A 141302-nucleotide genomic window follows, 5' to 3' on the forward strand; every position below is an offset into this window, starting at 1 on the left:
GACAAGATGGCTGCCTAGTTGCTCCGCTGTCCTAGAGGAGACGGAAGCAGCCGCCTCTCTAGTCAACTTTCGACTCGGATCTCGAAGACCGATACGTTCCTTCCGGGTTGGGGTAAGGTTCCGAGTTGCGACTGCGCAGCCGGGGCAAACAAGGCTTACGTACTAACGTAGAGTCGTGCTGGCGGAGAGGAAGTGGCGTTACACTTCTCGCGAGAGTTCAGCGTCGCTAGGAGGCTCGGCGGGCAGGAGGGGCGGAGCCAGGTCCGGCGGGGCGGGGCTGAGAGAGGAGGGCGGTGCTGGGGGCTGTGACGCCGGACTCGCGAAGGTTCCAGAGGCGCCGCGTGCGGTAGGCGGTCCGCGGTGTGGTGCAGGGTCAGTCAGGGTCGTCGCAGGGCTGCGGGCGCTGCGAGTCGCGTGGGTGCGGCGTTTCCTGTTCTTTCCCCCGCGGGGCTGCAGCTCGTGCCTTGCCTACCCAGCCCGACCATGGCTTCAGCTGTGGAGGAGGTAAGGGTCCCGCCTCATCTTCCTCAGTCGCCCGGTCGCGGTCGCTGGCCCCCCACCACCCTGTTTCCCGTGCTGACTGCCCTGCGGCCGCCCCCCCTGGCAGCTTCCTGCGCCGTCGGGTCCCCGCGCTTCCCCGGCCTCATCCCTGCAGCGGCCCCTGGTGCCGAGCTGCCCCTGCGGGAAAGTTGCCGATGGCCGGGCCGGCTCTCTCCCCGCGCGCGGTGCGGGTGAGCGGGGTGTGTCGGGCTCCTCGGCCTCAGGTAGTGCGGGTGGTGGAACGAGCGGCTGGTCACCTTCATGTTTGCCCCGGGCCCTTTCGGCGCCCGCTATTGTAGCCCGGGGACGTGACGCTTCCTTAAATGAGGGCCGGTCGCGAACACCGAGTGTCCCTCCTGCGTGGAAGGCGGTGGGCAGGTGAGAAGTCTTCGGTCCCAGCCCTCGAATTCTCGGTCCTGTTTTCTCCGCACGCGCGAGTAGCCCCGTTTTGGCGGCACGGTTGTGCTTCTCTTGAGCCGTAGCAGTTAGTGCTCCTGTCAGGGGGCTATGGAGACCAAGGAATAGTTCTGTTTAAACGGTGCTGGGCGGCTAGCCATCTGCTGTTTGGGAAGGTAGTTGTCACCACTAGCGGGGACTAGACCTGTTCTCTCCTCCGTTCTCTAAACTCTGCACCGAAGCGGCCTCTTTTGGAGACTTAGTTTGGCAATTGCCAACTGGGACCGATAATATTTGGGTTGCTCTTTTCCTGGTCTAATTAGAATGTCAGTAGCACAGTGAAGTGTTGGGTGTCTAGATTTGTTTCCTGGAAATCTTTTCCTCAATAGGAACAGGTCTGGGGAATCTCAGATTTGACTTTTTTTCTTTATTTAAACCAAAGTCTCATTCTGGTTTAAGTAAAGAAAAAGTTTTAAGTATTATTCTGGATAATTTGCCACAAATTTACGTTATGGGTGAAAGATAGGCCTTGGGGTACTGTGTGCCCTGAGGAAATAATCTCTGAAGTGACTTCACCGTCATAACATAAGGATAGCTCAGTATTCATCCTCTTCGAAGTAAGGGACTTGCTTTTTGTTTGTTTGTTTGTTTGTTTGGGGAGGGGGGAGAAAAAGGGGAGAGACAGGGAGAGAGGAAGGGAGAGAGGGAGAGAAATAGCAATTTGTTGTTCCACTGACTTATGCATTCATTGGTTGATACCTGTATGTGCCCTGACCTGGGATCTAAATGGAAACCTTGGCTATCAGGATGATGCTCTAACCAACTGAGCTGCCTGGCCAGGGCTCTTAAAAAAAAATAATAATAAATAAATTATTGATTGATTTTTAGGGAGGGAGAGAGAAACATCAATTTGTTGTTCCACTTATTTATGCATTCATTGGTTGATTCTTGTGTGTGCCCTGACCCCGGATGGAACTTGAAACCTTGGCACATCTGCCTGATGCTCTAACCAACTGAGCTACCCTGCCAGGACCAAGGGGCTTTCTCAGTTGAGGTACTTAAACACTCAGGAATGTTTGGGGGAGGATGTTTTGTCCCAGATAAAATGCACTGTTTTTAACCAATTTAAAGCATACAAATCAGTTCATTTTAGTATATTCACAGTGTTGTGAAACCATCACTGCCAATTCCAGAACATTTTCATCACACCCCAAAAGAAACCTAGTAGGGGTCCATTAAAAAGTCACTCCCATTCTTCCTCCGCCAGCAACCACCAATCCAGTTCTGTCTTTATGGATTTGCCTGTTCTGGGCATTGCATATAAATAGGAGCTTACAGTATGTGGCCTTTTGCCTTTTGGTTCCTTTTCACTTAGCATAGTGTTTGCAAGTTCATCCATGATGGAGCTTGTATTCCTTTTTATGACTCAATAATAGTCTATTATATGGATACACCACATTTTGTTTATCAGTTAATCAATTGATGGACATCTGAATTATTCCTACTTTTTGATTGTTAGGAACAACGCTGCTATGAATACGTGTGAACTACTTTTTATGCGGACATAGGTTTTCAGTTTTCTTAAGTGTATACCTAAGAATGGAATTGCAGCATCATATGGTAACTACCGGTAACTCTGAGAAATTGCCAAACTCCTTCCCAAAGTGGCTGTACCATTTTACATTCCCACAAGCAATGTCTGAAGATTCCCTTGTTATTTCCTGAGTCGTTTTTGTTGTTGACATTAGCCATCTTGGTGGGTATGAAGTGGTATTTCATTGTGGTTCTGATGTGCATTTCCTTAATGACTAATGAATGAAGCTGAGCATCTTCTCATGTGCTTAGTGGTTATGCCATTTGTATACTTTTTGAGAAATGTCTTTTCATTCCTTTCCCCATTTGGAGGCACTTTGATTTTAATGCCTTATAGTGTAGAATTTGGAACTAGATTAGAAGGTAAATTTGAATGTGTTTATGGGTGGGTATAAAAGGGATATGTGATTTTTGCATAAGAAAAGCAAGTGAATGCCAAGGTAAATTAGATGAGAAGCTGCTCCATCTAAGGCACCTTAAAGTATGTGTGCAGGAAAGGCTTTTACTGGTTTCAGGACTGCAGGGAACAGAACAATTGAGGAATACCATAAAGGCCTGCTTGAAGTTGTTTCAGACTTACAGTGGATATACCTCATGTTTGTAGTTTGTAGCACTTGAGAGCCAAAACTGGCTATAAAGGGCCTGGGAATCCGTTAATTCTCAGAGTTCTTTTCAGGGTCTGCTCAAAAAAGGATTCCTATTCTAATCAAGAAGTAAAACCCCATGTTTGATACCTTTTTTAAACTAAATTCTTACTCTAGGGACATAAACTAATTTTTATTTCAACATTTTTATCATATTGGTATTAGAATCATATGAAAAATTTAAGCCATTATAATAAAAAAAAAAGATTGGTTTGCTTTGAACTAAAACATCTTGGTGTTATGCTCCCAAGATGAGCTTGCAATTTTTTTGTCTTAGTAATATGAATTTTGGGGTCGTGAGCATGGACAGGAGACGGCACAGTTGGACTTTTTATACCATTATCAGTTATAGATGGTGAAGCAAGGGCATCTGAGTTAAATGAGATAATAAAAGAGTTGGATAAAAGAAAGCATTCATTTTTCTGTCACTGCATTTTTATAAGACTTGAGAAACATTAGGACTCCTAAACTCTACTTCAGATATTATACTGAGTTATTTAAAGATGTTTATATTGAGCTTTTTATATGTTTTCAGGATATAATGTAAGTATCCTCTTATCAAATTGCTAGTATCAGCCAGAATGTAAAATTATTTTAAGAAAAACAAATTCCTTATTTGTAATGTGTCAGAGGATAACTGGGAAAATATTTTTTAAGCCCATTAATTTTCTAACAGTTTCTTAACTCTCAAACTTAAAAAACTCTTGGCTCTACCTCTAGAAAGTAGACTTCAGTAGGCGAGGTACTGGCATGAGGAAAGAACAGCAGGTGGCTTTTATAATGATCAGGAGTATGTTGGGTTGTTTGCTCAGGCTTTTTCTCTCTATTGTGCAGCCAAGTCCCAGACTTTCAATCATAAGTATAAGCCTGGAGCTTCAGAACAAGACTTTTTCTTAAAAGCAGAGATACATTTTCTTTATCTTTTGTCTTAAAAATTCAAACTTTTTAATGTGTACTATTTAGGTATTTGGTGAAGGAATATCAGTGAAGAACAATCCCTGACAGAGTTAGATGACCTCAGTGAAGTTACTGGAGCATTTCACCACTCATCATGTATTCCCTCATCCTTTTACTTTAATATTTTTAAAATTCCAAATTTTTAAATTCCTGATGACTAGAACTGCATGTTATAAGGGAATCTATGAACTCCTTTTCTTAAAAAAAAAAAAAAAAAGATTTCTTCATCTCAATTTAAATCACAGAAGGATCTTGTAAATATAATGTTCTACAACAGCCCTAGCCTATTTGGTCAGGGAATGGAGCATAGGCCTGCGGACTGAAGGGTCCTGGTTCGGTTCCGGTCAAGGGCACATGCCTGGGTTGTGGGCTCGATCTCCAGTGGGGGGTGTGCAGGAGGCAGCCGATTAATGAATCTTTCTCATCATTGATGTTTCTGTCTCTCTCTTCCTCTCTGAAATCAATAAAAATATATTTTAAGAAAATGTTCAACAAAGGCAGATAACAGTCTACCACACTGGAAAATTTAGGCTTGATTACCTATTGTTATTACAAGATTGTTAAGTTTCCATTTTTTATTTAAAATAGGCTGGAGGAAAGAATTCAAGTTACTACCCAACCTGAGAAAATTTAAATGAACCTCCTTAATTCTTAGTTCTTATTTCAGTAAACTGAAATGACCAATAGGCCATAATAGCAAGCTTTTATCTTATCATAGCTAACTTATCTTTTACTTTAACACAGCTACAGAAAGATCTTGAAGAGGTGAAGGTGCTGCTAGAAAAGGCCACTAGGAAGAGAGTACGTGATGCTCTTATAGCTGAAAAATCCAAGATTGAGACCGAAGTCAAGAACAAGACGCAGCAGAAGTCACCAAGGAAAGCAGAACTTCTTGACAATGAAAAACCAGCTGCAGTGGTTGCTCCCATTACAACGGGATATACAGTGAAAATCAGCAATTATGGTATGACGCGCTCCCCTACATCCAGCTCTTTTTGCCTGTGAGCAACTGATCCTCAGTAGTGACCAACTAACATAACAAACTTAATTTTAAAAATAGTTTTGAGTGTTTGTTTTGGTGGTTTGAATACATCACTTATTTAATAAGATGCTTTTTAAGAGATGAAAAAGGATAGGATAAGGATACATTCTAGAAGCTATTACCAGAGCAAGCTGATTGAGTACAATGATGAATAGCAACAAGAAAGAACCTACTCGGTATATATGGAACAAAGCTTTTTATTTTGATTTTCATCCTGTTTTGCATTTCATTTTGACAACCACCAATATTAATTGAGGAAAGAAATCTAGTTAAATTTAAGAAACATTTTTGAGCACCTGTGTGCCACTGTTGTGCTTGGACTTGTGGACATGTTATTGGTGGGAGCACTCCTTGTCCCTACTGGTTGTTGGTGGGAGTAGGCTTGCGATGTCCTGAGAAAAAGAATTTTCTGATACTTGCACTGGAGGGTAAAGGACTGTAGAAAGCTTTATTTCTGTGGAATTATATACCCCTGAGTTTCCAGGTCCCATTTCTCTTTGTCCTGCCATAGCAGTGTAGCTGTGGCTTCAGCAGAGCTTGGATCAAAGCTGTTGCCTAGAGTTTTCGTTTCATGTTGGAGCAGTGTCCAGTCCAGCATTGAGCTAGGTTGGCTTGTGTTTCCAGTTGCAGTCCATCAATCTATTGTGTGTGGGGTCTGCAGGGCCATGTGGCTGTGGAGGGAACATGGGCGAATGCAAGAGAGCCCAATGAGCCAAGAGCACCAAGAGAGCAAGCTCCTTTGTTTGGGGGGCAAGCTCCTTTGGGGGATTATGTATTCCCAAATTTTCATGAGCTTGCATAGGCCCTGCCCCCTTTAGCCAATCCATGGTTCCCCAGGTTAGATCAGTAGGCAGGTACCTTCCCAAATTCACCCCCAACTTTTCTGTACCTCTTCCCTTTGTTAGACCCCTTTCTCCAGTGTTTTGCAGGGATTGGGCCAGTAGTTCGCTGGGGAATGTGAAAGTGCAGCTTCCTGGTGAAGGCCACCATGCTAATAATGTGTGGCCTTCACTTTATTCCTTTCTTATCTATACTAATAAAAGGGCAATATGCTAACTAGACCGGGAGACCTTCTGGACGTCCTTCCGGACAAAGCCATGGTGGCAGGGCTGAGGCCGAGGCAGTTAGAGGCAATCAGGCCAGGAGGGGAGGGCAGTTGTGGGTGATCAGGCCAGTGGGGGGGGGGGTGGGGACAGTTGGGGGTGATCAGGCCAGCATGGGGGGCAGTTGGGGGTGAGCAGGCCAGCAGGGGGAACAGTTGAGGGTGAGCAGGCTGGCAGTGGGGGGCAGTTGGGGCAATCAGGCCAGCAGGGGAGGGGGGCAGTTGGGGGCGATCAGGCCAGCAAGGGGGAGGCAGTTGGGGGCAAGCAGGCCGGCAGGCAGAGTGGTTAGGGACAATCAGGCAGGCAGGCAGGTGAGTGATTAGGAGCCAGTAGTCCCAGATTGCGAGAGGGATGTCCGAGTGCCGGTTTAGGCCCGATGTGGGATCGGGCCTAAACCGGCAGTCAGACATCCCCCAAGGGGTCCCAGATTGGAGAGGGTGCAGGCCGGGCTACTAGTTATTAATAACTAGCTAATTACAGTGGTATCAGACGGATAACAATGACAAAGACCCAGACCCTGCTTATGGTGCTTGGGACATAGATAAAACGAATACCACAAAAATCTAACAATACCATTTGTCCTCATTAGATCGTAACTTTTTTTGTTTTGTAAGCAGTACAACTTAAATCTGATTGATGAATTATTATGAAGGCAGGGACAGCCTTATGTTTCTTTTTGCTCATAAGATAAGCACATAGTAAGTACTTAATAAATTTATAAATTATGGGAATGCAGCTAATGAAATGATTCTACTTGTAGAAGAGACATTTGAGTTTGAAGGGTGCATTCAGCAAGTGTGAAAAAAAGAAAGGGAATTTCATGAACAAATGACATGGATAGAAACATTAAAGGCATCAGATCATGTATTTTTTTAAAGATATATTTTTTTATTGATTTCGGAGAGGAAGGGGGTGGGGAGATAGAAATATCGATGAGAGAATCATTGCTCAGGTTCCTTCTGCATGCCCCACACTGGCATGTGCCCTGACCAAGAATCAAACCATGACTTCCTGGTTCATAGGCCGACAACCACTGAACCACATTGGCCGGGCTCAAACCATGTATTTTGAGTATTGTCGTAGTGAAAAGCAATGTGTGTCGTGCTTAAGAGATGTACTATAGGAGTTATGCTATGTATTTAGTTGATTGATACAGGAAAATGGTCTGAAGGTGGTAGGGTTATGGCACATTAAGGAAGAACCTACATTTGTGTTTAGGGAGAAACTTAATGTGAAGGATGGATTAAATGAATGATAAGAGAAGTTCTATATATATCTATAATGATATGTGAAGTTCTATAGGACTCTGTAGGACTTTTTAAAAAATTGACACTATATTTCATTCTATAGGACAAACTGAGGAAGTGTGAGGGATATATATATTATATATTATATACAATAAACATACTTAATAGGCTTTTATGTGATGTTTGTATATTTTTTGTGTTGACAAATCATCTAGATTATAATGCCAGTAGTTTGATAGTGTATACTGAAATGGCATGCAGTAAATGTTAGGTTAGTCAAATTAGCAGATTTGGGTGAATCAGACTCTACTTTGTCAGAGAAGGGAATTGAGGAAGCTATGATTGGTTGTATTTGTTGAACTGCTTAGATAAGTAGAAATGATTATGGAATTAATACTGATGTTTAGTAATCCAGCTTAGTGGAGAATACTAATATTTAGGGATAGGACAAAATTATTTCCATAAATAGGGGAAATGAACTACTATTAAATAATATACTTAAGTCCCTAGCCGGTTTGGCTCAGTGGATAGAGCTGTCCGCCTTCGGACTGAAAGGTCCCAGGTTCAATTCTGGTCAAGGGCATGTACCTTGGTTGCAAGCTCCTCCCTAGCCTGGCCCTGGTCAGGGCTCGTGCAAGAGGCAGCCAATCGATGTGTTTCTCTCACATCAATATTTCTTTCTGTATTTCCCTCTCTCTTCCACTCTCTAAAAATCAATGGAAAAGTATCCTCTGGTGAGGATACTTTATTTTGAGGAATAGAAAGAACATGGGCTTTGTGTTCAGTAAACATGGATTTGAATCCAAGTTCTACCACTGGCTAAATGCCTAATTTTGGGTAGATTACTTAACTTCTTTGAAGCTCTTCTCCATCTAGAAAAATATTTATATTTCAATTTTTTCATGTTTCTATTACTAGATTTCCATTTTACTTCATTTTATTATAAGCCATATGCACTTACTGTTTTAAAGATAGTGTCAGACTTCACTCATGTCTTTTTTTGTTATTTTTGTTACTAGGATGGGATCAGTCAGATAAGTTTGTGAAAATCTATATTACCTTAACTGGAGTCCAGCAAGTCCCCATGGAGAATGTGCAGGTGCACTTCACAGAGAGGTGAGTTCCCATTATGGGGAAGACAGTGAGCTGTAAGTCAGCGATTACTTAGTTATGGCCTCTTTTTTTTTTCTTTTTCTTTTACAGTATCTAAAATTCTGCTTAAATTTAGAATTAATTGTCCTACACACCTGTTTGAAGGGGTGAATCTTCTCTGGGATGGCCAGATGCTCAACTGTGGCTTATTTCCACAGGAACTAGACAGCACCTTTCATAGAACCAGAAAGATAATGTGTTTGTTATTATGTTGTAGGTCATTTGATCTTTTGGTAAAGAATCTAAATGGGAAGAATTACTCCATGATTGTGAACAATCTTTTGAAACCCATCTCTGTGGAAGGTAGTTCAAAAAAAGTAAGTCTGCTTTTTTTGTCATATTGTGAAATCTCATTAAATTGTACCTGGCCAATTTAGAATTGAGATGAAGTAGAATTAATTAATCCTGTATAACAGAAGTCAGCAAACTACAGCATGTTGCTTATTTTGTAAGTACAGTTTTGTTTGAACGCAGCCACACTTGTTTGTGTATTGTATGTGTGACTGCTTTTATGCTATGACGGCAGAATTAAGTAGCTACAGCAGATCATGTGGCCCACAAAGCCTAAAACATTTACTCTCTGGCCCTTTACAGAAAAAGTTTGCCAAGCCCTGCTCCAGGAAAAAAAAAAAAAAGATTGTTATAGGAATGTTGCATTAAATTCTGGAGAGGACTGCTTTTAAAATGGTTAACAGTGGGACTTGAATTTTAATGCCAGTCTTGCCACTTATTGGTTGTGACCTTTTGTGGCAGGTCATTTAATAACTTCTTGTCTCAGTTTCCGCAATTGTACTATAGAATAATTTATCTCACAAAGCTGAAATTATATATGAAATGAAATATACATAAAGTGTTTAAATTAATAGTAGCTATTATTAGAAGCTTTATGGGTTTTGATACAAAAAAGGACTTAAATACTTAGCCTAGTTGGAGTTAGAAGCTATAAAAATAAACTGTCTTGTCTAGCCAGTCTTACTCAGTGGTTGAGCGTCAACATATGTACCAGGAGATCACGGTTCGATTCCTGGTCAGGGCACATGCCGTGGTTGTGGGCTTGATCCCCAATGTGGTGCGTGCAGGAGGCAGTTGATCAATGATTCCTTTCTTATCATTGATGTTTCCATCTCTCTCTCCCTCTCCCTCTCAACTAAATATGTATTTTAAAAAATAAACTATCTTTTCAAAATCTGTTATTCACTAATTCAGATAATCCCTCCTTTCTACCTGATTTAAATAAATGAGGTTTAATGCATCTGGTATATAGATGTGTCATTCTGCCATCTATACATAGAATTATGTAGCAGCTTAAAGGTAATACTGGAATATAATTTATTGATTAGCTTGTGTCTCACTGCTCACTTTTCATCAGCTAATTCCGTAGTTGAAGGATACTCAAAGGACTCCTGTCCCAGGAGTTACATGGATCATTGTTGAAAGAGTTGTATACTCTAACTCGTCCTGTTTTCTTATTACCTTCCAGACTCAGTGATACTGCCTTATATGATTGGATTTTCTGCCTGTCTCTGACCCCTCTTACTATGTTACTCCACGCTTCACCAAAATCCAGCCACTCCTTTTTTCTTTTTATTTAAACACACCAAAATCATCCCATCTTGGAGCCCTTATCCTTGCTGTGCCAATTGCCTCGAAGACTCTTTCTCCTGGATCTTGGAGAGCGCTTCCTGATGAAGGTTCTTCCCCAGCTCCCATTAACACCCTCTTTGTCTTGAGAGCACTTAGTATTCGACAGTACTCTAATTTTCCCTGTTGTGGTCTTTCTCTTCCATGATTGTTCAGACTCTGACCTCTATTCATAAAGGTATTACTAGTTCCTAAAACAGGTCCTACACATTAAAGTAATGATTAGTGAATAAATAATTGTCTTCTAAACATTCATGCGTATCTCCGTGTATTCTAGGTCAAGACAGATACAGTTATAATCTTATGTAGAAAGAAAGCGGAAAACACACGGTGGGACTACCTGACTCAGGTTGAAAAAGAGTGCAAAGAGAAAGAGTGAGTTCATTTTCATTTTCTTAAGAATTTTAATGTATTCTTTGCTGGGATTATAGATTTTTAATAGTTTGCCTTTATAGATAATAGAGTTGTATAGTCTGTGATTTGACCACTTACTTCTCAGTGTCCACTAACTAACCCAATTATCTTAACATATGCTCCAACTATCAGAACCTACTGGAAGTGTCCAGCATGTTGCATTTGGTTGGCTCTTTTGTGCTGGTTCTTAACCCCGGACCAATAGTGCTTCTCTAGATATGGTGCCCATTCCCAGAGATTTCATTTTAGTAGTTCCAGAGAGACCCAGACAGCCTGTGGTTTTTGAGTTCCATAGAAGTTTCTGGTAATGTAGTTATGGAGTTTTATTGTCACTGATGTAGGGTGGAAAAGATAGAATATTTTTATCCCACTTTAATGCTATTCTAAAAAATATTTATTCAAGGACACTTCCATTTTAGGTCACACATTCCTCTGTATTGGTAATGTACTACATGGAGTCAGTTAGCTTTCTACCTTTGTCTCACTCTGATAGTCAGCATGCATTTGGTATGTGGTTGACTAGAGTTGGGCACACTCTATGGAACTGATTTTTAAATCTAGAGTGAATTACCTGAGTACAGAACCCTGTCTTACTGTTTATCTCCAGTGTCCAGTATATAACCTGGCACTTAATAAATGCGGTGAGTAAAGAATTAAATATGAAGTTAATTGGCCTAGGTTGAACATTGATTGCACGAAGGGTATTGCCTACATTAAGAACTGTTGTTTTTACTGCCAGGCACAGGCCCATACCCATATATCTCAGGCTTAAGAGGAGGGCTTTTCTAATTAAAAAATATGAAATTCAGTGTCTGTACATGTGTAATGTATGTTTGTGTTTTTCTCTCGAAATATTTTTTCAAATAATATGAGGAAACATGCTTTAAAAAAAAATTAAGACAGTTCAGAAAAGTAAATGCTTATTTACGTACTTCTTCTGCTAAAAATTAACTAAAATCCCACTGTCCCAAGAAAACCCCTAGCCATTTTGATGACCCCTCTTTGCTACAACCAGAAACATAATGTATGGGTGTATATTGTTTTAATTAAGATGAATTTGTTATATGCTGTATTAATTGTGAATATCTTTAGATACTCAATATCTTCCCCTTACCTCCACTCCTCCACTTGCTATAAATGTTAACCTGATTTGTATCTTCCCATACTTAGTAATCAATCATGCATATAAAATTTGTCAGTAAATGGGATCATTTGTGTATACACACACATAATTTTTAGATGTATATATAGATATTTCTTAATTATTACGTTTTCTTTTTAACAGAAAGCCCTCCTATGACACTGAAACAGATCCTAGTGAGGGACTGATGAATGTTCTAAAGAAAATTTATGAAGATGGAGATGATGATATGAAGCGAACCATTAATAAAGCCTGGGTACAATCAAGAGAGAAGCAAGCCAAAGGAGAGACAGAATTTTGAGACTTTAAAGTTCTTTCTGGAATTGTGATGTGGAAAGTGATGTTTCCAATAAGGACATGTTGGTGAGCTGCAGATAAATTTAACAGATAATTTTACAGAGCCTTCTTCTAAGTAAAGGCAATGAATTCTCCTACTGGAGGGTTTATTTAAATAAAATATGCTTATTAAACAGTTCCTCTAAAGATGGTTTCCTTAGTAAACTGGTCATTTTAATATTTGCATTTTAATATTTGCAAGTCTTGCCTAATGAAAATGCCATATTGTGTGTATTTTTGTTCAGCTAAGAGGTAGGGAAAAAAATGTTACTGCTTGTTAAGTTCTTGACATCAGTTCTCACCAATGTAAGAATACGTAAATAAAACTTGAATTTTTTCAGAAAATGCAAATTCGTATCCATGCTTCAAGGTTGCTATAGGGACATTTCTTTCTTTTCTGTTAGCAGCTTAATACATATACCATGCATTACAATGTCCTAATGATCCAATCACAAATGTTCTTCTCTAGGTTTAGATACAGTTTATGAATAAATTGAAACTAAATCTGATTTTGACAAGAATAGATAAATATCTTTGTATAGTACCAATTAGTAAGTTTTGCCACTGATCAGATAGCTTACAAAAAACAATAACCATAAGCTAAAAACAGATGTAAAAATCCATCTCTTCTATTTTCAGTGAAGTTAGGTTTTTTTATTCAGTGGAATATCTTTAATATCTGTTTTTCCAGGAAAAGTTGGGCTTTGGGGGAGAAATTGTTTATTTTAGAGGGAATTGCTGCTCCTAAAAACAAGAGGAAGAGCAAAAAACCTATGATCTCCATAACTATGTTATATTGGAGGTATTTTCCAATGCAACTGAGGTATAAGAGAAAACTAACACATAGAGGAGAAATCCAAGAGGAGATTAGCCAAGACTACTATAATGAGAAAATTTGGTACCAGTGGTAGAATAAAGTTTGTTAGGTAGCATTTAAAATTAATAAACAACCTATATATAGGCTAGTTACTACTACTTAACATATTAGTAAAACTATAATTAAAGCTGTGATGTTGACACATGAATAAACAGACCAATGGAACAGAATAGAAAAAGACCCAAGGCAGAAGTTGTATTGAGCTTCACTTTATTGCGCTTCACAGGTGTTGCATTATTTACAAATTGAAGGCAAGACCCTCCACCAGCAAAAAGATTACAACTCGCTTTATTGCGATACTCAATTTATTTCAGTGGTCTGGAACTGCACCTGCAATATCTCCAAGGTATGCCTCTAGTAGCATTTCAACAAGGGGCAGAGATGGGCTTTTATTGAGATAACCAAAAATAACGATATGTATACATTACAAACAGATGAAAGTAATATATATGTGAAGCCATGTGAGCACTAGAGGACGTGGATAGAACTCCATTATTACCCAAGAGTGAGGGAAACCTACACTATGTGACTTAAAATTTAGAAGTAATAAGGCTAAATATTGGTTAATTTTAACTACATAATAAATGTTTACATAGCCAAAAAAAATCCCACAATAAAAAATACATGATGTGTCAAGAAGATTCCAAAATTAAGAAATTGTTCACAAAAAAAGAAATGTAAGTGAACTTTAACATAAAAAGATGCCCACCTTGTTCAGAAGAGAAATTTAAAAATAATTTTTTACCTTTTATTGGGAAAACCCAAAGTTGAGCATACTGATTGTTGAGGGTATGGGGAAATTCATATATGGGAATGGAATCAAAACGATGAGAAGGTTAAAACATGTAGAAGGACAGTGCATTTATCACCTGGCTCAGAATTCTAGGCTCTTTCCCCAAGGCAACTGGCCAGAATTTGGAATGATAGGTGCAAAAGATTGGAAACACCCATATGTCAACTAATAGATGTCTAGCTGAATAAACAATGGTACATTCACACGGGGAGTACTTAGAGTCACAAAAAGAAATGATTATTTCTGTACACTGGTGTATTGAATAATTACCAGCATACAGTAAATGGAAAGGCAAAGTGCAGAATGCCGTTTGTGGTGTACTAGTACTTACCTGCCTTAGTTTTCAAATGGGTGGAAATGTGAATGCACACACATACATGTATTTGCTTGTATTTCAAAAAGAAACTGGAAGAGTAAGCCCAAAGTAATAAAAACAGTAAGCAATGAGAAAGGAGAGACAAGATGGAAGCAGTATTTCTGTGACTGTACCATTTTCTTTAGTTTTGGCTTTAGAACCATCAAAAATTGAATTTAAAAGCTACATAAAAAATAACCCTAAAATTTAGGGAAAAACACCTAATGCATGTCAAGTTATAAATGCATGTTACTTTCAAATGACTTTAGAACATGGTATTTTGACTGTCCATCACTAGTGAGATAGTGAAACTAGACTGATACCATGAGGAGCTAAGATTTTTATTAAGTATTAAATCAATAAAAACCATTTTTATCTTGAAAAATCCATTTCTTTGCAAGTCCCACCAAAAGAGCCTAAAAGCTTACAGCAATGACAATTCAGAATTCAGTGGTAATGAGCAGCACCCCAAGTACTCAGATGTGGTCTCTACACACCAATTCCTACTAACAGGACCCAGGACACAAAAAAACTGTGCCTGGCTGGTGTTGCTCAGTGATTGAGCTTCAACCCATGAACCAAGAGGTCATGGTTTGATTCCCGGTCAGGGCATATGCCTGTGTTGTGGGTTCGATCCCCAGTGTGGGGCGTGCTGGAGGCAGCCAATCAATGATTCTCCCATATCATTGATGTTTCTATCTCCCCTTCTACCTTCCTCTCTCTGAGATTAATAACATTTTTTTTAAATGTCTGAGGCAGGAAATATAAAGGTAAGCCTGGGTTATCTTATGCTAGAAAGTGAGGGAAGATCATCTATCCTGTATCAAGTCAACAGGATAAAGGACCCAATCGGAGTATAAGGTGCCGTGGAAGGATTAATTTGAGTCTCAAAATAATGTCAGGAGTGGATTGAAACAAAATCTATAAGTTTGGGATAGTGAAAGATTATTTGTTACCTTTGGAAGTTGCTAGAGCATCAATTCATTTGCTCTGAAAATTGATAGAAAATCATGCATTTATCTGGTCTTTAGTGTAAGAAAAGTATTTTAGAATAATAAACTGTTGATAAGGGAAAGTTCCTACAGACAAATTGCAGCTAATGCAGAAAAAAGGATGGCATTTAAAATATCACCATTGCCATCCTTAATGAAGGACACATGAAGAAGCAAACAGCCCAATGTTAGACACTCTACAGTACAAATAACCTGGCTCCTCCAACAAATGAAAGATGGAGAAAAAGGAGACAAAGCAACCAAATGTGGATTGCACTTGGATCCTGAGCCAAACAAAAAAAGTCGGGGCATGTCTTACCAGTAAATGCCAGAGATCAGCAAATGTGATGTTCTAGTTAGAATTCGATTAACACTAGTTTCTAGTTGGGATTTGCTAGAGTATTCCAGTTTGTAAACTGTAAGATATATGAATCCAAGGTATACTGATAATTCCCTCTCATAACTCCATCTCCACCAAGTTCCTGACTCTGCTATCCACCTGCACAGTAGACTTCTTCAGGATGATACAGGCCTCTCAAACAGTGCATGGCTGAAACCTGGACTTAGAGATCTTGTTTCCCCTAAACCCATTCTTTCCCCCCAGATCTTCTATCTGGGAGTTGCCTTCTACCATCTATCTAGTCACCCTTACCAGGAACCCAGAGAGCCCTTTTACTTCTTAATTATAAGCAGTCTCTTAAGTCTTACCCAATTTTCTTTCCTAAATAATACTTAGATCTGTCCTATCATCTCCTTTGTTAATATCACTACTTCAGTTCAGGCACTTGTCTACCTGAACAATTAAGACATTGTCCTGACCCGTTATCTTGTATGGAGCCTTTTCCTCTCATGGCTATCTCTACCACACAGCAGTAGAGCAAGCTGATGGTGTCATTCCTTTGCTTAAAACTCGAATAACTGGTATTTAAATTCAGTCTTAACTCTTTGCCATGTATGACATTTTCCGTGGTATGGCCCTTGTTTTGCACTACATGTTTGATACACTGAAATGACTAGTTTCACTGTTTGATGTCTTTCTGCCTTTGCTTCCACTGTTCTTTCTGCAAAGAATCGCATCCCTGGCCTCCTGATGTAAGTGCAGGTGTCGGCTCCAGGAATATTGTCCCGACATTAAGTCGGTGCTGCCGTACTGCTCTGCACGTTGTAATCACTGGGCTGATCACACTGTTACTGCTACTTCTACTCATTTTTGCTACAGGTGAAATAAACATGAATAGAGAGACTATATACTTTCAACAAAACTTTTCCTCTTTGCATAGATTTTCAGGGGCTTTGTTCTAAGGGCCCTTGAATATGGAACAAGAAAACACTTAGTGCTTCTGCTGTTCATTCAGCTATCATACAAAAATTGAGCATTAGCTAGTCCAGACATCAGCTCTACTTTCCCACATACTGTTTTTCTAACAATGAACTAACAGAACAGTGAATTGTGCAGTTTAGGGAAGCCAGATCAGTATTACAGATCGCCTGCCATAGGTGAGCTAACTCCATGTCAATGATTTGGATGAACTAGAAGATAAATCCTGCTTTCTGAGATAATGCCCTTAAATACAATAACCCTTTTTTTGTTGTTGCTAGAAGATTAAATTTGAAGGAAAAGGCAAGCATACAGAGCATATTTTCACAGAAAATACTTTTATTACTCTGTATCATCTTGGGAACACTTATGTTTCATTTAGTCCAACAGGAAAGATAATTCACTGACAGAATGAAACATCTAGGTTTCTTCATTGAAAATTTAAAAGTAATTTAAATAGACATTAGGTAGACTAGACTCCTATACTGGACGCCTGTTAAAACTAGGTTTTTGTCTGTTAGAAGAGTGTTGTCTTGTCAGAACTGGTTCCCTGCAAGCTCAGTAGGTTCTGGAGCTAAGGCAGTTTACCACATTGCTCGCTGGACCCCAGACATCTGCCCATGGTCAGCTAAGTGACGGAAGACGATCCGACTAAGCCTCCAACGCCGCTTCACACCACGTGGACGGGACGTCATAACACACCGATTTCTGATTCTAACAGGACAGCTATCCCGGGGAAGGGCAGCAATTTCTTCATCAGCCACTTCCTAAGGGAAGTCACAATATTGTTACACAGACATGTGGAAGTCAATGCTTAGAGGAAGAAAACAATAGGCTAGATTCACTCATGTGGCCAGAGTTTGGCCAAAGAACCCTGAACATAGTAGGGAGCCTTAACCTCAAAGTAGAAACAGACCAGAAAAATCACCAGCTCGTAGTTGCTCTGATCTTTAGTGTTTGGTCTCCATTTCATTATTTCTGCTTTTATCGTTGTTATTTTCTTTCTTCTGCTAATTTTGGGCTTAATTTGCTCTTCTTTTTCTAGTTCCTTGGGGTATAAAGTTAGGTTATTTCCCGATTTTTGAGTCATGAAAGTATGAAACTTCTGGACTAAAGTTGAAACAGGAACAAATGTGGTTGAGATGAGGCTGGAGAGGGAGTAAGGGTAGGATCCCCCAGAGCCTTGACATCTGTAATAAAGATTCTGACTGATCGAAAAGCAAATGTGAGTGATCAGATGAGATTTACATATTTAAAAGATCATTTGCAAGGCAAGAGAGTGAGTCTGGTTAGGGCAAAAGTGGTTGAGTAGAAAACAGAGATTACTACAGTAGCAAGTATGACTGAACCTGTGCTAGACTGTGGTGGAAGCAAAATAATTATTCCAATGTATTAAAAGAACATAAATGAGAAAATGCACATGAAAGCCACTAAATTAAATTATTAAGCATTAATAGTTCCTGATCTCCAAAAGCATATACATATGTTGCTAGAATTATATAAAACAACACAATTAGGTCAATAAATGACAGACAGTAAGTGCTGTAGGAAGAACTGGAGAAGAGAGAAATGACCAGATTGGAAGAATGAAGTTTCACAGGGCAGAAATTGAAGAACAGCTGCAAATTATTTATTTACGTATGTACATAATATGTACACACACACACACACACACACACACACACGCTCCCCTACCTCTCCTTGTTCCCAAACACATTTAAGGCAGTTTACAATGAGGAAATTGGGCAAAGGGAAAATGAGACAAAGCTATGTGCTCTGAAAGCCTGTAATTTGGTTAGAACTGGGACGTAAATACTGACTTGGAAGCTACTAGGCACAGGGCCACGATCAGGTCTCATAATTCAGAGAATCTCGGCACAACTATTATTGCTGCTTATACCAGACACATTTCTCCAGGGAGTCTTCATTAATAATGCCCTCCACAACATCCTGAGCTGAGAGGGCCACTTCTTGTTACTCCCTAAATATAGGCAAGTACCTAAATGCCATTACAGTAAAAGCCGTAATGAGTGGACCTGCACACTCAGTTTTCTGTTCATCTGGCTTAATCGAGACAAGATTTAAAAGAATCCGTAGTAATTAATGGCCTATATATTCTGCCAAACTTCTACAAATGTATTTTATTTTTACTCTGAGCTTTTGATAAGTTGAGTGACCTTGCGTTTGAGTTATACCCCCGGATGCTACTCTTGAATGCAGGTATTCTATCTGTCACCAGGTAGGTGCAGGACCTTCTGCTTCAGGATGCCAAACAGGGTTGTCATCCTCTTATTCAAGTTAAGGAGTCTGATAAGAAAGTAAACCTAAGTGGAAGGCCACCTTGGCACACAGAGGTGGGTAAAGGAATTCAGACAGGTAGGCTAGGCATGGCCCTGGGTGAAGAACACAGCCCCATGCATCAGCAAAGCTCAGGACACTGGAATGAGGCGGGGCAGGGGATGGGGAGTCCCGAGATCAAATAACTGCCCAATTTCTGGTGTGGTTAGCATGCCCTAGTACTTTCTAAGCATCACCTAATGAAATGGTTAAAGGCTTGGAATGAATAATTCTCTTTAATCTGAAACTCACCAAAATCAGTTTCGAGGTTATTCATTTGTATTGACTGAGAACATTTGATCATATTCTCCAGAAATTATTTTGACAGTGAGTCACAACAAACAGTATCAAAAGTGGTCTGATTTGAGTTAATGATCTTGGGTGGTCAGGGACTCATCTTAATTAGCTAACCTGAAGGTATTTTGGCAAAATGGTATTCTTCCTAATCGAATTAATCCGTAGCCTCTCATCTGCATATTCATAGGCCATTTTCCTTCTCTTCACATCACGCAACATTCTCCAGTCTACGTAGTAGCCTCGAACTTGGCCTGAAGCTGATGAAGGAACCATCTAAAAAAGATAAAGAATAAGTGAGGGATAGTCAGACCCAGGCTCTGCCATGTCCCCATCCTGCAGTCCTTTTAGTCACTACTTATGATCAACTATTTTTAGTAATTTTAAATAGACTTCTTAATTCAGAATAAATACCTTTTATGGATGTACATTAAACCAAAATGGTGGCAATTAATACAATGCCAAAATTGTGTTTTGGAAGGTCAAACATTTTCCCCTTAAATTCTTTACAATCAACTTTCTCTCTACCATTTCCTAACAGGTTTCTACAGGGTGTCACAAAAAACACACTTTAACAGCTCAATTTTGATTGAAATGTATTTTAATAAACACTGCCTTTGTAATTATTCAAAGTGTGTATATATTTTTTTGGGACACCCTCTATTTTTTTAAAAAACTTTCATTCTTTTTTTTTTGAAACTTTCATTCTTTATATAACTTTTTTCTGATTACAAAAGTAATATACTTTTAAAATGATACACTTTAAAAATGTATTGGTCTATACTATTTCTTCTGTGAATGTTTTATGTTCTTTGCCCATATTTCTATTATATTGTTCTTTCTTATTTTATACCAGTGCTTTATATATTAAGATGGCCTTCTTTCTGTTTTGTACACATCCTACCCTGCCCCTCTGTCTCTTCACCTCCTAAAATTCCTCTTCATCTCCTAAAACTCTTCCACTGGGTCCTCTTCCACTTACAGCCATCAAAATCTAACTCTTCAGTTTCTTCTCTTAACAACCCCTTCAGATTTTTGCTCTAGCTGAAGCTTGACTCCTTCTGATAGCTTCCCCTGTAGCTCTTTTTCCCCCCACGACTGGGGGAGAAAAATTAACTTAATCTTTTAAAAAGTCTTTTAATGTGCTACTAGAAAATTTTAAATTATGTATGTGGTTGGCATTGTATTTCTATTAAGCAAAGATACTAAGGATGAACTGTCCATGTTCCTAAGACCAATGGTACCTCATCATCTCTTGCCTACATAAGGGTACATACAGCTCCAGCAATTTCCCCCTCTCCATCTTTTTTCCCTCACTCTACAGGATTTCTTCCTTTACCACAAAAATACTTTTACTTCTGTCATGTTAAAAACACTCACACACAAAACACCCACTCTTAACTCATCACTCTAGCTCCTGACCCATTTTTCTGCCCCACTTTGCAGTAAAACGTCTTCAGAGACTTGTCTCTCCTTTGTGTCCGCTGTCTTCCCCATTCTCTCTTGAAGGCTTTCACCCCAACAACCTCCACCATGCTAACCCCGGTAGCCAGTTCTCAGCCCTTCTTCGTTATTTTAAATGTATTTTTGATTTCAGAAAGGAAGGGAGAGAGAGAAACATTAATGATGAGAAAGAATCATTGACCCTGCACACACCACACTGGGGACCAAACACGCAACCCGGGCGTGTGCCGTGACCCGCCCTGACCGGGAATTGAATCGTGACCTCCGGGTTCATAGGTCGACGCTCAGCCACTGAGCGACGCCGGCCGGATCTCAGCCCTTCGTTTAATTGGCCTGTCAGCTTTGAGCAGAGTTGACTACTCCCGGCTCCTTGAAATTGTCACCTCCCGCTTCCAGGTCACCCACTCCCGGCTCTCCTCCTCCCTCGCTGAGCTCCTTTCAAGTCTCTTTGCTCGGCTCTCATCTCTTAACCACGGGGTCCCTGGGGCCTCACCCCTCGGACCCCTGCTCTGGTCCACCTGCACTCACTTATAAATCAAGACAACGGCAGCTTTAATGCTAGTCGGTTTCCCGGTGACGGATACCGAATTTACATCGGCAGCTCGGGCCTCCTCTGAATCAAGCCGGAGGAGGGGAACCCCTGGGACGGGTCCGCGCCGAGCTCTACAGGTGGCAGAATAGTGGGGTGCCCGCGGCTTTGGGGGTTCCGGAGGAAGGGGGAAGGGTGGGGATTAGGACCCGGGCCTAACCTGCCGGACGGTCCGCAGCAGTGAGCCCAGCATGGAGGTCGCCATGTTGTTCGCTGCAAAGTCAAACCACTGCAACTTTATTGACACCCGCAGGGTGGGGCCTGGGCCGTAGGGGGCGTGGCCTGGGTCGCAGTGGGTGTGGCGTGGCGGCGGGCGGGTCTGCGCCCTCTGGGATGGAGGGGTTAGTTACTGAATGTGCGTTCCCGTGGTAATGAACGGTACTTGGGCAAATTGCAAACCCGAGAACGCAGCTTTGATATCGATTGGGCAGTCTGATGCTCCCTTTCCTCCTGCTTTACCTATTCTCTTAAGCTGCCTTCGTTCCTACCCAAGTCCTTTCCTTCAGTCCCTGCCCCCCACCTACCATTCATTATCACCAAAGTCTCTTCCCATAAGTCCTCCGTCTCACCTGCTCCTGCTCTTATATCCTCCATTCAGTTTAGGGGCCTACTCGCCAGAAACCTACAATTGTCAACTCCTCTGTCATCCCTCCTGTAGATGTAGTAAATCTCTTTCCATTATAATGGGGATAATGATCATGTTGATGATAGCGATGATATAGTTCCCATTTATGTCTATATATATACACACACACATACATATTCTGTATTGGAAGGGGAACTTTGCCATTTAAAAACTGCTGATTTCAGTCTGTAGTACAGGGAACTTTCTGGTCATCCCATTCATTTTTAAGTGTACAATTCAGTGGCATTAAGTACATTCACATGGTTGTGCAATCATAACCACCATCTATCTCCCCAACTTTTTATATTGCAAAGCTATGTACCCATTAAACAGTATCTTCCCATTCCCCTGCACTACTAACCTCGGGCTACCACCATTCTGCTTTCTGTCTCTATGAATTGGACTCCTCTATGTAGCTTAAAGAAGTGGAATCATACACTTGTCCTTTGGTAACTGGCTTCTTTCACTTAACATGTCTTTGAGATTCATTCATGTTATAGCATGTGTTAATACTTCACTCTTTCTTATGATTGAATAATAAATACTCCATTGTATGGATATACCACATTTTGTTTATCCATTCATCTGTAGATGGACACTTGCTTTGCTTCTTCCTTTTGGCTATTGTGAATAATGCTACTATGAACATGTGCACAATATCTTAAACAGTATTATTATCTTATTAAACTGTTTTTCATTGTAAGAGAAGAGGTTAAAACAATCTAATGGCTGGTAAGATAGGAAGCTCAGAGATAGTGAGATAAGACATAAGACTCTGGGGTCTCTTTTCTTTATAATCCTCACCAGAGGACATGGAGAGGGAAAGGGAGAGGGAGAGGGAGAGGGAGTGGGAGAGGGGGGAGAGAGAGAGAGAGAGAGAGAGAGAGAGAGAGAGAGAGAGAGAGAAGGAAGAAGAAGAAGAGGAGGAGGAGGAGGAGGAGGGGGAGGAGGGGGAGGGGAGGGAGGGAGGGGAGGGGGGGACAATCAACTGAGCCACTCTGGCCAGGCTCCAGGGTCTTCTTTAATTAATTGTGTTGGTTTTGTAAAACAGCCTAAGATTTTTTTCCCCCAATGCACCTTCCTCCATTAATGTGTGGGAAGTTGGGCAAGGCCAAAGGAAGGCTCATTTTATCTTGAGTTCTCCCAAGGAGTCTATAAGTCTCCCTGGCTATTTGACAGAATGTGGGTAATGAATGTGGGTAAGGCTGTTGGGCTTACTGTCCTGGAATTCTACGATCAGGAGAACCACCATCATTCATTCATTTATTCAATCAACAAATTCATTTTAAATGCCTATTATATACCACTGTGTGTGAAGTGGGGTGACAGAAAAAAATTCCTGCCCTTCTGATGCTTATATTCAATGGGAGTCAATTTGAGATTATAGGCTTAGATATGGGTAGAGATATCCACCACTGCCAGTTATAGTGCCTTTGCTGTTTCCATATTGTCTTTCCTTTGGAGGCTTAAAAGTTAGTTTTGGGGTGAACAGAGTAAAATTTATGAGTTAAATGTTTTGAGATTTGATTGTGAGGGATTGTTCCTAGTCACCATGTTGATTCTAGGCCTAATACGATGATAAAAACAATCGTATAGATTGTGAAAGTGAGATTAGACTTGCCAAGTTCACAGAGTTAGGCCTAGGCCACAGTCCACACTGTTAATCCCTACTCCACACTGTCCTCTGGAGAAATGGCACCTCAGGGACACAGGCCCAACTGTCATGGAATCCTTCCTTATAAAATGTATCGGTTAGTGTATAGATTGTGTGCCAATTCAATCACTACCCCAATGAAATTTTTCTTAACAAAATAATTTTGAAATATATATATATATATATATATATATATATATATATATATATATATATATGGCATGGGAGGGAGGTAGAAAGTTATGAGATTTTTTAAAAAGAAAAATAACTTAATAGTTTTGCCCTGCCAGATATTAAAAAGCCATATGTTATAAAGCATGACCGCACTACTTTGGTACTGGTTCCAAAATCCACAGACAGGTAAATTAACTAGAATAGATAGGCCAGAAAAAACCTTTGGTCATATATTAAAGGAAGCATAAAAATAATTCAACAAGTGGTACTGGAACAAGAATTTAAAGATTTTGGGGGAAAATGTTTCAATTATATTTTTATCTCTTACCATTTATCAAAATATACTAGTATTTTAGATAGATAAAAGAGTTACATGCTAACAAAACCTTACAAAGAGGAAAATGTAGATGAATATGTTTTTAAACTTCAGAGTCACACAGTAAAATACTTACTAAGCCTGTCCTTAGAGTCCCTGTCCTGCCAGGCTGACTCAGGACCTGACTTCCCTCCTGGCTAGGCCCCTCCTTCCCAACACAGCTGTCCCGGAGGGGCCTTCAGGGCCAGGCCCCCACATAGCGAGAGCTAGAGAAATAACAAAAGAAACAGACTTGATGGGCTCTCAGTGGTCTGTGTGTGGGTCAGCTATGAGAGGAACTACAAACAAGAGGAAGGTGAGTGTGAAGGGTGAGGGTGAAGGGGAAGAACGTGTTGGTAGAAAGGCACAGATATACACACATCTCACACCCACAACTCTGAAATGGTGTGTATGGATAGTCTGTCTTCATGGAACACCACCAGCTGAATAGAAACATTCTTGATGTATTGGCCATGGAGTGTGGGTGGTCTTTGCACCTACTTCTGTTAGCAGCCCGGGTGCCCCTGCCTGGGCGTCTCCTCTGGGAGCTCTGTGCTGTGCACGAGTTGAACACAAGATGGCAGTAATAGCACACCTGAGCTCCAAACCCTGGGCCCTCCTTGGCCTGTTCCCACAAACAGGGTCTAATGCAAACTGGACACACACACACACACACACACACACACACACACTACCCGTACTCCAAATAAGATCATGACACGTTGACACCTTGACTATCATCAGGTAGAACCTGTGTTTGAGTTTGCCTCCCTTGTAGGAGTCAGGACAGACTACACAATTTGTGCAAAATGAAAATGAAGGGCCCCTTATTAAAAAATCAGGGAAAAGTTGCTGTTAAAAAGAGTAAGACAGAGCTGAGCTCAGCACCTCTCCTTTCTCTGAGGTGGCATGGGACACCTGAGGAACCAGGGGTCAGCTGGGCAGTGGACACCCACGGGAACACCCCGAGCCAGTGTGGGATGGAATGGCTGCTCAAAGGTCTTAGAGATATGGAGTCACTAATCAAGTTCCTCATCCTGGTATTGCTTTGTTCTTCTTGCTCCACTGCTCTGACTCCTCTCTCCCGCTCCCCGGGGCCCTTGCCCAAATCTCCTCACACACAAACTTCTGTCTTGGAATCTGCCTTTGCAGGCGGTGGGGCGGTTGTGGAGGCACTCAGGCTGAGACAAACACCCCATCCAACATCATCCAAACAGTTCTGCCTCTGCTTCTGATTGTCCCTTTCACTTTCTCCATCCTACTCTGCTCCTCCTGCTCAGACCCGCTTCATCTCTGGCCTGAATTAGTGCTAACTGGATTCCTTATTGCTTTGCTGGCCTCCTTTTTTTTTTTTTAACTTAACTCATCACCTTCCCCCCAAACACGCCCACCTTTTTCTGCTCCCAGAGTGAACCTTCCAAGCCACGACAACTACTCACTTGGGGTAGCTCCCCACTGCCTGCAACATAGAGACCTCTGCAGGACCATTGCCCATCCCGAACTCTCCAGCCCTACTGGATTGCCCATCCTCCAAGGCTCCCCTCGGGCCTCCTGCCTCACGAAGCCTTTATTTCAGGCAACCTTCCCGTTCAGTTTGGTTTGGTTCATCAAATGCTTAGCTGAACACCAGGAACATAGCAGTTTCTGCCATCCAAGGGCTGAGGAGCAGACGGGTGGGTGGGAATACTACATGACGGGGGCTAGTGGTGCAGAAAATGTCGCGTGTCAGCAGAATCCCATATAAATCAAGGCTTTTAGCTCATCCACCCCAGTTGAGGGGCCTGGAAATACTTTTCACCAGGCCGAACCATGACGAGGTTTTTGTGGGATACAGGAAAATTTGCTTTTGCAGAGTGTGAGATCTTGTGGAATAATAAGATTCTGAGTGGGGAAAATATATGAAAAGCCTTTTTATTATTACATTAATCCTAAAACTGATGTCTATAAAAAGGCAACACAATTGGCATTTTGCACATTTTAAATTAGTAGTAGCGGGTATGTTACTCACCAAAAAAAAAAAAAAAAAAAAAAAAAAAAGTGTTCCCTTTTCTTCCCAGTAGTTTCAGGGAGATGTTTGCATATTTGTTTTTCTTTGTTGCAGATAATATGCACGCAAAGAGGTTTTTCTTTTCTGAGCCTCATTTTCCATCCACATATTCAGTCTCTTCCTGCCCCGGGGACTTGGAAAGGTCGATTTTCCACCTCCCTCGTTCTGCCTGCGGGGCCCTGGAGACGGTGTGCAAGTTGGCACCAGCCAAGGGGGCGATGGGCCTGATGTTCAGCCAGGCCTGGCTCCTGGGCTCACAGCTGCATTGCTCTTCTTTCTTTCTGCTGTGACTGAGAGGTGTCACGTAAGTGGGTGCTTAAGATAGAAAGGTTTAGAATGATGTTATTTAACCAGTCAGGCACAGCTCAGCAGGTAATTCTCAACCCTCCTCCAGCTCCCAGGGCTGAGGTCTCAGTCCTGGCCTTGGTATCTGTGTGCCGAAGCACATGCTATCAACTACTCTTTCAGGCTTAGTACCCGCCTTCTTCCTCTCAGGCTCATTCCCACTTCTAAGGACCTGATTTACTTTGTACTTTTCCTCATTGTATTCATTTCCTGTGGCTGCCATAACAAATTGCCACAAACTGGGTGACTTAAAACACAGGAATGTATTTTCCCACAGCTCTGGAGGCCAGAAGTCCAAAATCAAGGTGTCTGCAGGGCCACACTCCCTCCAGAGTTTCTAGGGGAGGCTCTTCCTTGCCCATCCCAGCTAGTGGTGTCTCCTGGCATTCCTTGGCTTGTGGCATCATCACTCTAATCTCTGCTCCCGTCTTCACTGGCCTTCTGCCCTGTGTGTATCTTCATGTTCTTTTCTGCTTCTTATAATAACCCTCTCTTTGCATTTAGGCCATTCGAATCCAGTATGATCTCATCTCAACCCTTACATTAATTACCTCTGCTAAGACCCTATTTTCAAATAAAGTCATGTTCTGAGATTGTGGGTGATTGAGAATTTTGGGGGCACACTTTTTAATGCACTACTCATCTACTTGAACTTTATCAAGACTGCAACGCCAGACCCTCTGCTCTTCAGCCGTCTGCTCCACCTCCTTTCCTATTCTCACCTCCAGCTCCTGTTTTCTTCTCTGACTCTAGTAGGAGTGACTCATAGTGTATGTGCTCAGGGCTCAGCCCTCCTGACTTTCTAAAGAAATATACAAAGGTAAGCACATATTTATTAGAATTTCTCATAGAAGGAAGTCAAAGTCAGGAAGGATCAGACTAATGTGTCCACATACAACTCTTTTAATATTGTACTTGGTTGACATGTTCCCTAAGCCTGTGGTCGGCAAACTGTGGCTTGCAAGCCACATGCGGCTCTTTGGCCCCTTGAGTGTGGCTCTTCCACAAAATACCACGGCCTGGGCGAGTCTATTTTGAAGAAGTAACGTTAGAAGAATTTTAAGTTTAAAAAATTTGGCTCTCAAAAGAAATTTCAATCATTGTACTGTTGATATTTGGCTCTGTTGACTAATGAGTTTGCTGACCACTGCCCTAAGCTATCATATATCATATATGTATACACACACACACACACACACACACACACACATACATACATACATTTCTATAATAATAAAAGCATAATATGCAAATCGACCAAGCGGCCGAACAGTGGAACGACTGTCTGGACAACCTTCCAGATGAAGCTGGGGCTGCAAGGGCTGAGGCAGCCGGGGCTGCGAATGCCTACTCTTGCATGAATTTCATGCATCGGGCCTCTAGTCCTATATAATAAAAGGTTAATATGCAAATCAATTGAATGGCGGAACGACCAGTCACTATGATGTGCACTGACCATCAGTGGGCAGATGCTCAATGCAAGAGCTGCCCCCTAGTAGTCAGTGCGCTCCCACAGGGGGAGCGCTGCTCAGCCAGAAGCCAGGCTTGTCAAGCAGGCTCAGTGGCGGTGGTGGGAGCCTCTCCCGCCTCTGCGGCAGCGCTAAGGACCCCTTGGGAGATGTCTTCCTGCTGGCTTAGGTTGACTGTGAGAGGGCGCAGCCCGGGCTGAGGGATCACCCCCTTCCCCCCCCCCCCCCCCCCCCGTGTCCCCTGAATGCACGAATTTTCATGCCCTGGGCCTCTAGTGTGTGTGTGTGTGTATATATATATATATATATATATATATATATATATATATATATATATATATATTATATTGATTTCCCCAACTTATTTGAAGTTTCTAAGGCAAAGTGTTGTTTTCAACTTACTACCCACGTTCCTAGCAGAGTGTCTGGTATCTAGTAGGTGTTCGTAAATATTTATTGGGTTGAAATGGTTCACACTCTCAACTTTGACCGTGTCCTTACCGGACACTATGAATCTGAATGGGAAAGAACTGCCCTGACATGGAATCTCTCTCCATTGCTCATGCACTGTTCCTTCAAGCCCAGCCTCTGTTGGCACAACCTGCTGGCTTAGCATTTTATAAAAAAGTGCCTTTCTGTCTGCCCCCAGGCATGGCCAAGACCATGCTCATGCTGACGGGGTAACTAAAGGTTTTGTCCCTTCCCAAGGTGAGGTACCTGAGTTGCCTCAAGAAGATGATGGGGGAGTGAGGGACTTTCCTGGGCCTCTCTAAAGCCCAGTCATAGGTATGTGTCTTGTCTCCTTGGTAAGAAAGTGATGCCCATGAGGACAGAGAGGAGGCTTGGCCTCTGTACTTTTAGGATCAAGCCTGCTGCCCTGCATGGATGGAGTCAGACCAACAAGTCCTAGGCCAGTGATGGGCAACCTTTTGAGCTTGGTGTGTCAAGCTTCGCCAAAAAACTGAGCATAACTCGGGTAGTGTGTCACTTTTGAGGAAAAAACATTATTTCGCAAATGTTTTATCCTCGGCATGCGGCCGCCTCAGCGGCCGCGTGTCATCAGAAATGGCTATGCGTGTCAGTGCTGACACGCGTGTCATAGGTTCGCCATCACTGTCCTAGGCGATGATGACAATGCTGGTGTATCTGACTGAAACTCAAGTGCATGTGGTCACGCTGTTGGCCCCTGAACGCCCAAGAGAGAGTGGCCAGCTCCCTGGAGAGACTGGGGGCCCAGGGCTACCTGGGCTTCCTGGATTCCAGACGTCCTGCCTCAGCGGAGTTTCTCCTTCCAGCGGCCTCCGTGCCCAAGGCCAGGCCCTCCTGATTGTCAAGTTGGTTCCGTTGTTCTCTCCGCCTCTGCGGCTGTGTGGGTGCCTTTCTCTCCTCTAACCAGAGGGAAGCCTGTACTTACTCTGAGGTTGGATGACTCAGTGCCCCCCAGGGCACTCTCCGCCAGCTGCTGGGCCCTGCCTGAAACACAGTGTTCGTGTGGTTCCAGGGATGAGCTCACCCATTTTCTTTTACAGGGTCCTCAATAGATTTTCATTTGAGGGAATAAAGAGTTGATAGGAAAGCAGCTTCTTTCTTTCACACCATTTCCTCCTTTTTCTTTCTTTATCCACTTCCTAGTTTTTCTAAATTCTAAACTCTGATGAAAAGGCAAAATGTTAGCAACTTAGCTGAAGTGCATTGTTTTTGGTAGCTATGGGGACAGAAATACCAGCCCTGTGAGTTAGTGGGAGTCAAGGGTACAAAACCTCTGTAGAGCCGCAGGGTGAGTCCTGCGGATGCCAACACAGGCCTGAGGCGCTGCATGATCAGGTGACCCTCCAGGTCGCCCAGCAGCCCCAGGGCAACAGAGTGTGTACAGTGGGTGACCTTAGGTCTGGTCCTGGGAAAGCGCAAAAGGAAGCCACACTCACTTTCTATTCCATGTCTCTCCAAAACCCGACTCCAGGGCTTTCTCCCAGAAACCCAAAGACCCGTAAGTTCTATCCCCTTTCCTACCTCTGTGCTAACTTATGTTAGAACAAGAAAAATGTTCTTGGGTACACCTCGTCTCCTGCTGAACTTATCAGTTGTCCATCAAACCAGGTGGACTTGGATTTTTTTCCTGATTAATTTTAGAAAAGAAAGTTAAAATTTTGTTTCTGGATGTTTTTTTCATCCTCTGCTCTTTGCTGCATAAATAGCGAATGTTCTCCTCTGTGTTATTCACTAATTGTTTCCTGTCTTGTCTTTGTGAGGGTAGGATTCATGTCACAACAGTTTCTTGGATTTCTTGGATGCATAGCTCATAGTAGGCATTCAGTTCTCAGGAAACACCCTCTCATCAAGTAATTACTAGTAAGTTGCTGGATTGAGTTAGACTTGCTGGACATCTGATTTCAGGGTTCCGTGTGGGTGTTTTTTCTTCCTAGGATGTAATTCACAATGAACAAGAGCCCTCACCTTCTCTCTCAGGGAAGAGAAGAGAGGAAAAAGGACAACGGTAACTACTTAGTCGCTTCATGTCCATAGGATACAAGCTGTAGGGTCATTAGTATCTTGTACAGCTGAGGACTCTAATGTCTATTCCCTAAAAGATACATGAGGAATGTAAACTGCCATTAGTTCACTCGCTTCTTTCATAGAACCCCAGGGCAGTGTCTAGTTAGTAGTGATTCCCTTCTACTGCAGGGAATGCTGGTCTGTCTTTACTTCTAGGAATGTAAACCCTGCGAGGGCAGCGATGATGATGAGGATGGCAGTGATAGCCTATTTTGTTCAAGTCTACACCCTCATCTCATGGAACAGTCCCTAGCACATAATATGCATTCAATGAACACTTGAGTGAATGGAGTTCAGTTATGTTGGGAGATACCTGACAGATGATGCTCATCAGCAAAGTGGAGATTAGAGTGTCCTCTCGTACATGAGAAGTCTGTCCTTGAGGTCTGCTGTCAGGCCGTGTCTCCCACTCTGATTTGGTCTGGTATTCCAGAAACCTCAGCCTCATGCCCTTAGCTACCACAGGGTCTGCCTCTGGAAGAGGAGGGACGGTGCAGTAATGAAGGAAAGGAGAGTAGATGCAATGGAGACGAGAACAGGCCCACACATGTGGGAGCTTTATTACAGAAGGCATTGGACTGCATGGGGTGTCCATAGCCTCCACCGAGGCCTTTAAGGGATTCTCTGTCTCCCTTTTGCTTCATTTAGTAATGCTCCACCACTCTGCAGTGAGGGGTTGGGTTTGACTCATGTTGATTTCAACACCAGGGAAGAATTGGAGCGGCTGGCCACCAACTCATCTTTGTTGCTGATATTATTTGGTGAATACATCAGGGCCAGCCCGCCCCCCAGGGCAGCAGACCTGTCCAGCTCATCTCCCAGCTGAGCCTCCGCAGCTTCTTGCTTCTGTCGGTGGCTGGACCCTTAGGGCTTTCTGAAAGCAACCACACAGTGTGCCTGCAAAGTGTTTATGCCGAGCGCAGTCTCAGGCAGACCCTCGTAAACACACCGCCAGTTACCGGCCACCTTTGGAATGCTTTCCATCAGTCCGAATTGTCAGTTACCTTTCCAGCCCCACAGACAGACACCTCCTGCTATGACACGCACACTCCCCAGTACATGCCACCCACCGAGGCATCACCAAGGTGCCTCCCTGTACATTCAGGTTCACATACTCACTGTGTACCCCAACTCCTCTTCATCTTCTTCTGTGGTTATGTTTAGCCAGATCTTCATTCGTAATTATTTCTGAGGCTCAGCTTTAAACCTCTCCCCAAACCATAATGGTATGGTAGAAGGTGAAGTCAGCAGGGTTTAAGAGTCATGATGCCTGGTGTCCCCTTGCCTCAGGCCATGTTCTCCTGGAACATTGTGGTGGGAAGGGACAGACATGTTTCTGCACTTGTCTGGTGGCTCCTTCTGGAACATAAACCAGCACGTGGTTCTTGGGGCGCCGAGGCTCATCATAGAGGCTGTGGGATGAGCTGCGGTTGGTTTTGGAGTTGGCTAGCCCAACAGGATTCCTGGGGGAAGTTTTTTCATCCTTTATCATTGCTGAGGGGATGGCTATAAGAACCAAGCAAAAATAATGATGGCCTTTGAAATTCTGGGTTTGAAATCCAGCTCCTTCAAGTCAGTGGTGACTTGGGTTAGAGGACATATTTGTTGATGAGAAATATATTCTTAACAGGCCACTCTCTACTTCTTATCTCCAGATCTTGACTGTGTGATTTTGGACCCCTGACCCACAGTGTTTCTCAGTCCCCTGCAGGGGTGGGAGGCTCAGCCAGGTACAGCCACACATACACATTGGTCAGCACCACTAATCCTGAAGGCACTTAAACAGACATAACAAGAGTATTTCAAGATAGGGGAATACCTGGCAGCGACTCAGCTCACGGAGGCTAACACCGATTCTGTAGCACTAACAGTCACCGCTCAGAGCATGCACCAGTGTTTATTAACCATCCATTGTGTGTCCTGAGCTTGCGTTAGGCCTTACTGGGGTTGGATGCGGGGACAATTAAAATAAACTCGTGTCTATCTGCTAAGTGCCTAGTACGTACCAGGCATGGCCCTAGGTGTTGGAATTACACGTTGAACAGAAGTGGCAGCTCTGTCCTCCCAGCTGTAATCGGCTAGTAACAATCTCATGCTTGATGGGTACTCCTGGAAAGGAATGAGGCCAGTCATTCCCTAGTCCCACCCCACTCCCTGTGACTCTGGCATGATTGTCATCAGGCTCACCAGGCCTACTGAGCCCCCAGCAAAACACGAGACTAAGAGATGGGGTAGCATCCCAGCATCTCTGTGGTCGGGTTCAGCTCGATCCTTTCAGGGTTGCTTGCTTCGCGCTCAGCATGTCATTCATTGTGAAAGGCTGGCCTGGGAGCTGTGGCATCCACCCCTAAGTACTAGAAAAAAGGCGAGGGGAGTAGTAACGTGGTTGGGCGAACTTTTACAAATAAACTAGATGGTATTCTTGTGCCAGGCTGCAGGGCAGAACTTACAGGGGATAGAGTAACATTTACATACTGTATTATGAGATTTTAAGGAAAAAGAAAAGAAATGTAAAAATCCATTAAATAACTGAAGGGCAGTGTTTAAGCTTACGTGTTCACGTATGTAATAAAAGTAAAGAGACACCCACTGCAACGATAGTCCCAGGTCCAGGAGAGTGTTTTTCTCTCGGAGGGAGGGGAATATGATCAGAAGCATATGCAGGGATTTTAACAGTATTTATAGTAGTTTATTTCCTAAGCTGGGTAGAGATACAAGAGTGTTTAAAATACTTTTCTCTAAACCTTTTTGAATATCTGAAATATTCCATCACTCACACAAAGGTCTGTCTTCAGCTTTGGGCTCCAGTGGGGATGACGTTGTGTTGATAATGAATTTTGCCCCCTTTGACATTTATCAAACCGGTCATTGGCAAGAGGGAATAGAGGAAGAAGAGCCTGTAACGCCCAGCTGGCATGGGTATGGAATAGTAGAGATGGGAGGAGAGAGTCCCGAGGGACGGCAGTCTGCAGGGGACCCTGTGGGCCCTGTCCCTCAGTCACTCAGGGAGCCACCCAGGGACTCATCTCCCAGAGACCACAGTTGGCCACAAATGGGCGACTTCAGCAGTTCCACAATCAAACCTCATCATTACCCGTGGCTCTGCCTTCACAGGCCATGGAACAGTTACCACACAGCCGCCTTGCTGTAATCCTACACTCTTAGAAAACAGCAACTAAAAAATAACAACCCAAACCAGAAATGTTGATAGTTAGGCTATTAGGGAGAATGAAATTAGTTTAAAACAACAACAGCAACAACAAAAGACCCCTCACAAAAGCCTGGACAGCCTGGCCTTAGGAAGAACATTTGAGATGGGAGGCTATGACTCAGTTTGTAAAGAAAATGATGGGATTTTCCTATCACGTTTCCAGAGTTTAGTCATCTTCAGGGAGGGACAGCGGGGTTCTTCTCTTTGATTTACAGTCATGACATTTGGGAGCTGTTATGTTTGCAGAAGCCCCATTCGACAGAAATGGGTTAGGTATCCTTTCCTAAATCAAATCATGTCCGAGAGCCTACAATTACTATGATTCATTTAGAATAAGTCAGGGTTTATCCATGAGTCACAAGTGGGAGAGGTAGACACCCAGACAAAATTGTGGTCCTGCTTGTGGGCATCTGTGGTCCCGAGGATCCTTGCACTGTTCTGATCCTCAGACTGTTGACTTGTACGATAAGTTTGGTCCCTTTGGCTGATCAGAGAGATCTACTTGAATCAGACCACCATGATCAGAAACAAATTATGCTGTTTACGAAATTGATTAGCCTCAAGATCAATTTATCAACAAGTATTTATTAAGGACCTACTGAGAACTTGGCATTGAAAGTCAGAACTATTAGATGCTGGACCCACTGATATGTGGACATAGACAATTGGACTTAGAGTTCCTAATCAGCTAACAGTGTGAGTGTCGTTCCCCCCTCCCCCGCCCACGTCCCGCGTGGTTCAGGGTTCAGGTTCAGGGTTCGGGCTCTGGAGGAGGCTGCATACAAATGAAAGAGACTAGACAAGAAGGTATAAATCTGGGACTATTGGGGGCCAGGCAGGAGCCCAGCTCAAGAGGAAGGACTCCGCTTTGCTCTGGCCTTGCTATCCCTTTTATTCAGGTTTTGGGATACACCCATAGCCCCTAGGCAGGCAATTCCAATAATAGCCAATCAGCAAGGATTTACATAAAACTAAAAAGTGGAAGTTGCTTCAGCTACCATTGTCTCAACTAAACAGTGGGGGCAAAGCTCTGACCTTTCAGAGCTTCAAGGTCTCCAGCCTTCCGGGTTCCTTGTCAACACCTCTCTGCTAGTGAAGACAATGGGCGGCTTCCAACAAACAGAATAAGTAAAAATTTATTCCAGGTGAGCAGACGTAGATACTTAAAAAAATACATGACTATGATTTTCAACAAGGGTGCCAAGATAATTCAATGGGGAAAGAATAGTCTTGCCAACAAAAGGTGCTTGGACAACTGGATATTCACATGCAAAAGAATGGAGTTGGACCCTTTCTCACACCATATACCAAGATTAACTCAAAATGGATCAGTGACCTAAATGTAAGAGCTAAAATTATAAAAAAACTTAAGAGGAAAATTTGTAAATCTTCATGACTTTGGATTAGTCAATGTTTTCTTATATCTGACACCTAACGCACAAGCAACAAGAGAAAAAGAAATTGGACTTCATCAAAATTAAAATGTTTATGTTTTAAAGGATGATATTAAGAAAGTGAAAAGACAGTCCAAAGAATGGGAGAAAATATTTGCAAGTCATATACATATTTATTAAGAGTCTAGTATCTCGGATATATAAAGAACTCTTACAACTCAGCAATAAAAATATAGATAATTCAACTAAAATGGCCAAAGGATTTCAATAAACATTTCTCCAAAGAAGATATACAAATGGCCCATAAGCACATGAGATGATGTTCATTAACTTTTAAAAAATATATATTTTTATTGATTTCAGAGAATCAGGGAGAGGGAGAGAGAGATAGAAACATCAATGATGAGAGAATCATTGATCATCTGCTTCTTGTACACCCCACACTGGGGATTGAGCTTGCAACCCAGGCATGTGCCCTGACCGGGAATCGAACCATGACCTCCTGGTTCATAGGTCAATGCTCAACCATTGAGCCACGCTGGCCTGGCAACATCATTAACTTTTAATGAAAGACAAATAAAAAATTCAAGCTGTTACTTCACACTCACTAGGTTGATATAATAAAAAAAGACAGACAAAAACAAGTGTTGGAGAGGACATGAATAAATTGGAATCCTTATACATTGTGGTGAGGATGCAAAATGATGTAGCCACTTTGGAAAACCATTTGGTAGTTCCTCAAAAAGTTAAACATAAAGTTACCCCATATGGCCCAGCAATCAATTCCACTCCTAGCTAAATACCAAGAGAAATGAAAACAGGTATCTATGTAAAAACGTGTACACAAATGTTCTTAGCAACAATATAATAGGCAACAAGTGGAAACAACCCAAGTTTCCACCAGTGGATGAATGGATTAACAAACGATGCTATATCCATATGATGGAATATTATTTGGGCATGAAAAGGAACAAAGTACTGATAATATGCTACAGCATGCATGAACCTTTAAAATGCTATATTAAATGAAATAAGCCAGTCACAAAAGGTCATATATTGTGTGATTCCATTCACGTGAAATATCCAGAACAGGGAAATCCACGGAGACAGCACAAAGATTAGTGGTTGTCACAGGAGGGGGAAATGGTAAGTGACTATTAATGAGCGTGGGGTTTGTTCTTGAGTTGAAGAAAATGTTCTCAAAGTAAATAATGGTAATGGCTGAACAACCTTGTGAATATACTAAGATCCACTGAATTATATTATACTCTTTATTTATTTTTAATTTTCACCAGAGGATATGTTTATTACTTTGAGAGAGAGAGAGAGAGAGAGAGAGAGAGAGAGAGAGAGAGAGAGAGAGAGAGACATTGATCCATATATGCCCTGACCAGGGTTCGAACCCACAACCTAGGTATGTGCCTTGACCTACAATTGAACCCACAACCTTTTGACGTACAGGACAATGCTCCAACGAACTGAGCCACCTGGCCAGGGCCTAAATTATACACTTTAAAAGGATGAGTTCTATGGCATATGAGTTATGTTGCAATAAAAATATTTTTATGACTATCTCAGGACTTTGGAGGGAAATAAGACAAAAAAATCAGTGGACTAATAAAGGCTTAGTTGGCAAAATTCATAAAACTCTTATGATTCTGAAATTTACAAGTCCCGTTTGATCTCCTGCTTCCGTGGTCCAATGACTTACTGTGCAGATCAGTGCTTCTCAGCCCTGCTGCACGTTTTAGAACCACCATGGGAGCTTTCAGAAAATATGATGCCTTGGCCTGACCCATGGCCAATTAAATCAGTCTCTGGCTCCCGTTTTCCCAAACCTTGGCCTCTTATTTTATTAAGCACTCCCGGGTGATTCTCACGTGCTGTCAAGACTGATGAGTTAGGGTAGACACGATCTGGGCAGCACTGGGTCATATATGAGGTGGTCCCTCAGCAACATCTTTTAAGTCAGGTTTATGAGATATCATTTATATACAATAAAATTTACCCTTTTTATGTATTCAGCTCAATGAATTTTGAGAAATGTGTATAGTCCTGTGGCAGCCACCATAGTCAAGCCAGACTAGAACTTTTATTTCCATTACTCCCCCAAATGCCTCCAAATTCCTTTGCAATCCATCCTTCCCCCCATGAATTAGATGCACATATTAGGACACTATGCAACATTAAAACACATGCCTTTGAAAACATATATAAGAAAACTAGAGGCTCGGTGCACAAAAATTGTGCATTGGGGGTCAGGGAGGGGGTCCCTTAGCATGGCCTGCACCCTCTTACTGTCCGGGACCCCTCAGGGGATGCCCGACTGCCGGCTTAGGCCCGCTCCCCACAGGGGACATCCTTCTCTCAGTCCAAGACTCCTTGCTCCTTATCACCTGCCTGCTCACTGCTCCTTACCACTTGGCTCGCTGCTCCTTAGTGCTGCCACGGAGATGGGAGAGACTTCCGCCACTGCTGCTGCGCTTGCCAGCCGTGATCCCGGCTTCTGGTCAAGCAGCACTCCCCCTGTGGGAGCGCACTGACCACCAGGGGACATCTCCTGCGTTGAATGTCTGCCCCCTGGTGGTCAGTGCACATCATAGCGACCAGTCATTCTGGTCATTCTGCCATAATGGTCGCTTAGGCTTTTATTATATAGATGAGGGGGGAAATACTATGTAAGTTTAGAACAAAGCACAGAAAAAAAAATCTCTATGTAATAGAATCTTAATTGTTTAACTTTTTAAATACATGTGCACAGATATATACATCTTTCCATATATGTATACATTTGTAGAAGAAAAATTATTGTTTATCTCTGGTTGCAGGAATTACAGGAAAAGTTAATTTTCTTCTTTATATTTTGCTGTCGATTTTAGTTAGTTTACAATAATGTTACTTTCATAATAAAAATAATAATGAATGATATCTACAAAACAGCCATCTTTGGGCCAGTGATGCATGAAGAATCTCCTAAAAACCAAACTGCCATCCCCCCCAAGGTTCCAGGCCCCTGGTTGTAAATCCAGCCCTCTGCTCCCACACACTTCAGGCTCACAGCAACTGTTATTGTCAGAAAATATTAATAAGAAGATATTGACTAATACTGAGATGGATATCAGAAAGTATTGACCCAAGAGAAGAAAATATTGACGGAAGAAGAATCATTGCCTCGAAGGGAGTCATAAACACTCCTCTTTGCTGCAGGCCATGCTCTGTGGTCTATGTTTGCAGGCACACACACATTTAAAGGCGAAGATGGCACATCCTGAAAACGGTTAGAGGTTTGACTTCAGAATCTACCACAAGGGGACGGTGACCCTGTGGGTACAGAATATATATAATTTGTGGCAGAGTGAGTGAGTGAGCTGGGACAAGATCTTGAGAGTGGAGGTCTGTTTAAGTTTGGTTCCAGTTCCTTTAAACTCAGTAGAATCCTAAGTAAAGATACTAAGACATATCCTCCAACCAGCTCAAACAGACCCAAGCCAGCTCAGACCAGGTCCAGGTCTCCAAGCCAGACACAGTGGATTCGGGCTCCCTCAAAGCCAGCACATTGGTCTGTTGGGTTTTGGATGATTTCATAGGACAATAAAATTGGAGATGACTGCAGTTGGAATACTTTTTTTCTACATTTTTCTCAAATAAAAGAAGACGCTGTAATAACATGTTGCTTGAACCATTATTTGAACCAGGAACTTTGTGTTTTTATTTCCAGGTTGTTCTGGAATGGGTTACACTATTTTGACGAAATAATGGATTGAAATTAGTTTCAAGTTAAGTTATTCCCCTAGTTTGGGTACAGGCTCTGTATCACTTTTCCATTATTGCATAGTAAACCTCTCCAAAATACAGTGACTATCAACAATTATTTATTTGCTCCTAATTCTGTGGGGTGGCAGTTTGGGCTGGGATGCTCACATCGCATTGGCTCGGCTCATTCATGTGGCTGGGGCTTCAGCGAGCACGGCCAGGCCTCCTTCTCCTGGTGCTGTTCCATTCTCCGGAAGGCACTCACTTGTATTCCAAGAGGGTGAGAGCAGATGCTGCAAGGCCCCTGGTGGCCCCAGCTCAGTGGGTGGAGGGGACCGATCACCATTTATCTTTACAAGAACAAAGTATGAGGCTGAAGAACAGCACTCCATTACCTGTCAGGGCCTTGGTGTCGGCCTTCTGGCTCTCCCGGCCCCCCTTCTCGGCCCACACGTGGACCGTGTACTCCACGCCCGGCCTCAGGCCCGTCAGGACGGTGCTGCTCTGCTCCTTCCCCACCGGGACCTCCCTGGTGTCTCCATCGGCGGAGGTGTAGCGCACCGTGTACCTGTCGAAGACGGCCTGCACCGGCTCCCAGGAGATGGTGGCCCTGGTCTCTGTCACCTGGTTGGTCACCAGGTTTTGGGGGCTGTCAATTTCTTTAGACATTTTTTAAGGGTGAAGATCAGTTATTTTGTAGAATGTCCTCATTTTGATCGCTGAATCAAAGTTACGTACGAGTGTGTCCGTATTTGGGGGAAATATTACACATTGAAGTGATTTAGCGGTTAACGTGTCTCTAAGTCACTCTCTCATGTTTTAGGAAAAAGAGAGGGGGAAGTGAATGATACTGCCCCTTTGGTAGCATTTGGAGAAGGTGGGCCAAGGTTACATGGGGATTCTTTGTAATATTTATGTGGTTTCTCTGCAACTCTGAAATGACTGCAAAATAAAAAAAGGTTTTGTTTCTGTGTTTTTAAGGAATGGGCATCCTTCGTGCCTCTCACTGGCTGAGAGATGGCCCTGTGGACGGGGGACCGTGGATGGGGGCGCTGCCCTCGCAGCCTGGACAGCCTTCTTCTGCTGTAATGTGAGAGCAATCACCTCTATCCTGTTGAGCTACTGCATGGGGAGGGGTCTTTGTGAGAGTGGCCTGGGCTGCCCCTACCTAATTCAGGCTGGAGGAAGATGGCCTCTGACGAGCCCATTGTGTTGGTTTAGTTATATACCTAGTTAGGGCACGGAAAATGGGGAGAGTTTGGCAAGTCCACTAAATCGGGGAGAAATAGAGGAAATGAAGAAGAGTGGAGCAACTTGAGGGGACAGTGGCGTTCTAGGAGCCTCCAGAGGAAACTTTTCTATTCAAGAAGCGGAGAAGAAAGGTCCAAAGGAGAAGAGAAATGTCTGGGGCCTGGGGGACATTCTGGTGAGCCCTGGTTCACACCACAGTGTCCCCTCTGTGTGTAGCTGGCCTGATTCTGGGGCAGATGGCAGGACTATTTGAGGACGTAATGTGAACACATCCAGACTGGGGTGCAGATCATCAAAGATGCCTGTGGGGTATGCAAAAGTGACAAATGGTAATAATGATAATGACGACAATCACAGCAGCTACCATTCATTGACCCCCTCATTGTGTCCCTGGGACTAGTCATAATTCTTTACATGCATCAATTCATTTATCCTCACCATAACTGTATTATTGGTCTTTAAAGATGAGTAAACTGAGGCACAAAGAGGTTAAGTCAAAGGTCATTTGCAAGTAGCAGACACAGGCTTCAGGTACAGGCAGTCTGGCTCTGGATGCACCCTCACACAGATGCTGGGACAACTTCTTGATCACCCCCCACTTCCCCTGTCCTCTTCCTTTCCCTCCATCAACACTCAGTGTCCACATAAGTGAAGTGAGACCTCACAGGCTCCTTCCATTATGTTGTAGATCTGCCCTCAGGGTGGGGTTGGGGGTAGAGAGCAGCTCTGCTTCTTAGGAAGATCAAGGTCTGTCCATCTGATGGCAAAAGGGAAGGGTGGTGTAAGATCAAGGTCTGTCCATCTGATGGCAAAAGGGAAGGGTGGTGTAAGGGGTGCCCTGCTTTCCTGGGGGGTCTGGCTGGGCTGAGGAATTGAAGGTGCTGGGTCTGCACTTGCTCTCTTGTCCTCAGAGCCCTGCCACTCATCGCTGTGAGCTGATGGGCGGAGGAGGTGTGTGTGTGAGGGGGGGGGGGGGTGAAGAGGGGGTGGTCCACAGGAGGTTCTGTCCCTGAGGGTCTCTGCTCATGTCTTTCTATGCTGAAGGCCTTTCCCTAAGTGGTGGGCAATAAACCCTGAGTGCCTGAAACCTGGGAAAGGGAAAGAAACTTTAGAGATGCTCTTCCAAACCCTGAGGCCCACTCCCAGCCAGGAGGCACGTAAACTCTTTTTTTTTTTTTTTTTGCACGTAAACTCTTCATTTAATAACCGTATTCTGGAGCTACATGTTATTTTTTATTGAATTTGTTGGGGTGACATTGGCTGGCAAAAACCATACAGGTTTCTAGTGTAAACTCAACAAAACATCTGCACACTGCATCGTGCACATCACCCCAAGCAGAGTCTCCTTTCGTCCCCATCCCTCCCCTTTGCCTACCTCCACTTCCCCCTTCTTTCCCTCTGGCTGTCACTATACTGTTGTCTCTGTCTATGTGTTACACACACACACACACACACACACACACACACACACACACATATACTTTTTTGCTTAACTGGAAACAGTATTTTTAGTGTCTGGGTAAGCATTTCCACCCCTTTGTTAGAACGAGCTGCACTTCACTGAGCTCCTGCCAGTGAGAGGAAACACCCAGGAGGACCATTGCCAGCTCCTCCCCTGGCCCGACCAGTGTTTAAACCCAAGGAGGGAAGCCGAGGAGAGAGCGAGGGACCAGGGACGACCAGCACTGAGGTCTGGGTGGCCGGAGAGTTGGACATGGTGCCCAGCAGCTTCCCAGGTAAGAGCATTGGTCTCCGAAGGTTTCCTGTGTGACTGGGGAGGTGGCCAGGTGGGAACAAGCCTGAGCCTCAGGCACCACAGCACCAAGAACAACAGAGTGTTGTAGAAAATGTTTCCTGCATGTAAGTCTAGCATCTTTATTTCTTTGCTGGCTTCTTCCCAATGTCAAAGGCTCCTTTTTTTAAAAAATTCATATGTGTCTCTGTTTTTAAATGTATATATATTTTTAAAAAATTTAATTATAGTTGCATACAATATTATATTAGTTTCAGGTGTACAACATATTGATTAGACATTTATATACCTTACAAAGTGATCCCCCAGTAAGTCTAGTATTTATGGCTCGCTTTTTGTTTTTTTAACTTTTTTTGGTTTGTTAAAGGTGCTCACACTTATTTTATTTTTTTATAGAACTTGTGACAGCTTTATTTCTATCACCATTGACTTCCCCTGTGCCCTCCTCCCCCTCCCCCCGACCCCTCCCCCACAATCACCACACTGTTGTCTGGGTCGGTGAGTTCTTCCTCTTTTTCTTTCTTTCTTTCTTTTTTTTTTCTCTCAATCCCTCCATCCATGTCTCACACACACACACACACAAAAATCCCCAAATAGAGCCTCTGTTCTGGTTGTGATCAGGAAACTGTGATGGCCTCCCCGTCTCTGGCTGCTGTAAATACCAATTACGATGAGGTTTGCAAGGGAGCTTGATGAGCTTTGAAGTTTATTCAAACATTTAACTTTGTAGGTTTTGATTCTGTTTGTATGATGACAACCTCTTTTCCCCAAATTCTCATGCTATTCCCTCACAATGCCTCAAAGAAGACATTTTGAAACCTTTCAAGACATGATGTGGACTCGTTTTTGGAGGTCTTTTTACTTACCTGTTTATTTTTGCGGTTGGGAGAGAGGTGGGGGAAGGAGAGGGAAGAATGAGTGAGAGCAGTCACTTCAAAGCAAAAACTCAAGATGCTTCTATAAGCATTAAATAAAGAACAAGTCCTAACATAAAAATAGCAAACTGCCTACATCTGGACAGAGGTTAGCCACAGTGCCCGGGTCCACTGGCTCATGCAGAAGCCGGAGCATCGGCAGGCATCAGTTGACACACCCATGGGTGGCTGGCAGAGCACAGATGTGTGTGGACTCGTGATTTTTGCCATTTGGGCATTTGTTGCAACATCAGCCCAGAGAGGCCGAGAAAATCCACTTGACATTGTTTGATTCCGGTGATGGCCAGCCTTTTTCATCTCATGGCACATAAACTAATTACTAAAACCACACCAAAAAATGTTATATCTTTTTGCTGATCTGACAAAAAATAGCTGTACTTTTGATTCATTCACACTGGACGGCTGTTGTTATGTTGGCTGTTGTCACTTTTTGGTTTGACAATCTAAGGGAAAAGAGGTCAGTGCCCCTGACTAAATAGTCAGGTAGGGCATGTTTTAAAAATCGGGCATGCCGGTTGAAAATTGCTGTTTCATACAATTTTAATTCCTGCCGTGTCCCCAAGTTTGTGGCCTCCTGCAGGAGGGAAACAGGACGGGCGACTTCAGATCATCTCTGGCTTCTGGGCTCTGTCCCAGCTGGTTCTGTGGTTTGAAATGTAGGGTAGACAGAGGTCTGTTCCTGAGAAGACGCCTGAGGAAACTGTGCCCAGGCCCAGTGGAAACTCTTGTCCGTCCAAGGCTCATTCGGAGCCTTGGCTCCTGTGGGTCTGGATCCAGACATGCGATCGTGGTCTCGGTTTTGCAGCAGCGTCTGGAGCCACCAGTCTGCGAGCTGGTGATGCTGAGGTCTCGGGCTGATGCCCGATGGACCCGCCATAGGAGACTCACTGCCAGAGCCCCAGCCACCTCTCAGCATGGCTGTTGGTCTTGAAGACAGACCCGGAGAGTGTGGCTGGGGCAGGGCAGGCCCTTGAGCAGGAAAAGCCTGTCTCCTTGGAAGAGGCTGGGACTTGAACGTGACTTCTGTGTGTGGAAAAGCAGCATTGAGCTAAGAGAAGGAATCGCAGCTTCTCTGCCTGGTCCTGTTCTTGTCCTTCAGTGGGAGCAGTTTGGCATCAGGTGCCCGCCACGGGGAAGAGGCTGGCCGGGTCTCAGTCAGACATAGTCGTCCTAATGCATAGGAGACCCGGCGTGTGCTTCGGCTGGCTCCAGGCCCCTGAATTCATGCCCTTGTGTCCGTGTGATCTTGCCTTTGTGCTGGGACCCGTGCATTCCCAAGAAAGTGAAAGGATGGTCTTTTGTGAGAAAGGGGTTCCTTCCTGTGGGGTATGGGCATCTTCGCCTGGTGCTCAGGAAGACCTTTGGCACCTGGCGCAGAGGCCTGCGCACAATAGGTGCTGAGGAAACGGGGCCACCGTTCCCATCACCCGGTCGAGCCTTTGCGATGCGGATTAAGGTTCGGTTGACAACACAAAACAGTCACACCAGCCTGTGGCCACCCCTGGGAAAGGGACTGAGTGCTGAGGCTGGGTCAGGAAAAGGGGTCCGGCACGGTGGGATGTGAGTCATCTGCAAGGATATTTGGGGGGCTCACGGGGTGTATTCCACTGAACCAACCAGAAGAGTGAGGGGGCAGCATGGTGCTTGGAGCGTGACCATCCTAAGCCTTATCACACGAGACCACATTTGTGCTCTCACGCACACCTGGCTGCCCGTGTCCTGTACGCACGCCCGTGCAGAGTCCGAGCCACCGAGACTAGAAACAGAAACGCTCCTATCCGTCCTGGATCGCCCCAAGTGCGCCCGGCAGGAGCAGCTCAGCCTGGCAGGGCGCTGGCACGCCTCCATATCAGGGACGGCCACCCTGTCATTTGAGCACCTTTTTAATGACTTCACTGGAAACCCACGATAATCAGTTTTCCTAAAACCCCAGGCAGTGCTCTCACATGCTTGTGGTTAACTAGACAGGATGAGGTAATGAGAGTCAGAGAAAGCCTGGGTTTAAGTGGAAAGGTCTGTAACGGCGGCTAAGACACGGGCTGCCGCTCTCTTTGGTGCAAGTAGTGTATTTGGTCCTGACCAGGGTGTATGCCCTGCTTTGGGGAAAATGAGGTGACACGAGGTCATGACCCTGTGACTGAGAGGGCCGGGTGGGACTCAGGGTCCATCCCTCTCTGGCCAAGGCTGGGGGACGTCGGCCCCTGCACAGGGGCCTGGTCCACACTGTTTCCCGGGAAGGGGATTCTCAGCCTCTCAGAGGTGCGACAGGATTCCACCTCCCGGAGAAACCCCGGTTTATCTTCCCAGGGTCCTGCTTGCACCCCCAGAGGGAGTCAGCATGGGATTTAGTCATTGGACAATTAGCCTATAATGAGCACCTGCCCTGCCTCGGTTTCCTTTATTTCAGGAGAGCCCCTCTCTTAAGCGCCACGGGAAAGAGGACATTTGGGTCTTTTTTTCACAGGTGGCTATCTTCTCACTGGACTTCCTCATTTGGGGCAGGACGCACAGCAGAGGGAGGGAGACACAGATGTGGGGAATGGACGATTGTGTTTTACCCCAGCTCTGCTGCTTATTAGCTGTGTGACCTTGAGCAGGTCACTTAACCTCTCAGAGCATCTGTAACAAAGAATGGATGCCTGGGATTCTGCAGATTAAATGAGAATAGTGTTCATAAAGTATTGGGCACAGTACCCATCATCTGACAAACATGAGAAAGCCCCGAGGCTGTTATAATTTCACACACAGATTACGTAGGCCAGGACTGTGCTGTGAGGCTGGGGGTTCAGCGGGGACCCACAGTCCTGGAATTGCCAGCCCTGAGCTTACAGGGACATCTGGTCCAGGAACGCACATGCAGATTTGGGAGCCGTCAGTGTTTGGCTAGAAATTAAAGCCACGGGGCAGATGTGGCCACCAACGAAGAATAAATAGAGCCCAGGCGTAGAGCCCTGTGACGTCAGTGTGCCTCTCAGACAACCAGGGGACCGTCCGTCCAGGGGACCGTCCGTCCAGCTCACCGCCAGCAGCATACACCTCCGGGAGCCTTTCTCGTAAAAGCCACTTCGGGCAGCATTCATCCTGAGTCTCAGCCTGCCTCTGCCCCCGCCTGTCCCACCACCCACCACCCCGCCTGCAGGCAGAATAAAGGACGTGATCTGAGGTGGGAATGATTCCTGGGGACACCTGACGTCCTGCGGTCTCCTGCATGCACATCCCCTGCGTGTGAACCCCCTTTGCCTCAGACATTCCCGCAGCATTCACCCCACTTTCCGCGAGAAACTTCCTCAATAGAGGCATCATTCCATTCGGAACCTTACTACCCGGCATTTTTTTTGATGAGATGTGCAGCCCTGCCCGGCCCGGCCCACCCCCGGGAGCTCTGTCTGTGGTCGGTTGTGCCTGGAAGAGTTGGTGAGCTCATCCCTTCCTTAAGCTGTGACACAGGCCGGGTCTCCTGCCACGCGGGAGGGAGAGCCAGGAGGCTCCTCGTGCTCCTGACCCCGGGCAGGACTGCTGGGCCGAGGATTCCCTGCCCGCCCCATCTTCTTTCGAGCAATGACTCTGCCCAGGAAAATCTGAGCTCAAGTGTGGAATCGACAAGGTTGTAATTATCGAGGACATCTTGTTACAACTCAGGACAGGGACACCCAGGGCTCCTACAGGGCTTCTGGGGCTTCTCATATTCCCGGCTTCAAAAAACAAACACTGAGCCTGGGCTTTGCCCAGCGTCGCGGTTATGGCAGGAGTCCGTGGCTCTGTGCATGCGCCGGGAGCGGCTTCAGAAAGCCATCTGCAGGCCGTTTGTGGCCCAGAGAACAGCGAGCCCGGCTGGGCCTGGGGCCTGGATGGCAGGAGAGGGCAGGGAAGCTGAGATGGTGTTTCACTCTGTTGCTGCCCGGGACCAAGAAGGCTCTCTGAGATCAATCTGTGGTTTTGGGGACGGCAGACGCACACAGGGGTTAAGGGCTCGGTGAGGGGACCCTGTGCGCCTGGGTCATCGCTGCGGCCTGGCACGGACCTCGCATAATCGGGTGCACTGCTTCATGCCTCTGAGCTCCGTCCTGTCTCGGGAGTCGGTGGGGAAGGTGTGCAGGGCTGCTCCATGCCACCCAGCTGAGCTGGTAAAGACAGCAGTTGTGAAATAGCATCATGTTCATCCTGCACCGGCCCAGCAGCCCACTCTGCTGGCTCTCCTCCCCTCCCCCAACCTCCGACAAAAATCTCCAGGGATTCCAGGGCTTTTCTGGCGCCCTTAGGTATCGGAAGAGAAGCCTTTGGACAGGCAGGTCCATCCCCATATCAGAGCCTCAGCGTCCATCCAGGCCACGTCTTTCCTTTCACCCACCTCCGGCCTGATGCTGGAATTGGAGGTGAGCGGAGGGGACCAGGGACAGAGGTTGTCCTGGGCTTTCTTTCTTCCCCTCCCACACCTGTGGCTGCTGCTGGCTCCCCCGGGGGCTGACGGAGGCAGGGAGGTGGGGGCCGGAGAGAAGGGAGAAGGGGTTTGTATGCGGCTGGGCTGGTGTGGTTCCCTGTGGTCATCAGATGCCCTTGTTATGACAGCGGCGCCCATGCTGGCTCCACCCACCACTCCTGTGGGAACCTCCTGTGGTTTCTGCACAGTCCCGGCCTGCCCTGCCCGCCGGCACCTCCTCCTGCGGTTTGCCCCCAGGGGCAGCACACTCTGGCTGAGCTGTGGACTGCACTCGGCTCTGGCTCCGGGTGCCTTCTTTCTGTGGCAGGACTTACCTATCCTTGTCCCCCCAAACTTTGGGGTGTAGGTCTCTCACAATCACAGCCAATGATTGCTCTGCCCCGTGGCACTGATGGATTTGAGGGGGATTGAACCCCTCTGTGCCCATGCCTTGGGAGGGGCCCCTGGAGGAATCAACCGTGGGTCTCGTCCTTAAGAGTCTCCCAGTGTCATGGGCAGGCGGGATGCAGCACGAGGAACTCTGCACAAGGCAACCCATCAAGGGACCCGCAGAGGGACCACAGCATTTCTCTGAGTGCTTAGCAGGAGGGCTCATTCCAGCTGGGATGTGGAAGTCTTCAGGGAGAAGGTATTTTTATTGGAAATTGTGAACTTTTGCTGGCGTGTAGGCAGAAGTGGTAAACAGGACGCTGGCCTGGAGTCTGAGCACAGGCGTGGCCCTCGCTGGCCATGGTACCCAGGACAGCGTGCTCCATCCCTCCAGCCTACGCTTCCTCCTCTGCGCAGGACAGAGCGCTGATGAGCACGGACTCGAGCCAGACTGCCTGGCTTCAAACTCTGCCACTCTTGGCTGTTTGCCTGTGGGCAAATCATGTAAGGTAGCTAACTGTGCCTCCGTTTCCCTATCTGTAAAATGGGGGTGATAATAGTAAATTCCACGAAGGGTTGTTGTGAAGATGAAGTGACAAGTGTGGAACACTTAAAATGGTGCCTGGCACACAGCACGTGCTCTCTGGGCCACCATGAGATTGGCATCGTCCATGGGGAGGTCATTAGGGTTGTTGTAAAAATTAGGGACTAGGGGACCAAACCCTGGCACACAGTAGGCCCTCAACACAAGAGAGTTCTTCTCCTTGTCATTATTAAAATGCAGGTGAGTACAGAATTAGACATGCAGAGAAGGGCCTCCCAGTAGTGGGGACAGTGCAAGGGAAGCAAAGACAGCAGGCAGGCATGTGCAGTGTGTGAGGACAGAACAAAAGGTGATGTAGTCAGAACCTCAGTAGATGCAGGACGAAAGCTTTCTGCTGGTTTCTCAGCTGCCTGTGGACTCTCAGGATCCATTTTAAAAGGCCAGTTTCCATCAGCAAATCTTCATGGCTGTCTTCCTTTTCTCTGCATACAGGCCTGCTGGAGGGTCTGCGCCTCATCTCTCCAAGGATGGGGACCTTCTGCTCTCCCCTAGGGCTCCTGTTTGGCTCTGTGCTCCTGGTGGCCTCGGCCCCGGCCCCTCTCGAGCCTCATAGTTGCAGTGACAAGGAGCAACAGCTGACCGTCAGCCACACCTACAAGATTGACGTGCCCAAGTCTGCGCTGGTCCAGGTGGAGGCTGACCCTCAGCCCCTCGGTGATGAAGGGGCCTCGCTCCTGGCCCTGGGAGAGGCCGAGGAACAGAATATCATCTTCAGACACAATATCCGCCTGCAGACAGCGCAGAAGGACTGCGAGCTGGCAGGCCTTGTCCAGGACCTCCTGGCCCGGGTGCAGAAGCTGGAGGGCGAGATGGCGGAGGTGAAGGAGCGGTGTGACGTCCAGCGTTGCTGCCAGGGAGCTGCTGGTGAGCTCACCTCCTGGTATTCATTCAACAGACCCTTAGTGAGCACCTTCTCGGTGCCAGGCATTTCCCAGCCTCATGAGCACTCTTGAGTCTGGTTCATCCCCACCCCTCACTCTGGGTTTCCCCAGGGGGACCTCATCGCTGGCACTAGCTCCAGGGGCATCTGCAAGCGGAGCAGAGAGGGACGTAAGTGAGTCTGAACTCCTGGCTAAGGCTTCCCGGTGAGAAGGCTGCTGGGTGCTGTTTAGCCAATGGGCCAGTCTCTTCTATGGGGAATGCAGTGGAGTTGAGAGGAAGGGCTGGGCAGATTCAGGTCTGCCACTTCTTAGCTCTGTGACCTTTGGGCAGATGCCTACGTTTCCTGAACTGTCCAGTGAGGATAATTCTGTCAACTAGTCTGAGAACTACAGATGATGTATTTGAGATTCCTAGCCCATAGTAGAGAGTCAGCAAATAGTTTTTTTTTTTAAATTCTAGCAAGTAGCCCACTGCGCATGTCATTAAAATCTCCCCTTCCCAGGCATGACTGCTTAAGGGAAGGTTGGCCATTCTTTTACCCTCCCTCAGCAAGTTTGCTGGTGGTCTGGTGAGAGAGGTGGGGAGGGAAGGGGCTGGAGTTAAGCAAGACCTGGTCTAACTAGAACCCAGCACTCGGTTAAGACAGGTCGAAGTGGGCTGGGGTGGAGGAAGGCAGAGCACCCGCTTCAGGAGGCTGAGGGGGGTGGGGCAGCTGGGTTGCTGTCCCTCTGAATATATCTGGGCTTCCTGCAAAAGAAGAAAGAAAAAAAATTGTTTCAATTACAGTTTACATTCAATATTATTCTGCATTAGTTTCAGGTGTACAGAATAGTGGTCAGACAATCATATACTTTACAAGGTGTTCTCCCACTTCCCATACTTCCAGTATCCAATGGGCACCATACATAGTTATTACAATACTAGAGGCCCAGTGCACGGATTTGGCCTGGCCTGCACCTTCTCGCAATCTGGGACCCCTCGGGGGATGTCAGAGAGCCAGCTTCGGCCTGATCCCTGAAGGCCAGGCGGAAGTGCCTCTAGTATGCATATAAGATCTTTGGTTAATCTCTTCCCACCTTTCCCCCTTCCCCCCTTCCTTCAGAGATTCATCAGTCTGTTCCATATTTCCATGCCTCTGCATTGAGCGTCTGCTTCCTGGTGGTCATTGCATGTCACAGCTACCGGACGGTCAGCCCTCCATGGTTGCTTAGGCTTTTATATATATAGATTACTGACTATATTTCCTATGCTGTACTTTACGCCTTATGCCTATTTTATAATCACCAACCTGTACTTCTCAATCACTTCACTTTTTTATTTAACCTCCCAGGCTGATCCAAATAATAACGAGTGGCCCTCCCGATGCATTTCTATGCCTGAAGAAACCGTTAAGAGCACCCCTTATATGCTGGACACAGAACTAGACACCTGGAGGCTGCCAGGAATTGGCTCTGGAGGGTCTCCATGGTGGAAGAGTTTTTAGGAAGGAAAGCAGGTGTTCTGAGAAAGGGGCAGGCTGACTGCCCCACCCTCTGACTGCCCCTTGCAGTCTAGGGTCAGAGCGGGGAGCCTGGCTGATCCCTCCTCCCACCCTCACCCCGTGCCTTCTGGGCTGTTGGGTAGCTTCTGCAGGTCCACTTTTCCAGGCTTCGGTGTGGGCTCACTGGTGCAGCCGCCTGCAGCCAAGATAAGCCAAGCTCCCGCGCAGGCCAAGCCAGGGCCCCTCAAGGAGAGGAACTAAAGGATGACCGCCATTTAGGGGGAAGGGAACCGAGGGTTCACATGAACACTGGGGGTGGGGCGGGGAAGGGGAGGGTGGTTCCTGTTAGGCAGAGGGGGAGGAAACCTTTGCAGCTTTCACAGGTCCCAGTCTGGCCCAGGTTGGAAGGGTCGGACCCCCTACCGTTCTCGGAGCAAGAGCCCTGCAGGTTCCCTCTTGGGGCCTCCGCCCCTCACCCCGCCTTTCTTCTCCCTGGCAGGTCAGGGCCGCCAGTGCAGCGGCCACGGGACCTTCTCGCAGGAGACCTGCGGCTGCCACTGCGAGCAGGGCTGGGAGGGTGCCGCCTGCGAGGTGCCCGCCTGCCCCGGCGCCTGCAGCGGCCACGGGCGCTGCGAGGACGGCCGCTGCGTGTGCGCCGAGCCCTACGTGGGGGCCGACTGCGCCCACCCCGCCTGCCCCGGGAACTGCAGCGGGCAGGGCGTGTGCGTGCGCGGGCGGTGCCAGTGCCACGCGGACTTCACGTCGGAGGACTGCAGCGAGCGGCGCTGCCCCGGCGACTGCAGTGGCCACGGCTTCTGCGACACGGGCGAGTGCTACTGCGAGGAGGGCTTCACCGGCCTGGACTGCTCGCAGGGTGAGAGGGCCCGCCCGCCCGCCGGGCTGGCATTTAACACTTTTTAAAAATTACCTTCTTTTTGTTTGTTTCTTTTTAAAATTTATTCATTTTATTGTTTAAAGTATTACAAATAGTAGTACATATGTCTCCTTTTTTCCCCATTGACCTCCCCCCGGCCTCCCCTAATCCCCTCCCTCATGCCCAGCCCCCGCCCCCCCCCCCCCCCCCTCAGTGTCTTGTGCCCATTGGTTATGCTGATACGCATGCATACAAGTCCTTCGGTTGATCTCTTTCTCCTCTGCAGGGGCTCGGCCTCTAGTTCAAGCGCAGATGGTTGGGTCTGAGAATTTGCGTTTTTAAAAAATATTTTTATTGATTTAAGAGATGAAGGGAGAAGGAGAGAGAGAGGAACATCAATGATGAGAGAGAATCATTGATCGGCTACCTCTGCACACCCCCTACTGGGGATCGAGCCCATAACCCAAACATGTGCTCTTGACCTCAAATCTACGTAACCGTGACCTCCTGGTTCATAGGTAGATGCTTAACCACTGAGCAACACCAGCTGGGCCTGAGAATTTGCATGTTTAACAAGATCCCAGGTGATGTTGATGCTGATGCTAGTTTGAGGACCATTGGTCTTAGGTGATCTAATGGCTGTGTGAGTGTGTGTGTGTGTGTCGGAGGTCCATCAGATGTATGTTCCACACCCACACCTGTTATGATAGTGGGAAGTATCATACTATCATAACCAGGATGATAGATGTGCAACCAGTGCTCACTGTGTTCTACCCCTCTTCCTCACCTTCTCCATCCTGTTCCTGCTCCCCACGCAGTGGTCGCCCCCCAGGGCCTGCAGCTGCTCAAGAGCACGGAGAAGTCGCTGCTGGTGAGCTGGGAGCCCTCCAGCGAGGTGGACCACTACCTCCTCAGCTACCACCCCCTGGGCAGGGAGCCCTCCGGGAAGCAGATACAGGTGCCCAAGGAACAAAACAGCTATGACATCCTTGGTTTGCTGCCTGGGACCAAGTACATAGTCACCCTGCACAACGTGAAGAAAGGGGTTCCCAGCAGCCCCCAGCACCTGCTGGCCACCACAGGTGAGGGGGCAGCCCAGGGCCCAGGTTGCCCAGGAGAGGTGCCGTTTCGAAAGTTTTCTTGCATTGGTCCCCGCCAGTCCCCTTCCACGCTGTTCCCCGGATTTGGGGCTGAAACACAGCTGCTGCAATTCTAGGTTCTGAAGGAAGTCTGTTCTGGCTCCCTGCTTTCTGCTCACCAAGTATTGGGTCCTCCTGGCAGTGACAGAACCTGTTGGATTGTGGAACCCAAGGGGTCTTCTCCCCCTGATTGCCCTGCACCCACACACAAGCAGCCACACACCTGCATCCCCAGGTCCTCACTGAGCCTCTGAGGCCACTCAGCAGGTTCAAGTTGGGACAAGTGAGGATCTTCTGAGCCACCTGTTAGATTTCTCTCAGCAGGAAAGAAGGGGAAGAAATAGGTCATTGAAGAAAGTGTAATGAAAAGGTTATTTACAGAGGTGTGGGCGGGGTTTGGATGGTCTAACACCCTAGGGCCATTATCAGTGGGGATCCACCCCAGGCTGAAGGGGCAGGAGGTGGGAGTTGGTACTGGGACCCAGAGAGAGCTGGGAGAGGCTGCCCGATGAGTTGCTTTAGGTAAAGGGAGGAAGGTAGTTCCTGTGTTCCCTGGAAGGGAGTGAAGGAGACCTCTCCTGCCCTCTGGTCTTCTGGTGACTCTCACTGGTGGAACCCAACCAGAAGCCAGAGGGCAAGGGAACCTGGCTAACACAGGTCATAGAGGTCATAATCTGGGATACAGAGCAGGATGGGGGATGGTCTGGAGGGACAAACAGAGTCGCCAGGGCACCACCGAATGCTACCAAAATGTTTGCAAGGACCAGCATCGCTACTTACTCTTTAGCAATTCTCATGAAAGGTCTTAAAGCTGCTTTGACATTCAAGGGCTTGGAGAAACCTTGTTGTTTGAGTGGTTATGATTCATTCCTTCACTCCACATATTTTATTGAGCACCTACTGTGTGCCAGGCACTGTTCTAAATGCTGATAAAAATGAGCTGCCTTCAGCCTTCCCCAAACTCCCGGGGAAAGATCCAGGGAGACCCAGATGGGTGGGCCTTGGGCACACCGTGTCTGCAGAAACATCTGGCTGCCTGTCCTATTTGGTGGTGGAGCAGGGGTGGCTCAGTGTTGCAAACGGCCGTGAGGGTCTTGTCATCCTGGGAGCACAATTTGTGAATGCCTTTGTCAGCACCCTCCAGCCAGTGACCCCCCTGGAACATCCGTGTAGTTGAATAAGTTGCATTTATCAACTGTTGCAGCAGGGGGAGGACACACACATGGGGGACCCGTGGGCGTCTTAGTTGGAGAGTGTCAGAGAGATTGGTATAGAGCGTGGGCTGTGTTCAGTGGTTTGGAAGGATTCAGGGAAGCATGCTGTCAGGAAGTGGGGTGCTTCTCTGATTGGCATCCTGGTGATTCTTGCCTAGAAAGGGGTAGCCCAGGGGGAGGCTAGCGCTGTGATTGCCACAGAGGCAGCAGTCACTTAGTTAGGAGGGAGGTTGTTTGGCCTTTTTGTGGTTTGACATTGTTCACGCTTTTGCCTGTGTTCAGACATGATCACGAATGGTCTTGTTTTGGTCTTGATCTGTCATGGCCGCAGAGTGCTTGTCCGATATTGACGTTAAGTTCAATGCGAGAACACAAGGCCTACGTGTGCGAGCCAGGCCGGCTCCCAGCTCTCAGCTGCTCTGTCCTCCTCCGCTCTGTCACGGCCTCTGCCTTCAGACAGAACAGTGCCCAAAGCCCCGAAGATAGACATCTGTTCTGAAAGTCTTAGCCACCCCTCTCGGCTCCTTGCTCTGGGGACTTGTAAGATGTGGCTGGGAAGCTTGTCTTTCTGTCTAATCCGGTTCAAGTGAAACTCATTCTCATTTGCTCCTCAGGGGAGCCTCAGCCAGAGAGATGCGTACCCCCATAAGAATCATGAACATGTTCATCAAATCCCTGCTTTTCCGTTTGTGAGCGCTGCAGGACCTTCTTCACTTCTCACCTCCTGCCCTGCTCCGTCAAGGGCCTGCCGTGGGGAGGGAGAGCCTGCAGGCTAGGCAGGCAGGTGGGAGCCGGTGGGTGGGGGGTGCCTCAGAGGGAAGGCTCTGGGAGGCTCTGTCTATAACACAGTGAATGAACCACAAGTATTCAGAGCCGAGGGGCCTTGAGACCACTGAGCTCACTGCCCGCTCGCAGATTCTCTTTCCCACGTCCTCCACAAGGGGCCAGCCGGCTGGGCTGGGAGCGCCACCAAGGCAGGGAAGGTGGGGGTGGGACTGAGGAAGGGGGCAAAGCTGAGAGTCTGGGGACTTGTCTCCCAGGCAGGCTCATCAGCTTGGGGTCTGGCGATTGGAATTCAACGTGCCCCTAAGTCCCCAACCCCTCTTCACCACTACCCACAGTTCTTCCCTTAGAGCCACGTCGGCGATCCATTCTTTTGTGTTAATCATTAAATTCTTTTCTTTTCTGAATGGAGGGGTAAAGATTTAGCTATTCACATTTTCCTATGAATGAATGTGTACAATGCCCCCCCCCCGCCCCCGCCCTGTCACAGGATGGACAGGGTGGGCAGCCAAGCACACCAGGGACCTGGTGGAGGTGCTAAAGTTTGGTCAAAGGTGCAGGAAGGGTACTCAGAAGGACCAGGTTAAAGTTCACCTACTTTATAGTTTTGCCTCGGATTAATCTTCCAGGAGCATTTGGGAGGCTGAGGAAGGAGGGGGTTGTGGTATCAGTGTTATACTCCAGAACATCCGAAATGCGTCCCGAACTTACATGGGGGGGTCTGGACCTCTCATCCGGGGCGAGTTGTGGGGACAGGGGCTCTGCAGCTAGAGGCTGAGTGTTCAGTTCAGAGCAGTCTGAGCCCTGGGCCGAGTGGACGAGAGGGCTGCGTGGTCCCGATGGGATGGGATGGGATGGGATGGGATGGGATGGGCACAGGAGGCTTTCCCTGAACAGAGTCCGTCCTCCACCATGTGCACACCAACAGTTTCTGTGCCTGGGTGGTCCTAGGACACCTGCTGAGGACCGTGTGCAGGGCTGCAGCCTGCTCCGTGTGTGAGCAGGGAGAAAGGGAGCTGAGCTGGTGGCCAGGGGCCTGGCACAGAGCTGCCGGCCCTCCTCTTCACTGCCTTCTCCTGCCGGCCTGCCCCTGCCCTAGATCTTGCTGTGCTTGGCACCGCGTGGGTGACAGACGAGACGGAGAACTCCCTGGATGTGGAGTGGGAGAACCCCCCAACCGAGGTAGACTATTACAAGCTGCTGTACAGCCCCCTGACGGGGCAGGAGGTGGCCGAGGTCACGGTGCCCAAGAGCAGCCACCCCAAGAGCCGATATGACATCACGGGTAAGAGCCAACACTGGGATGGGAGGTGTTTGCTGGGGATGCTGAGGCAGGGACAGCGTGTGCACAGCGGGTCCTGGGGCCTTAGGAATCACTTGAACCCTGACCCCGGAAACTCCCAGACGTGAGCCCACTCTGAAGCCCGAGGACTCTGCTCCAGCGTCCCAGAGCGACTCCAGAATCTCAGAGCGACTCCAGAATCTCAGAGCCCCTGCTTAACAGATGACTCATCTGACACGCTCTCCCCGTGTCCTCACCCTGTCTGTGTCTCAGAGGGATGTGAGGGTGCACAGACTTCCCTTTTGGAAGAATGTGTGCGTGTGTTGTGTGTGAGAGAGATATAAAGAGGGAGGGAGGGAGCGAGCGAGCAAGAGAACTTGATTGATGGAGATAGTTTTTTCAGCATAATCCATGGAAGGTGTTGCTGGGTGGCTGGGCCGAGGTCCTGTCCCAGATGCCTGAGCCAACGCTGTGAGAACAGGAAATCAGAGGCTGCGAGGGAAACGGGCCATGCAGGGCCGGGTTATGTGTTGTGACACCTGCAGCTTGTACAGTTTCCAGGGCCCTCTTTAAGAAAAGCAGTATGGCAATCATGAATACCCAGTTCGTCACGTGGCTCCAGCTGGGGTCTGTTCCTCCATCGCTCCAAGTTCCATGTTGAGTGGCCGTCTTGAGGTCCCCAATGTGCAGTGAAAACCAGGGTCTCACTCACGCTGCTATTTGCCTGCACTTGCCACCAGAGTCTGAGTGTTTGTGCCACGAGGAACAATCATTCAAGTTGGTGCTACAGAGAAATAACAACACAAGGCAGAGAAAATAAAAAAAAAGGGGGGGGGGAATAGGTTAATTATTACAGTGAGAAGGAAAGAAACGTTTGAGGAAAAGGATTGTTGGGGGCAGAAAAGGATTGTTTGGGCTGTAAATACACTGGGAAGTCAGTGCTTGGTGGTGCACTCTGTGTGTGTGTGTGTGTGTGTGTGTGTGTGTGAGAGAGAGAGAGAGAGAGAGAGAGAAAGGGGAGCTCCCTCTCACCCCTCTGCCCTGCCCCCTCTGAAGGATAAGCCCCCCGTCGGTGCTTGGTGCTGGGGCCCCACTGGTCCTGTAGCTCTTTCCCTGCCTTACATGGATTATCCTGGCAGGGGGCAGGGGCCGGGGGGAGCAGTGCTGGGGTCCCGGCTCCGGCTCCGGAGCCAGTACTCAGGCCCAGCACTGGCTGCTTGTTTGCAGGTCTGCAGCCTGGGATGGACTATAAGATCACAATTGTCCCCATGCGAGGAGACCTGGAGGGCCGGCCAATCTTCCTGAATGGCAGGACAGGTAAGAGCTGCCTGGAGCCAAAACTGGTTTGGCTCAGTGGATAGAGCGTCGGCCTGCGGACTGAAGGGTCCCAGGTTCGATTCCGGTCAGGGGCATGTGCATTGGTTGCAGGCACATTCCTGGTGGGGGGTGTGCAGGAGGCAGCTGGTCGATGTTTCTCTCTCATCGATGTTTCTGGCTCTCTATCCCTCTTCCTTCCTCTCTGTAAAAAATCAATAAAAATATATTAAAAAAAAAAAAAAAAAAAAGAGCTGCCTGGAGGCACCGGGAGCTTTTCTCACGTTTGCCTTCTGATGTTTTTCTCAGCTCACTCCATCTGGGCAAAACTCTGGGATTTGTGTGTAGAGATAGTCTGTCTTTGTGTCCTGAAGTCTGTTTTGGGGGGCAAAGCGTTGCTGGATTCAGATTGCAGAAACCTTTTAGATCACACTTTTAAAATTTACTATTATTATTATTATTATTATTATTATTATTATTAAAGGACTTCCTCGCCCCTCTTGAAGCCCTCTCTCAGCGTAGGGTTCAAGCAGAGGCCAGTGTCCACCTGTCTCGGGTGGTGGAGACAACCTCTTGGCGTGTGTAAACTGTGGAATGAGGTCACCCGGAGGAACTAGATCTTGAGCATTCCTGATCTTGACCAGCCAATGACTTCTCTAATTTTTCTTTTTCACGTATTTTTATGAAGAAATTGATGGCCCGACCAATGTGGTCACTGATCAAGTGACTGAAGACACGGCGGTGGTGTCCTGGGACCCCGTCCAGGCTGTCATCGACAAGTACGTGGTGCGCTACACCTCCGCTGATGGGCAGTCCAGGGACACGGCGGTGCCCAGGGAGCAGAGCAGCACAGTCCTCACGGGCCTGGCGCCCGGGGAGGCGTACAGAGTCCACGTGTGGGCCGAGCGGGGCAGCCAGGAGAGCAAGAAGGCCGACACCACGGCCCTGACAGGTACGGACGGAGCAGGACCCTGGCGGCAGGGAGGAGGCTGACTTTTGAATCAGGAGGCCGGTGTCCATCGGCCGCAGCTCTTTTCTTTGTAAGGCTTGGGGAGGGGCTTGCGAAACCAATTTCAAATTGCATAATTATGAACTTTTTCACTTTTAAACCTCAAACAAAAGAGACCAGCCCTTTTATTAGATACAGAAGGTCACATTTATTTGGGTTGGAATTCCACACGCAGCTCCCTCAGAGTAGGGTAACTTACTTCCTCGTTTTCATTTTTTGGCTGTGAAAACTCAAAACATTTGGAAGTTGAATGCGCGTCACAGTTTGCAGTGAAGGTACAGGCACTTCGCATGTGATCTGGAGCTCCATCAGGTGTGGGAACGGTTTGTGTGCTGACTCAGCACTCACCAAACTACCGACTCCGCCCTGGGGCTCTCAGAAGCCATGAGGTCCCCATACTCCACCCAGCGCTCCGCTCAGCTCTGGCAGGTGTCCCGAGACTGCCTGGCATACCCAGAACATTCTTTCCACTTACACCCTCCTCGGCACTGTCCCTGAGTTCAAGGAGCCGGATCCTGGAGAACACTCGAGGCTTCCAACATGTGACAGGAAATCATGGAGAGAGAGTCTAACCCAGGTTAATCACATATACGCCCAACAGATTCTACAAGTAGGGCTATTTCTATCCGCCCAGACCTCAAATGCCATCAGTTAGAGTCTTGTTTTTTTGACCACAGACACAATGTTTTTGTTTGTTTTTTAATGTTGTGTGTTTTTTTAAATTGATTTTTAGAGAGGAAAGAAGAGGGAGAGAAAGATAGAAACATCAATGAAGAGAGAGAATCATTGATCGGCTGCCTCCTGCACGCCCTACACTGGGAATTGAGCTTGCAACCTGGGCATGTGCCCTGATTGGGAATTGAACCTTGACCTCTTGGTTCATAGGTTGATGCTCAACCACTGAGTCACGCTGGCCAGGCAGCATAATATTTTAAGTGGAAAGAACTGGCAGCTCCTATTTTCAGGATAATTTTCTTCCCCAAAACAATATTAGAGCAGATGTTGAGATTTATTGAAGTAGAATTTCTTTCAGGTACAAGGAGTTGGAAACTGAAAGAGCACTTTCTATAAATTCAGTGGAAAGGAGAAAAAGACCAATTCTTTTTATCCAAAAGCAACTTGTGGGAAAAGTTTACGAAGTTGAGACTTTATGGTGGCTTTGTCTGAACACCCTACTTCTCATGAAATGCAATTAGACCATCCTTGAAATTTCAGACCACTTGTTTAATTAAACCCTCAAGTTATCTCAATCATTTGCATTTAACAGACTCTGAAATTTATTGAGGTCATCATTTGGGCAACCTGGCCTTTCACAAGCCAGAGAGTTGCTAAATGCTCCTCTCTTTTCTTTCTCTTAAAGAAATTGACAGCCCCCAAAACCTGGTGACCGACCGGGTGACAGAGACCACGGCCAGCATCTCCTGGGAGCCGGTGCAGGCCGTCATCGACAGGTACACGGTGCGCTACACCTCCGCCGATGGAGACACCAGGGAGGTCCTGGTGGGGAAGGAGCAGAGCAGCACCGTCCTGACGGGCCTGAGGCCGGGCGTGGAGTACACGGTCCACGTGTGGGCCCAGAAGGGGGACCGGGAGAGCCAGAAGGCCGACACCAAAGCCCCAACAGGTAACAGAGAGAGGTGGTCAGTTGGAATCGAATTGTGAGCACATGGTGCCAAAGACATGGCCTGAGTTGAGAGACTTTGCAGAGCAAGTCCTAACGCTCCAACAGGACAGCATGTCTAGTGCTTTTCCCCGTGAGCTGCTCCTCCGGCAGCTCTGAGCTGCTCAGAAAACCCTCCACCCGCTAGAAAAGAGACATAAAGTAGTGCAGTAGCAGTGTTTTTAGCAGACTCAACGGAGACTTTCAGAGGATGTGGCCATTGCAGTGCTGGTAATACTTTGAGAATGATCACCTGTGAAGTAGCCCTTGGTAAAATGTAAATTAGGTACCCTGAATGTCATGGCAGATGTACAATGGATTGCTCTGATGTGCCATAATGTTGCAAAGAAGACATCATTGTCGGGAGCTGAAAGCCAAGAAAGCATGTCAGGTTTATAATGAGTGGTCCTCCGGAATTGAGAACCAGGGGTGACCTTTGCCCTTGACTCCCTCTCAGGGAGATACTCAGGATGGGAATATCACTCCTTGTGCCAACCAAGCTCCAGAGGATGAAATCGTGGAGATGGGCTGGTGGGTATCTCTACCGTGACTTCAAAGCTTAAACTTTCCTAAATATTTTCTTAAGAAATTGACAGCCCAACAAACCTGGTGACCGACCGGGTGACGGAGACCACGGCCACCATCTCCTGGGAGCCGGTGCAGGCCGTCATCGACAGGTACATGGTGCGCTACACCTCCGCCGATGGAGACACCAGGGAGGTCCCGGTGGGGAAGGAGCAGAGCAGCACCGTCCTGACGGGCCTGAGGCCGGGCGTGGAGTACACGGTCCACGTGTGGGCCGAGAAGGGGAGCCGGGAGAGCAAGAAGGCCGACACCAAGGCCCCGACAGGTAATAGAGCGTTGTTCTCAGCTTCATACTTTGTTCTTGTAAAGATAAATGGTGATCGGTCCCCTCCACCCACTGTTCCTCCCATTGTGTATTTCCTTTGTGACCAGTCACTAAATTATTTCTTCTTGAAAGGGAAAAATATAAAGAGGCCTTATATGTTAGGATTTGTGAGCTAAGTACTTTTAGGCAATGGCTTTTGCTGTGATCTCTTTGGAACAAGAAGGGTTATTGTTTTCTTGGTGAATAAGTCCTCCTGAGCACTCTGTGCCCTGTTTTGAGGATCCTATGGTTACAGTAATATACAAGAAGCATTCATAATTTTTAAATATTTTCATCTATGTTTCCTCATTTTTGAAGAACAGACGTATGGAGATATAATTTATATACTATAAAATTCACCCTTTAAAAGTATACAATTCAGTGGTTTTTAGTATGTTCACAGAGGTGTGCACCCATCAGCTCAATCTAATTCAGAACATTTTCATCAACCCCAAAAGAAACCCCATACTCATCACCAGTCACTCCCCATCCCCACTTTCTCCAACCCTAGGAAAATACTACTTTCTGTCTCTATAGATTTCCTTATTTTGGATATTTCATACGAATGGATTCATACAATATGTGGCCTTCTTAACTGGCTTTGTTCACTAAGCATGACATTTTCAAGGCTCACCCATGTTGTAGCATGAATTGGTACTTCATTTTACTATTCCATGGTATGGATGTAACACGTTTTATTTATTGTCAGCTGATGGGCATTTCGGCTGTTTCCACTTTCTGGATATTCTGAATAATGCTGCTAAGAGCATCTGTGCACACATTTTTGTGTGGGAATATTTTTAGTTCTTTTCATTATATGCCTAGGAGTGGAATTACTGGGTCATATGGTAACTCGTGTTTAGCTTTTTGAGGATCTGCCAAGTCGTTTCCAGAGTGGTGGCACTCTTTTATATTCCCACCAGCAGTGCACAAGGATTATATTTCTTACTTACTTGGTACTCAGTGGGATTTGTTGGGATGGGCAGAGCAGGGGTCAATATCCCCATTTTACAGATGAGAAAACTCAATACCTGTGCATGACTTCTGTAAGGCACAAAGAGAACTGATGTTTCATGGAGTCAGAATTGTGGGATATTCATGAAATATGATGGTACCTTAAACTCTGTTTAGTAAGGCCCACATTTTACAAATGAGGAAACTGAGGCCCAGCCAGAGGCAGCAGAGTAGTTTGGGGCCAAGCTGGCCGACGGCAGAGCTGGGCTCTGCCTGCCCCTCTTCTCTGTCTCTGGGCTGGAGCTAGAAGCCAGCTCCTCTGACTCTGTGTCTGGGCCTTATTCTACTGTGCTTCCTCCTTGAAGATCCAAGAGTTCAGCCATGGACAGGAGATCTCTGTCCATGACACAACTGAAAACCTGCGTATGGGATGGGGAACCTTAAGAACAGGAAGCTGCTCACCCCAAGCAACATGGCCATGAGATCTCAGTCTGCTAATAGTGTTTATTGATCAGCATTTTCCTTTCAGACATTGACAGCCCCCAAAACCTGGTGACTGACCGGGTGACAGAGACCACGGCCACCATCTCGTGGGAGCCGGTGCAGGCCGTCATCGACAGGTACATGGTGCGCTACACCTCCGCCGATGGAGACACCAGGGAGGTCCCGGTGGGGAAGGAGCAGAGCAGCACCGTCCTGACGGGCCTGAGGCCGGGCGTGGAGTACACGGTCCACGTGTGGGCCCAGAAGGGGGACCGGGAGAGCAAGAAGGCCGACACTAAGGCCCCGACAGGTAATGGAGAGTTGTTCTTGGGGAATGTAAGACCTGTCACACTAAGTGTATGGGTGGTTAATTTTTGTTTTCATCCCTGACACTGGTAGAATCCATGGTTTATGGAGAGAAGAATGGTGTCCCATTATAATGGACTATACCCATCATGCCTCACTCCCTTTTACCTGCTTTCCTTATAAGTCAGGGCCTCATGGCTGTCTACAAGCAACGATTTGCCGTGATGGGCACATTGAGCCACATGAATCTTTTGTTGTGGACAGTGTTGAGGGTCCCCTACTGAGTTTGGGAGTGGGAACAGAAAAGGAAAACCCAATGTTGTTTATATTAATATGTTGAAAATTTAACTTAAAAAAAGTAGACTTTATATCTACCAGAGCAAGTTGATGTCTGTGGTTTGCTTTACAGTGAATGAACAATATGATGATTCTGGTTTTGAGAATAAGGATAACTTCTATGTTATATTCCTATCCTATTGTGAAAGAGATGAATGACCATATTTCTGTATAGAGATTTAACTAGCAAACTAGTGATCTATGATATTATAAAGAATATTAAAACTAGGTTTTAATTTTTGCCGATTTGTTTAGCAATACAGATTGAGCACTTTCCATTTGCCCTGTCCGCTACTAGGCAGCGAGAGCCTGAGGGTTTAGGACGCATCCCTCTTCCTCGAGGAGCTTCTGTCTGTGCCTTGCGATTAGAATCTTCCTGTATGAAATGGGAAGTCTTCATTGATAGGATGCTAGAAACGATATTATCAGCTGCTTGTGAGCAAAGCTTGTGTCTCCCATTGGACCTGACGCTCTAACTAGCACCATGCGTGTACAGGGTCAGAGTGTGACATATGCTTACTAAATGGGTAAAGAGATTTGTTTTGCTAAACTCTTAGTAGAGATAACAGCATAGATTTTCAGATTTTGGTCTACTGTGCTGTCTCCTTGAGGAGCCAAAATCTATCTGGGGAGAGAAGATATATGTCCAGGAAGGAGTTAGAGCATGTGAAATGGAAAAACCACAAAATACAAACATGTTTTGCCCTAAGCAAAATAGCCACCAGTTTCTGCACTCCTTGATCCATTAATAGTGCATATTGATCAGCATTTTTTAATTCCTAGACATTGACAGCCCCCAAAACCTGGTGACTGACCGGGTGACAGAGACCACGGCCACCATCTCCTGGGAGCCAGTGCAGGCCGTCATCGACAGGTACATGGTGCGCTACACCTCCGCCGATGGAGACACCAGGGAGGTCTCGGTGGGGAAGGAGCAGAGCAGCACCGTCCTGACGGGCCTGAGGCCGGGCGTGGAGTACACGGTCCACGTGTGGGCCCAGAAGGGGGACCGGGAGAGCAAGAAGGCCGACACCAAGGCCTCGACAGGTAACAGCAGGGAGGAGAAAAGCAAACCAGCATCATCACTATGGATTGATCTGTTGGGATCTGTAATGAGCTTACTGTGATGAGGGACTCTGGTGTGTTTTAGGAGAGTTTACTGTAAAAAACTTCATTCATGTAAAGAAAAAACAGAGCAATCTCATGAATATCTTTAAACTCTTTCCCAAAGCCTGTGTTATTAACCACTGTGCTACCCAGTTATAGGCAATTATAGAGAACAAGTTAAACGAATATACAATTCCTACACCACTGGATTAAATAAGTGTTTTGTGGCAAGCTATTTTATGTAGGTTTGACTTAATAGATGGTGTGTAGTTTGAAAGAACAAGTGTTGTCCTTGACAGCTGGAGCTCTATGTTAATTTCTACATGAGCTAAATTTTCTAAGTTCCAGGTCTGGATTATAGTGGTGAACAAAACAAATATGATTCCTTTATATGATTCTGATTATCTTGAAGTCCAGTGGAAAAGATGGACCATCAGCAAACAAACAAATTTCTAATTGTAAATTATAAGTTCTGTGAAGGACATGAACATGGTGTAGGAATAGAGAATGACAGGGTAGGGATATTTCTTAGATGGTATGGAATGAGTGATAGTTAAGATACATGTTGACAGAAATCAGAAAATAACAGTTGCTTAAATAAGAAAGAAGTTCATCCCTCTCTTGTGGAATGGTCAGAGTGCAAGTAGGCCAGGGCTGGTATGGCAAAGGACCCAGGCTCCTTCCATATTGTTGCTCAGTCATCCTTCAGGAGTTGCTGTCAACTATATTGTCATCACCTAACCTCACTCCAGCTTGTGGAAAGGGGATGAAGAAAAGAAAGGACATGATGGGAGCATCATTAGTGTTAGTTTTTCTCACATTCCATTGGTCAGATGCAAACTCCAGACATGGTGCCAGATCTTATGACAAGGGAAGCTGGGAAATGAAGCCTTTAACTGGATGGCCACATGCCAAGCATAAACGTCTTTTATACTGTCCTTTCTAACCTACATATGGTTATATTACATTTTAATGAATTAAAACTAAAATAAAAAATTTTCTCAGTTGGACTAGCCACATTTCAAATGGTCAGTAGCCACATGTGACTAATGGCTACTGAATTGGACAATGTAGATAATAGAATATTTCCATCAGTGCAGAGAGATCTTTGGATGGTGTGCTTGTAGAAGGAGAGAAGAATGGATAGTGGGGGAAATAGACATTTCTGGCCAAGGGAACAGTATGTGTGATGGCCCTAAGCTGGAACAGCACGCTGAAGAACTGAGTGGCTGTTGGTGTTGCTGGAGTGTGGAAGGCGAGAAAGAAAGTGACCCAAGATGAGGTGGGAAGAGGCAGGAAGCAGATCATACAAGCCACATGCTCTATTTATTGGAAGAGTGACATGATGTGATATTCATTTTAAAAAGGTTATTCAGGCCACAGTGTGGAGAATGAATGGAAGAGACAACAGGTGGAAGTGGGAAGAGTAGTAAAGAGCTATGGTAAAAGTCTGGTGAGGGACGATGATGATTGGCACACGGGTGATGGCAGTAAGGTAGAGAAAAGGGGATTTCTGGGCACATATTTTGGAGGTGATGACAGGGTTTGTTGATGGGTGAAATGTGGGGCAGGATGAAAATGAGGGCTGAAGTATGATCTGTGTTTCTGACTTGAACAACATGGACTGTTGGGGCATCATTTTCTGAGAGATAAATAGCTTTGAGGAGGAACATTAAGATGTTTACATATGTAAGCTTGGATACTTGTGACCTATTTTTATTAATTGACTGATTTATTTATTGCTTCCACACATATTCATTGAGTGTCTAATACAAGCCAGGCATTGTGGTAGATAAGCAATTGTAGATATAGGTGGAGGCTCAGAATTGATATTGGGGAGCCAGAAGTATTCAGTTGGTATTTAAAGTTGTGGGTATGGGTGAGATCACCAGGGAGGCATGTAGAGGAGACTTTGGTGCCCCAACAGTTTCAGGGTGCTGATGGAGGAGACTCCGAGGATGAGTCAGGGAGTTGGAAAACCAGGGGAGGGTATAGTTATGGAAGCCCAGAGCTGAGAGTGTTTCATGAAGGGGAGTGCGGATCAGCTCTGCCAGATGCTGCTCAGTAGTCAGGTGAGGATGCTGCTCACGGGACTTGGCCACATGGAAGTTGTCGGTGACCTAGACGTGCAGTTTTAGTGGTGTGAGGCAGAAAAGTGCGGGGCTTCATTGAGGAGTGATGGGAGGTGAGATGTGAAGGCATGTAGTCCTCCTGAGAAGTCTGTAGGTTAAGGGGTGCAGAGGGATGGGAGTCTAGAGCTTGCTTGTCTGGAAGCGATGATGGCAGAGGAGAGGCTGATGGTGCAGGAGAGAGGGTACATGAATAGGAGCAAAGGCCTTGAGAAGGTGGCGGGCTCCCAGTTCAGAGCGAACAGGGCTTTTACACAAGAAAAAAACTCTTGTCTCGGTTTTAACACAAGAAAACAGTAGGCCCTTGGACAAGTCTTTCATCTCTCTGGGCCTCCATTCTCCTCCCCTCTTATCAGACAAGAAAGTTGAAGATATGACTTCTCAGCTCTCAAATTCTGAGAAACAAGTTAACTACAAACCATGAGGATAGTGAAGGAAGTTGTTTCAATAGAATTTGGGGCGACGCCTCTTGCTGCTCAGGTGACTTCCCTTGTTATTCATGTGGGAACCAGAAGAAAAGTTCCATATTGGTAAACTCGATTAAGATCTAGTTCCTCCCAGTTTTAATATCCAAGGGTTTGTTTCTCTGGAAAATGGAAGTCAGAGCCTTCTCACTTCTGTCAATGGAATTGTTTTGTGTGAAAGAAGTTGAATGGAGAGTTCCTGGTGCTGGGGTGCTGGGGTGCTAGGGTGCTGGGGTGCTGGGATGTTCTCCCCTGGCTCTAAAAGTCAGCCTTTTCTTTTTAAAAAGAAATTGACAGCCCCCAAAACCTGGTGACCGACCGGGTGACGGAGACCACGGCCGCCATCTCCTGGGAGCCGGTGCAGGCCGTCATCGACAGGTACACGGTGCGCTACACCTCCGCCGATGGAGACACCAGGGAGGTCCCGGTGGGGAAGGAGCAGAGCAGCACCGTCCTGACGGGCCTGAGGCCGGGCGTGGAGTACACGGTCCACGTGTGGGCCCAGAAGGGGGACCGGGAGAGCCAGAAGGCCGACACCAAGGCCCTGACAGGTACTGCGAGGGACCCAGGCAGGGAACCCTTCACATGTGTCAGGTGTGGGGAGGGAAGCAGGGAAGACCATGTGTCACCTGAGGACATTCATCAGAGGGGTTCCCTTTTTACCTTTTTAAGGTCATATGTTGACATGATGGTTCAGGTGAATATGAAATGGTATAGAAGAAGGGGTGTCAAAAGACTGCGTGACTGTCCAAGATGGCTGTGCAAAGGCCGCCTCCCTGCCCGCCCTGTCCCTCCAGCTCCCATGCTCCCACGGGCCCCCATACAGCCCTGGCTGGGCCTCAGCTCCAGCTCAGAGCACGGGGAGGCCAGGCGTCTCTGCTGTTTCCCTCTTCCAGATGGGGCCGTGGTGGAGCGTCTTCCCTCACTGTCCCCTCCAGTCGGTGATCAGGGGGCCTGATGCCTGTATTTTATGTGCGATGGGCCTCTGGTCTCACTGACCCTCAGGGCGATCAGGCTTTGGGGGTCCCGCGAAGAGCGCTGTGCCCACCCCGAGGTCCACGGGCCTCCTTAGTCTGGGCTAGGCCTGGCCGTCTCCCCTGTGGCCTCATACACACCCGTGGCCACTGGAGTTAGAGGGGACTTGAATTTCTTTATTAGTAGTTACAATTAATAGGAGTTTTTAACCAAAAAAGTGATGTATGCTTATATAAAACGAACTGAGTTTCTGTAGAAAAACTATTGTCCACATCCCAGGCTCCCTAATAAGAGTGCAACTCTCGCCCTAACTGGTTTGGCTCAGTGGATAGAGCGTCGGCCGGTGAACTGAAAGGTCCCAGGTTCAATTCCGGTCAAGGACACATGCCCGGGTTGTGGGCTTGACCCCAAGTTGGGGGCTTGTAGGAGGCAGCTGATCAATGATTCTCTCTCATCATTGATGTTTCTATCTCTCTCTCTCCCTCTTCCTTCCTCTCTGAAATCAATAAAAATCTATTTAAAAACAAAACAAAACAAATGGATTTAAAAAAGAAGAGTGCTGCTCTCCAGCCCTGGCTGGTGTGGCTCAGCTGGTTGGAGCGTTGTCCTGTACACTAGTACACCAAAAGGTCATGGGTTCGATTCCTGGCTAGAGCACACACCCAGGTTGCAGGTTTGATCCCCAGTTCGATACTGAGTCGGGGCACATATAGGAGACAACCAATTGATGTTTCTTTCTCACATCCATGTTTCTCTCTCTCCCTCTCTAAAATAAATAAAAACATATCCTCATGTGAGGATTAAAAATAAAAATAAAAAGTGCTCCTAGAGGCAACCAGTACCTTCCTCTTTCCTCCCTCCTCCCTTCCTCCCTCCCCCGTTTCCTTCTCCCCTCCCTCCCTCTCTGTCTCCCTCACTCCCTGTTCCTTCCTTCCTCTCTTCCTTTACCTTCTCGTTGCTTCCCTCTTTGCCCATTTTTAAAGGCAGCAATATTACCACGTTTCTGCTTCATGGACAAATGACTAAGATAGACACCAAGTCCATAACCTGGATGGTGGCAGTCACAGGGGTGGCAGAGCCAGTCTAAGATATTTAAATCGCTAGGTTTTTCCTGGCCAGTGTGGCTCAGCTGTAGACTCAATACCAGTGTGGGGCTTGCAGGAGGCCACCAATCAATGACTGTCTGTCATCACTGGTGTTTCTATCTTTCCTTCTCCCTTCCTCTCTGAAATAAATAAATAAATATATATATATATATATATATATATATATATATATATATATATATATATATATATAACAAATAAATAAATCGCTCAGGTTTTGCTTTGACTTCAAAGTGGGAAATTCAGTTTTTCCATGGAACGAGGACACTAAAACCCATACCAGATGTTACGCTTTAGAAAGTCAAACCAAGCTGACATTGCAGAAATTCTGCATTTGTCAAAACATCCTAAAACAACAGCTGCCTGATTTTTGTTAAAATACTGCAATTCCGTTCTCAGCCGAAATGCTACTGGGTATAAAATAGTCTGGAGACATCTTTTTTGGGAAATTTGAAATTAAAATCACCTTCTTTAATGACTTTTCAAAATGGAAATTTCCATTCATATCTCATTTTGTTGGAAAAAAAATAGTCTTCTGACCAATTACTGTGCTTTCGTTTTTCTGGTCCACCATGCACACATCTCGTGTCCCACTGGCGTGTGTGTGAGAGAGGGCATGGGGACTAGAGGGAGAGCTCTGCTTTTTCTCTTTTCTCTTGTTTCCCCCTTCCCTTCCTCCCCTCCCCTCCCCTCCCCTCCCCTCCCCTCCCCTCCCCTCCCCTCCCCTTCTCTCTCTCTCTCTCTCTCTCTCTCTCTCTCTCTCTCTCTCTCTCTCTCTCTCTCTCTCCTTTGCACAAACACGCCTTCCCTCCCTGCTTCTTTTTGTGCGGGGCAGGCATCTTAGGCTGCACACTTAGATGTGTAAGAAATAGAACTTTAGATTTCTCTGTCAACTTAATGTCCATCATAAACCCTATGCTGCTTGTTGGACATAGATCTCAGTGCATTTAGGGTCACGCTCCTTCCCCAGGGCTGATGTAAAGCCTTGTGTGGTTTCCAGATATCCAGCTGGGGAGCCCACTCTGGGGTCACCCTGAACTCCTGTCATCCTTCCCGGCAGCTGTTTGCCAAGACGCCCCAGTTTCCGTGTGCAGGGCCCTCTCTCATCTGCACTCGCCCATTGTTTCCACGCCACGGTGGGGCTCTGCCAGCTCTGAATCTAGCCGCTGGTCTAGATTGCTCCTACCCACCACCCTCTGCGGGTCTGCTGGGAAGTGGGCCCCAGGGTCACTCCATGGGGGAGGGAACTCACCCCAGCACCAGTTCCTTAATCCTTGTCCTTCCTATGCCTTTGGAAACAAAGGTCATAACAGGCTGGTGGCAAGGAAGAACAGAGCCTGCGTGAAGGCAGGAAAAGACATGGGAGGGTATGTGGGCAGAAAATGGAATACTTCAAAAATTACTTCCGTTCCATTAGTGATAATAATTGCCTGACTTTTGATACACAGACATCGACCCTCCCAGAAACCTTCGTCCGTCTGCTGTGACCCAGTCTCGGGGGGTACTGACCTGGGCACGCCCCTCGGCTCAGATCGATGGCTACCTTCTGACCTACCAGTTCCCAGATGGCACCACTAAGGTACTGCATACTCCTGCCTCTTCTCATGGTGCCCATGCCCAGCCCCATAAGAAGCAACTAACTGGGGTCAGCTTGATTGCTGGTCCCATGACAACCTGCGGATAAACGAGGTGGTCCTTATTGACCACCTGCCGTGTGCAAGGGACAGTGCGAGACACAGTCCCTGTGAACATTGGGTCTCATTTTTAGGATTAACCTGTGCCTGCTCCCAGCTGACCATTGCATGTTTGCTGACCACACAAAGGCCCCATGTTATTTGTTTATCTTCCCCAATAAGTGTTAGCTCCTTGAGGACAGGGACTTTTTGTCTGTTTTGTTGAGTGCCTACCACATATGTAGCTGCTCAATAAGGATTTATTGAATGAATTATTAACCCTTATTTCAAAGATGATACTTCCCACATGGAATCTGAAGGCCAGTAAATTTGGAAAATTGTTGTCCTCTCTCCTTGATGAGGAAGAGAGAGGGGAGGAGGGAAAAAGAAAAGGCACATTGATTTAATCATTGCTTCAATGACTCCTTAGGACAGCCCTGCTAGAGGCAGAAATGCAGGTTCAAAAGGAGGCCTATTGAGAAACCAACCATCTCCCTGCCTCGCAGATATGGGATGGTTTCACCTCCCCTCCTCACTTCTCAGCCTGGCGTTGAGTGCCCCAGTGTGGATCAGAGGGCAGAGGTCTCGGGAGACTGGTGGGTCCCCTTCGCCCCCCATTGCTGCTGCCTCATGCTGGCTCCCAGCTCCTGCGCCAGCAGGAGGCCATTCAGGAGAAGTGGCTGGGAGGCACTGGGGTCCTGGGCTGCCACTGAGCCCTCAGAGACAAGCACTGCTGCCCGAGAGCTGCTGGCATCGGCCCCAGGGAATGTGATGGCGCCAGGCTGCTGGGGCGATACACTGAATGTCGCTTCCTGTCTCCTCTGTGTGGTAGGAGGTGCAGCTTGGACGTGGGGACCAGAGGTTTGAGTTGCAAGGCCTTGAGCAGGGCGTCACCTACCCTGTCTCCTTGGTGGCATTCAAGGGTGATCGCCGGAGCAGGAGTGTGTCCACCGCCCTTTCCACAGGTACGTGGCCTCCTGCACTCTGAACAAGACCGTCGGAGAGGCCGAGCCTGGAGAGGCCAGGAGAGTGTCCCAGGAGAGGTGTCCACGGGAGGGTTGTCTGAGGGAGGGAGGTCTGCAGCAGCGGTGGCCACAGAGTTGTGGGTTCTCTAGGATGGGAATGGGTTCAGGAGAAGCCCCTCCCCTGGCGGAGAGACGAAAGAGAGGAGCGAAACGGAGTGTTACTTTGGGTGCAGTTGGGTTGGGGAGGAAGAGCTGTGAACTTGACCTTGTTTCTAGTACATCTGGAGGGTTTGATGAGAGCAGAGTGAGTGAAAAGTGAAATGTGAGTGAAGAGTTGGAAGGAGCAAAGTAGTAGGAGGTTATGAATCATTCCCAAGCGAAGTGAATTAACTTAAAATAGGGACTGGCCCGCTGCCCTTCTAATGATGCTGCCCTCTGCTCGGCTCTTAGTTGGTGCCCGTTTCCCACACCCTTCGGACTGCAGTCAGGTCCAGCAGAACAGCAACGTCGCTAGCGGCCTGTACACCATCTACCTGCATGGGGACGCCAGCCAGCCCCTGCAGGTGTATTGCGACATGGACACGGACGGCGGCGGCTGGATTGTGAGTGACGTAAAACATGACCCTCACAAAGTATGACCTTCACACAACTATGAGCCTCACATACATATGACCCGCATACAAAACATGGCCCATGCCCTAGCTGGTTTGGCTCAGCAGATAGAGCGTCAGCCTGTGGACTGAAGGGTCCCAGGTTTGATTCCAGTCAAGGGCGCATGCCTAGGTTGCGGGCTCGATCCCCAGTAGGGGCCTGCAGGAGGCAGCTGATCAATGATTCTCTCTCATCATTGATGTTTCTATCTCCCTATTCCTCTCCCTTCCTCTCTGAAATCAATAAAAATACATTTATAAAAAACAAAAAACATGACCCTCACACAAGTATGAGCCTCACACAAGTATGACCCTTACACAAAACCTTAGAGTAACTGAGATTATTTTTCTGATTTTACAGATAAGTAAAGTGAGGCCCACAGGGGATGTGCCTTGGCTAAGTCACACGAGTTAGTGACAAAGTGGGAACCAGATTTCAGGACTCCAGCCTCCTCCTCAATCTTTGGTCTTCCTGGGGGTCATAGGTCACCTGAAACACATGACCTCTTTGGGGGCTCTGCCCTCTGAACTGGAGCCCGTTGTCCGGGTTCCTCATCCTGGCTCCTCAGTACAGAAGCAAGGCCGTTGAACTTTGATTTGAGAGGATAAGGCCTGAGAGAAGGACACGTGGCAAGGTTCCCATCGTGCCCTGTCTGCGTGAGGCTTTATTCTCTTGGGCCATTGTCTGCTGAAACATGGCCCCATCTCTGATGGTGGCAGCCTGATCCAGGGATCTGAGGCGCTGCCTTGGAGGGTTCCGGTCTGATCCTCTCGTCTCCCCAGCCCCTGCTCCCTGCGCCTGAGCAGAGAGAGGCTCTCACTGCCCCAGACCAGCCTGCGCTTGCCCACTGTGCACCCGCCACCCAGGGAAGCAGAAAGCTGAGCCCATCCACTCAGATGCATTCATTCATGCGCCCGCTCAGGGGCCCGGGAAACCAAAGACACTTGAGCAGCCATGGATAAAATAATACCATCTGATAAGCAGCAACGGAGAAAACTTATTACCCGCACAGCTGCCTCCGATGGCTGAAAGGCAGTAATTGGATTGGAAGGGCAAATTCCCGGTTGATCTTTACAAATATGGGAACAGAAGGTATCATAGGAGGTCTTCCACCTGACCAGGCTGCACTGCTGCTTTTCATCAGCACCACTGAGCTCTGAGCATCCTGCCCTGGAAGCTGGAGGCCAGGTCCCTGCCCTGGAGCCCATAACTGACCTTGGCAGGATGTTTGTACTGCCTAGTGGGCCTCTTTTGAAAACTAGGGAAGGAGACGTTTGTCTCGGGCAGCCTTCAGAGAGAGATCTGCCAGTGTGTCTGCCTGGGAATACCCATGAATTTTCCACAAATATTTGAGTGCCTACTATGTGTCAAGCACTATTGTACCGACTCAAGAACCACAAGAGAACCAAACAGATGCAGGAGCTTGCCTCCTACATCCTGCTCATGCAGAGGACCCACTAACCCCAGGCCCACCCCGCCCAGGCTGTGTGTTCTGGCTGACTCCTAAGGTGACACGTGGCCTGAGAGTCTATAGAGTCCTCCTCAAAGCCAGCACACCCTGGATGACATGTGGAGACCTGGAAACTTCTCCATCAAACCTCTCACTGGTGGTTTCCATAGTTTTGGGTTCAAGAGTCTGTTTGTCACGGAAAGATGACCTCAGCACATTGCTCTTTTCAGTCGAGCTCTCAAGCCCTTCTAGGGAGGTTCTTCACGCCCCGGCAGCTGAGCCCAATCTGATGCACGGGCGGAGGGACTTGCCCCCGGGGAACGGAGGCCGAGCGCGGGAGCCTGCGGTGAAGACCCCAGGGAACACTTACGTGTCTCAGATATTTCCATCTTTGTTTTCCATCTTGCAAGTTTTAAGGGCCACATTTTCCACAGGCATTTAAGTGAGATTTTTTTCTTCTTCTCCAGTTTAGTCGTTCAGGACATCAAGTAAGTCCTAGTGTACCCGGACAGCTGGAGCGTACACCAGACAGAAAAGATTCTCTCCCCCCCCCCCCCCCCGAGACGTTTTTGCTAAGGGACCCTTGTTTTGCCAGAATGGTTCATTAAACTAGTTCACCTCCTAGAGTGGGAATAGATGTGATTCTCAGTGAGTCAGTTAAGACTTCCTGATCAAGACGTCCACATGATCCCCGTGGGTTAGTTCATTGGGAATCTGATGTAATAAAATGCAAACCAATACTTACTGAGATATAATAACTTATATCCTTATATGCCAGCCTCTGGCCTCAATACTTTATGATTTATTTTTTAAATATATTTTTATTGATTTCAGAGAGGAAGGGAGAGAGAGATAGAAACATCAACGATGAGAGAGACTCATTCATCACCCACACTGGGGATCAAACCTGCAACCTGGGCATGTTACCCTGACCAGAATCAAGCTGAGACCTTCTGGTTCATAGATTGATGTTCAACCACTGAGCCATGCCAGCCGGGCAATACTGTATACTTTATTATGATTCATGACCTTGCTGAAGCCTCATTTAAGAGCATGACAAATGGGCCATCTTGGTCTAATGGTTTAGAGAAGTGAGGCTTGTCAAGGTTAACTAACTTGCTCAAGGACACAGCTGGTGAGCAGAGTGCTGGGTCTCGTCTAAATAGTGATGCGGAGAGCATTGGAACCATTACCCGGAGTTTCCCTGGCCAAGCTGGAGAATTTTCTAACCAGGGAAAGAAATTAGCAGGAAAGCTCCCATCACACTTGGCACCGTGTTCATTGATTGGCGGCAGGGACCAAATGCCTTTGTAATGCATCTGTCCTGGGGGCGGGATCGGATTTGAGCCTGACCTTGTTACTGGGCGTGTATTTTGATGTGATGTTTGTGGAACTAACATCGGTGCCACCTCACCTTAGGGTTCCACTGTCTGTGAGGCAGGGATAGTCCCGGGGAAGGGACTGGAACAGACTCCGTGCTAGGAAACTGACAATGAGCCTCAGAGTGTTAAGAAATGCTTTTTGGAGAATAGACTCAGTAGAGCTGGTATGCTTTTTGGAGAAAAGAATCAAGCTTTCCAATGGAAGGGTGAGGGGATCGATGTTTTCTCCTGGCATCAGCCCCAAACACTTAGCTGTGTGAACTTTCGCATCTGTAACATGGCATCTTATATACTTGCTCCAGAGCCAGCACTTAGCAAATGCTCAGTAAACGATTGGTACGTCAGTGAATCAATGAAGGAGCAACGAGGGAATGAGGGAATGGGGCATCTCTGAAGGAGGACTCCAGCGAAGGGGCAAGAGAACAGCAGAGCTCACTGGTGTCATTGTTTGCCCGTCCTGCCCATGCAGGGATTAGGGATTCAGGCCGATTCCAACTTGTGGTCTGCCCTGTCCCATGTGTCCTTCCCGGAGGCAGAGGGCCCGTGGCAATGGAAGGGCGAGCATGGAGAACCGCCCCCCCCCCGCCCCCCCCCCCCCCCCCCACTCCTGTGCTCTCAGCTATGTGTGAGGGAGTGCGGGAGAGGCCGACCGGAAGTCTCTGTGTGCCTGGGGAGAGGACGTGCGGTGGGCGTGGTGGGCCCGCCCCATCTCAGACACGCTCACCTTCCCATCTAGCCTAGGTCTCTCTGTAGGACTCTGCGCTCACACCCAGCTGTGCCTATGGCCTCTTCATCCAGCAGGAGACCCCAGAAGTGGCTCACACCTGCCGTGTCCCCATGGGCCCGGGGTGCCCGCACAAAGCCCCATCTTCTCTCCGTGTAGCCTCCCCAGAACCACAAGAACTGCTCCAACTTCCTCTCTCTCTCTCTCACCACATCTGCCCACTTTGCCTTCCGTCTGTCCTCAGGGCAGCCCTGACCCCAGCTCCTGGCCCTCTCTCTCAGTCACGGCTGCTGAGTGCGTCAGAGGGAACGCCATCTCCCTTTCCAGGTCTTCCAGCGGCGGAACACCGGGCAGCTGGACTTCTTCAAGCGCTGGCGGACCTACGTGGAGGGCTTCGGGGACCCCAGCAAGGAGTTCTGGTTCGGTACGGCTCTGGGAATCAGGAAGGCTGGGTAGGGCAGGGGATATTCCCCTTGAGAACCAAAAGAGTAGAAAATGCCCATCGATGAGGATTCTGTTAGGAGGCCACCCTGGCCCCAGAAATGCTGCGCGTTCTGCCAGCCACTAGGGGCCCTGCGCTTTCTCTCTTCCTTCTGCTCTGTGTTCAAGCAGATGTTCACGGAGAGTGAGGGAGCCGAAGAATTAAAGTCACAGTCTGGATGCTCGGTGCCTGGGAGGGTAGGAGACCGTCCAGTGAGTGGTTGGTCTCCGCCAGCTGTGAGATAGGAGGACAATAAATATAAACCATTGGAGCCTCAGGGATGAAGCCGATGGGGCAGGCTCACCCCATGAGCGCCTGCACTCTGCCCTCCTGGAGGACACAGCCTCCACACTCAATAGCATGACTGCACCAAAGAAATAATAGCAGGAGAAAATGCGCCCCCTAAAGAGAAGGCGGGGGGGGGGGAGGCCCCCATTAGCAGAGGAGGTGAAGGCTAAGGTGACATTCGGTGATTGGAATTCCTTGTTTCTAGGACTTGACAAGCTGCACAACCTTACCACTGGCACCCCCACCCGGTACGAGGTGCGAGTGGACTTGCAGACCGCCAACGAGTCGGCCTACGCTGTGTACGACTTCTTCCAGGTGGCCTCCAGCAAGGAGCGGTACCGGCTCACGGTCGGGAAGTACAGAGGCACGGCAGGTGCGCGCAGTGTTCCCGACCCACCGCGAGGCCGCTTGCCCTGTGTCCGAGCCTCGGGCTGCTGTGTGCCAGGGGTCAGGGGATGGGAGACCGTCCTGCGAAGATGCACGGTTCTCATGGACACATGAGGCCTGCTCCCAGCAGGGGGTCGGGGTACACAAGGTTCTTAAAGCAATCCTTGGCCATTGTAAGATCAGAACATTATACGTGCCCCCCCCCCCCCCCCAGCGCACCCCCAGCCAGTAAAAACCCTCCTCTTTACCCCCAGTTCAGGATGCTGCCCCCTCGCTGAGGAATCACACTCTGAGCCGCCACCCCTGGTGCTGCCCACCGCCCACTGGGCTTCCGCGGGGCTGCCTCCGTGCACAGCCCGGGTGTGTTGTTACTTCAAGGCGGAAAGGTCAGAGTGCGGAGCCCGCACTAGGCGTGTAGGTCGCGGTGATGGCAGGCAGCTGTGTCAACACAGGGACAGCCGTTCAGTGGAGATGGGGCTCACCCTCCTTGGGCTGCGCTCTGGTGTTTATTTGTGAAGGAAAATAACAAAATTAATCCTGGGATGGTGCCATTGGACGATTTTATTTAAGAGAGAGGCGTGGTTATTATTTTAATGTTATAGTTAAGCCTATATTTCTAGTTTTTAAAATCCTAACAAGTAGGTCTGCTGTTTGCTTCTGCATGTTTTGACTTTAGCGTAACTAGGTAGGAATGTGTCACCAGCCAGATGGACAGACTGCATAAGACATGGTCTCTCCCCTGAGACTCGCGTGGAAATAGGCCAGTGAGGACAGAAGGTAACTTTGGCAAGGAGTCTGATAAGTGGTCAGGAGACGGGAGAGCTCCAGGAGCGTGGAGAAGGTGGTACGTGGGGGCGGGGCGGGGCGGGGCTTCTGCAGGCCCGTGGGCTGGAGTCGGGTCTGAAAGGGAAGAACTTAGCTGGGAGGGAGGAAGGGGCTCCCCAGGCCCCGGGGAGTCCGGGCCTGAGAAAGGACTGAGCCCAGCAAGGAAATCGGGGTGTACTCTTAAAACCGCAGGCCTTCTCAACATGGTCTGCTCAGCGAACCCTAATGGCAGAAGACTGAACACACACTGTGATCTGAAGTGGCCAACTGCTGGTGCAAAATCTCTTTCAGGTTTTAGGACTCAATGTTTAAAAAAGTCACATGAATTTTGCCTTTGCTCTTATTTCCCAGTGCTTGGCATGGAGCGCGGTAGGTGAGCTTCCATGGAGCTATTGCCAGCAGTACCTTTCTGTCTAATCCTAGGGATGTTTTATGTTGTAAAAACAGTTCCTGAGACCCAGATAGCTTCCATGCGGATGGGTGGAGGGGGGAGTCTGGTGACACGGTGACATGGAGGAGACAGCTGGAGGGGTGGGCCCCTGGATAAGCCGTGGACTCTAACGTCTGTGAGCTTGCTTCCTCGTGGGACTTGTTTGTGAAGGTGATCGGTAAACTCAGAAACCAGATACAAATATGTTTATTATCATAAAAACAGCACTTAATTAAGCTTGGGATCAATATGGGCCCTTACTGCCTTTTATGAGCTGAATTAAAAAGTAAACTTATAAAAGGACCACACATGTGATGGGGAAATAGGAGAAAGGCGAGTAATTACATGTCTCCAGACACGATGACATGGAGCATGAACCTGTGTGCTGTGCAGAGAGCTACAGAAGTTCAGGTGTGTGGCAGGAGGTGTGAGGGAGGAGACTTGCTCAGGACCACTGAGCTGGGCTTTGGGATTGGTTAGGATTTAACCAGTGGAGAGCTGGGAGGAAGCGGTGAGAGAGGCACGAGGCTGGAACCTGTGCGCTCCACAGACGGAAGCTGCCTGTGGGGACAGTGGGCTGAGGGTGTGCATCGGGAACAGCCAAATTACAGGTCTGCAAAGCCAGGGAGAAATTCACGTCTGTGTGGCAGGAAGTAGGATGTGAGGCCTGAGAGGATGGGTGCTTACCCTCAGGAGGGCTAGGAAGGCTGCGGTGAGGGGATTGTCGGACGTGGCTCAGGGGCTTCCAGGCTGGGCGCTGGGCGGATGGCCGAGCAGAGACCGGGAGGACGGGAGGGGTGGCCAGGTGCTATGGGAGAGTCATGAGATTGTTTGGGGATTTGGCTATTGCACGGGACTGAGACGCTTCTAAAGAGCGTGCTGTGAAGGCCGTTGGCGGACGAGGCCTGGAGTCTGGGTGGCAGACCCGGAAAGAGAACCTGTGACATAACGGACCGGGTCCTTAGCGTTTTCATGCTGGATTTGTTCCTGCTAAGCCCTCAGCCCCTCGGTGCTGAAACGTGGCCTCTCACCTCTCACGTCTTCTCCTGCAGGGGATGCTCTTACTTACCACAATGGGTGGAAGTTTACAACTTTTGACAGAGACAACGACATCGCCCTCAGCAACTGTGCCCTGACGCACCATGGCGGCTGGTGGTACAAGAACTGCCACCTGGCCAACCCCAATGGCAGATACGGGGAGACCAAGCACAGTGAGGTAGGGGACTGGCTCTGCCCACATTCAGTTCCCCAAGTGACACCCTCAGGCAGGTTTGTCTGCCTTCTCCTTCTGAGGCTCCCAGGCAGGGCAGGAGCTGGTTGGCAGGCTCCATGGCCTTAGGCTCAGGGCCCTCCTGCTCACCTGCTCACCCCTTCCCATGGCCTTGGGATCAGGGCCCTCCTGCCCACCTGCTCACCCCTCCCCATGGCCTTGGGCTCAGGGCCCTCCTGCCCACCTGCTCACCCCTCCCCAGTGTCCCACACTTTCTGCAGGTGGGTGAGAGCCCAGGCTGCCCACTCAGAATATTCACACACAATGTGGGTCCCGCTCCATCTCACTCGACCAGTTCACACATGGACATGGTCTTACCCAGCTTGGTCTGCTATCACCAAACACTATAGACTGCGGGGCTTGAACAGACATTTATTTCTCACTCTTCTGGAGGCTGGGAGTCCAAGATCAAGGTGCCGGCAGGCTCAGGTCCTGGTGAGAGCTCCTGTCCTTGTTGTCACGGTGCAGAGAGCTCTGCTTCTCTTCCTCTTCTTACAAGGGCACGAGTCCCACCTGGGGGAACCCACCCTCATGGCCTCATCTAACCCTACCTGCCCCCAACCATCACACTGGGGGGTAGGGCTTCAGCTAGTTGTTCTCCCAGGTAAACCAGAGCTATTTTTCTCAACTCCATTTCAGTGCGCAGAGGCGCATCTTCGCGGCCACTGTCCCCTCCTGGCTCTGAAACTTTCCCCTCAGCAGTGTCTCCAGCTTCCGTGACCCGTGAACATCGCCTTGACTCCTCACGGGCTGTGGGCCTCTCCTGCCGGCTTCCTCACAGCTTCTTGATCCTTGCACCTTTGTTCCTTCTCAGCATTAACCCGTGCCCTCGTGCACTCTCGGAGTGCCCATCCTGGCTTTCTACCTCCATCCCAGTCCCATCCTGGCCTCCAGGAAGCCCCGCCCCGCACGCCCCTCGCCAATGGCACTGTGAAGACTAGCACACCTGAGGCCTGGGGACGTGATTGCTTTGGGCCTGACCCGGCAGCAGCGGGGCTGACCCGGGTGATGCTTCACAGGGAAGAAGAAAGGTGCCCCGGGAAGCCAAGGCGGGTGGGCCCAGCACCAAGGTGGCAGGCTGTGGCCCGACCCCGGGACGCCTGTGATCAGAGACCAGCTGTTTGCAATGAGCAGCCAGCGGGCCCCAACCAGGCCCGTGTCTGCTAATAAAGGACATTCATCTGGTTAATGTGCTGCTCACAGTCGGCAGGGCGTTTATTTCCTGTTTATTATTTACCTCACAAATTAAAATACACAGAATTGGTCACTTGGGCTCTTTATTGGCCAGGTTGCGAGGTTATTAAGTGAATTAAATATTGTGCTCTCCAGTCAGAAGACATAAAATGAAATTTAGTTTTCAGCAGGCTGTTCGTTACCCCAGAGCTAATATCTAAACAGCCTAAATTGAAAATGATTCCACACAATTGGCCAATTAATATGTTTATTTTTGCCTTTAATTTTTTGGAAAGGAGAAGAGTGAGGCAAAGACAATGTGATCATTGTTGGCCAGGCTGACCCTGTTATAGGAGCCCCTGCGCCTCCTGGGCTCACCCCGCACCCCCCCCCCCCCCCCCACACACACACACACCTCCACCACAAGGAGACTCTAACGCCAGCTGCCCAGCAGAGGGCGCATGTTCCTAAATCAACCCTCACTTCCAAGGGTCCCTCCCCCCCCCCCCCCCCCACATTCCTCTATTCCTCTTCTTGATGTTGGCTTTTTGATGTAGGGGGTGAACTGGGAGCCGTGGAAAGGACACGAATTCTCCATTCCTTATGTGGAACTGAAGATCCGCCCTCAGGGCTACAGCGGGGAGCATGTCGTCCTGGGCAGGAAGAAGAGGACACTAGGAGAAAATTCTAGAACGTTCTGATGACCCATGTGAGCAATCATCGCATGAGGCAAGGCCGGCCTGGGGTTGGGGCTGTGTAAGCTTGGGGTGGGTTGGGTCCTGGTGGCTGGTTAGTGGAAGCTGGAGGGAAGTCAGCCCCTGGTTCCTGAGATGGCTGGTCACCAGCAGACACAGCCTCTCACCAAGCCCAGGCCACCGGCATCCTTTTCCGTCCACACTGAAGGCCAGCTCAGTCGTGGTTGCCCAGTGCGTAGGGGAGAGAACTACAAGGTCTTTCTTTCAGTCTTTCTTCAGTAACAAGTATATAGGATTAGGGCAGAAAAACCCTCACAAAAAACCCAGAATCCAACGCTTTACCGACTGGAAAACTCTGGAAGTCGGTGTGTGACTATGAAGCTCTGCTAATACAAACCTTCTCTCTAGAAAGAAGCACCAAGGAGGAGTCCCTGACCCAGGGCTGAGGTCGCCTGATGCTGTGACCTCCCTCCCGTGACACTGGGATTTGAGGAAAAGGGTGTACACCTTCCCCTTCCCAGAACTTGCTGGTGTGGTGAGGAAGAATGACGGAGCCCAGGGGACGAGATGGAGTCGCATGGAGCTGAGCCCCGACTAGCCCAGCTCGTGGGAACCACGCCTTCCAAGTTTCTGCTGTTTCAGGCGTCCTCTTCCCAGCCCTTTGCATAATCACGCTCATAGGCCTGCATATGTTCTGAATAAATTCTCACTCGTTTCAACTTTAAGTCATTTGCCTCCTGATAACTGGTTGCTCCCAAAGTCTCTTTCCTGCGACTCCTGCTCAAGGCCCAGCCTCCCTCCCTCCCCCCCCCGCCCCCCCCCCCCCCCCCCCCGGGAAAAGGTTAAGGTTGTGCCCAGCGGTGTGGCTCAGTCCCGGGGTTTTTCAGAAAGTGCTCAGCGTCCGAGGCTTGTTGTCGGAACAGACACGCGGTCAGACCCTTTCAGCTTATTTTCCTGTCTCTCTGGAAGGTTTTCCTGTAGGGAAATCAGTGACCGTTGAAGTAAGACAAATTCCTCTTCAAGAAGAAAATACGAATAAACCACCTGATTTGAAAGGTTTGCCTTGTGTTCTTTCCCCACGTGAGGGCACTTGAATTCTAGATTTAACCCAGGTGTGAGTGAAGGCAGTCTGTGCACTTTAATGGGATAGGGGTGGCTCTGGTCTCTTACTCGAGTGATGGCAAATAATGGCATTTGGAAGCAGGAGGAGAGAGTGGGAAGGAGGACAATTGTCCCCTAAAAGGACAAGGGTGTCCTTTATTGCCTCAGCTTCTCCCGGGTTTAACCTCTACTTTTGGAACTTTTTTTTTAAAATCAGCCTTTAAAATTTTACTCCCCCCCCCCCCCCCCACGCACACACATTGAGCAATGCCATAGTCACTGCTAGATCTCACGGTGGGTGGGCTGAGTGACAGACAGTTCCAGAGCTGGGGCTGATCATGAAAAAATGCCCCACGTTGTTCTTTGATTCAAGAATTTAAGTGTCTGCCTGCTTCTTACCGGGGGGGGGGGGGGGGGGGGGGGACAGAGGAGGTGAGCAAGCTAGACACGGTCCTTGCACTGATGGAGTGCATACTATCATTCATTCATTCATTCATTCATTCATTTGTTCGTTCAACACATTCCGAGTCAGCCCCAGTGTGTGCCCGCCCTCCTCTAGGCACCGCTGACCTTCCCGTGACCAGCTCTGGCAGCCCCCGCTCTGGTGGCTGGAATGGGCCTCAGGAGTGGGCTTCTGGGTAAACCTCTTCAGAGGGTCACACTCTTCCCTTGGAGTCAGGTCACAGCCACTGGGGACGAGCCAAGGAAACCCACAGCTTCCTAGGAAGGACAGGCTGCCAGGCCCCAGCAGAAGCAGCACACACATTTGATAGAGTCTCCAAGCCATTGCCTAGATCACGAGGACACTGCAAAGCAGGGACACGCCGCCCCTGCCCACAGCTCGGTGGGGACAGCCTGGGACACACCATGACAGTGGCAGTGAGGTGGGGAGAGCAAGTCCACAGGGATATGGACTGGATGCTGGGGGAGGTGGGTGGGGGGGCGAAGGGAAAGCCTCACGGGAGTGATGGGAGAGGGTCTGCAGGGATGCACCTGAGTTTGCTGGGAGACAGGAGAGGCCTGGGAGGAGGCAGGGCACCCGGGAAAGGGAAGTCTGGTGACAAAGACGAGACGGCGGAGTGTGGTGGGTTTGAGGGAGGACGTGGTCTCTGGGTGAGGGGACGGGTGCTCGGTGCGGGCCGAGCGGGAGAGATGGGTAGGGACTGGTCTGGGCCACGTGGCAGCGTGGTTCTGGCTCCCGCCCTCCATCAGAATCAGCTGGCGCTGCTGTTCCCGGTCCGGCTGGGCCCTTGGCGCCTGCGCATTTAAAGCGCTGGGAGAGCGGGCAGAGGGTCGCAGACAGGTCGGGCTGCGCACTAGGCCGGTGCCGGGAGGCGTGGGGAAGGGGAGCTCAGACCACAGAGCTCTTGAGGAGGAAGGTGAGAGGATGCGAGGGCCGCGGTGGCGAAGGCACGGAGGGTCCTTCCCGGCGGTTTAGAGCTGGTTGTGGACAGCCGCGTCCGCTGGAACGGAGGCCCGGAGTTTGTTTGTCGGACAAGAGCTCCGCTTTTACGCGGAGAGCCCTCAGGGGTTCGAGGATCACTAAAGCCAGAAACAGGAGAAAGACAAGGAGGAGGGGAGGCCGTGAAGGGAAAGGACCAGGTGTTGTGTGCGAAGAGAGGCCACTGACAGGGAGAAACGCAAATGGACGTACCGCGGGGCAGAAGGAAAAACAAGTGTAAATAATGAAAAGCTCCCGGCGAAACTTAATCGTTTGCTGAAGTCCTGCGTGAAAAGTGTCCAGGTTGTTCCGTTAGGCGTCCCAGGGCGCTGGCGAGGAGCCGAAGGAGCGCGGGTCCGCAGGACCAGGGCCGCGCCAGCCGGAGGCGCGCGGTGGCCAGCCCGGCCAGCAGGTGGCAGTGTCGCCCCGCGCCAGCGCCTCTTCCTCGCCTCTGAAAAGGTGAGTTCGGGGGAGTCCCCCCTTTTCCTCCTTCCTGGACAGCATGGTCTTGAGAGTGAGTGGCCTGTGGGTCCAGCCTGTGCTTGGTGGTTGTGGAGGCAGCGTGGCTGCTGGACTAACGGTACCTGGGGAACACCTTGGAGAGATTGCCTAGGGAGCCTGGACGCCACCCCGGACCTGGTCTCCCCGGCTGGTGGTGAGACGGGGGCGGGGGCTCTCAGCTTGGTGAAAGGCAAGGGGGCACCCCTAAAGCGGTTTCAGGAAGTTCCTAATATGCAAATAACTCCACTTCCCAAGGTCCCTCTGGCTGCCGGTGCTTTCTATGGGGAGTGAGAAGGCAGTTTCGATTCCAGTGTCAGTGGGGAAGTTGGGTTCCCAGGACAGCCCGCAGACGCCTGTTTGTCCTATATTACAGCAAATCGCGGGGCACTGAGAAGGAAAGGACTAGAAAACAAAGGTTTTGGGGTGCTGTGATTTAAATAAGAGAAGGTGACAGCACGGATTGAAAATGCTTCTTCGCGTTGGTAGGTGAAGACCATTAGCTTTAATGAGAGAGCGCTAACGAGAGAGACGCGCTCCATGTGGAGCCTCAAAAGGAGACACCTGGGGACTCAGCCCTTTGTGCACCGGGGGCCCCGCAGGCGAACACGAAGAGCACAGACCCGGGCTGACCGCGATGCCGGGCGTGGCCGGGCCTGGGGGAGCCGTTCGAGGCCCTGTTCGGTCCGGGTGTGGGGAGCTGCGTACCTCCTCTGGGCCTCGTTCCTTCATTTGTAAAATGGCACCACCCCCGGTTTACACCCTGCATCGGTCCCTGCAGGGATCAAATGGGATCCCGAGAAGCTCTGTGTATTGTACAGCGGGCGGGAGAGGGGCGGGAGAGAGCCCGGATCTCCCGTCTCCGTAACTTCATTCAAAACGTTTGGATTTTCCTCGATGGCGGTGTCTCTCTAGCCAGCCCTGAGGTCTCGGGGCCATGAATAGCCGCCAATGGGATTGTGTTCACTAATGGAAGACAGAGAGAGAGCAGCGTGAGAAACAGAGGCTAGGAAAGGTGAGGCAGGATCTGTGCATTTCCGAACGGGTTTCCTTGGGGAATGCAGGAATTGAGCTGTAAGCAGTGGAAGACAGGAACAGATAAGGCATGGGGGATGCCTGCCAGGGCAGCATTTCCCAAACAGTGTTCCTTGGAACCCTTGCTCCTCCAGGTGTGCCGAAAGCGGTGTCATGGTCCCATCAGCTTGGGAAGACGGAGTGCAGCAGAGGCACCTGCTTCTATTATAGCACCTGTTACACCCTAATGTGGGCCACGTGGTGCGTGTCTCAAGCAGCGGGACAGCCGCAGTATGCAGTGTTCTGCAAACATATCTGACCATGGTGTTGGTTTGTTTTCCGAGTATCTAGATCCGTGGTCGGCAAACTGTGGCTCGCGAGCTGCATGCGGCTCTTTGGCCCCTTGAGTGTGGCTCTTCCCCAAAATACCACGGCCTGGGCGAGTCTATTTTAAAGAAGTGGCGTTAGAAGAAGTTTCAGTTTAAAAAATTGGCTCTCAAAAGAAATTTCGATCGTTGTACTGTTGATATTTGGCTCTGTTGACTAATGAGTTTGCCGACCACTGATCTAGATAATCAAATGTAATTCAGAGACCACTAGCATTTACCCAGAGCGGTGATTTTCAATTGGTGTGCTGCAACAATTTTAAACACATGCAATACCTGACTAGTCAGGAGCACTGACCTTTTCCCTGTAGATTGGCAAATAAAAAAATGACAACAGCCAACCAACAGGGGTGGTCTGGTGTGCCTGACACCTGGCAAAAAACGTCAAAAATGCTCATGGAATAAACATGGCCACCCTGAGTGACGTGGCCTAGGTATTTGAAAACACCTCTTTGAACCTAAGACAGACCAAAGGCTGTGTGGAAGTGACTCTTTATTTCAGTCTTTTAATCCTGCGACTTTGAATTTGGTAATAATACTGGGGTCAAAGGTCCGGGAGCCAGCACAGAGGGTTCCCGTGAGTTGAGAGTTGTGGCATTGTCCAAACCCATATCCACCCCAAGGCCAGGGCCAAGGCTGGGCAGGTGGAGCTGATGGCCTCCCCTCGGTGTCGGCAGCTGGAAGGGTGTGGGAGGGAGTCCTCGGGAAGTCCCGGAACCTGTGGGATGGGCAGGGGCAGGAACCCACCAGAACTCCAGACACTCCCCTTCCATGGGGGGCAGGCAGGAACCTTCCTTCCGCATGTGGCTGCTCAGTGATGGGAACCTGGCTGGTGTAACTCGGCGCCTGCACCTGTACTGCGTTGCCTTTCACTGTGGGAGCTGGATGTGGCTGACGCACGTGGCGGACAGCGTAGATATGGGCCAAGCCCATCGCTCCTGGTCCTGGTGCACAGCCTGTGCCAGACGGTGTGATGACCAGCTTAGCATCACCAAGGGAGGGGTCAGGAGCATCTAAGCCACTGCATTTCATAGGAGGCAAAGCTATGGCCGACCCGGAAAAAGGCGTACATACCGTGTCTCTCTAGAGGCTTTGATTTCTCCCCTTCCCAGGACCTGAGTGGACTCGTGAGTCTGTTATCATGTGGTTTGTGCTGTTTTCCCCTTTCTCCTTGAGGAAGACAATGCCCGGCCTCCTGTAGGGAGCCTTTTCTAGGTGCTGCCCGGGCGCCTCTGACGCCTGGACCCCCAGGCAGCTGCTCTGCTGGGCGGGGCTGAGGGGGGCGGGGACAGTGCCCAGAGGGAGTCCCTGCATCCGTCATTCCATCCGTCATTCCATCCGTCATTTGTCATTCCATCCGTCATTCCATCCGTCATTCGTGAGTGAGTGACGTCTGGGAGAGGTCATATCCAATGTCAGGAAAGGAACCGTCTGGCTCCAGCAAGGAAGGAGGCCAGGCGGGGCTTTTATTTTTTAAAGTATTTTATTTAAATCAGTTTTTCTGTTGATGTGTTTGAATTTTTCAGAAAAAAAAATACTGACGAATACCGTACAATCTGGACCACTTACATCCTTCTTGAAAGGGTGACACCCCTTCTCCATACCCTCCCGCCCCCCAAGAAACAGGAGAGCGAATCCCGGGAGCAGCAGCAGCAGCGGGCGAAGGCCGGCTCTGACGGGGCCGTGGCTGGAGCTGGGTACACATCCTAGGGGCTCCCCAGGCCTGTGCTGGGGGGGGGGGAGCCCCTTCCTTACGACCCTCGTTGTCCTTCATTAGCTTAACCCCCGAGATGGGCCAGGAGGCTCCCCTCTGAGGCACCCTCGTTGCCAGAGGCAGGTCTGGGACAGCGGCTGGGAAGGAAAGGAGTGAAAATAGAGATGAAGGAAGGGATGGAGCCAGGACAAGAGGAGATGGAGAAGAAGAGAGAGAGGGAGAGGGAGAGAAGGAGAGAGAGAGAGAGATGGTGCTTGGGCTCCTTGCATGCCCCTTTACTCAACAGGCATGTGAGGCCTCTCCTGCCCGGGCACTGTTCTAGGTACCCCAGGCAGGGCCCTGGGGGAGGCTGGGTGGGGAAAAGAGGGGCCTTGCTCAGGGCTTGGGTGTCCTGGGTCCGAGGCTATGGAAGCAGCTGAGATGTGCGCGCTGGTGTTTGGTGGCCGGGGCTGGAGCAGGTGCAGTAGACTAGGAGACTGCAGGGCCTGCACCTGGAGATGGAGGCCTGTCGTGGAGGTGACAAACACTGCTCTCTTAATTCAAACGAGCAGCCAGTTGCCACGGCAACCATGTTCCGGTGATCTGCTTTCTTGGATCATATCTAACACCAGCCTCAGCCGCCAGCCCCCACGTCTGCCCAACTCATCCATTCCGGGCACTGCGAGGCGCAGACGGGAAGGGCCCCCATCCTGGGCAGCGGGAGACGTGGGGAGGTGACCAGCCGTGCTGTGATGCCCCGGGGACAGTCGGCTGCTCTGTGACACGCTCTCCCTGTGACACGGGGGCAGGGAATCGGAGGGTGTAGCTTCTCTGGTCACGGGGGCTTAGGAGCCAGAGCCTGCGTGCCTGGGAGACCTGGGCCTCGTAGGTGGAGGGGGTGACCATTGCTGGTTCCACAGTGTACGCAACTGAACTTCGCGTCCCGGGTCACTGTGCGGAGACCTGGTCGGCAGGCACCACCCAGCGTCCGCTCTGCACAGGCCTGGAGCACATGCGGGGCAGTGAGAACCCGGTGGCCCACGTGAGTAGATGGGGCGCATTTCCCCCTTAGCACAATCTCACAGGGTTTCGTGTCTGCTACCATAAGTACCATAGTTTAGCTACATTGTTAATTAAATGGCAATTGCACACCATTTGGAACAGCCTCCGAGGGGTGCAAATGAGTTTGGACAGCTCAGCCTGCTCCCAGGAATTACCCACCATTGCAGCATGGGCACAATCCAACCCAAACACCAGCCAGCTCATCAGACAAGTGGATTACCTCGGCCCCCCAGCTTCAGCCTGGTGGGGAGGCGCGCCCTTAGCTCACCGTGGACCTGGTTTACACGTCCTCACGGAACTCGGGGCCCACGTGCCAACCCACCCCCTGGTTCTGCAGAATTCAGCACCCACCTCCACCCTCGCCGCCAGGGGGCTCGCTCAGAAGGCCACCTGGGGGAACTGGCGAGGCATTACAGCTTACCCTGACGTCATCACATACCCAGCAGCGTCAGAGACAGTTATGAGTACCCACTGTGCGCAAGGCACTGCCTGAGCCTCAAGATAAATATGAATAAACCTCTATCTAGCTTCATCCTGCTTTCACTTCAAGTCCGAATCTTCCGCCTCCCCCTGCAGCACGCCTTCCTGAGGGCCTCTGTGCGGCGCGTATCAGCGCGGGGTCTTGGACCACATTCAACACCGACCGGGGGAAATGAGGACCTTGCGAGACCATAGCTTCCGATGAGTTCGGATCCATTGCACTTTAAACACTTTAAACTTGCCCTCCTCGGTGCGGGGTCAGGAGCACGGGAACTGGAGTGTCTGCATCGACACACAGCGAAGGGCACTGTACCGGGTGCTGCAGAGTCCAAAGATGAGGATTTCCAGCAAAAGGGTTTGCAGGGATCGGAGTAGGAAAGCGCACATCTGTAACCTGAGTAGCATATGGAATGGGTATGGAATTCATAACCTTGCCCGGCCGTGTAATTGTGCACATGCGCCCGAATCTGGCCAGGCCCTCCTACGAGATGTTTTTGCAAGAGCAGACACTGTGCTGCGTGTGTGTGGTGTGCATGGTGAGCCCACATGGTCATGGATACGTGTTCCTTGTGCTTTTGCGTATGGACTGTGCCGGAAGTCGGCAGACGGCACGCCTGCATCTGGAGCCAAGAGCGTCGCTATTGGACACATAGCTGCCCAGCCAGTGCCCACGCTTTGTCCCAGCCTCCCTGCGGGTGCCCTCCCTGGGGACACTCAGTCTGAGGTTTGCTCCTTGGCTGAGAAGTCCCTCTGTGGACACGCGTGTGACGCTCCAGGCCCCGTGCGTCGTCGGAAGGCGGACCCTCTGCTGCCCGCCGGGCTAGACCGGCAGCGACGGCCTCTTCTCCATCTGCAGGAGCTTGGGCTGGGCGGAGATCCAGAGGTCTTCCTCGCCCTTCTTCCTCCTCCTCCTCTTCTTCCCCTGGCCGCGCTCCGGCTGCCGGCCCTTGCCCGGCCGGCTCCAGCAGCAGTAGCAGCAGACGAAGAGCAGGGCGAGGAGCACGAGCAGCGGCAGGGCCAGCACCACGCCCAGGCAGACGCTGTTGAAGAGGCCCTGCTGGTGCTTGGTCAGGATGGTGTCCCAGATGTCACGGAAGAAGGAGCCCAGCTTCTCCATGGTGCTCAGCTCGTCGCCGGTCCTGGCCTCACGGGGACACAGCCTCGCCCACTGGTGATGACTGATCCCCCTCGGGCTGAGGGTGCGGGCACGCCACGGAGAGCACCTGGAGAGAGAGAAGCGGACCGCTCAGAAACGTGCAGTGGGACGCCCTGCTGTTTTAATAACACCATCGATCTTAGGCTCAGGGAAGGGGAGGAGCTGCAGATTTCCAGAGTTCACTGGAATCCTGTTGAGGCTCAATAAACAAGGCGTAGGCACGCATTTAGTCAATAGGCAGTTGTTCCTTCTCGCCGTGCACACACACTGCTATTGGGCCCAGGATGTGAAAATCGACAGGCTGTCAGTCCTGGCACGCAGTGGACGCGCAGCGGTTGTTGGACAAAGGGATCGTGTGCACGGTCAGTGCCCTGAGGGCCGGCTCCCCGGCCCGAGAGCTGCTCTCAATCGCTTCTCCCCGCAGCACGCACTGTGACCTTCCAGGAGCACAGCTTGCCATTTCCTGCTCACATGGAAGCTGAGGCACAAGAGGCAATGCTGATGTCCTGCTGCCTGTCGGAGGGGACCTGGGCATCCCCAGGCTGCGAGGTCCTGGGTCCCCATCAAGCCTCGCTTCAGCCTTCTTCCTGCCCCCTCCCTGCTCCGAGCCCCCAGCCCTGTCCTCGCATCCCACTCCTGTGTCTGCCGGGACTCGCCATGCTTGGGTCCCCTCTGCTGGTTCTTCCTCTCCCTCATCGCCCTGCCTGCTGCCTGGCCCTCCACCGAGTATGCCCACGTCTCCTTCCCAGCCTGCCCCCTCTCTTTCCAGTGGGAAAGGGGTCTTGATGGCCGCTCGGCGATGGTACTTGGAACAGGGGTAGGGTCCCTGGACGCCTCCCTCCTCCTGCCCTGAGCTCAGCTCACAGCGGGGTCTTTCTGGTTGCTTGTCTGGGTGGCCCCTCTTCCTCCGGCACCCCTCCCCCGCTCCCCATGCATCTTGGCCTTCAGCGCTCAGGTGTAAGGTCTTCGAGGCTCCTTCAGTTCCAGAATCCCTGGGTCCTTGTGTCCAAGCAAGACTTGGAGGACAGGCATGATTCAAGGAAATGCAAGAGGCTTCTTGGTGCAAGACACTGCCCAGGACCAAAGATCACACTTGATCTTAGCCCAGAGGCCGAGAAGCGATGGGACCCAAACTCAAAGTCATTGGTTTTCAGGCTGAAGACCCAGCCAACCCTCTCACTTAACGATGAAGAACCTGGGGCCTGGAGTGGGGAGGTGACATGTCTGAGGACCCACAGTTGTGACAAACACCCAGACCCCTGGACAATGGGCGCAGCGCTCGCCCAAGGCCGCCGGGCCAGGAAAGAACGGAGGAGGAGGAGAATGTTACTTTGTGCTTGCTTTTTGTCTGATACTTTAATCGCCTTCATGTGAATTATAGCCTCTAAGTGAGCAACAGGATGGCACATTGTCAATGGGGGGAAGCGCAGGGGGACGTGGCCCAGAATCATTGTTTCATTGTTCTGTGCACCGGAGCAGGGCCTGTGGCCGCCCCTGGACCACAGTGTGTCACAGTGGTGCCCCGGGTTGTCCTCAGGGTCGGTGTCCTTGGGTCCCACGCTCTATACGTGTCCCATGTACCTCAGTCCTGGTGTGCTGGCCGGTGGCCCCATGCCCTCATGGTACAGCTTATGCAGTCGTATAAACTGGCTCCTGGCACTGTGCCATTTGGCCCCTGGGAGGAAGTGAGCCTGTACGTTGGCATGTATCACTTTACACCTGCTGGTCGTTTAGTCTAGTCTTCACTACTACCCCACCCAGTGGGCACGGCCATTCCCCAGGCCTCCAGCCCGGGACCCAGAGCACGGGCCGCAGTGAGTGAGGGGCGGCGCTGGCCTGGCTGGTTCTGGGAGTTTGGCTCCTGATGCCCCAGGGCGAGCCCTTCACTGGTGCTCTGCCTCCTCGTCCTTTGCCTTAACCCGTTTTTGGCAAGGAGCCCGGGATGTTCAGAATCTTACGCTACTTGGCTACTCCCCAGACTGACGTAAGCGTTTATATTGGTCTGTCGTCCACAAAGGCAAAGAGAGTGACTTCCTGTTGTTAGATACCTTACAAATGCTTATGCTTGAGAGACTTACAACAGAAACCAGGCCCTGCCCAAGAGAAGGTTTATAGAAAGCACACGGCCGCCCAGACAAACGGACAGGCAACAAAGGGAAGAAGTGCTCTGAGACGTCACAGCCCCTCGGGGGCCTGGGACGCCGCCCTGGGTCTGTCCACAGGCCACCAAGCCCAGGGTCTTGACAGGAAAACCTCCACGGCCACCCCCTGCCTCGTTCCTCACACCCCTCGCCTCCTCCCTTGGCCCTGACTCGGCTGTGACCTTGGATGGGCCAGTAGCTTTCTGCTCTGTTGTGGGAAGACCTTGGGTGCTTTTTTCTGCTTCGATCTTCCGTGAGAGCTTTCCTGCGACCACATGCTCTTCCCACTGCATTTCTGTGGTTCAGATTAGACGCCGCCTCCACGTGTGTTCAGTTTTCATGAAGGTAGAGCCACTTGGGGAGGCCCCTGTGGATGGGCAGGCTCTTGACGGAGAAGCATGGGTAAGAAGGATGCTCAGAGATTCCGGCAGGGAAACGTAGAACTGGGCAGGAGTGCAGGGGCCTCCTGGTGCACCCGTGGGCAGAGAGGAGGGCTGTGGGTTGTGGCCAGGGTCCCCAGGGCCTTCTTAGGGTGCGTGTTACTTTGGGGGCTTTGTAACGGGAGGCAGATGTTGTGATCAGAGCTGCCCTTCAGGAAAAGATGACGGGATCTGAAAAGCTCTGGGAAATGCTTTCAGAGTTCTCTGCATTTAACAGACACTCAGTGAGCACCCAGTATATGCCCCACGTTGCGTTAGGTGTTGGGGATTCCGCAATGAAGGACAAAGATGATGGTGTCTGCTATCATGGAGCCTCGTGCGCTCGGATCACGGAGGGATCATGCCATACAGGTCACATAGAATCAGCAAATTCCAACTCGGGCTGCTTAGCTGGCTGAACTAGAAGCATGTATTTGAATTATGTGTTTATCCCAATGTCCCAGGCCCTCCTGCCCCTCCCAACCTTTGTCTCAAACACATCCATCCCATGGCACCGAAAGAGCCTTTGAATAAACAGATTTCTCTTCAAGCTTAAAGCTAAGTCAATGATTCCCGTCTGGATTCCTAAAGGCACTGATTTGTGTCGGCTCTCCACACAGCCAAAGAGAGTATTCATTAACGTCTGGGAACCCAGTCCCGGGGAAACGCGACGAAAAGGCGTTCTTTATACCTTTTACTCCAAGAATGCTTCTCTAGGCCCCAGGCACTCGCTAGGCTGGCTGGTCTGCAGTGTCCGATTAGCATTTATGAGCCTCGCACGACTCGCATTCCCGGAAACGATCAGAGGTGTCCGTGGTGGTGAGTTAAGTCAGTGCTTCCCTAGTGGACGGCAAACCGCGGCTCGCGAGCCACATGCGGCTCTTTGGCCACGGCCTGGGCGAGTCTATTTTGAAGAAGTGGCGTTAGAAGAAGTTTAAGTTTAAAAAATGTGGCTCTCAAAAGAAATTTCAATCGTTGTACTGTTGATATTTGGCTCTGTTGACTAATGAGTTTGCCGACCCCTGGCCCAGACCGTTGTGCAAAAGGAGCTGCGCTTTGGGCCTGCGACGTGCTTTCCGGGGAGCCGTCCTTCGGTGTCTCCTCGTGTCGCCGCCGCTGAGACGGCTCCTCTGTCCTGGAAAAACCAAAGCGGTGCCCACCACCCTTGGTTGTTTGGTTGTGATTGTGGGGGGTGTTTGTGGGGATCGTCGCCCTGTGTTTTCAGACGCTTAGTCCCCAAATGTCTGGAAACACAGGGCGACGATGCGTTTATTGTGCTTTTTTCCAGACGAACAATCGGACCCCGGGCTTCTCCCGGAAGGACCGCGTGGCTGAGCCCAGCAGCAGCAGCAGCGAGTGGGGTGGCCGTGGCGACGCAGGCCCGCAGGTAGGCGCCCCGCCCGGGGGCCTCTAAGCCAGGTGGCTGTGGGCTCAGAGCCGCCAGGAAACAAGGAGGGGACGAATCCACTGTCTGTAAAGAACACTGCTATCAGGAGGGAGAGGGAGGAGATGTTACCGATGGCACTGGGACGGGGGTGGCGGGGTGCAGGGGGTCGAGGCCCCACGTGGGTGTTCTCTGGAGGATGTGGGGGAGGGACGTGAGGCGGTGTCCCTGGCTGTGCTCTGCTGGTGTCTTCCAGCCCTGGTCTGGTTCAGTCGTCGAGGCTGGTGCATTTGTTTTCTCTGTTGGGAATCACATCCAACAGCCTGTGCCGTCTCCCCACCATCTGTCCTTGGGGTTGACGACATCTTGGCCAGCCCAGGTGTCTCCACCTGCCTGCCCACACCGTGCCCCAGCGCCCCAAACCACCGTGAGTCCTTGCAAGACCCCGGTGGTGACGATGGCGTCACACATGCCATCGCCGGGCCGAGGGGAACCTCCGTCAGTGGTTAACGCTGCTGCTCTGAGTATGTTTTCTCGATGGTTCTCGCCTGGCTCTCCTGACGTGCTCAGGGGCCCTCTGACGGGTGGAAGTGCCGTTTTGTACAGAAATGGTCGCACCCCAGCAAGTGACCTGCGTGTCGATGATCAGGTTTATAACTGAAACCCGGTCCTGGGCGTGATGAGATAGATGCCTGTATTCTCCCCAATTTAATTAACTGCTGCCCGTAACCCACGGGAGCCGCTCCCCCCAGAGTATGCGCACGTGGTGTGTGACAGACGTGAGTGTGCGGGAGAAATAGGTCGTAGTTCCCTCCCAGTCAGTGTGATCGTATGGTTGTGATTTTGAACAAAAGCACAAGCTCCTCGATGTAGACTGATTAGAACACCATGATTATTAGGAGAATGAAGTGATGCTTCGTCATGTGGACATTGCGCAGGTGAGTCGGTGGCTGGGTCCCCGCCCTGCTGATGAGGAACACGGGCCAAGGGGGCTGTGACTGGCCGGACACACAATGGCAGCTGGTGGAGTCGGGGCCACAATCCGTTTTCCGCCTCCTGGCACCTCCTCCTGCCAGGTCTTCCCACAAAAGTCCTTAAAAATGAGCCAAGGCTGCGCCCACCTCCTCTCCCTGGGCGCAGGCGGACTGCTTCCCGGCCCCATGCGTCGCCGCGGGGCCGTGGGGGAGTTCTGGCCACGGAACGGGTCCTCGTGTTCTCGCTCTGCTTGCTCACGGCTGGTGACAGGCAACGACCCTGGGGAGGTCTGGGCCCTGGATGACTGGAGCACAGCGCCCCCTGCGGACCGCAGTCAGGAGGGGTGAGTGAGAAGGGAACCTTCGTTGGTGCCGAGGAGAGGGAAGGGGCCTATGCTCCTCAGTGAGCCTGTGCTGACAACACGCCTGGTCATGGCTGTAACAGTGAGCCTGGGCTGACAACACGCCTGGTCATGGCTGTAACAGTGAGCCTGTGCTGACAACACGCCTGGTCATGGCTGTAACAGTGAGCCTGTGCTGACTGACAACACGCCTGGTCATGGCTGTAACAGTGAGCCTGTGCTGACAACACGCCGCTGGTCATGGCTGTAACAATGAGCCTGTGCTGACAACATGCCTGGTCATGGCTGTAACAGTGAGCCTGTGCTGACAACACGCCTGGTCATGGCTGTAACAGTGAGCCTGGGCTGACAACACGCCGCTGGTCATGGCTGTAACAGTGAGCCTGTGCTGACAACACGCCTGGTCATGGCTGTAACAGTGAGCCTGTGCTGACAACACGCCGCTGGTCATGGCTGTAACAGTGAGCCTGTGCTGACAACACGCCACTGGTCATGGCTGTAACAGTGAGCCTGTGCTGACAACATGCCTGGTCATGGCTGTAACAGTGAGCCTGTGCTGACAACACGCCGCTGGGCATGGCTCTAACAGCGATGCGATGATGCAGCATCATCATCCCCGCGAGCGCCTCTTTAATCCAACAGGGCTTAGCCAAGCGCTCCCGGTGCCGAGCTGGGTCCGCATTTCCTCGGTTCGACCCCTGACTGCTCCTGTCTGTAACCTGTGTGTGGGGCTCCGTGTGCTCCTCCGTGAGGTGGAGCTGATGACCGGTTGTTGTGACAAGTCGGTGAGGCCGAGGACGCGGCGCCTCTGGGAGCCCAGCCTGGCGATGACCGAACAGGGAGGGGGCGGTGCCGACCCTTAGCTGACGATGCTGGAGTTTGGGCCGGTTCCGGTCGTGGCTTTGGGTCTGCAGGCCTCCTTTAGGCGAAGGCGCGGTCTCTCTCCGTAGTAAGGAGATGCCTTCTAACTCACTCATCCGTTTCCAAAGAGACCGCTTCAGAATTAAAACATGGACGCCACTCAGAGCAGCGTCCTGAGCGACAGTCTCTTCACCCCCCGGGGAGCTCACGTTCCGGGCAGAGTCGGACCATGTCTTCTCCCTTCCCCCCCCCACCCCCCACCCCAGTGGCCTTCTGTCTCTGCGAATGCACCCCGTGAGCGCCGAGTCTATGGATACAGCCATGAATGACGGGTGCGGCCAGGCTACCTACCTTCTGCAGGGAGAAGGTAGACGACAGACAAATAAACCAAGACAGTGCTCAGGGCTACGCGGGAAGTAGTTGGCGTGGCCCCGAGGAGGGGACTTGGCACTGAGGTCTGAGAGGTGACAAGGATCCAGAGGGCACAGAGCCCGGGAACGGCTGTCGGGCAGGGACCACAGGACAAAGGCTCCGAGGGGGGAAGGAGGTCGCCGGCTCTCCTTTCCCCCGGGCAGCTCTGGGGGTGGGGGTGGGGAGGGGAGAGAGGGTCCCTGGACGTCAGGAGCCCCTGTGATCTGTCCGAGCCTCAGTGTGGCTCTGGTTTCCTCCCTCCGGCTCCTCTTCCTAAAGCCTCGTGTGACCATGGTCCTCTCGGCCTTCTTTGGCTCCTCGTCGCTTAGATACCACAGATCTCTCGTGATCGGGTCCCGTCATCCCAGCCTCATCTCCACCTGCCCCTCGCACCCCACTTCCCTTAAGTTCTCCCAACACCCCTGCTTTCTCCCGCTGTGAGTTCCGCACGCTGTTCCATTGCCTGGAAGGCTTTTCCACCTTCTTCCCTCATCCCGCTCAGAGGTCCTCTGTCCCCAACTCTCCCCAGAGGGATTTCCTCCTCTTCCGAACTCTGAGTCGGTACCTACCATGGTCTTTATCTGACTGCATTACAGTTGTTTCCTTTAAAAGCAGGAAAGCACCAGGGTCACACACATTCCTTGTGGGCTCGCTTCTCTCACTCGTGCAAGCTCCTAACTCGCAGCGATCCACTCGGCTGTGGGACTTGACAGCTCGCTCTGTGCCTGCCACGCACTTGGGGCCTAATCACTACGTGGTGAGGGAATGACTTCTTTCTAGGCCTGGACTAAGCCGAAGACTGACTGCGTGTCCTTGGTCCCCCTCCCTCCCATCATGGGTCAAACCGTGTCCCATTGCACAGGCCGTGGGAAGTCCGGAGCCCAGGGCCTCACAGTGGGGCCTGATGTGGCCACAGCGTTCTTGCAGACGCACTGAGGCAAGAAGAGGTCACACGGGCCCAGGGCCCGTCACGTGATGTGCTGAGTCTGAGGGTGTCCTGTGGGCAGGGGATGTGGACACAGACGGGCGTGCACAGAGGGAGGCAGTGTGAAGAGACACCGAGAAGGGGGCCCCTACAAGGAGAGGGGCCCCGAGCTTCACTAGGAACCTGCCCTACCCACACTCGGAGCTCATGTTTCCAGCCCCCAGAGCCGGAGACACTGTTTCTGTTGTTGAAGGCACCAGCGTGTGGCACTGTGCCAGGGCGGCCCCAGAAAACTAGCGATACACCCCTCTGCTTCACCCCACTCCACCCCATCGGCTGGACCCAGCGGCTCTACCTCCAAAATCCATGCCTCCTAAATCCATCCCTCTCCATCCATGGCCAGGCCACCATTGTCTCTCCTCCGATTACTGTGACACCTTCCCACCGAGGCGCTGGTTCCCCTGGTCCCTCTAAAGCCTGCCTCCCCCCACGAGCCAGATCACGTCACTCCCCACACCCTGCACCTCCACTCACTCCCATGCCCCCATGGCTTCCCAACGCCTATAGAGTGAAACCTGAACTCCCTGCTGTGCCCCCCAAATGCCTCCATCATCTGGCCCTGCCTCCTTCTCCAATCTCACCTACCCCTTCTCACCTCCCGCACCTGCACACACCTACTTCAGGCCTGTCCACCCTGACCTTGTCTGTCCCTGGTACATTAGCTCTCAGATCTTGGCGGGCGTGACCACTCCTCACATTTGGAGCTCAGCTCAAATGCATTTCTGCTGAAATGTGAGCTCAGCTGTTAGCCCATCAAGCCCCACCTCCAGTCACCACTCCAGGCCTGTCTTGCTGCCCTTGTGGCAGGAACTTCTCCTTCACGTGTCGTGTCTCGTCACTGCAGGCTACACGTCACTGACTGCCTTCCTGTGCTGGAATGTGAGTGCAGTGAGGACAGGGCGCTGGCCTGGCTCATTCTGTTTGGATGCCCAGAGTCTGAACGAATAAAGTCATGCCAGTGAAAGGGCCTCCAAGAAAAGAGATCTGGAAAAAATGTTCATCGGTCAACCCTGGTCACTGGGGAGAGAGCAGGGGCAGCGAAGGCCATAGAACAGCAACCATTGGCCATGTCTCTGACTAGACATTGATGACAGTTACTCACCATTTAGCCCACAGGCCAGCCAGGTCCTCCAGGCAAGTAACTCTTTTCAGGAGGAAATAATGATCAAGAAAATTCCATATCGCTGAGAGCAGCAGGGAGTGTGTGTGGGGGCGCCTTTATCAGTGCCCAAATAATTGCCTACCTTCCTTTTGCTCGGTCACAAAGGGCTCATTGTAGCTGGGACTTTCTGATAACAAGGGATCCTGTCCTAATTACTATATGCTGTTTCAGGTTCAGCAGAAAGGAAAATGAAAATGCTCCATTCATTTCACTCCAGGTTCAAATGAGTCAGTCTTTCAATCAATCAAGGATTAATTAAACTGTGCTAGGAAGTACAGGGGAGGTAAAAGACACCTTCTCTCTACTCAAAGATGAAACCAGGGAAATAGGGAACAATTTAAGAACGCTGGAAAGAGTTTACGGTTTTTACCTGGGCTTCCTCTGACTTCCGGTTAGGGAAGGGTCTCTAGCCACTTTATCTCCATGCCTCTTCACATCCTCTTCTCTCTTCTCATCCCTAATTACATGGTCTCCACAGGGTCCATGCGAATAGTCTTTTTCAGGCACCCTTAGGAGTTGACACTAGAAGTCACGTCTGTGTCTCTGAGAATCCCAACTATGCTAACTTCAATCGAATACAGTTCCTGTCTCCAGCCCATTAGCAAGGCAACAACTTCCTCATATTTCCGTCCCTGAGATGATCAAGGACATTTTCTGGTGTTTCTTCTCCTGAACAGAAAACTTATGGTCAAGAATGTGGCCTCCTCCCCTAATGGAGTGTGGAGTCTGGGTAACATTCACTTAAGCACTTTTTCAAGTTTTCTCTCCTGTAAATAGATATTAGCACATTTCTCAGAGGGATAGTGTTTCATCCACTGTGCTACATCAGTTCTTTAAATCCTTACCCAAGGATATGTTTATTGATTTGAGAGAGTAAGGGAGGGAGGGAGAGAGAGCGAGAGAGACAGACAGACAGACATCGACTGGCTGTCTCAGTATGCACCCCAACCAGGGATCAAACCCACAACCTAGGTATGTGCCCTGACTAGGAATCGAACCCACAACCTATTTGGTGTATGGGGTGATGTTCCAACCAACTGAGCCACCCGGTGTGCTGCATCATTTTAGCCTCAATACCTAGCACAGTGCCTGGTAGGTTGGTAATAGATATTTGTTGAATGGATAGATGGGTGAATGAATGAATGAGTGGGTAAATGAATGAGGGAATGAATGCCTTATTGGGAAGAATAAAATAAGTCATGTGTGGGAAGCATGCAGCTTAAGTACACCTCACACAGTGGGTGCCTTAAAATTGCCTTGACGATGACATAACAATATCTTGTTATTATACTGCTCTCTATCCATTTAAGAAATTATTTCATTGTGACCAGAGTTTGATCCATTTTCACTAAGCTGGTGTAAAGAGGGAGTCAGCCACCGCCCCGGGAATCAGGGCAGACAACTGGCCGTTCCTCTGCCTTCTTGCTATTTCCATTCATCCCCAGCCGCGCCGCCCTCCTCTGCCCTCCTGACCTCCAGGACCCAGTTTCTGAGGGGCGCCTTGTTTGTCCATCACTATCATCTTTCTCCTCTTCGTTTCAGCGAGAATGCGCACTTGTTTTCCTTTGGCTGGCCTCTGTTGACACAGATGCCTCAGGAGGCCAAAGCCTCAGAACAGAGGGTTGGCAAAAGGTCTTATCACTTTCCCCAGGAACAGAGGGTGATCTGTTGAGTCAAACGGCTGCCATTTGCTGCGTTCTTACTAAGAGCGCGACTCGGGGGTGTGTAATCCAGGTTAGACGGGTGTGGCTAATTCAGCAACTCAGGAGGGGGGCCTTTGTAGTCCCATTACACAGATGGGAAAACCGAGGCTATCAGAGATTAAGTGCTTTGCCAAGGCTACTCGGCTGCTAAAGTTCAGAAGAGGTTTGACTCTAGTCCCATCTGAACCCCAAGATCCTGCTGTCACCACCATCCCCAGGAGGCCCCCTTGTCTTCCAGGATGAGGGGGTGTTCACCCACTGCCCCTCCATCCAGCAGTCTAAAGCCCGCACCTGATGGATATTCTCTGGGTTAATTAAGACACCTCTGAGCCTTCAAGCAGCTCACATTTTCATAGGACCAAACATGTAGGAAGGGAAGTTCAGAATAATATCACATGACAGTGGGTATTGGGGATTATAGCCACCTCATGGGCACCTTTGTTTGAATTTTTTTTCCTCTTCTGATTTCATATGAAGTTCTCAACCTTTAGCTAGTCCTGGAATTCGGCCACGCTAACCTCCCCGATGGCCAAGATCGGCTGGAGCTTTCGAAGGGCCTATGTTCCCCCCGTCGCACACCCTTGTCCCCCTGCCTGCTTCCCCCCATCCTGTCAGCTGCCCGGTCCCTGCAGGCCGTTCAAGCTTGGGTTCCTTGCTCTGTCCACTCCCGCTGGAGTAGGGACCACATCACCTACTCTGGGTGCTGCCATCTGTGTAGGGGGCAGCCCCCCAGGGGGCTTGACACAGAAACAGGGACCAGGCAAAGGCAGCCTCACTCTCCGGCTGTCCCCTCCAGTGGGATGCCTGACGCTGGTCTTCGTCTTCGGCTGATGGGACAAAGGATGAGGAGCAGGGACGTTTTCAAGAGGAATGAATAGCTATCAGAACGCCCCAGGACAGGACAAAGGGTGGAGAGGGGCCCCAGGACAGGACAAAGGGTGGAGAGGGCCCCAGGACAGGACAAAGGGTGGAGAGGGCCCCCAGGACAGGACAAAGGGTGGAGAGGGCCCCCAGGACAGGACAAAGGGTGGAGAGGGCCCCCAGGACAGGACAAAGGGTGGAGAGGGGCGCAGTGGAAGGAGCAGTCAGCTGGGAGGCAGAGGACCCCGTTCTAGACTCCGTTCAGTTTCCTCCAAGCACCTGACCTGGGGCAGGTCGGTCCAGCTTTCTGAGCCTTTGCCTCATCTGAGCTGCGAAGCTATTCAGCCGCCCAGATATTTCTCGAGATTGTGGTGAAGACCACACAAGACGTATGCGTGAAAAGGACACCGGGAAGGGAAAATTGCCGTCGAAATGCATGGTTGTGGCCTGGTAGAGGATGATATTAAAAAGCTGAATTAAAGCTCAAGTGAGAACCCTGGGCGGCTCTTAGGGGCACAGCCCGCCACCCGCCTGACCCCTCCCCGCCCCTCCCGTTCCCCCTGGTCCTTTGTGAATCGGCATCGTTATCGGCTCTGTTTCCAATTTAGAGAATTTGTGGGCGCACGCCGTGACACCACTCACACTTGTCTGGCCGTCTGCGTCTATCTGATCCGACCACATCCTGGTGTTTGGGCTAATAAAACCCGTAGCCATGGTTACAGTGAAATACCTTGGTCACACAGCTCTCATTCTGACTTCTCAGACCGACTTGGTTGAGAGTATGGAGCCAGTGTCTGGGTGTGGTAGGTGCCTAGGTGGGTTTATTTTTGGAGATGGTGAGCCGAGGCTCTGAGGTCATCGCTGAGTGGAGTGGGTGGGAGGGGTGGGGCCTTCTCCGCTCCACAAATAAATGGGGAGGCTCGGCAACGGAGGGCCAAGTCTTCCCGCGTCATATCCTCTTGGAGGGAAAGAGTGTTTTTTCAAAAAGCAAGAAGACAACCAGGCACTTGTGTGACTCCGGGTCTCCCACTCAGGTGGTAACTAAAAAACAGGCCTTCAATTCGAAGTTGCATAATTCCCCTTAATATTGCAGAAGGGAACTCGGAGTTCTGCAAACTTTGCAGCAATAACCGAGTGGCTGATTCCTTTCTCCCGGTGGTGGCCAGGGCGAGGTTGGTGGGCTGGAATACCCGAAAACTAATGGGGTGGCGAAAATATACAATTATGCAACTCAATAGCAATGCAGATACGGGTTTATTTTCCTTCCCATTTCCTCCCTTCATTGAATGTTAACAGAAGTTCAGGACAATTAAAAGCTCAGAGCTGCCTTGCTGCAGTATTAAGGCTCAAAATGTAAAGGCCAGACCATAGCGGGAGGAGCCAGAACTGTCCCGGTCCGGCATGGCTCAGCGATGCACAGATGCACAGTGTGGAGTGCCAGACCCTCTGAGCCAGCTGCCCCACCCCCCTCCCTGCCCCCCAGCAGGCGGGCTGTGCAGAGGAGCTGGTGTGGCTGGAGACGAGTGTCACTTCCTGTCTGCTCCAGTTTAACTCTGCACCCTGCTGTCCAGTGCAGGCTTTCACTGGGCGATGAGTAACTGCTGAATGCAGAGCACCCATGCCAATGCCCTGAAGGCTTACCGAGCACCGCTCTGGCCAGCAGCCCTGGTGTAGACGGCGTTTTCTCGGTCTCACCAGGGACGCTTTAGGCGCCCACCTCTCCTAATTGCCCTGCCCAGCTCCTGCACAGAGAATTCTAGAATGGCCACTGCCTTCACCCCATCCCTGATCCCCTCCGTTTGCCTGCTCTCGTCCCCAGATGCCTTCCTCTCTACCTGTAACGTGTGCAAATAAGCCATTGGGGAGAAGGGACAGAAGAAACTGCAGGGGCAGGGGGTGCCCCACAGATGCTAACGTGTACACACCCTCTCCTCAGCCTCAACCCTTCACCCCGCCCCCCCCATCTCTCTTCCATCCTTACCTGGAGACCCCAAAGCTTTGTGAAGACTTTCTGGAAAGCTCATGGGCCACTGGGAGTGGGGGGATGAGGCAGGGAAACGTAGACTGCCTGCAGGCTTGGGGCCAGCCTCTAAGCTTTATCTCCCGCTAGCAGCACAGAATACATTTTTTTTTTTTTATCAGACTAACCCTCGAAGTATCAGGGCTTGAAGAACTGGGACATTGGGTGGGAACATTTTGATAGAACAACTGGTCTGAACGTGTGGCCCTGCCTCGGCCGGGGAGGTCCTGGGGATGGGCGTGGGCTCGGCCGTCACAGGCTGGGACAGGTGTCCTTTGGGGCCTGAAGAGGGCCAGGCAGTTCTGTCCTCAGGGGAGAGCCTGCAGGGGCCCAGCTCTGGCTCTGACTCATCTGGTTGTGTGTGTTCAGGCTCCTGCACGAGGTCACAGGAGCTGAATGCTTGGCTGGAAGGTGGTCTGATGACCACGAGCAGGGGAGGCTCAGAGACTGGGGTCTCCGAGGCCGGCTCAAATTCTCACCTGTGAGCTCGCATGTGTCCTTGGGAAAGGCGTTCAGTTGCCTTGGGCCTCAGTTTCTCCATCCCAAAATGGGGAAAGTGATCGCAGTGTGGCCTGGATGGAAGGACACTGGGGGCAGGGCTGTGGTTTGAAGGTCGGGTCACATGCACCAACTTCCAAGCAAACCAGCAGTGGACGCTGTGAAAGCTCTGTGCCCGCGAGTGCGCCCTCGGCTGGTAGGACTGGGCTGCTATTTGGAGTCATAAGGGCTGACTCCCGACAGGATCATAGGGGCGTGGCAAAACACACCTCAGTTCAGCAGGTGGCAAGTGGCCTGAAGATCTTGGGAAGTTAGCTCCCATGTGAGTCCAGACGGGCAGGTGGATGGGCACCCCACCCCCACCTGGCGGCTTTCACCTGGCTGTGTGGTGGTGCTGGGCAACCCAGACCCTCCACGCCCAGGTGACCGGTTCCCCAGGGCTGGCCGAGCACGGAGCATGTCCCCCTGCTGAGCCAGTTCTGAGAAGCACATTCCATCCTCTGCCCTGAGGCCCTGGGCCAGTGCTGTTTGTGGTTAACCCCGATGACTCCGCGGTGGGGAGGTTTGTGTAGAGTGGGTGCGAGTCTCCCTCTGCACATATAAAACTTATGCTGCAAGCATAGTCTTTGTATACGAAGAAGCTAATAGTACAAATCACCATTATTTGCATCAATAGAATGTGCCATTTGAATTACTTTTCCTGAAGTTGCACATGGGTTTTTGTTTCAAGAAGCGCTAGTTACAAATCTACTATGTGACCAACGTGGTGCAGAGGGAGGACAAGGAGGTGTGGAAGCTGGTTCCTTCCAAGGAGTGTTTCTTAATGAAGCTCAGAGCACTCCTGCCAGGGGCCAGGGCGAGGCCCCGAGCCCCGGCCCAGCTTCCTCATCTCTAAGATGGGAAGGTGATCACCCCCACCCAGTGTTGTTGGGAAAGCCAGATGAGAGCATCATGAGTCCTTTACAAACTGAAAATGCCCTTTTCATTTCCAAAAATGGTAACAGCAATTAGAGGCTAAAGTGAATATCAGAAAATCCAAAGTGCACGCACCATGAGGAAGGAGAAGGTCAATGTGGGCTTGGGTTTGGGGGGAGGGGCGTGGAGGAGATGGAGGTTGTGCTGGACCCTGTGCGAATGTCATCACCTGGAGGGTCGGACACTCGGAGGGAGAAGGGAAATTGGGGTGCAATGGATAGGAAGGGCCGCCAAGAGCAGAGTGTGGGCCTGGGTGGCAGCGCAGAAACCCTCAGAGGAAGAGCGGGGAGATGAGTGGTTCAGGCAAGGCTGGTGAGATACAGACGCTGTGAAGGCCACACACAGGTTTGCTGTGATGGGCCCCAGGGAGGCCCCGGAAGCTGGGGAGCAGGGGACATAGTAGGGCCAGTGTTTCAGACCTGATCTCTCTGGTCAACCAAAGGACGCCTTGGCCAGAGCTGGGGACAGTGCAGGGTTAATCACAAATATTACAATTAAAAAACCCTTCTATTAATAGCCCACTTTCTCCCTCAGGCAAAATCTGATTAGGAACTGAAATGAAATATCACCAAAGCAATCAGAAAGAAACGGCTATTTATCTCCTGCTCCCTTGGGAGGGGGGAAGGGAGAGTAAAAACTCTGAAGTGATGGCTTCCCCAGGCCCCGCTGACACCGGGGGCTTGCCTGGTTCTTTGTGAGTGGGGAGGTGCCGTCAGGGACCCTGCACTTGTAACTCATCTTAATTCTTCAAAGGCTCTGCAAGCACCTCTTCGCCGGGTCCTCGTCCTGTGGGCGGGGGGGGGGGGGGGGGGGGTGTGGGGGTGGGTGGGGGGGGTGGTGGCTCTCGCCGTTGCTCAGCTGGATAAGCTGAAGAGCGGGGTTCAATGTCAGTTTACAACAGCGGCGCTGCCAGCAGCAGGCGGGCCTCAGCCTCCGGGTCCCAGTGGGATGCTCTCTCACCGCCCCATGTCCTAAAAAGCAACAGGAGACCGAGCACCCGGGGCCCCGTCCCCTCTGCAGGCCACAGGCCTTCTGTTTCTCAGGCTCCCTGGGATCTGCGGTCCTCTCTGCTTTGGGGCCCCACACACACTTCTTTATCTGGAACCCCCGGTGCTCCCCAATCCCACCCCAACCACTGCCCTGCCCTCCTGGCCTCTTTCATGTGAGTCTCGGCAGAACTATAGTTCCCCTTGGGGAACCTTCCATGACCTCGTTGAGGGGAGAGCCCCGCCCTGTGCCCCTCCCCTGCCTTAGGCTCCTTGTTTATTTAATCCTCTCACAGGATCTATTCCCTTCTCGGCATCCCCACCATCTGGGACGTGTTTTGCTCTTGGGAAGTATCTGTGGAATTAATGAACATTTTACAGAGGAGGAAACTGAGGCTCCCTGAAGTGAAGTAGCTAAGGTCTCACAGCTGGTCAGGACCACGTGACCATTCTTCCCCCAAACGCCCCGCGGGCACTTCGCTGTGCCGGGCAGTGGCCCTGGGCTCACACCAGCACTGGTCAGACGGACGGCCCCCGGGGAAATGCATCCGCCAGTGGCATTTCACTGCCGGCGTTTGGAGAACTCTTGCAGCCTGGGCTCGGGTGCCAGAGAGTCTTGGGCGTTCATTCGGGTGTAGGCGCACCCTGTCGGCCTCTCTCGGTGACGGGCTACTTCTGACTCTCGGGTGAGGCTGTCGGTGCCAAGGTCAGAGGTGACGGAGGTGAGACCGGGCATCCCAAGATCGCTGGCCTCACATGGAGAGGGGCTCAGCCTCACGGGGCTCCATGCCGAACACATACACGACGCCACCTGAAAGCGAGGCTATGACGTGTCGGAGAGCCCCCGCGCTGGCTGTGCTCCTCTCCCATGTGGTAATTTCCGAGTGCTGAGTCAGTGGGTAGAGCCCACGTGTGTGGGGCGCTCAGCATCTCGCGGCCTCCATTACTGCAAAAGGCTCTCCCGTGTTTTCCCCGGAGGCAGGCACGCTCTGCTGGCGATTCCCTCCTTTCTTGGCGATTCCCTCCTTTCCTGGCGATTCCCTCCTTCCCTGAGCCTGGGTTGTTGATGCCATTGAGGCCGAAGGGGCCAAGAGCTGCCACGTCCGCCGTCTGCAGTCCAGCTGCAGGCAGCCGGGTGCCAGGTGTTGAGCACCCACTGGGCGCACGAGGACGGGGACCTTCTCCGTTGTCTAAGGCTCTCCCAGGGCCTGCGGCACCTGCCCGCTGCCTGGCCGGGATTCCTAATGAACCACAGACACAGACTGTGTTTTTGTGGGAAGATGGGTGAGCACAGGAAACGGACGAGAAAGCAGGACTAGTGAAGCCTCCGAAGGGAAATCGGACAGACGGTGGTGGGAGCAGCAAGGAGGCAGCTGTCACTCCAACGGGACCTGGGCCGGGCTCAGGGGGGTGTGGTCTGAGGTGGATGACTCGGTGCAGGCGGAGGGGATGACGGGTTCCAGGTTGCTCAAGAAAGCAGAGCTGCCTCCGAGGAGTCCATCAGGGGTGCCAGATCTGGAGGTTTCCAAACTCTCTCCGTTACCACGGCAACACTTCCTCAACTCCCTCCAGCCACCGGTTCTGGTCCATGGACTCCTGAGCAGCCTGGCCGCAGGCAGGAGGATTCCTCCTTGTGGCCCGGGAGAAGGGCTGCTGGGACACGTTCTCCCCTCCTGCCCCCTTCCCAGGGCCCCGGGACAGAGCTGGGGTGGCCGACGGCGTGCTGGGATTGAGGTCCTTACGGGATGTTTTGCATGTTTGACCGTGAAAGCAATTATGTAAGAAACCTCGAGTGGATAGGGAGTAGTCGGCCTCCTCCTTCTCCGACTTGAAACACATTTGATCCCTCTGTATGTTCTTAAGTTTGGTGATAATCCTGATTTTAAATCTGGGGTCACAAAGGCAACCAAGCTGGTTCTAGTTGGCTCTAGTTCTTTCTCTTTCTCTCCCCCTGCCACCTCCCAGCCGCCATCCCCCATCCTGTGCATACTCAGTTAGCTACCCATGCAGCAATACTGCTAACACTCAGCACAGGTTGCTGGAAAACACATGAGATTATTCTCCCAAGAGGGGCAAGCCTCTATCACAGGTTGCAAATTGGAATCCCGTGAGGCCGATGTGACCATGAACGGGTTTTGATTCTTCTACAGCTTTCCAGATTCTTAGCACACGCTCCCTGCGTTCCCACCCACAGCCTGGGTCAAGGCCTGCTCCCCCCCCCCCGCCCCCATTCACTAGCTGTCTGACCATCTCCTTTCCCTGATCCCTGGGCCACGTCTGTTTTGAGAAAGTCTGTGAGTTGAAATTGAGGTCCCAGGCATTGAGGTCACGTGCCAGTGTGACAGGGGCTGGGAGTTCCATCTGCACAAGCACGTGTTTCTGAACCCATGTTTAAGGAGCAGCTCCTATGGACCAGATACTGTGCACTGGGAATTCAACAGAGCGGTGGCACCAAAGGACACCTGGGGGAGTCCGATCTTACCAAGGGTCACAAAGGTTTACAAATAAAATAATACTGGAGCCGGGGGAAGAACACTTAGCTCTTGGCAGAGACCTCGGTTTCCTCATCTGCAAAATAGGGACAGTAGCTGAGCTGTCATGAGGGTTGAATGAGAGGAAGGAGGTGAAGTGGCTACTACAATGCCCGGCTCACATGTATACAATACTCCATGGATGTTGCTGTTGCTAGCTGTTGTTTCCTCCCGAGTTAGTATTTTCTTTGTTAAGCATCCAAATAACTCTATCTCTAGGACAACAAGAGGCAATATCTCTCATGAATTTGTAAGATCAAAGGCAACAAAGAAGGGACTAGGCATAGAAAAGGACGCCACGTAATATGCATATTATCTTCTAGAAAGGAAAGGGAATTGACAAGTGTGTTGATAAGAAAGCGGGGGAAGGGAAAATAGCCTGGCAGTTCCTCCAAAAGTTAAACTAAAAATTGCCACATGATCCAGCAATTCCACTCCTAGGTATGGCCCAAAGCAACGGAAAGTAAGCACTCAGAAACCAATCCTTGTACACCCATATTCGCAAGAGTCAAAAGTGGAAACAGCCTCAAAGCCTATCAACAGAGGAACAGGTAAACAAGTGGTGCTGTATACACGCAATGGGATATCACTCAGTCACCAAAAAGCACCAAGCTAGCCAGACCATGGATGGACCTTGAAAACATTATGCTACATGAAGAAGCCAGACACTAAAGGTCATACGTTGTATGGTTCCACTTTATAGAATAACAGAAAAGATAACTCCATAGAGACAGCAAGCAGGCTGGTGGCTGCCAGGGGCTGGGGAGGGGAAGCAATAGGGGTACCTGCTCAGCGGGAACAGGGATTTATTTGGGGGTGATGAAAATCGAGGTGGTGGTTACACAACATCGTGAATGTACGAAATGCCACTGAATTGTTCACTTTAAAATGGTTAATTTTATGGGATGTGAATTTCTCCCAGATAAAAATAATGTGGAAAGATATAATGCAAAGTTGCTTGAAATCTAATAGCGAGTAAGTGGAAAAGAATGGTCCAGTTTCCACTATTAATTGCTTAAGAAATAGAAAATGTCATAGTTGTGTTTTTTTTTGGTGTGAATTCATTCATTCACTCCAAAAGCAAATGTTGAATGACCGCACACCTCAGGGGTTTAAGTGTTCCTATTGAAGGAGTAATTTTTTTAAAACCTCTAATCACTTATTCCTGGAAAATGTCCGTCAGGAAGGAGCTGGGACCTTCTTCCCCATGTGGCACCTGCTCTGTGACGGTGTCCCTTCCCCTGTCCAGACGGGGCGGGGCAGGCAGGGCGTCTGCGAGGGCCTGAGGTGCTCTTTCCGTGGCTGCTGGGAGTCCCTGCCGTCTGTCCACCGAGAACACAGCAGACGTCGGCTCTGTCCTCGGAGGGCCAACAGTGTCCTCTCTCAATGCTCCGACGAGCACAGTGGTTGGGCATCGGCGAGTCCCCCGAGCCCACCTTGCCTTTTCCCGGAACCAGAGGCGGCTTTGGGCCAGCTGTCCGTAGGCGGGACCTGCGTTTCTAATCTGAACCCAGGAGAGCTCCGAGCAGGTGGCATCTGGGCCGAAGGTGTGGAGGCCTCACGATGGGGCGGCGGGGTCGCCGTCTCAGTAGCCTGGAGGGTTTCACCTCGGCCACTGCTGCTCAGCAGGCTGTGGACGCTGGGCAGCGGGCGTGTTTCCGGTCAGGCGTGGACGGCAGGGTGACAGAGGGAGGCTGGAGGCCATCTGTCGCTTCCAAGAAAGGGGCTTGATGGATGGGGCATGGCTGCAGGGCTGGCTCCTCCCGGCTTCGCCCCTTGTCCCGGGCATAAGGTGGTGTAAACAGCGGTGATGGGTCCGAAAGCCGCCAGGTGGGTGGGGGGCCGTGAGGGCTGTCATTTCTGTGCGCTTCGAATTCTTAGCCTCAACCGACAGCTAGGGACAGCCCTGCCTGCACACTGAGAACTCGCGGGGCCGCCGATGGTCGGGGGAATTTTACTCCCGGTCCCTCTGGGCAGGTCCCTCTGACCCCAGCGTTAGTCTCTGGGTGATTTCAGGCCACTGTCCATGAGTGGCGCCTGGAGTCTCGGGGTCACGGCCATGCACGGGCAGCAGAGGGGCGCTGGGAGGCTGGCGCTGTCCCCCAGTGGAGCTCCCAGGTTGGGTGGGAAGGGCGGTACCTCTTGTTGAGGTGGCCGTGGTCCCGTGTCATTTAGGTGAAGACACGGCATGTCCACTGCCTGCGGGTCGGTTCCCATAATGCCCAGCTGCTGGACTCCTCAGTCCCTCCTCTGTCCCTGCCCCACACCCCCCTCTAAAGCCGCGAGCCACCCTTTCCTTCTCACGGCTGACAGCGCAATCGCAGGCAGCTCCCCGCCGCCCTTTTTCTGCCCTGAAGCGAAAAGGAGGTGCTGGGGGGCCTTCCTGGGGACTCTCTGGCGGGAAGCGAGGGCTGTCTTGGCGGAGAATAGAAGTCTAGAGCCTCCGTGCAGGGAGGAGCTGTGGGGGTCAGAAGCAGGGGCAAGTCTGCAGTGGCTCGTCACCCAGCCTCCGGTGCGGACCAGGAGGCCGAGCTGCGAGGGGGCTGTCTCTTCACTGCTCAGCGGCAACCTCCACCAGCAGCTTGCTGACAGGTGCGGAGCGAGTTTCTCCCCAGGGGCCGGGATCGGGTGGACGCTGCCCCGGCCCCGGGAGCCGCCCTGAGAGAGGAATCTCGGTTCCTGTGACGTTCATTCTAGAGCTCGGCCTTCCTGGTCCAGCCTCCGCCAAAGGCCGGCTCCTGGCTCCTGGCTCCCGACCCCTGACCCCCGGCCCCTGGGATGCCCTGACGGGCTGCTCAGCCCATGTGGAGCTCTGTGGCCCTGGGGGCCGCCCTTCCAAGAACTTGGGTAGCTTTTCCTTTTGCTGCTCGGAGAGGGAAGAGGCTGTGGGCCCACCTTCCTGTGCCTGTGACGCGTCTCGTGAGCTCTCTGTGACGTGCCTGGAGCCGTTCTCACCGAGTGGTCCGTGTGTATCCGTGTGTGAGGTATGCTGGCCCGTCCACCGGCCTCGGTACAGTCTTCATGGCACGTTTCACCAAACACCCACTGCTGTCCCTCTGACCCCGGGGTCTTCGGGGATTCTCCAAGATCTGCTCCCAGTTTTCCCTGGAGTTTCGGGGGAAGGGCCGGTTTTAAGGGCAGTCTGTTTGTTTGACCTCAGCCAGCATTTCAGTGCCTGTGTGTCCCCGTGTGTGAGGTGCAGAAGCTCCAGGTGACAGAAACCCCAGGGTGTCCGCTATTCCTGAGCGAAGAGACCGAGCTCGGATTCCCGCCCCTCCCTTCACCAGCTGTTGACCTGGGCGCACACTTTGCCTCCCTGAACCTTGGTTTGCTCATCTGTGAAGTGAGGGGGTGGGTGGCTCCTCACTCAAGTGTTTTTCCACTTGAAGTCTTTGCCTGTGCGGTTACTTCCTTTTTTGCACCAACAGCCAGCCCTATCAGAAGTCTGTTGACTTGAACGTTTTGATGTTGGCATAACTTGCAAGCTTCACTTGGTTGGAATATGCCAGGCCTCCCTGCTTGGGACAGAGGGAGAACCACAGACACACCCAGGGCAGGAGCCGATGCTCAGGTTCAGGGCCACTGCTGGTGAGGATCAGAGAAAAGCAGTCCCTCTGGGTGGACTGGGCCGCACGTGGGTGGTGCTTGGCCGAGCACGGGAAGACTGGCCGCTGTCAGCCCCATGAGCTCCCAGGAGCCCTTGTGCAGTGCGCAACCCGCATTGGGATGCGCTAGTAAAGCATCCACTTCTTTGGGCTCTGACCACTGTGAGCAAGGAGTAAAAAGCAGCCAGAACAGACGTGTGCCATTGACAGGACAGGAGACGCAATTGCTGCCTAAAAATATTTCTTGCAGTGAAAAAGCTGCAAGTCTGGGCCCCAGATGCCGCTCAGATCCTACACCTCCAGAGTCCCATCTCCTAACTTCAAGAGGAGCAATAACAATGAAACCCCTCACCTTTTTCTAGAACCTTACAATGTGTGAAGCACAGTAAATGTACTTTCTTTTTCATTTTGATTCTGATTTTAACCACTGCCCTGGTGAGTAACTGTCCGTCAGCCCATTTTAAATATAAGGGGAGTGATTCAAAGACTTGTTCGAGGGCAGCTAGTCAGTGGTCAAGGGAAGAATTGAACCCATGTCTATCTAGTTCTAAGTTCAAGGTTTCTTTTCTTCCATAAGATCCTGACCTGGGCAGGGGCAGCCAGACCTAAAGGACTACCCTATAGGGGCTTAGCATTAGCCTGAGAAAGCTGTCCTCTTGTTTTAATGATGGCGGGACCCTCCCACACAGGTGCAATTGCTAGACTTGGAGAGGTCTTGGCAGATCTTATAGTTGATCTTCTAGAGCAGTTCTCAACCTGTGGGTCATGACCCACAAGTTGAGAACCGCTAGCAGGGTCACCTAAGACCATCGGAAAACACAGATATTTACATTACGATTCATAACAGCAGCAAAATTACAGTTATGAAGTAGCAACGAAAATAATTTTATGGTTGGGGGTCACCACACCATGAGGAACTGTATTAAAGGGTCGCGGCATTAAAAAGGTTGAGAACCACTGTTCTAGAGTATTCATTTCTCACACTGGGCAGTGATGCCTGGGTATTGGCATGTAATTACCTGTGTGCCATTAACCAAGGATTCTCCCCAATAGCTCAGGTATCACCCTGCCAGGCATCTGGGGAAAGCCTTGGGAATCTAGAGAGAGTCATTTGGAAGTCAGCACGCAGCATGAAAAGAACGTCTGCAGGCCATTACTGACAGACTCGAGGCTCTGGGCACCGGCATGGTCTCCCGGAGGCTTCTGCAGCCGCCTCCAGCACTGCTTTTACACACAACATCTGGATAGCCTCTCTCTCTGAGCTCCGACCCGAGTACGCACTGCCGACCACCTGAATCCCCCGGGACCTCTCCTGGAATATCCAACTTAAATGTGTCTAAAGTGTTAACTGCCTTCTCCTCCCACAGTCCACTTCCCAGGCCCACTCCTCCTGTAGTTCTTATGATGCCCCCCACAGGCACCCCCCCCATACCCCCAGCTCAACCCGATAAGCATCCTCTCTCCTATTCATTCCTCCGTCACCACGTTCAGTTGGGCATCAGGCTTTGACTCTCCTTTCAAAAACACCACTGACACCCATCTCTCTCCTCAGTGTCCACTGCCACTATCTTAGTTGAGGTCCTTCCCATCTCTGCATCGCCTCTCTCTAAGCCAGCTTCCATCTGGTCATTAGCTGTCGCTTCAAACACAAATCTGACCATAGCCTTTCCCTGCTTAACCCCAAACGACTTCCCATGCGGGGGAGAGGGCTCGCCATCCTTAGTACGGTCATATTCTCCCCATGACTTGCATTTCCCCCAGCCTGCCCTTGACTTTGCATATAGTCTTCCGTCGGCCCAAACACCCAACACCCTGCCCACCCAGCCCTCCTGCAGCGTAGACTCCCCAGATAACTCCTGGGGAGCTTATCACTCCCTCCCCGGGATTGCTCAGTGTCCCAGGGCCTCTGCCATTATGATGTGGATTATTCTGAACTGCGGTTTGTTTTGGTATCGGTCTTATTGATCAGACTGTGGGTCCTCAAAAGCAGAAACTGCCTCATTCTTTTGGGACTCCAAGGTCTTGACAGACTGCCTGGCACACAGTAGGTCCAGTCTGTGTTGAGTGAATGATCAGATGGGATGGATGTGCCTCCCTCTTTGACGAAAGCAGTGACTTAGCTTGTTGAGTTCGTTATTCTCCTGGGTCTCGTCTTCGGGGAAAAGGGCAGAAGTCATCCTCTCTGTATTCCACAGGCTAACTATTGACCAAGTGTTTGGCAATGCATTCCTCTCCTAAAACTGAGTCTGGGCTGGAGATGGGGACCAGAGTTTCAGAGGAAACGAAGGACTCGGTCAGACTTCCCAGCCCTGGGCCCGGGGGAGGCGTCATCGACCTCTTAGCAAGGCCTTGCTCAATCCTTTAGGTGGTGCTTGCAAACCACTTGTAGGAACAAGACGGATCAATGCTACTTTTAGGTCTTATGACTCAAGAATCTCTCAGTGGCCCACGGGACTTCAAAATGAGGGGTCCTGCCCGGCCGGCATGGCTCAGTGGTTGAGCACCGACCTATAAACCAGGAGGTCACAGTTCGATTCTGGGTCAGGGCACATGCTGGGGTTGCCGGCTGGATCCCCAGTGAGGGGCGTGCAGGAGGCAGCCGATCCATGATTCTCTCTCATCACTGATATTTCTATCGCTCTCCCTGTCCCTTCCTCTCTCAAATCAATAAAAATATAGTTTGGGGTGGGGGAGGGGGAGTGAGGGGTCCTTAAAATTAGGTGCAGGTTCCTAGGAACCTAGCGCAGCAGCTTTGGGAGGAAGTTGCTTCTGAGATGCTCCAGCGCACTTTCCCCCCCTGTGCTCATTCGACAGGATGGAGGGGCAGCCTGCTGGGCTGCTTCGTTTCCCTTTCGGTCAGCAGGACTGGCATTCCCAGGAGCTAAGAGCCGCCGTTTACTTAACTCTCTTATTACATAATGTGGTCCTTGGAGCTCTGCAGAAACACTAGGGAATCGGGGCTTATTGTGTCCCCCGAGCTGCCTTCCTGGGTGGGGTGAGGGCTGGCGGGGGGACCTTCTGCTCCCAGCCGTTGCCGGGAGCCAGGGAAGCGGGCAGGTCCCCGTCCACCCCTGGCTCCAGGCCGGGTTTTCGTCCGGGCCACTTTCTCAGCCGGTGAGCACTGGGCTCCACCTGGGCTCATTCAGAGACGTGGAAGCTAACTTTTTGGAGGGTCACGGCCTCACCTTCTTCAGTGGCGAGCGGAATGCCCCCGTCCCGTTCCACACGTCCCCACGCAGTCAGGGAGCCCCGCCCCGCCCGCCCCACCCAACCGCCAGCCGTGCACGCAGCAGCCGGCTCTCCGCCCTGCGGGCTCGGACCGCGGGGAACCCCCACCCCACACGCACCAGGAGGGGCCGAGCTGGCGCCCTGAAGGGCCGGAGGCAGGCGACTTACAGGCGGCCCTGGGATGCCACCCCTGGGCGCTGGTCTCCTTCCAAAGTAAGAAGGGAGCCGAGGTTCCCTCCCAACAGATGGCAGCTCACGGCATTCCCTCCCGCTCCGCACCCACAGGAAGCGCGGACTCACCTCTCCGTCCCCACCGACGGGAAGGCTCCCGGCGGCGCGTCCTGGGTCCGCGGTACTGCCGTCGCGGGGACCTGGGTCGGCTGGGCGCGGGGGCAGGGCCGGCGGTCCCCTCGGGCCGGCGGGGCGCAGGGTCGCGGGCGCCCAGCCTACCTGCGCCGGCAAAGGCGCCCTCTGTCTTCCCCGCCCGCCGGCCGGCCGGCGCCGCGCATTTTTGAGGTTTCGCTCCGACTCGCTCCTGCCCCTGAGGTCGCAGCCTGAACTTCCTGAATCGGCCGCGCGCTCCGGCTCCTGGGCTCGGCGGGCGTCCCCACCCGGGCCCTCTCTCCACCTCGGTGCCCTCGGACTTGGGCACACGCGCCCAGCCGCACCCTCCGTCTTCCCGCCAGTCGCCCCCCCTCACCCCGCCCACCCCGCCCCCGCGGTTAAGTCCGCGCCCCCTGCGTCCCGGGACACGCCTCCTGCAGGACCAGCCCGGCGCAGGGAAGTTCCCAGGCACCGGAGACCTCAGTCGGGGAAACTCGGGTTGAGGGAAACAGGCCGGTGCGCCTAATGGAGGGGACTTCTTGGGAAGGGCGTGGGGGGCGTGGAGAGGGAGGCCCTGGGCAGTTGGGTGAAGGCCCAGGGCCTCATCTGGACAGACAGAAATGACCCGCTCCCCTTGGCAACCGCTGCGCTCAGCGGGGTGCACGCAGCGCCTCTGAAACTGGTGCCATCCCTGAAGGCAGTAAGGGGCAGGGCACCCACAGGAGCTGTTGTCGGGAGAGGGTAATGCCCTGGTCTGGAGGGGCCTCCTCAGCGTCATCTTCCAGGACACGGACATGAGATGCTGCCCTCTTGCTGTTTTCGCCAGGTACCAGGTACCAGGTACCAGGTGCTGAGCCAGGTCTGCACGCCACCTGCTGTGCTAGGCTGGTGTCTTCGGGCCTCGGCAGGTCAGCGTTAGGGTGAATGTGCCGCCAGCTGTTTCCACGGAGGGACAGCACACACCCCTGTTCATGCAGCAGAAACCAAATGGCTCTGAGTTGAAAGGCCAGAGAATACCCAGCCCTCCAGGCAGAAATGCCAAGAATGATTAAGGAAAAAGAATTTTTTTTTCCCCACGGGAAGGAGAGTGGATGAGAGTCTTTTCCCGGAAATCCAGGTGGAGTGCACGCAGTCTGGATTTGAACAGGAAGAAGGGGAAGGTGTGTCCCAGAGCAGGCGGCCTAACAGGCACTCGCAGGACCAGCAGAGATGGGCAGGTCGGGCTTGAAAGACAGTTGGAGGGCCCAGCCGGAGGGTGTCCCTCCGTACATGTGTTTCCCAAGCTGGGAAAAGCGCCATCTATAGTCACACTTGGAGCCTACACCTGGCTCCTCTCTGCAGCTTAAAGGCAGAGAGTGGTGGCCTACAAGACAATTTTTAAAAATATATTTCTATTGATTTCCCAGAGGAAGGGAGAGCGATAGAAACATCAATGATGAGAGAGAATCATGGATTGGCTGCCTCCTGCACCCCCCGCCACTGGGGATCCAGCCGGCAACCCGGGCATGTGCCCCGACCTGGAATTAGACCGTGACCTCCTGGTTCATAGGTCCACGCTCAACCACTGAGCCACACGGGCTGGGCCGGCTACTAGGCAGTGGAGGAGGACAGGTGTGGGGGCCGGCAGTGCGGCCTAAAGACTTGGGAAGGGGCATTTCCCTGCATGGTCAGGAAGGACACTGGCCGGTGGGCCAGGAGCCATACACAGTGTATCCTCCAACGTTTCACAACGCACTCACGAGATGCAGTGTTGCCCTTGATTGACGGATGAGGACACTGAGGTTCAGAGAAGCTAAGTAACTTCCTCAAAGTCACGTAGCTCATCAATGGTGGGGCCCGGGTTTGGGTCCAAGTGTTTCCCACGCCCAGCTCACCCTTTCACCACCAGACCACCCAGTAGAGGAGGAACTCACGTCTGCGAAGGAACCCACACTTGAGCCAGGGCAAGGTTCAGGCCTGGACGGAGGCCCGTGAAGGAGACGCTACAGAAAATGCTGTCCTGGAAATCTAGAACAAGGTTACCGATTGGCCGAGGCCTAAGCGACAGTCACCTAGGGCTGCTTCTTAAGAGAAAACGGGAGGGAACGAAATGAGAGAAACCGAGGCAATTGGCTTGAACTCGGGCTTCTTGGGCATGACTGTCCATGGTAGGAAGAAAACAGAGGCCTCCCTCTGAGGTGGTAACCCTGTGATGTTTTGGGGCGAGAAAGGAAAACGGGGGACTCAGGTGAGCAGGACGGCAGACTTGCCCAGGGTGGATGGCCGGGGCTGCAGCCTGCGGAGGGTCTGACACTACGAGGAAGATGCGCTTCTGGCAGGAGAAGGGGAGTGGGAGTCTAGCCAGGATGCTCTCACTCCGGGCGGATGATGCATCCCTCACGGAGGAGCAGGTTAGAACACCCCCTGCGATTTCATTCTCTTGGCAGTGAAATCCCCACTCCGATGAGCTCATGAATGGCCCCAGGCACCCACAGGGCTGTGGCATTTTGCTTAACCCTTCTTATTTTTCATGTTCTCATTAAGGATATTTGCAGGTGGTCAAGAAGTTAGCGGGCTGTAAATGCAGTAAAACAGAGCATTAATATCTAATTACAAAAAAAAAAAAAAGGCCCAAATAAGCAGATTTTCGTTTTGAGACTGGAAATTGGAGTGACCACCTGCTGCTAAGGGTAGGACCTGCCGAGCCCTGGTCGCAGTGTGCTGGGGGCAAGAGGTGTTGCCTCCCTCCCCGAGTGCTGGGAAAGCCAGTGGGGTGTCCAGTGTGGAGGGCAGCCTGCCGGAGGCCAGGACCGACCGCACTTGCCTTTGCCCTGGCCGTGCCCTGTCTCGGCAGGCGACGAGCACTGTTGGTCAGCATCCATGCACCCTGTGCCACCTGCAGACTCTCTCCCATCGGTTTGCAAGCTCCCCGAGTTGAGCAGGCCTGTCACATCTGCCGCCTTTGCACCCAGGACAGTGCTGCCCCCAGAGGGCCACATTCTTCAGGTATGGGAAATATTCAACAGGACATCCTGTCACCCTCACCTGAAAACTGGGGTGTGTTCTCACCTGCGACACGTGGGTGAGAGTCTAGGAGCGTAAACGGGCCGCAGAAAGTCCTGATGCTCCGCGGAGTGCCTGGACCTCGGGAGGGCGTGGACAAGGCACGGGCTGTCAGGAAGTGATCAGCCGATCAGTGGTGTGGATGAGATCGGACTTGCTCACCGGGTCCTGAAATAGTAGCGTCTTAGCACCACGATGGAGGCAAGTTCAGGCGGAAATACGACACCCGAGGCAGGAAACGAATCTCGGGGATGGGTTATCTCCCTGAGGTGACTCAAGCTGGCAACACGAAGGGGTTCCCCAAGGGTTTGGACAGACGTGTCAATGGCTGAGCTACGGGGAAGCTGCAGGAAGCCGAGGTCTACCACCTGGGCAGGAGGTCAGGGTGGCCCCGCAGCCCCTTACGCTGTGCGTGCGTGGTGCGTGGGGTCTTTTGTGGAGCAGAGCCCTGGCTGTCAGAGAACTTGAACTTGAGCCAGTTGGCAACACCAACACTACCTCCCTGAAGCTACTGTCTCGGTGGCCTTTGCTCAGGAAGGCAGCAAAACCTCGTTCTTTTTACCCTAGCCAAGTGTTTTCTGCTTTTTGTTGGAGTCTCATGCGTGTTCAGTTTTAGCGGCTTATTAAAAAACAGTGCATTTTCCAGCTTAATTACAGTCATTCTAAGAAAGTATTTCCTCTGTGACACCCCGCCCCCCCCTCCAGCCCACCCCTTACAGCCCTTTAAAAATGCATCGCTTTTTCGTTTTGGCTTTGGGCTTCTAAACAGATTCTGAGAGCTTGTTTTTGTGCCAGCTGTTTTATTTATCTCGCGCAATTCCATTTCCGTTCGGATGTTCCCTCCTGAACTGTCAAACTCTGACATCAGTGCCTCTAATTATGAAAGCTCTTCTGAAAAGCTCCGTGACGATGTCTTTTTAGGGCGACACGTACAAGCCCTCAGTGCTGCATGCCGCTGCCGAGGAGCATGGGCGTTTTACGGCTGGAGCTCCAAACCTTGGCCGTGGGGGAGTTTTGGACCCTGGGATGTCTCCTCTAATACTCCTTGTGTGTCTGCTGCACCCCCTCCCCCCCCATCCCTCTGCTCGTGTGCTTTGCGTGTTCTTGAGCGCTCCGGCAGGTTCTCTCGATGGAGCACCCTTTCCAGGAGTGGGGCTGGCGTGTGAGTCGGGTGCTGGCTTGGTAGACCTTTTGCTTAGACCCTTGGGCACGAGGGGGCTCAGCTTTCATTTTCTGTTCCTGGCGCACAGCCCCCCAGAGTTGTGTCCGGAAGCTAGTTTTACAGCCCTGTCACTGGCCCTGCAAACGGGCCAGGCCAGCCCCTCTGTGGAGTGTAAACAGAGGCCTCGGGGCCCATTGTCCGCCGGGGTCTGGGGCGGGAGGGCCCCCGCAGAGTCTTCATTTGGCCTGTCTGTGGTCCGCCTTGCTTTCCGCAGTTCGCTTGGGGATGGTTACTTATTGATTGATCTATTGATTGATCGAGAGAGCCCCCCTCCCGTGTGAGCTTCACCTAGCACTGACAGACGCACATTGCTGTCACTTTGTCTGAGCGACGCCTAGGAAATCCCCGCTTGCCTGGCGGCAGTCATTCCGGAGGCAGTGTTGTGAAGTCTGAAATTGTTTATTCCTCTTGCCCGGAGGCCCGCAAAGTGGCTGTGCCTTTAAACCGGCTTCCTTAACTAGTTCAGTGACTCAGATCATGGACGCCCTGCAAACAGCCTTCCCTCCTGTGCTGGCTCGCCCACAGCAGGTAGCGGGAGGCTGACACCACCAAAGCGGGACAGCCTCACCCCCGGGCTGCCGGCGTCCAGGCACCCTCTCCCTCTGTCTTCAGCCTCCACTGACTGCTGTCTGTGTGGCCGGCGCTGGCTAAGCAGCGTGTGCTGCCGTGACATTTCTAACGCACTCTGAGCTGCTGCTGGACCGATCCTGTAGATGGGGAGACTGAGGTCTTGGAAATTTTCAAATGTGTCAGAGACCTGCTCTGTGGAAGGCAGAGTCCAACAACCTGTTAGAAATGCCTTCACTTAGCATAAATGTGTTCCCAGCACCATGTGACACATGGGCTGAGAGTCTGGTTTGGGGGAGCTCACACTAGATCAGGTTTCCAGAACTTTCCGAACCAAGACTCCCCTGCTGCTCAGAGCTCCGCCTCACTCAACCGGCCGGGTCTGGGAAGCAGCCTGTGTCCCTGAGGCCCCATCGAATGAACTGATCCTGGGCTGATCAGGGCAGCAGCAATAATTCCTGGAGCTTCCCCGTCATTTCCGGTTACAGAGACATTGCACACGTGTCAGGGGCCTTAACCCGCCTTCGCCGGGAGGGCAGGGGGCTGAGAGGCTGGATGGCCACAGGAGTTGCATAACTGGACCGGAGCCCAGGTGCTCTGGCTCCCACACCTGGGTCTCTCCATCCTACAGTGGAGCATCTCGTGGAGAGGACAGACCTACTGGCCACCTGGAAGAGTCCAGAAGCAAAGTCTAAAGTGATGGACTCAAGCAGCGTCTGGGGATCAGTCTGGGGGGATTCCTGTACTTGGGGAAAGCATGGGCTACGAAAGCGTCTCTCAAACTTTTCCACCCAAGTAACCCTGAAGGGCCGGGGACTGCTGCTTTAGGAAGGCATCACTTCACATCTGTGGCTTCGTATGCACTTGACACGCTTTTCCCTACACCTCCAGGGATGTGGGCACGCCAGCTTGGGAAGCATAGGATCAGAGGACATGTGAAACCACAGTCAAACTGTGCTCCAACCCACGGAACCGATGTTCATGGAGAATCTACAATGACCTCTGCATTGCGCTGGAGGCACCATGACATGGCCCTTGAGGAATTTACAGTATAATGGGGAACTGACCCTCGACATGATTAGCCGAGAAGAGAACTGCTCATAATGAAGTGCTACATGTTGTAATTTGGATATAGGGACAGCGAGGCCTGGAGCACTCGTGGAATCCTTCCTTAAGCGGCGGGCTGGCCGGAATCAGGAGGCGCAGAGGGACTCAGGCGGGGGAGGAGCGTTCTAGGTTGTGTACAATACAAACAAAGGGCGAAGGAGGAATACACATGTAGGACTTTTTTGTAAATAACATTAATTATTTGATGATTTTCTCTCGCTCTCCTAGAAAACTAGGGAAAGACTAAAAACTATGCAGGAGAAATGCAAAATACCATCCATCACCTGGTGACTAAAGAGGGCCAGTGCTGCATTTTGATAAGGGCCACGCTAGTCCCTTAGTCGGAGATGAGAATAATTTGTATGTTGGTCGTTGGGGTCCCCCGCAGGTTGAACAATGGACTGACTACTTTCAGGGAAAGTTACTTGGGTGGACTTTTGCAGGAATTATTCGAGTATGGAGAGACTAGGAAACTGGAGTTAGAAATTCCAGCCTGCTTGGAGGTCACTATCTCCTCCAGCTCCTGCCTTTAAAACTAGTTAGCTAACTAACTAACTAACTAACTGCCTCATCGGTGGAGAGCTCTCCATCACTGTCATGAGAGCAATTCAGGGGCCCTGTGGAGGATAGCTCTACCTGGTGAGAGGTGGTGTAGCCCTCATGATCCTTTCCAATCCCGAGATCCCAGGGCTTGTGTTGTTAGCAGGACAGTCACATTCCAGTAGATTAGGATCCTGTGTCTTTTCTTTCAATTTGACAGCAGTTGGTTTGTTCAATACAGTGGTCGGCAAACTCATTAGTCAACAGAGCCAAATATCAACAGTACAACGATTGAAATTTCTTTTGAGAGCCAAATTTTTTAAACTTAAACTTCTTCTAACGCCACTTCTTCAAAATAGACTCGCCCAGGCCGTGGTATTTTGTGGAAGAGCCACACTCAAGGGGCCAAAGAGCCGCATGTGGCTCACGAGCCGCAGTTTGCCGACCACGGGTTCAGTACATGTTATTGGGTAACATGGTAAATGCTATTGGGAGGTAGAAATCAACCATCTTGGAGGTGCTGGGTTGAGTGCTTATGTAGTTTAGCACTGCTGTGTTCTCTTGTCATGTTGTTATCTGTGCGCCAGCCTCACATGGGGAGCATCCAATCCGATCTCTACCTGCCCGGGTCCCAGTCAGCCACGATCTCCTCCGAAAGGCTCTCCTGGACCCCCCAAGACGAAGGTGGAGCCAGGACTCTGTATTCCCACGGGACTCTCACGTGTCCGAGAGCCTGAGTATTTGCTCCCACCCTGGGCTGCAGCTCTGTGTGGGCAAGGACGGTGGGTGAGAGGCTCAGTAGCCTTTGACGGAGGCCCCGTCAGAGCGCGGGAGGACCTGGCGGGCGTCCTGGGGAGCTACCCCCTGCGAGTGCCCCGCACTGGTTCCTCCTTCCTCACACTGCCTCGGGGTCTGCGATTCCGTCTCCCCAGAGCCCTGACTATTAGGGACTGCGCATGAAAAGGGGCGCTAGAGGGGAAAAGAACAGAATCAGAGGTGACGCAGGGTCAGGGTATGTGGCAGGAACACGGCGAAGGAGGCCCTTCTAACGCAGGGCAGGGGACACGGTTCCTAAGACACCATGACACGGATAAGGAGAGGACCTTCCTGCCCCTCCTGCCCCTCCTGCTCCTGGTGGCGGCCTTGGCGCTCCCTTCTCACAAGGTCCAGTCCTGCTCCAGACAAAGAAGGGAGGAACCAGCCCCGAGGACTCCCTGGCCAGCCATCAGGCCCGTCCTCGCTCAGGCTCCTGGTGTGGCCAGGGCTGGGGGAGGAAGCCGCCAGCTCAGGGAGAATTCCCAGCCGGGGTGACACCTGGGAGGCTCTGAGTGCCTGAGCCACCGCACAGGTTCCGCCCGGAGTCTGAGTTCAGAGCAGGGCAGTGTCCGCCTAGGAGCATCTCTCCCTCCTCCCGCGGAGTCCCACAGTTCTCAGGGCCTCTGAGAGCGTGTGGGTAAGAGAGTCTCTACTCCTATATATGGCCAGACAGCAGCCCAATCTCGGCCGGCTTCCTGGTTGGCGCGCTCCAGTTTTTCCAGACCTGCAGACTCCAGAGGCTTCCCGCCCGGACAGCGGCGGCCGGGCCTGCGCGTCATGGGCTTCGGCAGTGGAAAATTTGGCTTGTCGTGCGACTGCCCCAGTCGTCCAGGTCCCCACCCCTCCACCCGGCCCCCTCCTCCCTCAGAACGCTGCAGCTAAAAGCCAAATAATGAGGCTCTCCCAGCTGCAGCCCTGCTAAAAATAGCAAGTTTGTTTATTTTTATGGTCACGAAGCCCGTTTCCTGCTGTTGCTGTTGTTATGAGCAGGGCCCGGTTGGGCTCTGCGCTGGTCACCCGCCAAGTGCATTCTCTCCTGCGTTGGGGGCTCCCATCAAAGCCTCCTCGGGGCCAGAAAACCCGGTGACCTGTGTTCTGTTTTGAGCCTCTCCTCTCTCAGCTGACACCTGCTCTCCTGACCTGGGGCTGTGCATCTCGTTTTCAGGTGATCTGCATGAATGCACTTCCCTTTCAGAGATCTGCTGGGAGGAGAGGCGCGGCCAGGGGAAAGGCTACTGGGCGAGGAGGCAAGAAATCTGGGCTGTTCTTCCTCGCTCTGTGACCTTGAGGGAGTCACGGCCTCTCTGACCTCAGTTTCCTCATCTAGAAAACAGGGATAATGCTATTTGCCCAGAATTCGAGTGGGATCATCAACATGAGTCAACTCTGAAAAGTTCAAGATATCTGCATGGGATTGTTTCCTACTTTGGCTAAACAAGCCGAGGCCCAAGCATGCCTAAAAAACAGATATTCCTTTTGCCTACAGGCCTGTTGAGACCCCCCTTCCAAAAGGAGGTGTGGAAGGGGGGTAAGAAAATAGTACAGGGGGAGGAGTATCTTTGGATCATGGTTCCTTTGAGATCTGCAAAAAGCAAACGGCTATTGTAAAACCTGAGAGGTGATCTGGGCTGGAACAGCGCATCGTGGGCTGGGATTTGGGAAACAGACAAAGGGGACTCTTCGACACCCTTGGTTTACTGTGGGCTTTGGAGCCAGGGTCACGCTGCTGTGTCCTACCTCCCTTCTCAGAATGTAGAGCCATCATTAGCGGTTCCGGTTCCCAGCCAGAATGGACCTCCACCTGCCCGGCCACCTAGATCACTTGGTTTATTCCACACACATAGGGCTTGTCCCATGCTCTCCACTCGGCATCCTGGAGTGTCGCCATTGACACTTTCTCCTCTGAGATGCTAGCAGCTGAGGGCAGAGCTGGGTTGGATACATTTGGACTCATCCGGGGCCACTGTGCCTATTGTGTTGGCTTGCCTTCCGGGGAGAACTCTGGCGTGCCCAGGGCTGTCCTGGAGCCTGCGTCACCTTGGGTCCCTGTGTCCGATAGGCGGCTCTGTATCATCAACAAAATAACAGCTTTGGCTGATGGAAGCAGAAAAGGAATTTACTTAAATTTTAATTCACTACGTTTTAAGGTTAAATTAAAATTTAATTAAAATTTAGGGGTTCTGTGACCTGGATGGATCACTTTTTAATTTTTTGGATGGATCACTTAAAAAAGCAAGCCTCACTGAATTTAGCATTTGCTTACGTTATTAACGTAGGCAACAAACCAAGGAACTGGGCCTTTGTTACCCGTAGAAATCAGAGGCGTTTTCAGCTCACATTTCAGTTGTCGCAGACGTTCCAAAATGTTGTTTATGCGCAGTGCTGCGGGTAACAGCAGTTATTAGACCTGCCAATGGATTTATTTAACGCACTAATAAAAAAGCACACATTATGCTATCGTGTATTTTTAAAATACGGTTTAACTGTATTTCAGTATAATTGGCTTCCCGTGTATTTCATTTTGTACACTGGAAAACATTCTTTGTGTGCTTCCGAGCTTTCAGCCGCCGCCCAAGGCGGCGCGGCACGCAGAGGTTAAGAGCTCCTTGACCTGCAGCAGGTTCGCGAGCTCACAGCCGGGCTGGCTACGCAATGTGCAGGGCCCAGCGCAAAACGAAACCGTGAGGGCTCTCGGGCAAAAATGTGAAGAATTGGAAAGTGGACCGTAGCGCATTCCACCAAGCCCAGGACCACGCTGAGCCCCGAGACCTGTGTGACTCCAGGTGAAGTGGGCCCGGCTCCGAGGAGTCCCAGAAAGGTCAGGGGGCCTGGCTTGACCTTCTGCCAGTTGTGCTGGCGAGGACCCAGGCTGCTCCTGCCGAGCACAGATGCTGTCCCCCTGCCACACCGACACTGCGTGCTGGGAACTGCCCCGAGGCTGTCACCACTGGTATGTCACTGGGCTGGATGGAGCTGTCCCCACTGCCAGAATGGATTCCGTGTCACTCTCTAGTTTCCAATTTCAAGTCTGGACCAGGTGCCTTTGCCTGGCAGCCTCGTTAGTTCCTGGCCAGCCCTGCAGCTGCAAGGGTGGGGAGTGAGCAAACCTGTCATTGCTACGTTCCCAGAGGGAGACCAGCTCTGCCCCAGAGGGCGGGGCTCCCCAAACATAGGAAGGGGGTTCAGATGCTAGGTGGACAGGAAGCATGAGGAAAGTCCTTGGCTGTACCCACATACCCCGTGGGCACCCTGACCACTTTTGAAGGAAGCCCATGAGCTGGCAAGAACACGTGGCCACGTTTAGGTAGACGAGGCTGGGAGAGAACGCAGACTAAAACATTTTCAATTTCTGGGACACGTGGATGGTTTCTTGGGTCAAAAGGGCAGAATATTTGGACTAGAGGTCACTCAAGAAAATCCCAGCCTGTGGAGATAGGACATAAAAACCTGGGACTTTCGCCAAATATCCTCAATCTGCAAGACCAGACAATGCCAGGAAGAACGGGTGGCCTCACACTGCCACACAGTGTAGTTAATTTAAGAGTTTTCTTAAAGAAAAAGACAGCGAGTGTGGACATACTAATAGTTGGGCCAAGCCAAGGGGACCCAATGTTGCTCTAGAAATATACACGGTGCCGCTTGGGTAAGCCATAGGTCCCCTCTGAGCGATGGGTGGGCTGTTCTTTAAAGAGTGGAGCAAGGACACAGCTGCTGCCAGAAGGCTTCGCCGAGCCCAGCGGGCCGCAAGCCGCTCTGTAGAAGCGGGGCTGACAGGCCAGCGCGGCTGTCCCGGGGCTGAGCCACCCAGCAGGTGCTCAGGGGCCAGGAGCTCAGGGCCCTGCCGGCCAGGACGGAGGAGCGTCCTTCACACACAGGGGCCCCCGGTCAGCTTCCCTGAGGCTGACGGAGCTGCTGGCCAGGCGTTCTGAGGAGGAGGGAGGAAATGCCACGTGCCAGCTCCTGCCATGCCGCCTCGATGAGCGCTTCCCCCCCAGGGATGCTGTGAGGGGTCATGATCTCCACTTCACAGCTGAGAGCCCCACTCCTGGAGCTCCCGCTTCTCTTGATCTGCCAGCATGTTACCCTGAGGAGAAGAGCAGCCACCACCTTTTGGCTGAACTCCAATCAAAGGCTGGCAATTTTTGTCCTTTTAGTATACTTTTCACTGTAGAGGGAGAATAATAATCTCCACCCCTCCCACCCACCAAACAAAGGTTCTTTGGCAAATAAGTCTTGACAAGTTTTGTTTCTCTTTTAAAATAAACTCTCGAAATAATTTTAGATTTATAGAAAAGTTACAAAAGTAAATACAGAGATCCAATCTATTCTTCACTCTGTTTCCCTGAATGTTGGCATCTAATGTAACTCGGGGCACATGTCAAAACTAAGAAATTAGCATTGGTGTTACACTATTAGCTGAACTAGGGACTGTTTGGATTTTATCAGTTCATCCACTAATGGCCTTTTCTCTCTCTCTCTCTCTCTCTCTCTCTCTCTCTCTCTCTCTCTCTCTCTCTCTGTGAGGATCCAATTTAGGGTACCACGTGGCTTTGGGGAAACCTTGAATTGTAAGAGAACTTTCAGATGGCCAGTAGAGGGTTTCACCCAGGATGAAAAAGTGGTTTAATTTGTATTTTCTCTCATTTTTCTTACCAAAGTGCATTGCTATTAGGGGCTCTTGAAAGCCTGGTGGCCTCAATGAACTCTTAGCCGCTTCTCTGAGATACTCCTGCAGACAAGCTGGCACGGTTCGAGAATTTGGGTATAAGGATGCTGCAAAAATGCAAAGTATTGGGGTCTTTGGAAACTTGGGATCCTCAAGTCTGTTTCTTGCCCGCAGGTTGTAAGTACTAACAAGCAGGACCCTTTTCACAAGAATTCTCCCTCCCATCTCCTGTGGAGCCGTCAGTGTAGGCTGTCTTCCTTTGTGCCAATGGCTGGAGTGAGTGGCAGGAGGTATAGATTCCCTGGGCGACTCTCTGCATTGGTCATAGCACCAGACTTGTCCTGGCAACACTCCAAGTCTCAGAGCGTCTTCTCATATTTGTCTGGGCTTCGGCCTATCGATTGGGCATCCTTGCTAATATAGTTTGTTTTCTCTTGAAATGGCACTGAAAATGAAATTATAGTCAGGCACCCTTGACTCTCTGACGGGCCTCCTTTTACAGTCCTGCCTGGTGCTTTCCAAACTCTGTACAATCTCGGTTGTGTGTGTGTGTGTGTGTGTGTGTGTGTGTGTGTGTGTGTTCCCTGCCCTGGTTATATGGAACTGCGATTCCCCCAGAATGCATTGGCTATTAGAGTTATTTATGAGGCTTCATGGACTAGATATAACAAAACCATAAGCGTTTGATGGCTCATTTAGCTCCCTATCCCCCATCTTTACCCACCATAACATAAAAATGTGCGTATGTTACACAACCGTACATATAACTGTCCATCTGCCCTTACAGCCCACCCAACTCTCAGGGCTTTTATTGATTTTATTTATTTTTCCTTGGGGCTTCCTTTTAGAATAGTGACAACTGCTGATATTTGTGGAGCATTTGCTACGTATTAAGTCTGCCATACTCTTGAAATGTTTTGTGCAATTTTTCCCAATTCTATGTGTAAGTAGCATGAACATGTTCATGTTTTGGTTGAGGGAAATGAACAAGCTTAATGTCATCCAAGGCCACCCAGCCAGGAAGCGGCGGGGCCAGGACTCGAGTCAGAGCATCTAACTCCAAAGCCAGTGTTCTGTAGCCGCCCGCCGCACCGAGCCAGCTTGCTAACAGACACACCTTTCTAGGCAACGACTTCCTCCTCCCCTTTAAGCAAAGATTACTCGTGTTTCAGAAACTAATAATCAGCATCATGTAAACTTTTTTCTACATGCGGAACTCTGCCCTTGATGCTGTAAGGGAACGAGAGATAAGAGAAAATGAAAAAGTCCGGGAGGGGAAAGAGCCAGGAGGCTCCATTCTTGTCCCAGAATTCTCACTGACGGGTTCGGCTACATCATGCAGCCGCTCTGGGCATCAGATAAGTTCCTTGTAATGTAAACAGGTGGGATTAGATGAACCCAAAGGTCTCTGCCAGGTCCTGGATGCTGTTCCCACAGCTTGGTGCCAGACGTGGCAAAGGATAAATGCCAGGGGTGCTCCCTCCCATCAAGGACATGGGGCCAAACCTTCAAGCACGTGAACAGCTGAAGAGCAGTGACAGCGGTGAACTGTGTGCTGTGGGCTCTCGGCAGTCACTGGGAATGACCTTCCTGGGAACGGGGAGCAGTGACTAATACAAGGCACCAGATCATGACGTGCTAAATGGGGGTGTGTGGTCCTTGTGTGATGATGGCAGAATCATGGCAACCAACATCTACTGAGTTCTTAGGCGAGTGCGCAAGATTTTAGGGATGCCGCCTAGAACCCCAGAATTCAAGAGAAGTCACACTGTAGGGCAATGCTTTTTAAAAAGTAAAAATCTTCAGGATGCACAAAATCTCAAGATTTTAATTAAAGGCATTCTCTGTACTATTGATTTTTCCTTTTGTCTCAGCTTCAGGCTTGGCTCAGCACAGCTCTGCATGCTAGCCACACACCTTATTGCTTTCCGTCCATGATCTTCGTTAATCCTCACACCGCCCCTTAGGATTCGATTCTACGATTATGGACGAGGAGGCTGAGGCTTGGAGAGCAGGAGACACAGAGGTGGGAAGGGGCAGGGGTGGAACTTGAGCCCCGTTCTCTGGGTGTATAGCTCATGCTTTCAGACATGGCCTATATTTACGTGCCCTTACAGTGTACCCACAGAGCTCACTGCCCAGCGGGCTGGGGTGTTGCTGGGCTGGGCGTGGGCTCTCCCTGGGCACCGCTGAGGTCCTCTGGGAGGGGTGCGCAGTGGAGGGGTGCGCAGTGGAGGGGTGCTCAGTGAAGCTGCACTCCTCACACCTGGTGCCTCCTGGCTGGGACTCTTGGGGAGGGGACTCTTCTTTTCCTACGCCAGTGGCTGGACCGAACCCCGAAACTCCAGGGCATACTCCACACTCATTTCACCCCGAAGCAGGGAATCAAGGTGAGGACTGGCTGCCTGACCCGCAAGAAGAAGGGGCTGTGGGCGTTTCCCAGCGCCCCACAGCCAGGAAGCCGTGCTGCACGCAGCACCCGCCTCGGCCGTGTTTGCCTCCTCGGGCCCATCTGCAGCGCCGAGCTCGGCTTCCGGGCAGGAAATGAAACCACAGGGCAAGGCCAGGCTCCTTTTTCAAGTTACGGCTTTGCGGGCAGCAGGCATTGTCTTGTAGCTTTACATTCAGCACACATTTGCCCAAGATGCCAAGGCCAGATGAGCCCAGGGAGCATTTCAGCGGAGCTGTGCTGTTTGGACCCGGAATCCACTCCTGTGCCTCCGGGGACGAGGGCTTAGATTTCTGCTGCCCGAGACCGTGTGTTGTCAGTGCAGATAGAGGCCTGAGATAACCAGATGTGGGGCGGAAAGCACAGTCAGAATGATGAACTGCCAGGGGGGAACTGGCTTTGGAGGCGATCTGGTCCAGGCCTTCCTTTTACAGGAGAGGAATGAGAAGCCCGGACGAATGATGTGACCTGGGGGAAGGTCACGTAACCATTTGGGGGCAGGCATGGCACATGAAATTGGGCCGATAGCATATTGCAGTGGCAGTTTTAATGCAACCGTAGGGCCATTTGGGTGACGTCAAAACACTATTTTTAACAGCCTAAGGGATACTTGACTGTTTGCTGACCTCGCCTTGTCCCCTTATCTCGGGGTCAGTGGACGGCGCACTGAAGTCCTCCGGTGAGGCCTGCAGGGGAGGCGGTTGTGCAACACACGGGCTCTATCTGTGACACAAACAGGGTCATCTGCAGGCGCAGTGTCCTCGCCTGTGTGCGTCTCTCTGTCTTGTCTTTGTCTTTTATCGTGATGGGAATTTTCCAGTTCTATATTGTGGGACACAGATTTCTGACAATTCCACAATATTTACGTCTCCGGGATGTGGTGTTATTTTGCCGGGCCACTGAGATGCCCACGCTGGGAAGTTGCGTCTCTGTCCTTCAGCCGCCTTCCTTTCCATCCACCTCGGGACCTTGATCATGGGGGTGGCCTGTCTCAGAGAAAGTCAAGAACCTATGGGACCGAGGGCCATTTAATGACCTATCACCAGTAAAAGCTCCAGGTGTTTAATCTAAAAATATTCGGTGAACCTGATGAATTTGCGCAATAGGGAGTGTGATTGGAAATAATTGTTTGCTGCCAATTTCACGAGGATAGTAAGCTATGTCTACATTGTGCATTATGTACATTATACATGTATGTGTATGTATGCATACATTATGTGTGACTGATAAGTGTCTCGGCTCTTAGGAACTACCCACAGTTCCCTGATTTCGCCCCTCTATTTGGTTGTTGGGCCTTTGTCCCAGGGGTTCTGCTGCCGGGACGCCCCTACCCTCTATGGGTGAGGCAAGTGCCTTATCTTTGAAGGGTCAGCTCCGGTGTTACTTCCCCTGAGAAATATCCCCTTAATACTGCATGTTAAATGGGCCACATCTTTCTTTGTGCTACTTATGTCCTGTACAGACCTCAGGGTCAGCCAGTCATTTATTGATGGGTCTACCTCTCCCCTTGAGCGCGGGAATGACGTCCGTCCATCCTCTTGTCCCCGAGCCCAGCACGTGCCAAACACGAGGAGCTCTGTGAGCATCGCCAGGTGAGCCACGCCCTCAGGCAGTGACGCTCTGAGTGTTCAGGCAGGTGCCTCGGTCACGGGTGCTGGATCACCTGCTCCCTGGGTCACGTGACAGGAAGTGATAACAACGTCATGAACACATGAACCACTTTGTTTGTTTTGAGCAATTTTACCAGTAAGACGCCAGCATTTTGGATACTGTGCATCTAGGTGTTCCTATAAACTTGTGGCTATAAAAGAAAATCTGATTTTTCTTTCAAATGATTTCCAGTGGCTTTTACTATTGCTTTTAAAGGATGAGACAATTATTGACGTTTAACCATTATTCTGTGCTGATGCCACAGCCGTTTTTTTATGCTGTTTTGATGCAGTTATCTCTTTCTGTCTCTGTGATTTTTCTGCTCTGACAATGCATTTGTCAGTCAGGAAGTATTTACTGAGAGCCCTGCAGGGTAGCGAACATTTTTAACACACATGTTTTTCTTAAGTATTCTCCTGGTGTAATAACTTCGGCTTCTAATACGGTTTAAATGAGAGAAATATTTCACTGGAAGGTGTTTTGGAGTTCGTAATCCAGAGATTGGAGGCTTTGGTGGGGACAGTCAGAATTTATTGGCCAGGCAGGATGTTCCCCAGGTACACAGTTACCTTGGTTCCCGTCCCTGTCCCAAGTGGAAGTGGAGTTTTACGGCTCAGGAAACAGATTCAGAGATGCCAGGCTGTGTAAGTAGCAAAGGGTCAAGCCAGGACTTGAACTCGTCACGTGTGAAGCTAAAGCTCACCCTCTGCCATGCATCTTCTTGTTCCATTAAACCGCCCCACAGGCCAACGTTTGGAGGGATTCCAACTGGAAGTAGATTGTAAACTCCTCCAGGCTGGGACCGTGCATTAAACTGAAATGTGCCACTTGGCGATTTTGACACATCTTTGTGTCTCCTTTCCCTGCACATGACCAACAGGACTCACACCGGGCGTCCTCTCTGAGCGGCTGGGAGTGATGGGTCCTGTCTCACACCCTGCCTTCCATCAGCCCCAGCGACCAAGTCCCAGGACCTAACCCCCACCCTGACGCCGAGCAGCGGCGGTCCCGATTCTAGCCACGTGCTCACTTTGTATGTCTGCGCTCCTGCTACCCAGGGCTCTTCCTGCGAGTCCAATGGCTTTTCAGTATCTGTCTGTTCTCTCCAGACAATGTCCTGGAGCAAAGAAAAACAACAACAACAAACCTACCTTGTGTAATTTACAAGGTATTTCTAGGTCACTCATTCATTTGGTCACACATCCAATGGGACAGTTTGTTTATCCATCAGTTTTGAGCTCTTCGATTGTCTGAAGTGTATCTCAGAAATGCCCACTGTGCCTCCTTGAGGAACTCAGGCAAGCTTGCACACAGCCTGCGCAGGACAATATATTTGCTCCATTATTCCCGCGAGCAAAGTGTAAGGGGCTTTGGGAGAGTAAGAAATGAATTGTATTGGCGCGAGGATAAGGAAAGGGGAGAACAGAAGCCTGCAGGACGGAGGAGTGAGGGGAGATGGGATTCAGCCATCCCTCAAACATTTCCTCAACCACGTCCTACGTGCCCGGCACTACTGGAGGCACTGAAAACGCCAATGTAAGTGTTACACAGTCTCTATCCACAAGGCACTCTCAGACTCGAAGAGGGGGAAAGACTGTGAGCACCTGAGGGTGGGGTCCAGGATAGAGGTGCATGGTAGAGAGGGATGCAGCGAGAGAGGGTGGTAAACTCTCTCTGATCTGGGCCCTTCGGGGGAGAAAGAGGCAAGAACTCCCACAGGAGGTGGGTTTAGCTGAATCTTGAAAGATATGAAGCTGCTTTGATGCTCTGAAAGCTACAAAGGTGTTGAGGAGCCAGGGGGGCATGCAGAGAGCATGAGATAGAAGGCAAGGCACAGTAAGGAGCCCGAAGTAGTCAAGAGCTAGAGAGAGGGATGTGTGTGTGTGGGCAGCAGTGAAGGGTGTGGGCCAGGGTCTGGCACAGCAGTGACTCGAATGCTGAGCTAAGAGTCTGTGTCCTGTAGGCCTTGGAAGCCACAGAAGATGTTTTTAAACCAGGGAATGGTAGCATCAGAATGGCATTTGAGTGTATGTTCACCAGTAATTAATGGAAGTACTGTGTGTTTACACCATTGTACATAAAGGACTTGAGCCGCTGTGGATTTTGGTGGTGGTGGGGGTTCCTGGAACCAATCCCCTGTGGAGACCGAGGGATAACTAGAACTAACTTTTGGGGAGTCAAAAGTTGTACTTGGATTTTCAACTGCACAGGGATTGGTGCCCCTAACCCCCTCATTGTTCAAGGGTCAAGTGTAAATGTTAAAAAGTGAAAATTTAACATTATTTTTCATGTAGTTACTGAAAAAAAAATTAAAAGCACTTATACTTATCTATTAAAATTAAAAAATACAAGTTATAAATAATTTTTAATTATATTTTTAATTCTGAGATAAATGTGGATTCACATGCAGTTATAAGAAAGGTCCCATGTACCCTTACCCAGTTCCCTCTTATAAAACCACTAGAGGCCCGATGCACGAAGATTTGTGCAAGAATGGGCCTTCCTTCCCCTGGCTGCTGACACCTCCTTCACTCCGGCCAGAGCCGCTTTTCCGCCTTCCCACACTGCCCAGAAGCCTGGAGCGGCTGGGGCCAGGTGGAACGCCCACGGCCGCTTGGCGCCTGCGCATGCAAATTAACTCGCCAGCTTTGTTGGGTTAATTTGCATACTCACTCCTGATTGGCTGGTGGGTGTCATGAAGGTATGGTCAATTTGCATCTTACTCTTTTATTAGCGTAGAAGATTGTACAGTTTTACAACCAGGATGTTAATATGGATAGTTAAGGTTTTTGCCCAGGGTTTTGAAGTTGTACTTAATGACAGCTATAGGTATATCTAAGTATATCTATTCTCTCTTCCCTGAAGAAGTATCCTATGGCAATGTTTTAAAGAAAGCTGAATTTTAATTTGATGTCTTTGTAATTTAAGTATTTTTACAAAAACAAAAGCACTTACAGTTTTAGCAGTCAACAGTCTTCCAGTTACCAGTAAATAAATTGGCATCATGCTTCCTCCACATACATGAATTTAAGGGTGTCGTGACTTGTTTAATATTGCAAACTGTCCCTCAGCTGCTACCTGCATCTGTTGCAAATCCTGTGCGCCTTCCATCAGAAGACAGAGGGAGGGAAGAAAACAGACACCTGGTGCTGCTGGGGAAGGGCCTTCCAGCATTCGTATGCAAGGCGCATCGCGTTTACGCCGAGAGGAAGGATCTGACAAGTTAATTTGTCTCTTCTCTTCTGCTAAGTGCTCTGGTGCTCCAGTTCCCCAGGGTCCCGTGTCTGCAGGACAAACCCACAGCCCTTCATGGCATGCAGCCCCAGCTGCCTTCCGTGGTGAGGATCTGGGCAAGGGACGTGAAGTAGTTCCCTGGGGCCTGGAGGGCGCTGGGAGCAAGAGAGGATGTGCGGGTGCGGGCTGCTCTGAGCCACCACTTTAATGAGCACCAGAGCCCGGGAGGTGTTCTCCGGATTCAGTGACTGTGTGTGTGTGTGAGTGTGTGGTGTGTGTGGTGCATATGTGTGTGTGTGTGCACGTGTGTGCGCGCACATGTGTGCTGTGAGGTGTGCGAGCCCCTCCCACAGGTCCAGGCCTGGGCCTCTGTTGCCTGGAACCTAAGGTTAGTTTCATGGTCCTTCGGCAAGTTCGGGGAAGACTTGGAAGCTATTTGCCACTTGCTAGGGGCCTTTTGTATCTGTTTTCTCATAATCTAGTGTAAGGCTATTAACAATGTAAATGAGGCAGAACAAAACATTTCCACGTTCAATGGAGAATTAACACGAGGTAAACACAGATCAGGAGATGGTGAGCGTCTATTCCATGATTTAGGACACGCTCTCATGGGATGCGCACTGCGCCTGTGCGGAGGCGGGTGTGGGCAAGAAGGGATATTTCTCTGAATTGTGGGGGAGTGACTTGTTTTTATGGTCATTTTCATTTTTTCTAGAGTCAAATGCTTGATATGATAATTAAAAATACATCAAGTCACCCAGAATGGGAGCCGTTGTGCGCTTGGTTAGATGGCAGCATAATTGCAACCCTTATCTTCCATTTTCAGACTAAATCTCTCCCCGTTTAGTTTTAATTGGCTGTCGGCCTCGCCGTCCTGAACTTGGGGTTCGTTTGTCACACGGTTTTATCTGAGCTAAGTTGTTCTGTAATGAACGCTGTAAATCTGTGTGTGTGATTCATCTTGGTTTTTGTGGTTAATATTTTAAGATAACACCCAACTCTCCAGAATGTGAAATACAGTATCACTCTGTTCATGTCTGTGGAAAGGCAGTGGCTTATTGAATCACATTTTAAAAAATATATTTTTATTGACTTCAGAGAGGAAGGGCGAGGGAGAGAGAGATCGAAACATCAATGATGAGACAGAATCATCGATGGGCTGCCTCCTGCCCGCCCCATCGATGGGCTGCCTCCTGCCCGCAACCCAGGCATGTGCCCTGACCAGGATTCGAACCCTGATCTCCTGGTTCATAGGTCAGTGCTCAACCACTGAGCCACACCAGCCGGGCTGCATCACGTTTCTGAAAACTCTCCATGAAAAACAAGGATTTGTGATTTTGTTTTTTTGCTCTGACTCCCATAGCAGCGTTAGGGGCTTCAGGGACTCTGCCGTGGGGCGTAGGGTCCTAAGGGTTTCCTAGCCCCGGGGTGAGCCCTGGGCTTGGACACGCAGTGGCAGGCACGCAGCGGTCAGGCGTGGCCACGTGGAGGAGTTGTCTGCGCGCCGGAGCGGGTCTGAGGCTGCTGCTGCGGGTGGGGCTGGGTCCCCGGCGGGGAAGCCGTGTCTGAGGCGCGAAGGCAGTAGGCGGCCCAGAGCCCACAGGACGGTGGGGGAGCGCGCTCCCCGTCAAGGGGGAGCCCAGGAAGTGAGACGGACACTTTTCCTTTGCTCTCTAATGAGTTCGAATTAAAGTCATCATTTTATTCAAGAGACAAAGGAAAAGAAACGCCATTTAAAGCAGGTGTCTTTGAAAACGGGTCCTTCTAGAGGAGCCCGAGGGTTTGGCTCCGTGGCACACCTGGCTGGGCTTGGGATATGCGAGAGGGGGATGGGGGTGGTGCGAGGGGGTGGGGCGCCTGCCAGGCCCTGAGGGGCAGGGGGAGAATTCTCGTGGGGGAGAGAGCCCGGAGCTTTGTAGGAAGGCATGGCCAGTGAGAAATCCCTAGAGAATGTTCGAGAAATGGGCCATCTAGTATCAGATGTTGGATTGTTTGCCGTGTGGTGAGAAAATGTAACCCATCCCTCCTGACCTACAAACCGCCCATCACAATTCTGCCAACGTGCAACGCTGGTAGCAATGACTGCTTTCAGGCCAGGACGGCGTTGGTGGGGAAGGTGCAGGAGTAGGGAGAGCAGAGGGTGAAATTCAGCGAGGCCGGAAATCGGAGCCGGAGGGGACAGGAGAATGTAGGTTCCCTGGCAGTCTGCAGACATCCCCAGACAGGCCTTAGATTTCCCCGGGACATGGAGCGGGGATGGAGCCAAACAGGGCTATATTTTAAGGAGCACGGTGGTCCCCGCTGACCTCTCACTAGCGCTTGTCTAAAGTGCCTGTTCGCACTGCTTTTCTCTTCTGAGTTGGGGTCACGAGCTTGGGGCTGCTTGCAAGGCTGGCTGAGTCTTGTGATGCCAGGCTGCTGAGGGAGGGGTGGTGGAGGGAGGAGTGACTGGGTGACAGAGGGAGGGCGGCCATCATTGAGACGCAGGGAAAATCCCGGTGGGCCTGATGGTTTGGAAAGCATGCGCAAAGCTTCGTTACAAGGTTTCCGGCTCAGTCCTGTCTTATTCCCACGAGGGACAGCCAGGGGCCCCGGGTGTCACTCTGCTCTTTTCCGGGTAAGAGGGCTCACGAGAACACGTGACCTGAGCTGTCCCCGCCCCCTGACCTTGGGGAGCGGGCAGGGCTCGGTCCTTTCTCCCTGTCACTGGCAGACGGGTTTGGTCTGGGGAATCTGTGTGGGACTTGCACTGTTTCACACGAAAATAGAGCCAGGCCTCCGCCTTCCCTGCTCATCAGTGTGCGGGTGCATGTCCCCGCTCCGCACAGGAATTCGAGGGGGGCAGGTGGGGGCAGGCTGCGTGGAGGTCGGCCATCCGCGGTGGACCGGGGCTGCAGGCCCAGGGGCCGCGGGGCTGGCTGGTTCCATTTGCCGCCCTGGCCTGCGCGCCCATGGCTTTATGATGTGGTCTCTGGAGACGCCACGTCTCCCTGAGGTGGGTGAGGACACGTCCTCTGGCGGTGACGACGCTGTCTGAAGCGCTTGCAGGGCTGGAGGGGTGTGGAGGGTGGGAGAGGGAGGCGGCCATGTGGACGGTCGGCGCTGACCCAGGGCTCGGTGGCATAAGGAGTGCAGCCCCTGTGTCCCCGCCTGGCGCTCCTCCCCAGATCTTCCCGCACCGGCTCCTCCTCGTCATTCAGATCCCACTCCTCCAGGGAGAAGCTCCCCACCTCTCGGCCTCTCAGTCTAGATGGTCCCTCACTCTCCCTTCGGCCCCCGTGTCTTCTCTTCGCATCTGTGGTTAGTCCCCCCCCCCCCCGCCCCTTCCACTGGTCGGCAAACTGTGGCTCGTGAGCCACATGCGGCTCTTTGGCCCCTTGAGTGTGGCTCTTACACAAAATACCACGGCCTGGGCGCATCTATTTTGAAGAAGTGGCGTTAGAAGAAGTTTAAGTTTAAAAAATTTGGCTCTCAAAAGAAATTTCAGTCGTTGTCCTGTTGATATTTGGCTCTGTTGACTAATGAGTTTGCCGACCACGGCCCTAGATGCCTGTCCCCTTCTCTCCAACATCAGAGAGAACGTCAGGCCCCCTCCCCCCCCACTGGAATCTCAGGGGTCGGGTTCACTGCTTTAGCGCCAGAGCCTAGAAGATCATCACCTGGAACGGACCAGGCGCTCAGTAAATATTCGTTCAGTGAACGGACACCCGGACCCATCAAATGGGCCTCATTTCCCATCTTTCCTGGTTTTTCAAGAAAAGCCAGAAGCCCACCTTTGCAGTGCCATCTCCCAACGTGGTGGTCAAATAAGTCCCACCTGCAGGATTGCTTGTCCTGACAACTTCCAGGCTGCGGCCGCTCCCTCCGCTCCAGCAGGCACTGGGCTGGGCTTGTTGGCGGGAGGAGAGGGGAAGGCTCAGACCTGGAAGGGACGGAGGTGACAGAGAGGAGGCAGAGGTGGCAGAGGCATCTGAGGGGTGCAAAGGGTGGGGACTGCTGCTTCGCTCCCTGACAGTGTCTGGGGAGCTGGCCTGATTTTGGATGGAGTGGTGCAGGCCCCCAGGTCCCCGGTGCATGGGCTCACAGGCCCCTCTGAGTGCAGGAAGATCACGGTGAGGTTAGATCTCAAAGGGCCATGTGGAGGGTCTGATGCAGTCACCAGCGTGGGCTGGAGAGGCCTCACAAACATTTTGGGCGGCAGCAGCAGCCCCAGGCCCTTTGCACAGCCCCGAGGGGCCCATTGGATAGGTCTGGCTGGCTGTCCACTGAACAAGTATTTATTGAGCACCTGTGATGACTGGATTGGATTTCCCATTGACGAGGGACAGGGACTCTGAGTCAGAGGAAAATTCGAGTCAATACAGCGACATTTCTCTTGCCACCAAGTCTGTGGATTCATACTCGATATTTTGTGTTTGTCAGTGGGGGAGACAGCTGGGGAGGGTGTGGGGAAATTCTAACAGCAAACCTCACAGCAGCACAGGTGCCTGACCTCAGCGGCCCCTGGGACTCTCGCGGGTGCTTCCTTGTCCCCTCAGACCGTGCCCTCCCACCCGCATCTCCTGGTTTCAGCTCGCCCCACCCAGAGGGAGGGTCCAGCTCACCCCCAGGCTTGTCCCTGAGGAATCTGCAGTCACAGCGTTTGCCCCGCAGGTTCTGGCAGGGCCAGGGCCGCGGCCTCAGGGCCCTCTATGGTCCAGAGGGGCAGTCAGCGCCACGGGTCAGCATCCGGGCTGTGTCCCCAGCACCGCGGCTCCGGCTCGGGAATTCCCAGGCTCTGCGGGCTCAGCCTTTTTTTTTTTTTTTTTTGGAAGAGAACAACAAAACCCTTCCTGACCCTTTTCATGTTCTAAACACCCTTCTCCTCCCGCCTCCCCCCGCCCTCCCCTCCCCTCCCTAGTGAATGACCCGCAGGAAGGAAAGCAGCTGCCGCAAGCTGGCGACAGGGTGAGACTGTGCAGAGAACTGTCCCCAGAGGTCAGGCCTGGAAGTGGGCTGCCCAGCAAGTGGGGGTGAGACTGGGGGCCCCTCTCTATTGAGCGTGCCCTGTGACTGCCCCTGCCTGCTCGCTATCTGTGACCCCAGTCTGCTGTGCTCACCGATGCAGTTCAGGCGTGTCTGGGCATTTGGGGCAAGTTGGTCAGTGACCCGGCCAGGGGCTCAGGGGCCTCCTGAAGATTCCTGTGCTGTGGAAGCAGGAACCGAGCCCCACAATCTTGGCCCGGTCACAGGCCCCTAGGCTTCTGAGGGGAGGCGTGGTGTCTGAGGTCAGATGGGTCTCGTGCATCTGTCTCAGCCCTGGCTCTGCCCCAGGGAGAGGGCACGCGCTGTAAGAGGAAGTGGAAAGAATTCATGTAAATTCCACAAGACCTTGGGCACGGACGTTTCTGCTTCGGGAGGAAGGCTTTGTGACAGCACGTGGGATGGGATGCTTCTCGCCTTCTCTTGCCGTTGAGAACTGAGTGTGCCGCTGGGACATGGACGACGGCATAGGGAGTGCTTTATGGGGGCCCCCGGGGCTCAGGACGGTGGCAGAGAGAGTGGGGGTGGGGTGGGGGGGAGAAGTGGGAAAGGGAGGGAGAAAGACATCAGTGTAAGGAGATTCACTGAACACAATTAAATGATTGAGATTTACATCAGGACATTGATCTTTGGATCACTTAGGACCTGTAAGCCATTGCCTGGCCCATGGGGCTTCTTAATTTTTTTTTATATTAAAAATAGATAAGAATGACTTGCTTCTTGGTCCAATAAGGAGCGAGCATCTGCTCTATGCTGGGTCCTGTGTGGTGGGGGACATGTGACGTTTGGTTTCTGGGAGCACAAGGCTAAGTGGAGGGTGTCAGTGTGTGATGTGGTGAGTACAGTTAAGAAGGTATAAGCCCTAGCTGGTTCGGCTCAGTGGATAGAGTGTCGGCCTGCAGACTGAAGGGTCCTGGGTTCAGTTCAGGTCAAGGGCACATGCCCAGGTTATGGGCTCGATCCCCAGTAGGGGGTGTGCAAGAGGCAGCCGATCAATGATTCTCTCTCATCATTGATGTTTCTATCTCTGTCCCTCTCCCTTTCTCTCTCAAATCAATAATATTTTTATTTTTTTTTAGAGAAGAGATAAGCGAAGTGCGTTGTGGTCCAAGGTAGCACTGATTCCGACGGGAGGGGTGAAGAAAGCTCTTTGGAAAAGTCAGTTGAGTTGCACCTTGGAGGGTGGCTAGAATTTTGACAAGCAGAGATGCAGGGAGAGGGTCTTCCAGGCCGCCCTGTGTTTGAGGAATGCTGATGAGCCGGGTCTTGCTGGAGTGTTCTGGGTGTGTGTGAGGAGGGGAGGTGGAGAGGAGGGGAGATGGCTGGAGCGGTTCGCTGGGGCTGGAGGGCCGGAGGGAAAAGGAAAGAGGAAGCGTGATCTGGAAAGGTCAGTGATGTTGGGAAAGGCCCTCACCGCCCTGGGAAGGCGTCGCATAAGCCCGCCTTCGGGAGGTAACGGGGCCTCTTTAAGGAGGGGAGGAGAACGTGGACTTGTGAGAAATCCTCTGTCAGGGCGTGGACACGGGTTGAAAGGTGGTCCGAGGCCGGTGTGTACATCTGGGTGAGAGCTGGGGAGGGCGGAGCCCTGCAGAGGCAGTGGGAGTGGCTGCAAGGGGACTCATCTGTGAGATGCATTGATGCGTTGAAGGCAGCATCTGATCCCTGCAGAAGCTGTTCTGGGGGCGTGGGAGGCAATGGCGAGTTTACCTGTTTTAACAGTGTGTCTCCTGTCCCCCCCGCCCCCCGCCCCGCCTCCTGCTCACCCCCAGTGGAGGCTCATGGACGGCAGAG

At 50.7% G+C, this 141302-nt stretch overlaps 4 protein-coding genes across 6 annotated transcripts; 2 read left to right on the forward strand and 2 right to left on the reverse strand.

The window, feature by feature from the left end:
- The first annotated feature begins 305 nt into the window (after positions 1-305).
- CACYBP (calcyclin binding protein) lies at positions 306-12551 on the forward strand. The gene is made up of 6 exons (XM_079760746.1): positions 306-504; positions 4875-5094; positions 8542-8638; positions 8892-8991; positions 10593-10690; positions 12015-12551. The coding sequence occupies exons 1-6, from the start codon at positions 484-486 to the stop codon at positions 12169-12171; spliced, it is 693 nt and encodes a 230-aa protein (XP_079616872.1). The 5' UTR covers positions 306-483; the 3' UTR covers positions 12172-12551.
- A 373-nt stretch (positions 12552-12924) lies between these two features.
- Positions 12925-81361, forward strand: TNN (tenascin N). 3 transcript variants are annotated; one of them, XM_079760672.1, is made up of 21 exons: positions 12925-13429; positions 39787-39895; positions 48588-49019; positions 51017-51391; positions 52210-52473; positions 55627-55812; positions 57037-57126; positions 57812-58075; positions 59493-59756; positions 60379-60642; positions 62165-62428; positions 63544-63807; positions 66748-67011; positions 69990-70120; positions 71047-71179; positions 71630-71781; positions 75714-75810; positions 76361-76528; positions 78850-79013; positions 80798-80949; positions 81344-81361. In XM_079760672.1, exons 3-20 carry the CDS (start codon positions 48623-48625, stop codon positions 80939-80941), a joined length of 3885 nt encoding a protein of 1294 aa, XP_079616798.1. In that variant the 5' UTR covers positions 12925-13429; positions 39787-39895; positions 48588-48622; the 3' UTR covers positions 80942-80949; positions 81344-81361. The 3 variants fall into 3 exon arrangements, with proteins under 3 accessions (XP_079616798.1, XP_079616797.1, XP_079616799.1); XM_079760671.1 differs by lacking the exon at positions 81344-81361 and having other exon boundaries at positions 80798-81189; XM_079760673.1 differs by lacking the exons at positions 12925-13429; positions 39787-39895; positions 81344-81361 and adding an exon at positions 20355-21305 and having other exon boundaries at positions 80798-81189.
- MRPS14 (mitochondrial ribosomal protein S14) lies at positions 13426-21455 on the reverse strand. Its single transcript, XM_079760674.1, has 3 exons — positions 21386-21455; positions 19290-19448; positions 13426-17308 (listed from the first exon to the last, which is right to left on the reverse strand). The coding sequence occupies exons 1-3, from the start codon at positions 21428-21430 to the stop codon at positions 17126-17128; spliced, it is 387 nt and encodes a 128-aa protein (XP_079616800.1). The 5' UTR covers positions 21431-21455; the 3' UTR covers positions 13426-17125.
- Positions 81362-86836: 5475 nt separating the features above from the next.
- On the reverse strand, positions 86837-115558 carry KIAA0040. Its single transcript, XM_079760537.1, has 2 exons — positions 115173-115558; positions 86837-89833 (listed from the first exon to the last, which is right to left on the reverse strand). Exon 2 carries the CDS (start codon positions 89725-89727, stop codon positions 89431-89433), a length of 297 nt encoding a protein of 98 aa, XP_079616663.1. The 5' UTR covers positions 89728-89833; positions 115173-115558; the 3' UTR covers positions 86837-89430.
- Between the last annotated feature and the right edge of the window lie 25744 nt (positions 115559-141302).

Source organism: Cnephaeus nilssonii (genome assembly GCF_951640355.1).
Source record: "Cnephaeus nilssonii genome assembly, chromosome: 21".
NCBI lineage: Eukaryota > Metazoa > Chordata > Mammalia > Chiroptera > Vespertilionidae > Cnephaeus > Cnephaeus nilssonii.

Coding starts and splice junctions, on each gene's coding strand:
- CACYBP (XM_079760746.1), top strand. CDS start 484: ATGGCTTCAGCTGTGGAGGAG. Junction 8,639..8,891: donor CAGGTGCACTTCACAGAGAG/GTGAGTTCCCAT, acceptor ATTATGTTGTAG/GTCATTTGATCTTTTGGTAA. Junction 8,992..10,592: donor TGGAAGGTAGTTCAAAAAAA/GTAAGTCTGCTT, acceptor CGTGTATTCTAG/GTCAAGACAGATACAGTTAT.
- MRPS14 (XM_079760674.1), bottom strand. CDS start 21,430: ATGGCGACCTCCATGCTGGGCTCACTGCTGCGGACCGTCCGGCAG. Junction 19,449..21,385: donor TGCTGCGGACCGTCCGGCAG/GTTAGGCCCGGG, acceptor TATCTTTTTTAG/ATGGTTCCTTCATCAGCTTC. Junction 17,309..19,289: donor TTTTGCCAAAATACCTTCAG/GTTAGCTAATTA, acceptor GACTTCCCTTAG/GAAGTGGCTGATGAAGAAAT.
- TNN (XM_079760672.1), top strand. CDS start 48,623: ATGGGGACCTTCTGCTCTCCCCTAGGGCTCCTGTTTGGCTCTGTGCTC. Junction 58,076..59,492: donor CGACACCACGGCCCTGACAG/GTACGGACGGAG, acceptor TTTCTCTTAAAG/AAATTGACAGCCCCCAAAAC. Junction 79,014..80,797: donor GGGAGACCAAGCACAGTGAG/GTAGGGGACTGG, acceptor TTTTTGATGTAG/GGGGTGAACTGGGAGCCGTG.
- KIAA0040 (XM_079760537.1), bottom strand. CDS start 89,727: ATGGAGAAGCTGGGCTCCTTCTTCCGTGACATCTGGGACACCATCCTG.